The sequence below is a fragment of the Sturnus vulgaris genome, chromosome 4 (assembly GCF_052056855.1).
Source record: "Sturnus vulgaris isolate bStuVul1 chromosome 4, bStuVul1.hap1, whole genome shotgun sequence".
Lineage (NCBI taxonomy): Eukaryota > Metazoa > Chordata > Aves > Passeriformes > Sturnidae > Sturnus > Sturnus vulgaris.
The window spans coordinates 24151735-24283237 of NC_142246.1; the positions used below are offsets into that span (position 1 = coordinate 24151735).

General features: G+C 37.0%; 1 protein-coding gene and 2 long non-coding RNA genes across 3 annotated transcripts; 1 reads left to right on the forward strand and 2 right to left on the reverse strand.

Annotated features, from left to right (window-relative positions):
* Positions 1-3867: 3867 nt before the first annotated feature.
* Positions 3868-95051, reverse strand: KCTD8 (potassium channel tetramerization domain containing 8). Its single transcript, XM_014871084.2, has 2 exons — positions 94173-95051; positions 3868-5190 (listed from the first exon to the last, which is right to left on the reverse strand). Exons 1-2 carry the CDS (start codon positions 95014-95016, stop codon positions 4730-4732), a joined length of 1305 nt encoding a protein of 434 aa, XP_014726570.1. The 5' UTR covers positions 95017-95051; the 3' UTR covers positions 3868-4729.
* LOC148223908 (uncharacterized) lies at positions 93809-112292 on the forward strand. Its single transcript, XR_015803077.1, has 2 exons — positions 93809-94308; positions 110409-112292. It is a non-coding gene; the product is annotated as an uncharacterized LOC148223908 (long non-coding RNA).
* Positions 96857-110701, reverse strand: LOC148223909 (uncharacterized). The gene is made up of 2 exons (XR_015803078.1): positions 109287-110701; positions 96857-98901 (listed from the first exon to the last, which is right to left on the reverse strand). It is a non-coding gene; the product is annotated as an uncharacterized LOC148223909 (long non-coding RNA).
* Positions 112293-131503: the final 19211 nt, after the last annotated feature.

The following is a 131503-nucleotide window of genomic DNA, read 5'->3' on the forward strand; positions in this document are numbered from 1 at the left end:
TCTGAATTTGACTACTTTGACTAAGCTCTTGAATAAAAGTGACTGTATGGATGTCCATGGTAACAATGAAATAGAGAGGGGCAGAGTAGAAAAAATGAAGCAGGCTGAAAACCTCTTCTAGATAACAGATCGTGGAAAATGAGAAACTACTTGCTGGCCTGTAATATATAAGCTGAAGTAATGTGCAAATGTTATTTTTATGATAAGCCACCAGTGGTGCAATCCTGCAGAAACTTAAAGATTTCTTGATAATTTCTAAGCATCCCAAAAAGCCTGGTTCAGGACATGAGTCACATGTAAAAGGAACCCAACATTGCCCTCTTGTTACTAATTTGAGTTTTCCACCTCCAGTAGGAAGTATATTTTTAAATACCATTACTTGAACAAAGACAACATTAGCAAGTCAAACGATATTGCATAAGCACTGTTTTTTTTACAGGAGGCCATAAGCATTTTATGCACTTTATCATATTTTATTCATTCAAAGGAAATCAAAGTGAATTCTAAAATTCTATTTCAGAATTAATTTCAATTATTCTAAGAATTAAAATTTTTTGTTAATGGAATAATCCTTCAGTATTAGATTAGTCCAGCATGTTATTCTGATCTCTCGTTTACACATTTTAAAGTGTAAACATCACTGTATGGCAAAAATGTATCTCTAGTCCCCATCATTCACTTAGAACAATAAAAACTGGTGCATGTAACATCTATGATGAAGGCTTAAAATTCACTTGTCTAGCAAATAAATAGGGGTAATAATAACAACATTACTTTGGCATCAGATTCTAATTCATTACTCTCATGAAATAATAGGTTTACTGGGAGATTACTTATAAAGGAAGATTTTATTTTTATCAGCTTCAAATCTTTAATCTAGACGATACCATACTATATTTCTGAACATGTTAAATTCTAAGAATTGAACTCATTGGAAAAACATAATGGGATATGTATTCCATGTTGACTTCTCAATAAGACAATAATGTAAGGAATTGTGTTGATGTAGAAAGAAAATAAGCAAAAGCAAGAAATCTATTTTTAAAGAATTGCTTTCCTTCCAGAAATGTGCTTGCTTAATTTGCATATTAAATTACTTCGTTGTATTTTTTCCTTATATAAATATGAAAATAAATTTTATCAAAGCAATTATCACTTAAACCTACCACTATATTATTCACAATAACCTACCTAGTCTTTAATTACACTAAACCAAATTTGCACCCATCTTTGAAAAGGATGGAAAGAGGACCCTGGGAACCCCTGTGTCTGGGAAGATCAGGGAACACATCCCTTGGAAGCTGAGCTAGGGCAGACAGCCAGCACAGCTTCAGCAAGGGAAAGTCCTGCCTGAACAGCCCGGTGGGCTTCTGTGCTGGAGTGACTGCAGCAGTGGACAGGGAAGGGCTGCAGATCTCTCTGCACTTACCTAAGGCCTTTGAAACAGTCCCCACAACATCCTCCCCTCTGAACTGGAGAGACACAGATATGATAATAAGAAAATACAAGATTATAAGAAAGATGTGGACAAACATTTAATAGAGCCTGTTGTAAAAGGAGAAGACTTAATGGTTTTAAACTAAGAGGGTAGTTATGAGTAAGATATTTTTTATGATGAGAGTGGTAAGACTCTGGAACAGGTCTCCAAGCAACCTGATTTAGTTGAAGATGTCTTTGATCATTGCAGGTGGGTTGGACTAGATGACCTTCAAAGGTCCCTTCCAACCCAAACTATTCTATGATTATAATTGAGGATTGACCAATATCAGTATTTGAATTTGTTTGGGTTTTTTTTTTCAGAAAAACATTATCTTCATAAGCTTCAAATGGAGTGGATATTTAGTGTATTGACTGCCTTTGCTGAAGCCAATAAAAGACAGATTCCCATGGCAGACTATTCCAGGGCATAACAATGTGAATAGCTGAAAAGAAGAGAAAAAGAAGAATAAAATGAAAGAGGGCAAAGCAGCTATGATAGGAAAATAAGAATGTAAGACAATAGGAAACAATCAACCCTCCAAGTGCGTCTAATATGCAATTCTCTTGTAACACATGGGAGCTTCCAACCAACCATAGCCATCTCAACACCCACAAGCTCCCCTGTTCCACTGAATGTCTCAGCTTGTGTTCTCCCTAATTGTCTGCAAACTGTAGAATAATAACTATATAGATAGGGTTGGAGCTCTGTCTGAGTGAACTGGATGAAAAGTGTGACAGGAATTAGAGAATATCACTGGGGGACTCACATGACCTGTGGTTTCTCCCCTTTCTCTCTGACACATTGGAATTTTTCACTGTGAAAGAAGGACAGTGTACACTGTCTAATTCCAAAACCAAATCACTTTGTCTCAAGATGCCACTGTGGCTACCAAGTAACAGTAATGTCATTTATCTGCCACATGGAAAATGGTTAAGGTTATCAAAAATCTTACAGTACTCATGTATTGAAATACATAATATTCTGTTCTACTCAAGAATGAATTAATACATTTTGAGAAACTGTAGGCAGTATAATAAAAGAAAAAAGCAGCTCATAAAAATATTTATATACTGACGAAGTAAAAACAATAGACAGGTCAAAAAATCACCTGAGCATACCTCAGGCAGTTACTTCCTGGAATACCTAGGAAGTCAAAAACAAACCTCCAAATTCAACAGCAAAGTTTACTAGGAATGCTCAAGATGCTATCTGCATCTAAAATGTATAATACTAGATGGAAACAAAACTCTCAATATTACTCTAATTTTGGACTAAGTAAAACTAGAATTTTATCCACTCGAGGATAAATCATGGTTGAACAGTTGGTAGAGACTGAACAGGTAGAGACTAGAAAGCCAAAGATTAGAAAAAATAGAAAGTAAATGCTAAACCTGTCTAAGAAGCATTAAACTTTCAAAAGAATGAATGGGTCTTTTGGACCAGGAAAAAGCAAGCAAGGAGCACAAAAGCAAACCTGAGATGCCAAATTATCTCATACTGGCCTGCATCAGTTCAGACTTATCCCAGGTACAGTCCTTCAAGTTATTAAAATGTTGTCAAAATATGTTGAAACCAACTAATTAGCTGAATAGGAGAACAACCAGTAATAGATAGGTTAAGAAAACAATTGGTGAATGAAGTTCCTTCTAAAAAAGGATTAGGAGTTTTTTTTTTAATGGCCTTTTAGAGAAGTAAAAAGTAATACAGGTATCAGGAATAATCCTGGAAATTATAATACAAGAAGTCCTCTTTAAGACGTAAAACATCTCTTCTGACAAAACTGTGCAGTTAATTCTATAGAACATGTATGGAGATTAAACCCTCTAAGTGTGTATGTGTATATTTGTGTGCTTACAGTAATAATCTGAAATCTGTAAGAACTCAGCAGCTCTTTTGTGAACTCCAGCAGTCCTTACCCATTTCAGCTGTGGCTGTCTGAACCACAGTTGTCATCTTGCTGTTCCTGTAATGAGAAAGGAATTTATTTTCCTGTATCTGGGCTGAGATAACAGGTTTGCCATACAGAGCTGACTATTCACAGAAACTTTTCATTTGTAAATGTAGCACACTCTGCTGTGGTATTTTAAATCTTCTAAGCTGATTTTTGTGAACTTGTCAAATTGGAACTGCTTTCCTCTCTACTAGTAAAACCACTCAATTTTTTAGTTCATCGTCTGCTGCTTCTTAGCACAACTGTCTTTCTCTTAGGGTCTGTATGGCAGTTCCAATTAAACAACACTACCCTAAATGTTTTTTCTCCACTCTTGAAATATGTTTTTGTTTCATTTTTTTATTTCCAGCAGAGTAGTTATGAAAATATTGAACAAAAAGTAAAAACTTGCTTGATTCTGTTTAAAAAGAAGAGGCAATAACAACAGCCAAGAAAATTAACCAGATAGTTCTTTTAATAAATACATTAAAGTCTCTTTTATTTTTCTTCATTTTTAGCGACTAACATAACAAAAACTTTCAGACCATCAAACCAGTTTTCACAATCTGCCATAAATTTGCATTTCACAGAAATAATCCTGACAAGCACTAATATATGAACATTGTTGGTGCAATAATAAAACAATATAAAGGCATATTTACACCATCCTTACATACAGAACACTGTACACACAAAAAAATCACAGATCCAGAACAAAGTAATTTCAACCCCTTAGACATTTTATGTTTATAGGCTTGGTATCAAACAAGTAATTCTCCAAGCAATAGACAACCTCTTGTTCTTGTGTGATTTATTTGTAATATTGTGCTCATGCAAAATAGGTATTTGCTTTATTGCATTAACATTGAGAGAATGTTGGGAATTAGTTCCAAAACCAGTTCAATTGAATTTTAAACCCTGTTTCTCTTCATCCTTAGCAAGTCTGAGTCATTTTTAATTGGTGACATAAAATGAGGTGTTAACTGATGATTGAGATTATTATTTGTTAAGTTCCAAAACAACAATGAAGCTCAACTGCCTGTGGTTCAAAAACCATCTTTCTTGACCATGCAATTTTTTTCTTTTCTATTATGAAGTGGTTTAGATGAGACACCTTTTGCATTTTTAAAGTTTCTATCTTTATATATATATATTTTTAAAGAAAAACATGTACTATCCAACATCCACTGTTCACAGAAAGAAATAAGCAGCAGGAATAGCTCTGGTGGCAGAGTTGGCCAGGAGGAGGACATCAGTAAGTTAGAGGCAACGTAACAAACAGCAAATGCCTCAGAGATACGTCAGGAAAGAGTTGATTACTATAACCCATATTTCTGTAAAAGTTCAGACTGCCAGGGACGTTTGCGCTCTGGAAAGTAATCTGGAATGTGGATTTTTTTAAAATCTTGAATACATTTTCTCATTTCTTCCTCAACACTCAGCTTCTCACACACCTTCTTCTTGGAGAGGTTTGTTTCTCTGGACTTGCTAATGAGAGTTTGAAAGAGTTCACTGTTCCTGCGTTTGTCTGGGGGTGGCATCCACTGCACTGGAGCCTTCTTAGAGGGACGATCCAAGGTCAGGGTATTTGGCTGGTGGGCTGTGGACGGCTGAGTGCTGGTGGCATTTTCTTGAGGGGTGCTCGCTTCCGAGTGGCTGTCACAGCTTGAGGTGGACAACTCGTTACAGGAAGTCCCACTTTCACTGCCCTTGTCCAAAACTTTGTCGTGCTTCCTTTCCTCGTGGTCTTGTTTGGGGGAAATGGTTCGCTGGGGGGGCCCTAATATAAAGCAGGAGAGAAAAAGTATTAAGCAAGCACTGCTTTACACAGCAAACTGATCAGATACCATTTAGAAAAAACACATTTAGAGTCTCATCTGGCAAAAGCTGATGTCATTTCCTTGTAGGCAACAAAACTACACCTAATTGGTACACAAATTGAAGGTCTGGTCCTCAAAATTCTCACTCTTAAAATTGTTTACAGCAAGAATAACTCCACTGCCTGCCTCAGAATCCAGGTAACGAAGCATGTGTGATGCTCACAGATTAGCTGCACTGGAAATCCTTGCACACAAGTTTAAATGAACTAGTTTGTATTGCACTGCAAGAAGTTTATTATGATAAATTAGATTTTGTTACATAAGGGAAATACTACTGTACAATTTGCAAGCTCTTCACTTGAATAAAAATATTCCGAGTACTTAGATTTTATTTTTTATTTGAAAGCTCTTAATTTACCTTCCCTGAGTCTACTGATACTGTGCTGTGCAGATGTCAACTCTGCAGAAATCCTGGGAAGAAAAAGGAGAATTAAACCTAGGATAACAGAGAGATCGCTCACTGCTGACAGAGTCTTTAGGGTTTTGGGGTTTTTTATCCTATAATGATTTCACTGCACTTCTTACTGTCAGTTACCCAGACTTGGTGCAAGCTCAGAATTCAGCTGTACACCTCCTACTGCACAGGCTGTCAGGGAAAAGGAGGTTATGAAGTTGTGGGTACAAGAGGCACTCTGCCATGGCAGGGGGAGCAGCCCACCAGCCTCTTGGCAGACTCTGCTCAGCAATTCATACACCTGAAAATCAGATCTAGGCTCTTATTCCCTCCATATATCATTTTTGCTTTGAAGTCTTAAGCAGAATATGAATGTGAAAATTTAGTGGTAGCCACTAAATCTGTACAAGCATTTTCAGTTTTGAAGACTTATTTCAAAACTCCAGCTGTGAAGTGGAATTATGCTATGCTGACATCATATAAACGTCACAATCTTAATTTAGGACACTATCTAAAGTTGACAGAAATATCTATGGAGTTTAAGGAGTGTTGGACTGGACCAAAGGGGAAAATGTCAGAGATGTTTAAGGATCTAAATGAAAACGTAGAGAGGGGATTCAGTGGCAGTGGTTTGTTTGCTACAAATCCTGGAAGCATCCAAATAGGTTGGGTATCTAAGTATCTTATGAAAGCTAGATTATCCCTACAGTTTATCCAGACACCACCAGCATCAGTTAACTGCCTTTGCCAGCACCAAAACTCAGAGTACAACAGTTCTACCTTGGGTCACTGGGACAGAGTTGCAAGATTTTTGATTCACTTAGCATTTTGTTGTTCAGAATTACAAATTAGAAATGCAATTACAATTACAAAGAATGCAGAAACAATATGAACACCCCAGTGGTCTTTGTGATGGTGCAGTTCTGTGACTCAAAGGAACCTAAGAAGATTGCAGTATTTTAAATGAGACAGTGAAAAACAAAACAAAGCAATACACAACGAAAAATAAAGATTAGTCTAATAATAGCATGATTCAACAACCTGCTTCTCCTTTTGTTTTAGCCAGCATCCCAGGATGCTGTGTCCCATTTCTGTAGTCCATCTAGAGAAACCCATGAATAATCAAGAGCCAGAGAGACAATCCTACAGGGCTTGTACTTACATTATGCAGAGTGAAAAACAAGCAATTTTCTGCTTCATTATATTCAACCCAAATATTTAACACATGGCTGCATGTGCAGTGGCTGCAGTGATTTCCCTTCTCTTTCTTTTTCAGAAGTATGATCACCTTCTTAAATAGATTTACATGCCTTCCTTCTATTGTTGTATCTCACATTTCATTTCATACCTCAAACGATTATATGAATATGCTAAATTGAGAGTCAGCTGGCATTATGGAACTACTCTGGCTTTGCAGCATGCAATTATAAAACTGAGTAGTTAATCAGACAGTGATTTCAGTATTGTTACTCTGATTTTCAGTAACATGATTAACATCAATATCTAATCTGGTTTACAATCTTAGCTTCTTCAAATACAACAACACACTAAGAAAATGACTAAGAAAAGAAAGCTTTTTGTTTGTAGTACTCAGTAGTCTTCAAGTCTCTTTCCTGCCCTTTTCTTTTGCTGCAACTTCATATATCAAGATGTTATTTCTTGTTGGCTGCTTTGTACTTAGTTCTTTATTGGTACTCCATGCTTCTCATGGGCTCAAACCTGCCATGCACTAAGGACCTGTTTCAGAAAAGCACACTGAAATATACCTTCAAGAATATAAAAAGATCCATTTCCTGCTATAAGATTATTCAGGAGCATGACAATAGGCAGGTATTTAAATGCCTTTTTGGATCACAGCCCTGAGGTTCAGTATCTTACAGCACTGAGTTCTGTATGCTTCACTGAATCGCCGAAATTCACAATGACTTTAATCGAAACACAAGTTTCTCCCACACCTCTCCTTTTAAAAATTAACAAATCCTCCCTCACAAAGAATTCTTTATATGTCTATGCACTGCTTTCTCAGTAGTGTGTTATTAACAGAAGTAACAGTTCTGCTAGAGGGGAGGTTTTCCTCACAGTATTTTCTGCCTGCTGAAACCCAGTAGAATTTTAATATATATGTAAAAGGATCTAGAAAAGATTTGTTTGATTTTCAACATCAGGGATTATCAGATAAATTTAGCTATTTCTAATTCAAAAAGCTCCTCCTTATTGCCCTTTGTGCTGCTACATTTTTCACTGTACCTCCTCAGCCATTCCAGAATAACACCAAAGACATTCAAGTAGTTCAGTCTACCTGAAACTACTTATTTTCCAGGAGTGCAGAGCAGTTCTTTAAAACTCAGAGAAAGTATATTTTCTCCACTGTGCACATTGAATCATAGGATGGTTTAAGTTGGAAAAAACCTTTAAGACCATCAAGTCTAACTTCTAACCTGACACTGCCAAGTCCAAATACAACACTAAAAAAAATCACTGGCTTAAAACCTGTCTCTCCTGCTCCTGCCTGTTCCAGGACCTCCACCAGCTGCTGGTTCCCCAACTTGGAGAGGCTGAAGTGAGTCACAGCATCTTGGTCCTCTCCAACTCATTCTCCTCTGCAAAGATATGTGCAGTTGCCCTATCCACTGCCCAGTTCTCCTAACAGCTCCCAGGTAGCACTTCTTCTCCAGGCAGTTCCAGTAGACATTGAACATCCCACTTCTTTTTTCCTTTAATGCTCTTATATGGCTGCATCTCTCCCAGAAAGTTAGAAAGTGAGCTAGGCCTTTACCTGGGCTTACTCATCACCTCTGCTATGGTGGTGCCATGGGTTAACCCCAGCCAGCAACCAAGTACCATGCAGCCACTTTCTCACTATTCCAAGACCAGGATCCAGGAGAGAATCAGAAAGGTAAAAGCAAGAGAACTTATGGGTTGACATACAGACGGTTCAATAGGGAAAGCAAAAGCAGTGCACAAGAGCAAAGAAAAACAAGGAATTAATTCCCTGCTTCCTATGGGCAAGCAGGTGTTAGCCACCTCCAGGGAAGTAGGACTCCATCCCATGTAACAGTGACTCAGGAAGACAAATGCCATCATTTCCAAAGTCCACCCTACTTCCTCCTCCTTCCCCAACCCCCCTTTATATACTGAGATGATACCACATGGTCTGGAATATCCCTTTGGTCAGTTTGGGTCACCTGTCCTGGCTGTGTCGCCTCCCACACACCCCCAGTCCCTTCAGCAGTGTGAAAAGCAGAAAAGGCCTTGGCTCTGTATAAGCCCTGCCCAGCAATAACAAAACCATCTCTATGTTGTCAACCCTGTGTTCAGCACAAATCCAAAACACAGGTCCACAGCAGTCACTGTGAGGAAAATTAACTCTACCCCAGCTAAAACCAGCACAGGTGGCTACTAGACTCCCAAGACTAATAGACTCAAAAGAATATCTCAGAGACATTTCTCTGATCAGGAAGGCATATTACATTTACTTTGACTGTATTTATTCCTCATCTGTGTTGCTCTCTGCACAGATTTTAGTCAACATTTCCTGAGAGAACTAATAAAAGAATCCCTTTCAATCTCTAGAAAATATGCATGGAAAATTACCTAGAAACTTATAAACTTAATTCTCTGAAGTGAAAACCTGCTTCTATCAGATATGACAACCAAAACAGAAACCAGAAGAAATTCTCTCTGACTTCCTGGTCAAACGATAGCTGAGCAACAGAGCCCAGTCAGAAAAAGAAGAGGCCAAACACCACAGCAAATCATCCAGTAACCAAAAACTACTGGTTGAAAATTGTAACCATGTATTTACATAAATTGCTGCAGATATTCGTAAACTGAAGTCTGAATAACTATTCAAAGACTTTTTTAGCTCTATCAATCACCTGCATCAAAGAAAAATACCACACTGAAAACACTAAAGGCATAAAATAAGAATTTTCTGCTTATCTATATTTCAATTTTTGTATACACTTATTTTCTTAAATATTTGTACAACAGTCTGAAAACAAATAATATTCAAGCACTGTTACCACAGAAGGTCTTTGCAAGAGATAAGCACAGAATGGAGTGACAGGATGGCCTGGTGGAAGAAGATCTTGTTAGCACATCCTGGGTAATCCATCTGGAAAAGAAATCCCGCTGTGGCAAACGCTGTAAAGAAGCAACTGCTCATATGCATATCACTGGTGAAACAAAGATCACCCCAAATTGTGGGACAGATGGAATCTCTGACCACCACCAAACCCTCCCTGCCAAACAGACCTCCGTGGATTGCTGGAGCTTGGATTGTAAGATAAACCACCACAGTGGGAACTTGAGAAAAGATAAAGGTGGTACTCTTGTCCAGGTGTTACCTCAGACTGAGGGGCAGGCTAGCAAGGCTTGGGGAGAAGGATGTATCACTAACAATGGATAAAGAGAATGCAGAATTTGCAGGCCAGAGGGCAAGCCAACTCAGCAATTATGTTGAAGTCAGCTCTGACAGGGTAAAAGTTCTGGCAGGGGGAGATTGTGACTCCCAACTCTTGACCCACCAACTCAAAAGAAGAGAAAGACTGAGCACGGGACTAATTAGCATTAGAAGGGAGGAAATCATAAAACCAACAGAATAAGAGAACTGTGTAGACAGTAAAAAGATTTTAACCAGCTTGGGACTCTCACCACCAAGAAGTCCAGGGTGAAGAAGGGCCAACAGGATGATGCTGATCTATGGGTAGTGAATATCTTCTGCTTGACCTCTCTCCCCACCTCTTTCTCTCTTCACTTCCCTGCCCCACCCCCCCACCCCTTTCTATTTATTTCTATCTCTCTACCTCTCATTTACTGGTAAATAAAATCTGTACTGTTGACTTTGGCATATGGACTCATATGGGCAGAGGCATCTCTCATTGGATCTTAACATGCTTGTAGCTCAGAAAGTCAGCTGTATCCTGGGCTGCATCCAAAGCAGCATGGGCAGGGAGGGAAAGGTGCCCCTCTGCTCTGCTGAGACCCCACCCGGGGTGCTGTGTCCAGCTCTGGGGCCCCAGCACAGGAAGAACACGGACCTGCTGGAGTGAGTCCAGAGGAGGGACACCAGGATGATCAGAGGGATGGAGCACCTCTCTTGGGAAGCCAGGCTGAGAGAGTTAGAGCTGTTCAGACTAGAGAACTGAAGGTTCTGGGGAGATGTTTTGCATCCCTCCAATCCTAAAGGGACTACAAGATAGATGAGGAGAGGCTTTCTAGCAGGGCTTGTTGTGATTTGACAAGGAATAACGATTTTAAACTAAAAGAGGGTAAATTTAGACTAGATGTAACAAAGAAAGTTTTTGCAATGAGGGTGATGAGGCACTGGAACAAGTTGCCCAGAGAGATGGTAGATACCCTATCCCTGGAAACATTTAAGGTCAGGCTGGATAGGACTCTGAGCAATTCAATGTAATTGAAGATGTCCAACCTTCATTGCAAGGTGGGGTGGGACTAGATGGCCTTTAAAGGTCCCTTTCAACCCAAACAATTCTTTAGGATTTTCTTCTTTCTTTGGTCAAATACCTGGTTTCCTGTATGCACAGTGTAAGATGCCTGAATCCATTTCCTCACTCAGCTACTTTATTCCTACAGTGTCTCAAAGATAATTTTTTTTGTTTATAATTCAGTTCATATTTACTGCAAAATGTAAAAAGTTGTGAACATAAGCATGGACTGCTGTAGTTAGCTACTTTAGTAACTACTGTATTGAAATGAACAATGAAAAATCTTAGCTCTGGAGTACAATGGTTATAACTGGATGCAAGACATGTAAATAAGTGTTGAAGCTGATATAAAAACGGTCATTTGGGGAAAAAAAAATAACCAACACTTAATATGTGTTCACCACCTCAATATATGCAACACCTCAATCAAGAAGGATGAAATCTGCTGAAAACGTGCTATTTTTTACTGTTCTTTCAGGAAATAAGCATAAAACAATTGAACTGATTTGAGTTTAATGAATTCCCTTGCTAGCACCTAAAATAAAGCCTGTTCGTGGATTTAAGTAAAAACCTAAACCAATTTAAAAAATCAAACCAACAAACCCAAAATTTTGAGTCTCTCTGTGATGTACTTTTAGTGAAAACAAAGTTCTTGAGGGTATTTTATCTTCATACTTTCCTGTTTCTTCAAATGTACTTAAAAACCCAAACTCAGCTCTACTTGATACAGTCTATTGAATTAATGAAATAATCCAATTAATGAAATCAGTTAATTTGAAATGATATAGCTATAAACAAAATTAACTTCTGCATAAGCAGGAAACGTTTTATAAATACTTTATATTTATTGAGAACTTCAACAAATGTCTTTAAGAACATTTTTTCTTTAAAGAATATCTTAAAAAAATTGCAGCAGAATTGTTATCAAAATTATGATGTAAAATACTGAAACAATAAATAAATTTCATGTTTCTAGTAGATTTAATAAAAAATGAAAATAGGAAGGCAACAGGGTTTTAAACTGATACTATATTGGATGGTTCAGGAACATAAGTGCAATGAGAACAAAGTTATTTTTATTTGTATCTCTAGAAGAAGTTATATCTAATTCAACAATATTGTTTGCAGTTTGATTCATAGTATTTCCAGTATGTGAGCTGTACATGACTTTGCTTAAAATGTAATTTTTTCCACATTGTTTCACAGTTAAAAGTCCTTATTTTTAGAGGTTACACAGGACCTTTAGTCTGGAACACAGATATGTTAAACTCCTGAATGATCTTCTCCTCCCCCTGCTTTCTCAGAATTATCTTATAGACAGAGTGAATGCAAGATGAAACCTATTGTGTTTTATGTTTTAATCTTTAAAATCTAAGTAAAATTAACTATAATTAATATACAGTCACAGAAAAAAAAATACTCATCTAATCTCACATTGATGACCTACTCATCTGATATATCTAAGTTTTTTATTACCTTTCAACAAGACTGGAAATATTACACATATATTATAAACTGAAAGCTTAGAGAAGGTCACCTATGAAACCCAATGACAGATTATGGCTACTGTGGGAACACTTTCATTACCTTAAGTTTGAGTACTTAATATCACATTTCAATGGTAAATTATTACCTTTTATGTCTAATTTCACTTTATTTATAAAAAAGATTATTTTTAAGAGCTCTGAAATGATAGCTCTAAGCCCCTGACATTTTCAGTGGCATATTAATAGTATTTCCAGTTTAGAAGAAAATCCTGTTCTTAAGAGCTCAGTTCAACACATGAATTCACTTTGAGATCTGCACTGGACTCTTACCACTAGAGTTGTAGGTTAAAACTGTACCTTTATGGCTGGCAAATTTACAAGGCACTTCCTGACTACTGCTCTCTGTCCTATTTATCAAAAGTCAAAGCTAAAGCTATTCCTTAGACCTAGCACTAAGAGTTTATGTGGGTTTAACTCCACAGAGTTTGCCAAGAAAACTTCACTACTAATTTTTGTTATCACAATTTACATCTGACTTAGTTCTTGGGGACAGGGGAGGAGGGGAGAAGGAAGGCCATGTCCCATTAACTGTCTATTTTAAGGCTAATATGCAGGCCTACACATGAATTAAGTGGTGTGCAGTCCTTGGCTGTCCCTCTGGCCAGGGATGAATTTCATCCATTATGAACATACCAAACAAACAATAGTAATAATTGAATATAGAGTGTGAGAAATATCTAAGTGCTCTCGACAAGCTCTGCTCTAGACAGCTTGCACTTATGAGAAAAATTGAAGAGCTCAGCATAGAAATTTCCATGGAATAAAATTTTGTGGAGTCCTTATGCTGTGTGGCATCAAATTGCTTCAAGTAAAAAAAAATAAAAAAATCAGTTTCCAAATTGGGTTTCATCTGGTACAAAATTTGAAACCATTTCTTCAATTAAAGACTTGATCCATAGAATGCTTAGTATATAATAACAAAGTATTTTTGAGAAAGGAGGATTGAAATTCAGTCTTTCCTATTTTCTTCCTCCTCTGAGATGAGTGATGGATAGCCAAATGCTCACACTTCATGTTTTTTGACCCAGCTGGGTCTTGGAAATAGTCAATGCAAATAGAATACCTTCCAAAAACCTGAAAATAATGCCCTTTTCACTTTCAATTACTTTAGGGTAAAATATTCATTTGGAAGAAGTAAGTTAACTTCCCCCAGGCTTAAGGGAGAATTAGTATCTATGAGGCTTTGACTTATTACTGTGCTAAGTTCTGAACTCTTGGGTAAAAGGCCAGTGCTGTTGACATATCAACTTCAGTAGAACCCGAATTGAGCAGAAACCGAATTTTATCTGATTTAAGAAAGCCAAGTATGTTGACCTGAAAACAAGACTGCCACAGAGAGGCTTGTGAATCTCAGCAGGGTTTTCCTGACATGAAGAATAGCACTTATGCTACTCATACTTTATCAAAACAGTTTTGTAAACATGCCCTATATTCTGGCAAAATTTCAAGTCCATATCTACAGAGCATATAAATTGGTTTGGCTTCACTAATAAGACGATTCTCAGCTGCGAGTCCAAAACTGCAAAAATTCTAAAGAAAGTTTTAGACAAAGACAACATAGTCTGTGACCTTAAGTTAAAAAAAATTAATTAAAAAAAATAAAGCCTGTTCATTCTAGTGTGAATGAAAAACACAGACCTTATCAGAAAAGCAATTCAATGGAGAAAATAAGGTAAAAAAATACTGTCTCTTCTTAAAGGAAAAAAAAATATATATTTCTCTAACTTTTCTGTACTTTACTCAGAAAGCATATTTTTATTGGCATCCCTAGATAATTCATCTTTAGATGAAACCAGGCAAAATTACTGCAGATAGAGCTTTAGTCCAAATATTTGAGCAAAAGCATATGAATATTATGTTCCAAAGAAAACTTCAGCACAGATTTAATTATCAAGTTTGATAGAATATAGAACCCATAATGATAAAATAAAGAAATTATGATAAAATTAAAAAGAAATCATTATGATTATATGAGATGGAGGCAAAATATACTCCTTGATTACTTGGAACTGTTTTACTACACTCAGAATTTAATAGGACATGCAAATTATCCCACAATATTTCCTGTCCTCTACTGCCAAGCCCATTAGGCATCTCCTATGCTTTGATTTCAACACAAAATTTCAAAGTGTGAACTGTACACCAAAGTCTTCTTGGTAATGTTTCAAAGTACTAAGATTTTTAGGAGTGTTTATTTTCTATTTCATGGATATTTCAACAGGAAGAATATGTCTGTGATTGCACTCTTGATGAGGCCTCTTATTTAAATCTCCTTACCTGCCATGGAAAGATAAAAAGACACTGTGCAGCGACAGCATCTGTATTGGGCATAGCTCCCACAGGGAAAATTACCCTTTAATAGTGTTAAGCTTGATGGTGTGTGAATGGTTATGTGGTACTTGAAGTGAATGAACCAATTCATCTTTCAGATTAGGGCCACATGCCTGTAAGTGATAAGTGCTTTGTCTCAAAAGAAAGAAAAAAAACAACACAAAAACATAAAAATATTTTACTGTCACATTTACTACCACCTGATGTTAAACTAACTTCTAGAAAGGGTGCCTTAGCATGAGTGAAATAAATCAATGTGGAGAATTTCTTTGCTCTTTTCCAGTCAAACTGTATTTTAAATATTAACATTATTCATGACATAAAAAGACTAATTAATATATAGACAGGGAACTATTTTTGTTATATGGAATGACAGAATAATAAATAATAAATCGTCTGTGCCCAGCTTGAATTCATTAGATATTCCACCTGAATCTTGCTTTGAGCAAATAACCAACCCACATTCTTTCATTTGTTAGTTTTCCAGCCCAGTTTTGTGCTAGACCAAACTTAAATAGAAGAGAGACAGGGAAATTCTGACATAGGCAATCTTTTGCATTCCAGTAAAACCAATGAAGAGACCAAGGTTTTTTTATTAAATATATTAATCTGAAAATTCTGAAGATAAGCTAAAGATGACAGGAAAGACCACTGGTTTTCATATCCAATTGCAAACAGAGTCCAATATTGAAGATAGTATTTTTATTGATGAAGTTAGAGATGGCTATGACATTAATGCACATACAAGAAAAAAATGAAAAGTTTGGAATAGGAAAGTTTGGAACAGATAAAACAAGCCGAATCTGTAGCAAAAGATTCAAAGTCAGGAAACCACCAATACTGCTAATATCCACCCACCAAGTAATATACATGACAGATTTAGCCATTTCTGGATTATATCACTGGGTCAATATTTTGCAGCAAAGATATCAAACCTCCTGATTACCCTTGAAGAGAGCACGGTTTAGCAAACAGATTGCACAATCTTCTGCAAAATCCTAGAAGCAAAATTAAAAAGTCTACCCCAGCTAAAGGAATATTATAAAGTCACCTGCCAATTTCCTAGCAGGCAACACAAACTTCCAGAGTCAACCAGATGGTTCACATTTTCCATGTTATGTTCTGGGTAAATCATCACATTCTTCAGTGGTGGTCATGTGCTATATCACTCTCCATTAATAGCAGAGTAATAGCAATAAAATACAAATATTATACTAGCAGCAATATGACAGAGTGATTTGGGCTATTTTAGAATGAAAGTAATTTGATATAAGAATATTTTACATGTAGAATGGTTGATTTTTTTTCTCTCTCGACCTATAAAAATCTTTTCCCTTGCCCAACATCTGAAAATGTAGGAACTTAAAATAATTTTGATCCTTGAAGGAGAATCTCAGAAATGAATGCATTAGTATACATAACAAATGAGTACAGCTTTTATAAAAAGCATGCTTCTTTCATAACTTCACTTGTTACAGTGAATAGGTCCAATTGGTTTATTTCAGTAACATCTTGGCAAAATCTGGCAGATGTGCTTGTCATTCATTTACAAACTCTAGTCACTTCATGCTCAGCTCTGATCTTCTCTTTTCTTCACTCATTATTTTTGACTGGTTATCAGTTAAGAACTAAAATATTTTGTTCTGACCATGATAGATCTTATTAGTTACCTATTGGATGCAGTATTTTCCCTAAAAGAAATAGTTAATTGATATTAAATGCTGCCAAATTATAAATTTGGCCTTTGAAAGTCAGTAAGACTTATCTATTGATGCTCTCAATACACCACAAAAAGGAGTTCGGGGAATGATCAAAGGCAGGACATTTGATCATGTTGCTCTTGTAAAGTCCCTTAAGACTTTGGTGCTTCTTTCCCCTAACTAGTGCTGGCAGAAAGTCTACTTCATTTTAAGGCTGATCACTGAAAGAGAGTTCCATGACACAGACCCGTCTTCCAGCTTCTACTCTGTCCTTTGTAGCTAAAAGCAGAGGTACCTTCTTATTCTTTTAACACCTATGGTACTGGATAGTACCAGAGAATCTCAGTATCAAGAATGTTCAGTATTTTTAAGCTGTTCTTTCTTAATAATTTTCTTCACCTCAGATGCAGGCTTACAAAAATGAAATACAAAAAGATTAAAAGCTGACAGCACACTTGCAAAAGCTCTAAAAGGGCAGAAGTGACAAAAAGAAAGACAATCACTCCACATTACAGAAACACATCCCAAACGCACCTTCCTCCCATGATTCACAGGACAAACTATAAATGACTGCTTAACCTGTGGTTTTAGATTCTCAGTTCTATTTTACATCCTCAGATAACATTCAGAGGAAGTAGCTGTTGAGCTGGGGAGGGATACTGACTTCTATATCCCTGTTTATCCCTGATACAGGCCCCCATTCCCTAGAGGTCCCTCTGAGGCTGCCTGCTATTTTCATTCACCTTTCTCACCTTCTCCTTTCTTCTAAGAACATATTTATCTTTTGGTCAATCAGGCATTTCAGTCTGTAGTCAACCACATTACTGGCTGCTGCATTCTGCTTTGTAAATATTAATGTTGGTTGGGCAACTGCTCAAGTGTGAAATAGTCTTTTAGCCACCAGGTCTGTGTTTGGCAAAGCCCTTATCAGACTTCTAGGCAATGTGAAGCTGAATCTCTTTCCACTCAGATAAGCAACACTCTTCTTTGAGCCACTCACATTTCTTTTTTCCTAAATTCATTTTAAATTCTCAGCTGTCAGATGTGGCTCCCTATGTGGCCATATAAATGTTTGTGCCAGAACAACAGGCACTGGAGGGAAGGATGGGAAAGCGTGTTGATGGGAAAGGACTGCACCTCTCAGGGATGGCTTAGGGCAATTTGAAACATGCATGAAGCAATTACTCACCTCCTTCTGACACACACACACGTTAAATATATCGGCTTAATAATGCCCCCATCAAACACAGTTTACTCTCAATAAAAGGGTACATGGAATGTAAAAAATGCCATCTCAAATTAGGTCTACCTTACTGTCAGAAACATATTTCAGTGGAATTCAGGGATTCAGTCATATCCAAAGTCACTGCTTCTCTTAGAAGCTCCAGCACGAGTTAAAACAGAGGGATAGTAACCAACACAAAGTTTCAGGAATATTTGCTTTGATAGTTTCTTTGAAGGCAAGTTTATTCATAACCTATTGGTACAAACTCTCCTCTTTGGGGATTGTCAGGTGGACTCAGTTACTTTGTTCTAACAGTATGAGCAAGAGGAAAAAAATATTAAAAAAAGAAACCAATAAAAAAGACAGGATAAACCATCATGTTTGTGCCTTGCTTCCCCATTCAATTTCAGATAATACACTAGCAGTTTTCCCTGTTAATTTTTATTTGTTTTTCTGAGTATTATCTCACATAACTTTTCTTTGTCAATTACACTGTCAGTTGCTTTAAAAAAAAACAGGAAATCTTCATTTCTTCCTTCCAGCTCTTTCAATTTCCTTTTTTTTTTTCTTTCTTACTGGCATGCAAAATAAATTAATGTGACTTTAGAGAATCTGTGTAAGACATGCTAGTAGGAAGTTGTCAAAATACCATGCACTGGCTTTGGCCTTAGAAAAAGCCTCATGCTAAAGAAATATTAAAGACATCAGCTAATACTGAATTCTAACAGGCAATAAGCAAGTGCAAAACAACGGGAAATGCACACTCAGTTACTTTTGGTTACCAAGAACTAGCAGTGAATATGTGAACTGGGCAGGAGTCCACAGTAAATTACCCTAAGGGTTCAAGCACTATGAGCAAAGCAATTCGGAATATACTCAAGATCATGTTTGTATAGTTTTTGCCCTTCCTTGCTGGTCCCTGGGATAACAGAAAGTTCTCAGTCTGCAAGAATTCTGTGAAAACAACAGAAATATTTGCTGAAAGCCTTCCTTAAGTAACAGTGCTGGTTTTCAGTGAAGTCTTTCTCACTTTGGTGTATACAGCATAAAGCATATTTAAGACTTACATTCCAACTGCAGCAGTGCCATTCACCTATCTTATCCTTAAGGTGTGGTACATGAAAGATAAAGTAACACAAAATTACATGTGTGGGGCATTCAATCCTAAGCCATGTAAACACATGCCAATAATAACAACTCACTTTTATTAGATCCAAATTCCTAGATCAACCTAACAGAATAATTCAAAGCATTCTTTCAAAGCTACAGAAAATATGAATATATATGCAGAAAACAAAAATTATTTATATGGTATATATTTAACTAAAAAAAAAATTACTCGATATGTAAGGGATAATGAATTCACTTTCCACAGAACAACTCATTTTTCCTCTACAAAAAGCAAAGTAGTTTGTAAACCACTTGTATGCTAAAATATTATATATGCATATATAAAGTATTACATATGCACAAAGTATTATGACTATATAACATAAACTCACAAACAGATAAACCCTAGAGTCTGAATTCATTAAATGACTTCATCTTAGGAAACAGTGAAACAACACAGCCAGACAAACTGAACTCTGTTTGTGATGACAGTTGAGTTGGTAATTCTTTTCTGTCACCATCCAGGAGTGACAAAATAGATCAGTGTATGCGCATTTGGACCAGCAGGGGTGAACAATGTAACTTCAGTGACTCACATTTCCAAGTGCAATCTGTACAGTGATTAATCAGGGAAAGGGATATCTGTGCCCTTCTCATTTTTCCACTAATCCTCGGAAACTCAAGATCAAAATACTCCTCTCTTGCCATATTCACTGGCCTCAGTCTTCTTGTAGTATAATATTTTGCTTCCTACATACTTATTTTTCCTCTATTTTGATTCCCTTATAAGCTAAAATACTTGAACCAAGCTTTACCAATGTAAGTGTATCTTTCCTATTCAGCTGTACGTTGAGCTTTCAAATTCAAAGCAGTTACCCTGAACAAATTGGTTTTTTGCCTGAAAATGTAATTTTCTTTTGCTTTTCAATGTCAAAGTCAGGGTTCTTCTGTCTCACTCCCTGAGTTTCTCCATCTGTAAAATTTAAGTCATCCCTTCTGTAAAAAGCTTTAAGACCTGCCACTGAAAATTTTATATGACAACTGGATACTAATAATTTATTAAATTAAAATGTGCTGGTTTCTTACAAAAAAGATTCCAAATTTATTTTTGGATTATAGATTAAAGTACAGCTGGACCAAGTGAAATTAAAATCTAAACCATAAACTAGGTAGCATTTTTATCTCATGTGATTGTAGAAGATGTCCCCCTTTAATATTCTTACTACTCTTTCCAGTCTGCTAATGTGTGTGGTATGTCACAGTATTACTGTGGATTGAAATATTTAGGAGAGTAAAGGAAGTCAAAATCCTCAGTGAAAAAGAGGAATGAAATCCCAGGGATTACAAGTTCGGTTCTCCAGGATGCTTCTGGTTGACTTTGTCTGCTTTTCACTCTACAGTCAAAAGTTTATTAAAATTTCCCTTCCCTTTTTTTTTTTTTTTTTTTTTGTTAATTAGAATTTTAAAGTGTAAACAAATGTTAATGAAAGGAAAAAAAAATGCTGATATGGAGTCCTACATTCTTATCACATGTTCCTATAACTTGAAGATTTCAGATCTAGCATCTGTGTCATGCTAAGTATGCACAAATGGCAGAGCTTTAGAGCTGCCTGTATTCCAGGCAAGGTCACAGATGGGAGAGTCACACTGGCAGGGACTTTTAGTGACAGAAGCAAAACTTTGACATATCCTTTTATTTCCCCACACCCAAGATTAAGGGATCCACAAAGTGGGAATGGTGCCTACACTATGGTGCTATTCCATTGCTCTGATTGTGTTTTTGCTAATTATACTAACATGAATTAAGAGGCAAAATCTTGGCTATAAGTTCTGTTTCTTTAGTGAAAGACTTTAAACTGGATTTTATGAACCAGTCATGAAGTGCTTTCTGATGCAAATATCACCAACTGTTCCTTTTATTAAAACAAAGACCATTCTTCACAGAAAACTTAATATCTTTTTGACTGTGCTTTTCAACCTACTGTCAATGATACTGTTTATAGTTTGCATTCCTCAGTAGATGTTCATAATAGAAAACAGAAAACACAACTTTTTTTTAAATTATCTAACCATAGTTGAGATACTGCATTTTTAAAAACATATTAGGATCTAGAGGACAATTGTTTCTCCTCCTGCTCATCACTTTACAGTAGCCTGCGACACAACTGAAACAATAATTGCTCAAGATCCCTTTTATGATATTTGTCTAAAGCTATTTCAATGTCTTTATATGAAAGAATAGAAGGCAGAAAAGGACAAAAAATTGAGTAATTTTAATGTGTATGATAAGGTAGTTAGAATAAGGGTATCTGGATTATGCAGCACCTTTGGTTAATACAGATACAGTACTAGCAGTATAGGTACAGAAATACATTTCTACGAATGGCAAAACATTATATAATATATCTGTATAACAAAAAATGACATTTCCCTAGCAGGTAGAGGCAGGCAATTATTTTACAATCATCACCTCCTTTACTTTCTTCTGCTATTGTTGCACTCAATAATGAGAATTTCAGTTCTGGTATTCATATGGTTACATTTCTTATAGCATGGCTCAGATTCTGAACCCAGTTACACTGCTGTGAATCCAGCTTCACGTCAGCAGTGCAGATGAAGGTGCTCTGGTCTTTCATCACGCTTGCCCATAAGAACACAAGTCAGGTTCTGTGTCCCTTTTATTCCTATACATTAACCTGAATATGTGCAAGAGAGACATGCTCCTCTTTTCCACAATGCTCCAGCTGGACCTGGAGGTTCTCAGCTCCCTTTTAACATCTACTAAAACCTCTTGGTTTCCAAAAACTTGGAAACATTCTCATGGTCGTCATCAAAAAACTCTGTTAGGATTATATTCTGTACTGGAACACTTGTGTTGCCCTTGCAGTTCATTTTGTATAGTTTCTTTATTTAGATATGTTTTTAAAAACATAGCTCTTAGGAAAAGATTCATCATTTTTAGATGATGAATTATTTTCTGCCTTGTGGAACAACCTCAGTAGGCAGTCCAGGCACATACATGGATAGCTAAAAGCCTGGAAACCAGGAAACTCTACTAGAGATTGCAAGTGTTTCCAGAGTGAAGTGATAGCTGAGTTAAGTTTCTTAGGCTGACGTGCTGCACTTAGCTAAGTTCAACCACATATGCCTAAATCTTCTCTTTTTGATGTGGATTTCAGTTTTACCTTAGCTGGAATACAGCTTAGAGATATTTGCCACTCTCCTGTCATGTAAGCAATAAAAATTTTCAAGGTTTATCCTCCTCATGTTTCTTTGATAAAGCCTTTACTAAGCACATCAAGCATTTCAGTTTAATGATAAAGTACAAGCAAAAGCTTACAGCTGGGAAGCGAATGAGTGAAAGAGGTTTGGAAATGGTATATTCGGTAGCTGATCAGAGAAAAACTAAAAAAAAATAACACTGGATGAAATCCACACAAAAATCCTTCTTTAACTGGGACATAAGTATCCACAAGAATGTGCCATGCTCCTTTACTGCCTTGCCTGCCACTGCCGTCCCTACTGTCACTGTCCAACCCTGCTTTGACAAACATCCATGGAGAATGGGCACCTGCTTCCTGCAAAGAGGTGCACTGCAGTGCTGACCACGAGGGTGCTGGGGCCAGACATCCTGCTCGTGTTTGACACATGGCTCCATGTGCCAGGACAGCATCACCCGAGGCATGAGCCCTCGGGGAGGAGAGGGGAGGTAACACTCTCTAAGGAGAAGCATCCATGCTGACCTTCAAGACACGCTGCAAACCTGCTTCCCATTCCCTTCTGCTCTGGGACACCAGCTACACTAACATGTCAGTTATGCTTATTGCTTTAACTTGAGCTTTTTTTCAGAAATAAATGAAACTCTTGCTTGTATCAAGGGACACTCTGAGAATGTGCTCAGTTTATAGAGAAGCAAGTATTGTCTGATGTGCATGACTTCAAACGTAAGAAACAGTGATAGTCACTGAATGGCAGTCTGCAGCATAAACTTACCCCTTCTGTGAGCAGCATGTCTTTTCAAGATTAACAATTTATGAAGTTAATGCACATGTAAGTAGGCAGCTGTCCTTTTCTATTTTTAATAACCAAAGAGAAAATGTCACCAAATAAAGGAGAAAAAAGCTGTTTCTCAGTTGGGACTGTACAGAAAACAGTGGCAGTTATTCTCTGTGCTGTAAAATGGTACTAATGAATTTTGTCACAGAGCTTAAAAATACCAGATAGACCAAAAAATTTAAACTCTCTTCATTTTGCTTTTATGTTATTATTGAAGTGTTCTTTGAAAGAACTTACTTTAACTCTGATTGTAAAATGAATACAACTCCATGTGTTGCTTTGCATAAACAAGCATTAAACAAAACTACTTGAGATATTTCACTATTTAATTGCATTTTCTTTTTTTTTTTTGCACAAGACCTAATACAAACAGTTCCTGAATTGTCTAGGCATTTATGTATGAAGAATCCATAAGTGCTTTGCAAAACTACATACATGAGGGAAAAACTTTCAGTGTTTAAATGCAGTAGTCCTCTCAGGGGGTTTATATGTAAATGTGTATTTTTCTGCTTGCCATAAGCTTCTTGGACTTTGGTAATGGATGTGCTATAAATACTTTGGTAGGAATAGAATCTGCAGCTGCATGAAAAGATGAATTTTGAGCAATAAATATTTTTCTAGGATATCAGTACAATTTCTCTCACTCATTTGAAAAGTATTGTGAAGCTTGTGCAGTAATGATCTGCAAAAAGCCAGACAAGAAGAGGACTGATAGAGGAATACATAGGTGGCCACAGACTTGACTACATGGGAGGTGAAGACGAAAATTGAATCACTGAGCTACAGAAAAGTGGGTTCTTTTGTTCAGAATCATGCTTGAGATGAGTCTCATTTATTAGCTGCAGCAATGACCTTCGCAAAGAAGCATGCTGCAGAAATGTGGCAACACAAAGTTGTAAGATATTACAGAGGAAAAATCGCACTGAAAATGAGGTGAATAATAGAAACAGGATGAAAGGTAATGGTGCAAAAATGGATCTTGGAAATTATCAACAAGAATTTATTTTTTAAGCATCTGAGTGGAAACAAAAAGTGAGCAAAGAATTGGTTGTGCTAATTGATCATAGTTCCCCCTGAACAAAGTAATACAGTCGTTAAAGAAGAAGTTGTATGCAATTCCAGAACATAACAAGTGAGGAATACCCAGAAGGAAAAACTGTACTGCTCTGCAAAGGTACAGGTAAGACCTGACCCAGAATACTGTGTTTAATTATGGCTTCTCACACTTATGAAAGACAATTCAAATTAAAGAAAGTGCTTCTAGCTTTTTTCTTTTTTTCTTTTTTTTTTTTTAACTTGAAAGCCCAAAAGAAGAAAAAGGAATACAAACTGAAATAACAGTGTTGGTACAAAAATAGGTTGATTTTAACCAATTATGAGTTCAGAAGCTTTCTAACAAGCCAGAACGAGGTTTTGCAGTTTGATAAGTTTATACACATGTGGTAGCTTGAGATAGTACAAATTCTGTAAATTGGGAATTGCCTCCCAGCCACTTCTATGATGAGATCCCCAAATTAGCTAAAGTTTTGGGATGGATCTGAATAGGTAATTTCCTTATAGGTACTTCTCAAAATCTTTCAATAAATTAAGGTGAAAGAGAAGAACAAAATCAAAACCAGGTTTTCCTTGAATTGTTTGTGCTTTGGGCTGACAGATTTTCTTTCTGGGAGTTGCACACTTAGCAGCTTTGCAGCTCACGTCCACTCTCAGTACATCCAGTAAGGGCACCAGGCAGAAGCAATCTTTCCTCTCTTTGCCCAGCCTGAATAACAGTGAATGCAACCTGCTTTCTGTCATGACTCACAATAAAGCTGGTCAGTTATACAAAACACAAAATTTTACAAAGAAAAATTTGCATTCTGCCCAGAAAAACAAACAAAAAACCCCTACCCAGCAGGTCTTCCCACAAATTTGCTCTACCGTTGGAAGTAGCACATGTATTATACACATGGTACTACAAACATGGTGAATAACAGCCAAGCTCTCTGCAGAGCATGTAGAATCAAGACAGAGTGCCATTCTGACAAGAAAGGGCTGCAAAATACTTTGGAGGCAGATGAGAATAATAATCCAAACCAAGAAAAAAAAATTGCACAAACTTTAAACTGGTAGGAGACAGGATGAGACTGTGTTAGAAGATCTGCTAGATTCAAACAACTTTTATTATCTATTTTAAACTATATATGCTGCTCTTGATCTTTTGGAAACTGTCTTAACAACTCTGTTTATGTGTAATGATAGCAGGTCCACCTTTTAGTGAAACCCTGTCATCATAATTGGAGAGTATGTACCCAACATGCTGTTGATTTCATAAGACTTCATCACTTCCTTGGCTGTCAGTCTCAGCAATTGCAATGTTATGTTCCTTCCTCCCACACTGTAATTTCTTTAGCACAGGGCAGGCAGTGGAGCATGATGTTTATGCTGCTATCTCCACTGCTGTTGCTACTTCATCGAATGCATCTGTGATACAAGTTGCTCAACCATGATGAAAATAATAACGTATTATGAAGCAGGCTACTTATTATGCTAGAATTATTCAGTAACAGTATTTTTAATGTATATCTAATTTCCATCATCGTGACAATTTGCACAGAGCTGCCTATAAGTCTTGAACAAAAACAAATAATTGTAATCCAGAGTCATTAGTGCTACAGTTATGAAGTCAATTCATACACATATGAAAAACTTCATTGTTTCAGAAAGGTAAGTCACTTGGGGTTACGTTAATAACCTGTTTCCTGAGTTTATCTGCATTAAGGATCAATTACTGTGTTTAGAAAAAATAGTATGCTGTGCTTACTTTAAGGGACAACATGTAACATACTTTTCTCCTTTGAAGAAGGAAAGCAGCAACTAAATAGAATATTCACTGCCACCAGACCCTAAATATCTGTCCATTGAAGAAGAACCTTTAAGGCTTTTTCCAATTCCTCTTGAGAAACATACATTTATATTTATACACCTGTGCTATGATTCCAGGAGGGAAACTTAAAATCCCTCTGGAAGCCAAAGCAATATATCTTTTTTGTAATAAATTTATAAGGCAGATACCTGGCATACACCAACACAAGTCATCAGAGCAGAATTCAAGGGACATATATAGCAGCAAGGGCAGACATCCTCTGATAGATTTTGCTGAAGGGGGACAAAAGATCTAAAGTTTAAACTCTCTGTTATTCTCTTTGCAGCTCTGGAAGAGGTTATTGCCCCCAAAACAGTAAAGAAAATTATGTGCTGGCATCTCTGGTGCCTCAATTCACAGCTCGATTACCAAATCTATTAATAAAACAACGCTTCAGTGTTGCATTAATATATATCACTTTTGTTTGGTTCTGACACTGTAGATCAGAGACATTCCTTTTATCACTGAGATACCATGTATTTCTAATGTAAACAACAGTGCAGCCTTTTAATTTATATTCTGTAAATTTTTTTGCTAAATAATCCTGTAGTTCATAGATAATATTCTTGGTGAGCAGGTTTCCTGATATGTAGCAAATACTCTACCCATAACAGAATATATTTAATATGATGACTTTATTTTCCCTATAATTTCATCATTAAGACTTACTGAAAATTAAGAGAAAATGTAGATAGGTATAGCACCTAATTAATTAACATCACAGTGTGTGCAGAAAACACAACACAAATGCAACATATCATAAACTATGGAAAGATATTGTGCAGATTATCTATTATGACTTGTATTGGGACACTAGATATAGTATACAAGATGGTGCCCATGTAAAGTAGTTGCCATTGATTTTACTGATATCAGTGCTGTTAAAACTGTTGAAAATGTCCATTTGGACTTATTTTTCTTTCCTTTTCTTTCTCAAAATTTTATGTAGCCTACATTCACCACTCTGGATAGACATTTCAGTGTAGATTTTCTTCAGCCTACAACCTAAATTAGTGGAATACAGTGACATCTTTGAATTGTAGCATAAGGCTGAAATGTGCAAAAATACAGAAAAATACATATTAATAAATACAAGAAAACCCATGGAAAATTCTACTGGTCAAGAATTGGCCAGGTGCTGTACCTTTTGGCAGTGTTCCCTAACAGTATATACAATGCCAAAAAGCTCTTTTTCAGGCAGTGTTTGGGCACAGCTTTAAAGAGAATGTGGTTCAGGGTCTGCTCTCACAAGGTTGGTTGCACATGGACACAGTGGTTTTGGGTGAAGAGATGTTTAGTGCATAAATGGGGACTTTCTCCTCTCAGAAACAGCTTGGGTTTTTTTAGGTTGGTACAAAGAACACAGTACAGATGGCCAGAATTGACTTGTCACTCACTTCTGCTTAGCTTTCTTCTATTCTTTTGCTGAAGCCAAAGAAATAGCTCATGAGGGATCAAAACCATACAACCTAACTGGTGTTGGACAAGCACTTCTGCCTGTATCTGCTTTGCTGCTGTTTTTCACTGATGACCAGCTGCAGAGACAGAGAGCTAACAGGCATTACAAAACCCTGCAGTAGCTCTGACCCTGGGTTAAGCTTTCCACAAGAGCCCCCCATGCCTTCAGTGCTGCAGTGTGCCACAGAGTCACTCTTCTGAAGTCTAAAGATACCTACTGGTACAGGACACTCGGGACAAGAGGGGACAGTCATTTCTCCACCAATCTCCAAATGCAACACGTGCATTACAGTTTAGCAAAATAATACAGTTGAAATCATTAGAAGTTTCTTGTTGCAAAATGGTTTGGAACAAAGAAAGCAATTCTAGCTTGAAAGCAGACTTGCATATGGGAGCTTAATTTATCAAACTGTGGGATGTATTTTGGAAACAGAGAGAATACAAATGAAGAAAAGGAGAAGAATATTTAAGATTATGCCTTCTAATTACATACATCTTTATGCCCTGTACTTATCTTCTGACATGTAGAGCTTCTATTTTCCAAATCAAACACCTCAACACCTTAATTGAAAACAAATATGTTGAAAAACAGAGGAAGAAGCATTTCCTAATCCTGCAAAGTAAAGCGATATAAAACCAGCTAAGAGCACAATAAGATAAGGAACATAGCCTAATTGGTAATAAAATGTCAATATTCCAACAGATGTATACCAGGAGTCCATTAGATTTAATTAGGCTCTCTCAGCAAGCAATAAATAATTTGAAAGATGAATTGAGAAAGAAGTCAACTGACTGCTGGGAAACACTCATAGGTTGGTGTACCAAGGCTAATCTTTAGAGTAAATTAAGAATTGCCCAGACACGTTAAACAGAAGATTTGAAAAAAAGAGCAATGTCTAATATTAGTACAGGATTAAGAGATTACACAAAAACACTGCTGATCTACTCAGGTTTTAATTATGATATCACTTATTGATATAATAAAAAAAGGATTAGGAAAGACTCAAATGAAAGGAAGCACTAGACTAGAAAACTGGGCCGGTTACACACAGCCCCATTCTGAAAACTGTAAAAATTATTGTGCAGCACGTGGACACTACAGCTTCACCCTGTGTTCAGCAGGGCTCCATCAACTGGATTAAAACCTCAGTTCAAAGGGTATGCATGGAAAATGAAATGCAAATGAACTGGTGGTCACATTTGCAGGATCAGGGCAGAAGAGCAGCAAGTGCAACACATGCTGGCTGAGCACACAAAAGCAAACAGAAAAAGGGAGATGGCAATGAGAAAATAAAAGCAGCAGTTCTTGCAGCACTGAAGAGTGAAAATATAACAGATTTTAATGCATCTGTTGGAATAATATCTATGGGGTTTTTGCTGAGATCAATGATGGGATTTTATATTTTCATGACTTTTCTCAATTCTTCATTAAAAAGATGTCTGAAAAAAGCATGTGACATTTAAAAAAAAAACTTTAAAAGCACCTGAAATACAGAGCACATGAAGCAAAAGAAGGGGAGGTTTTGGGTTAATTTTTGGTGAAGGCCAAGACATGATAGCAAAAAGAAGATACAGGAAAACATATTTTCAGATTTGCTCAGAAAGTAACAACAGATTTTTTTTTTTTTGCTTTGTTTTTGTTTTTGTTTTAGCAACCTAATAACAATAGTTGTCAATTCTACTTATTTAAAACTGATTGTATGAAACTTGGATAGAACTGACACAAAGTGCCATTTCCCACAGGACAGACCTTCTCTTATCATGTGTAAAAAGCAATAAATAGTATTCTTTTATTCAAAAGTGATGCTATGACAGTTTGCATTACGCCTTGAGACAGGCATTTAGTTTGCATATTACAAATAGAATGGGACTCATGAGAGTGGAAGGTTGAGGACCAAGTTTCTACGATTTTTGGCTTTCAGGAAAGAATTCTATATTTTTTTAAACTTCTGCTTCGAATCTGCCCTAGTGAAATTTTATAGTGGAAAGGAAGAGAGAAGAAAAGTTCTCCAAGTACTTGTAGATTTAACTGTTATTTCACATTTGCCCTTTTTAATGTATATTAATATCCTATGAAATTAGCTCAGTGGTAAGTAGGTGGGTAGTCAGGAGTAGAGATTTATTTTTTTAACTTAGGAACAAAACACTTGCTGGCTCCGTGCCACTCTTCAGTTTGAGACCATCCACGTTACTGACAGCTAACACATTGCATCAAGAATTACCCATGATGTATTTTCAGAGCTGCACCTGAGCACCAGGGCAGTGCTAACATGCATCAAGTGCATCACTTCTGTCATCTTCATCAGCACTTGCTGGAGATGTGCTCCACTGACCTGTGTAGACCTGTCCTGCAGCAGGGAAAGAGTGTCCAAGATCTGCTATGCTTTCATCAGCTCATTCCTCTTAATTTTTTAATTAATTTTGAGATGTCCTTTTCATTTTCAATTTTTAGAAAAGGTATCATATCCATACAACCTCTGCATGTTTGCTGTGTGTGCACTGTTATTGTGACAATATCCAATGAGTCCCCACAGAAAGAAATTTGCTCATGATTTCTTCAGTATTGTCAGGCTTTGGAAGATTGGAGTCTTTCCCTGGCATTTTCTGCTAAATAAGGTCTGATAAATGCCTACTTTTCAATAAATTTCCTGGTAAAATTGTTGAGGTTTCCTGATTGAATAAATATTTGAGAAAGGTTTAGATCTTCATGTAAATTTATTTGTTGGAATTTTTTTGTTATTATCTTTTAGAATGCAATTTAGATGTTAGATCATAGCCTTCTGGCAGTAATAAAGCACTTGCTGTTCAAATTTCTTTAGTGCAAGGACTTTCAAATTCATTAACTTAGTATCTGCAACCCAGACATGCAGCCACATCCTTAGGCCTATGTAGAATATATATAGAGATAGGATATTTTTGGTAATAACGTGAAGATTTGTTTGATTAGCTAATTCCAGTTCAAAAGAGTTGACCTTGCTGTGACAGAGTGCTTGATATTTACTCAGTTTAAAATTATGTACAGTAGCCTACGTTTGCTGATGTGTTTTTATGTTTCTTTAAAGCCTATTAATACGGTCACATTTTGTAAAATGAATAATTTTCTTTATAAATTTTGAGAAAAGGACATCAAGCTCTCACCCAAATCAGTCTTTGTTTTCTGCAAAAACCTTGCACTGAAATTTTCTTGATAAAGCTACAGAACAAGAATTAAGTATAATTTGAATCTGGCGAACCATCCTGCACATTAATTTAAAAATTTAATCATTACAATCATATGTCTAGTGGAAATTGGTTATTTAAGGACAGTGTGGCATTTAAATTTTGTTTCAAGCTGTTTGTGTAGAAGAAAAAAATGAAAACAAACAGCACCAGAGCTGATCAATTCAGAATGAAGTAACCCAGCTGAGGAAGCACTTAGTGATGGTTACCCAAAACTGCTCATACACTTCTGTTGATGCACATATGGAATATTTTAATAATCACAGAAACAACCCAAAGTAAAGTTTATTTGGTGTTTTCTGACACTGAGTCTGTATGTGGACAATGAATCCCACATCACCTGTGTTGGTACCTTTAAAACATTTGCTGGTAGTGGAAGAGAAGTTCTTTATGCTACAAAAACCTTGACACTGAATGAAAAGTGTGTCTATATGAACCAGAGCTGTGTGGCTAATCTTGGCATTTACCTTCATAATTCTTAGCAAGACTAAAGTAAACATTCAGGATTGATGAGGTTAAAATGGATCACCCAATCAAAACTCCCACTCAAACCAAGATCAACAGCAGCAGGTTGCCTGGGACCGTGCCCTGTCAAGTTTTGAGTATCTCCTAGGATGGAGACTCCACAACCTCTCAGGGCAACCTATTTCAGTGTTCAACCATGCCGACAATAAACAGGGGGTTTTGTATGTTTAAATAGAATTCCTTCTATTCCCAATTGTGTTCATTGCCCTTATCCTGTCACTTGGAAGGATCTGATTCCATCTTCTTTACTTTTTCCCAAAGATTTTTATACACATTGATAAGTTCCCTCCTGAGTTTTTTATTTTCCTGACTGAAGAGTTCCAGCTCTCTCTGAGTCTTCCAATGTGACACATGCTTTAAGCCTTCAATAATTTTTGTGTTTCCAGTATATCCATGTCTTTCTAGTATTGGGGAGCCCACCACAAAACACAGCACTCCAGATGTGTCTCACAGGGCTGCCCAGCTGAGCAGTGCTCAGTGTGTATATCCTGGGCATTCAGGCATGGAAGGGGTTTGCCACTTTCTTTTTTCAAAAGAACACCTTTGAATTTCTTGATATTACAGGAGACAATAGGTGGCTCATTGGGGACTGTGCTTAACAAGGAAGTGTGAAGATGCAGTCATTAATAAGATTTTATTCCAATTCTTGTACTTTCATTAGTTTTGCAGTTTGATTTAATTGATTTCAAACTAAATGACTGAAAGCATATTATACTGCTTTTACCCATGTTGCCAAAATTCTGTATTACTGTGGCAAGAAATTTTAGATTCTTTGAACTAAGCAGTAAAGGTACAAGGGAGCACTACTTTTCTTACATAGATTGGGAATCATCTAAAAGTATCATCTAAACAACTTCCCAAAATTGTTAATAACTTGTTATTACATTTTCTCTGTCAAGAGTTTTGGACAGGATCCTTCTAGAGAGACCATGTGAAAAACCAGAAGTTACACAAGGAAGAGGGGTCAAAGCTACTCAGGTAACACCTGAATCACACAATCACATTTGATGCTTCCCAACCACCTTCTGGGTTAGAATGTGACTTACTGAAATTCTTTTTAGAAAGAGCTTTGTTGTGAGAGGAGTGTGGGTGCACACTGGCCCTGTGTCCAGCCTGATCTCCTGAATCACACAGTGAGGATTATTGCCTCTGCTGTAGCCTTGTGAAAACCACTGGCACACAGCGGCTTCCAGTCAGCATCAGGGCCACCTCTGGCAGACAGGTGCAGACACAGAGCCCCTGCAATGGGGAAGCAATGAGAGCTTTACTGATTCCTTGCTCATGGAGGTTCACAACATAGTCGGCCACCAAAAGAGCAGCTTCTTACCATTTGTTAAGCTGCTGGAGATTCATCAAACTTTACAATTAATGTATGGTACTTTTGGGGACACCAGGGAGAAGCAAGTTATCTTACTCCATTTCCAGTACAGAACATGGGAAAGGGTAGAAGAAATAGGGGTGTTGTAACAGGTTATTACATTTTTGTACCTCAAGGCCTTTACAACTTCATATATAGGGTCAGAGTTACTGTGTCTACATCCAAGTTTTCTGTACTACTATTAGTATACTCCCCATCACCTGTGTTTTCCTTACACTTTCCTTCAGATAAAAAATGAAAATGCCCTGATACTTCTAATTACTAATAGTTATAAATAAGAAAAACTTCTTTCAAATTGTCATTTCTATTAAAATACTAAACCATTTGTAACAGCCATGCCTGATAAATACAAAGATGAGGAAGATTATTTTTTTCCTACCCTTACCTTTGTGTTTCATCAGAAATTTTTTCTTCAGAAAAGAATTCAAAGTATCTCTGGTTTAGGTATCTTTTTTTTTTTTGCTATCTATCTATATGCTATCTATACCATGTGTCATTCTATCACAGCCTATATAGCATTACTACTACACTGTGAAGAAAAGTGATTTATTTACTAACATAGGAACATGGGAAATAAACATCTATTTAGAAAATGGAAAATAAGTGACTCTGAATTCAGTGCCTATTGGAAATATTTTGAATGTTACACATAGCAGTTCATTTCTTTTATTCATTGACTGTTCATCCAGATAATATGAGTATGTTCTAATGAAGCTAAATTTAACACCTATAAGTGTTCAGAAGGAAAGTGCTTTTCCTTTGGGACGCATATTCATTCATTTTTTCTATCTAACTAATATCAGCATCCAGACAAATTCCATGATGAGAAATTGATACTAACCATGCATGGCATAAAGTTGGTGATTTGTGACTGAATACTGATTTGAGCTTTGTAGATACGAGACATTAATTTGCCAGTAGTGGTTCTTCTATAAGATGCTAAGGAATCTGAAGGTTAGTGGTTAGTACTTTCTGAAATTCAGAAGATTTTAAATATTTTTTCTTTTAAATTGTAGGGTACAGGAAACCCTGAAGGAGGTTTTAGGCTGGATGACATGCACCAGGCTGAGGACCATGATTTCAAAGTTCTATATACAAGGTTGTAAGTACCTAAAGATCACAGCTGACTGACTCAAAACACTGCCAAGGCCACAAGAGAAACCTGCCATAAAATAAGCCATGACAGCAGGAACATGAGATAAGCACAGATAGGAGAAATTTTCAACAGGAAGGCACTAATTCCAGGTCTAGCAGATGTGACGTCTGGCTAGCACATCCTGGTTACTGCATGGAGGCAAAAAATTCCCATTTTAGCAAACTGTGGGAAAGAAAGCAACAGTCTGCTTAAAAAACTTCTAAGTGGAAGAAGTAAGAAATCTCCATTCCTCACAGCACAAACCAAGAAAAATAATATTTAATAATAGCAACAACTAAGTCTCCTCTAAGGGGCTGATAAACTGTCTGATAATAGAAATTTATAGAATAAATCCTAGTGAGCTTAAATTACTGAATTTTACAGTGAATACCATATATGAAAAAACAATCTAGTGTCTAGTAATAGTAATAATTTGGTCTCCTCCTCAGGAATTTTACAGTTACTATGGTTATATCCTGGATGCTGAAAATAGCAAAATAATAAAACTTAATTGGAGTGAAAGGCAAAAATGCTAAGTCCTTTATTGTAACAGCTGAACTCAGTAGCATGAAAAGCACCAACATATCCTAAAGGCATATTCTGGATATAATTATTTCACTTTTATATAAACAAAGCAATTAAGAAGTCTTTTCAAATGATCTCACTTATACACACTTATCTATTTAATTCCTGCCACTATATTGTGCCACTAATCAGCAGTGGCAAGCATATGTTTTCTACTTTCATTTAGATGCAGAAGTATTTTCAGCCTATTTGATGAGATTGTGTGAAATAAAACATTTTCCTCACCTGACAACCATGTCATCCCAACAGAGAAGCTTTATCACCCTCTGAAGAAAAAGAAACATGCTTGTCCATATGCTTTTCCTTGATAGCACAAAGACACAATAGGATTTATTAATGAAGAGTCAGAGAACATCAGTCACCTTCTAGACTGCAGCAGTGATGGGGAAATTAAGCTCAATAATCTTATGCTTTTTGGAATCACCAAAATGATTTATTCCTTTTCTCCCCACTATTCTACCAGTACCAGAGTTCCCTCGCAGCAAGTAGGCTGTCAGGAAATAAGAACATGGGAAAATGGGAAAACAAGTACTGAATCTCTTCCTGAAGAGTGACTACATGTCAGAGCAAAAGGTACTTTGCCTTCTTCAAAATCAGGTTATTAATGCAGTCCCTAAAAGAGAGTTTGAATTTTCTGCACATAGCTTCAAATTCTCAGTTCCCTGTTCTTTGAATACCATGAGCTCCAATCATGCAACAGTCTCTTCAGAACAGGAGAACACGTGTTTCTTTAGCTATATTTGCAAATATACAGCCATGTGAACAACAACAAAAAAACCCCCAACCAAACAGAAAACCCCCCACCTTTTCTACCTGATGTAACCTAATACCAAAAGTGACCTACAGACTGAGCTGTCAGGCTGACTCAAGCAACTTTGCCTAAGATACAGGTGATGCTAAACACTGCAAGGTTATGGGAAAGGCACCATTAGAGATCAATACCTAAGTCAGTGGTGATGGCACTGTGGTGTAGAAGCACAGCTTAGTTAACTTAAAGCTACCAAGCTCCTATTCCACTAGACATTTAATTGCATGTAGAGCTGAGACCAGTCTGACAGCAAAGTGTTCCTTGAACAATGCTGTAAACCTCACAGCTACAAACCCTGTCTTGCAGCCAAGATAAGCAACAGCAAAGAGTGCAAAAGAAATAAATCCTATTCCTGGAAGTAGGCACTGAAGGTGTTAAGTTTACGAGAGCAGATATAAAGAAGAGAGATATAAATCTTGCAGCATTATCTGAACATCTTCAGTTTGAGACGCAGGAAAAAACATTTGCTCCTGCTCTTCTTTCTTTCTTCTTTCTAGAGACAACTATTGACTTCAGAGTGCTGACAAATGAAGGAGTAGTTAGGTTGAAGTCTCTGAAATGGCACTTTCTGAAGTAAATTCCAACTTGCATTGCAGTCAGAAGCAAAAGAGATGTCAGACAGATTTAACTCTCCAGAAGCAGTGTTTGGTAGGATGGTACATTAAGTTTTATGTTCTTATCAAAACATACTAATTCAAAACTGATTTACACTTTAGGGATGAAAATTGATCAACAAAGAATATTTAAATTATCATAAGTAAATAAAACCCATAAAAGATGAATAATTCATTTTCATGAATGCTTTAGGCTGTCTTTCTCTTGAGAATTCATTCAGGAAGAATAGCTATTTGTCCACTCTAACCCTGTACTACTGAAATTGACTCTTAATATTCAGGCAGTAAGAAAGCATCCTCTCAGATCAGGCAGTACAATCAACTGTCTTTTGAAAAAAAATAAATAAAAAATCATTAGTTCCAGCTTGTATGGGCAGGTTTTGAAGAGCAAATGAAAACATTATTTTTTTTCTAAATAATATTCTAAATAAGGAAATTATTATGTATAATTTATTTCCAAATGATGAAGTACTTGGTAGACAGCTCTGAAACAGTATTTCCAGGATCTCTCTCAACTTAATTTTTCTGATATCCACTGTACCTCAACCCCAAACACAGAACAATCCTTCAGGTCACCAACACATTTTCTCTCCTAAGTCAGAGTCTTCATGAATTCCTACTGCTGCTGCCTCCCCTTATGGAATACAGTCAATACATATTCAAATTGTATTTTAAAAATTGAACTCAAAGCCAATATTCACATAATCAAGCAGTTATGCCATTTTTGCCAGCTCAAGAAATGTATTTTATTTCTTTCTATTAATTATTATCATTATTATTATTATCTTGAAAGAAGGTATAGAAAAAGTAATTAAGTGGCAAACTTCAGAGAGTCTTGATATTTTTTATTTAAAGTTAAAAGCCCAGATGGTTATAGGTATTGTAATCAGCATTCAATTAATCACAGCTCTTTTTATCTCTCAGCAAATAATAATATGGCAATTTTTTAGCAACTTCATTCTAAGGAGGAAGATTAACAAAGTGCATGATTTTCTTAGAACTGGTGGATCTGTGAATTCTGTCTGAAAAGGATTTTTACTGCAAGTGCAATGAGAAGTATTTCATATCCTCTGCTGTAGCATGAGAAGAAAAACATTTTAAAGGAACAATATATACACACAAGGAAAGAATTTACTTAACAGAAAGAACAAAAAATCAAACAAAAGTGTCAAATAATTAAAATAAAACAGGCAATAAGTAAAACTTTGGCAGGATTATATTCATAACTCTTGAATGGATGATTCTAGAGTTCACTGCCTGTAAAGATGGAAGAAAGCCCCAAAGAACTCAACCATTGTTATCTGCTAAATATAGAAATACACCATTAGATATTGATTTTCAATACACTATACGACTTTGCCAATTTTCTCATGTTAAGCCTCCCTGTAAGAGATCAAGAACCACTAATGATAGACTGGGAAATTTCCTAGTGATGCACAGTTGTGCACACACACAGAGCACTTGTCACCTGTGTTTTGAGACAAAACCAGGAGGAAACTGTGGCATGAGAGGAGAACAAGTCCCAGATAAAGAGCTTTGCTGAAAGAGTGTGCATTCCTGATAAACCAGGCTCAGCACATGGTGCAGTGCCAAACTCTGAGCAATGCTTGGATCAGAGCTTGCTCAGAACTTGGGCTGGTTTCATCTGCATCAGCCTGAAATCCACCACCTCTGGTTTCAGAGGGGGAACGACCCTGGTAGTACAGAGATAGGGTGTGCAGAGTAGAGGCTCTCTAATGCATCTTGCAGGGACCTCAAGCTTCTACTCATCTCAAGTACCGAGTCAGCACCACCTGCCTTTGAACACCTTCTGAAAATCAGCACCTCTACCTGTACAATTTTCATTGCCAAAATACACGGTGGTAAAGATTTTTCTATCAGAGAAGTTATGCGAGTATTTCTTCAGAGAAGATTATGAAGTCCCAGCTGAAGAGCAGCAAAAGCTATAGATGGAGACCAAGGTGTTAACCCTAAAGTCTTCATATGTTTTATTTCACTAAAGTCTTAATATTTTTCTCTTAATTTTATAAGATTTATGAGCACCTCTGAAAAAATACTAACATTTTCAGAAAAATTCTATCTTTATCTACTGGAACCAGAAGACAAATAAATTTTTAATTCCTAATTAAAAGAGCAGAGATACTAGTCTAGATGCCAAATCAACCCCAAAAAAGCAATAGAGGCAGATGGCCTGAAATAAGAATTCTTTCATGCAATGAAAAATCTCTTAATCCTTAAAATGGAAAAACCCCTAGGGTTTCTAGGAGGTTTTGGCCTAAAGAGTTATATTTTTAAAGTGTTAACTACTTTTGGTGTCTTTTTCTTTATGCAGTGTTCAGTGTAGGCTGTTATGCATTTTCAAATATTTGTATGCTAAAGTGGGAGACTACTTTACTTAAAACATTTTCTCTGCATTATGAGGTTTAACACTACTTCATTGTATTAAAAAAGCTCCACCCATAGCCTTTGTTAAAACTGCATTTCCTTTTTGTTAAGATTTCGTATATAACTTCTTTTTAACCTCTTTCATTTGGTGACATCATGCTAAAATTGCAAAATATTTCCTGAAGAAAAGGCAAAAAGCATTCTTGAAAATTCGGAATTTTCCCTAAGAAATGTATACAGTGGAGGGAAGCAAAAAATAGAAGAGGACCAGTATTTTTTGTGTCTAGCTTGGGACAAGATTGGGAAATTGCTAATATCAAGATAATTGATCCTTAATACATTGGAATAGAACTGTGTAATTTTTTTTTAAAAGCCGTACATTGCTTAAAAATCATGGCCTAAAGATTTTCAAGATTTTCTATTCATAACATATGGCTCTGGATTCTCAAAAACTTCCAAGGAAGTTTTAGATGAATTCAAGTTCTTATAAGGTCTGCAGTTTATGACAGCAAAATCCTCATAAATAAACCCCAATTTACAAGTCCTGTTATATTAACTAAATAAAGTGAATAGTAATTGCAACTGCTCTATCAAGTCCTTGCATCTCTTGAAACAAATGGCTGTGGTGTGCTAAATATGAATAAAATAGGTACATGATAATTTCAGATAATCAGAGGGTTTAAATGCTTAAAAACCACCAACTGATCCTATGACCTCAGGTATGTGTCTTTGCAGGACTGAATCCAGCATGTCTAGAAAAGCTGATTCAACTCCTACCATCAATTGGCAGGATTATGTGAAAATGAACCCCTGGGAGAGATGTTTAGTTTATTTGATACTATTTCCTTAAACATATATACATAAACAAATAATTCCTTATAATTGCTGCAATCACCACTCTTTAGGAAATAGATTTCAATACTGGACTCAGAAACTGCCTTCTTTGACCTTATTTTGTACGGAATAATCCAGACAGTGTAACCTTGCTGTTGGCAGAATTAGGGATGAAGCTGATCTTAATTCCAGTTAAAGTCTTGCCTGCTCTTTGATCACATGAAACAAGGTCAAACTTATTTTACCTGAAGGTGTACCCTGTAAAACTAAGAAAAGTGCTACAAAGAAGCAATAGAATCATTCATAATTTAAATGACAGCATGTTTTATACAAAGAACTGTCAAGGAATATGATAAGGCTATGAAGTAAATTGAATAGAATTCAAGGAATCAATTGCAGGTGGTAGAGCTAAATGAGAAGGATTAAAATCATAGTTAAAAGAAAGGGCACTGAAAATGAAAGTAGTTATAGACAGATGTAAAATCACCTAAGTGATTGCCTATTTCTAGTATTTTACAAATAAAAATAATTGCCTATTAGGAGGAAATAGTTATTAACAGCATAATAAAAAAGAGAATGGAAAGACAGAAACTTGAAGAATGAAAATACTCAGTAAAGAAAATGGGGCAGCCTGCAAACAAACTTCAGTTGTAAGTTGAGGTGCTTTTAGTGATTGAAGTTTTCTTACTAATGAAAACATTTAGAGCTTCTTACCACAGCTCACATGGTCCTGTGTAAACGTCAGCAAAAAGATGCTGCATAAAGATATCATGCAAGTGAAAATGGAGCAGCTTAAATTCTGATTTTCCCACTAATTTCTTCAGGATTTTTTGTGCAATACTGAGGAACATTGTCTCAGGTGCTTAATTTGACTTTTAAATGGTGTATAAATAAAATTCTTTTTCCTGTCTCCAATGCATGTACATACACACAGCAGTCTTATAAAACATTAAAACAGCAAAAGAAATAATGTAATGTTGCCCAACTGTTTATCTAAATATAGAGCTTTATGCTCTAATTACCAGCAAGCTTCATAAGAGATGAAACTAAAGTAGGAAAAATGAGAAGACCCACTGAAATGAAGCCATGAGACATCCTAGGTTTCTATTGATAGCCACATCCTTGAAATATTCTTATTGCCTGGAAGTATCTCATTTAGATGAATGGGTCACTTCACAATCTTTGGAGACTTTCTGAAAAGGCATAGAGACAGCAAAGGGAGAAATAATAGCATTTACTTTCTGCATCATTTAATAGATATTTACTGGCATGGCAATCAGGTGCTTTACATTAAAAAAAAAAAAAAAAAAAGACACAGAGAATCACTCAAGCTTTTTGAGATTTTTTCCCTTTTCCTGCACAAGTTTTCACACTTGAAACACATACATGCATTTTTTGTTTTGTTCTTTTTCTTCAAATTAACTAACTTAATGTTTCAAATTCTTGTCAGTTAAAAGCTTCTATTAATATTGTTACCTCTCAAATAGCTTCATGACAGTAAGTGCTAACACACCTTCATTGTGTATAGGTTTATTTGAAAGCCTGTTAATGCAGCCCTCTTCCTTTTTAGAACAGGTGTACCTAATCTACCTTCTCCAGCTGCTCTGAAAGTTGTTAGTTTGTCTTCAGAGTTCACACTCACTGAAATAAAAGTAACCCTTAAAGCAGCAGGATAAGCCTGCTTAACAGAAATTTCAGCCTCCTGATCAAAGAAATGGGATTAAGTAGAAAGACATGGTAGTACCTGAAGATCTGGTATACCTCTAATTAGGCCACTGTAATTTCCCAGGGAGCTGACTAAAGGCTTAGACAATTTCATGTCTATCTCCTGTTCAAAATTTGCTGAGCTGGTACACTTCACCCACCACGTGGTGGGGATCTAGCCAAGCTCCTTCCCCCTTGAACCAAACTGCCTCTCGAAGAGATGAAGATTCCCTTGCTGCCCAAGACAAGTGAATCTTTCCTGATAGAAAAAAAAAGGGACATTACACAAAACAGAGTCACTACTGCATCTCCTCCTCATTCTGTATGGATTCTTTCTTTGCCTTCCTTCAAGGAATTATAAATGTCAGTCATGGTGCTATGCCTTTACTGCTAGTTAGTGGAGAGAAAGGATTTTAGCAATACCTGCCATCTTGTCCAACACCTGTAAAGGAGAATAGACTGATTAACCCCACAGCTAGTTGATGGGTAGGTTTCCATGTGATGGAACAAAACTCTTCCCCATAGAGACAGATAATGTAATAACATGATGTAATCTTGTAGCAACACGGGAGATTCAGGCTGGACATTGGGAGAAACTTTGACACTGCACACTCTGCTCAGAGGAGCTGTGAAACCCTTTCCTTTGCAGTTTTCAAGACAGCTAAACAAAGCTGGCTGACCTCCTGTGAGGTTGGTGGCTGTCCTGCTTCGGGCAGCAGGTTGAACTCGATGACCTTGGGAGGTTCCTGCCAACCAACACTGACAACATGCAGTGAGCACTGTACATTTATAAAGGCCAAGCTGGATGCCTTGAGGCAACAAAAGGAACTGAATCTCTAGAAGTGTCAGAGGTATTTGAACCTGCTCCTTACCTGTGGGACCTTTGGGATTACGAATTTATCTCGTCCTTTAAGCATGTCCTGTTATTCTTCAAAGAGTCAAAATGGTCTATTAACTTCGTTAGCATAATAAAGCTTTAGCTTTAAGGAATCTGTAGTTTCCTTAGTGACTTTGAGAACATGAGATCTATATTCCTTTCTCACATCTTTAAAATAATTGCCAATGCCAAAGTATGTTACAATGCAAAAAAGTACCAGAGAAGCTTCATTATCCTGAACTGGATTTCCCCTATCCATATTTTAACAGTTATTTCTTATAATACAGCAGCCAAAGCCTCAGCTGATAATACCACCATTTGATGGCATATTTGTCACTATTTTAAATTTGCATAAAGGCAATTATTTAAACAGCTATATAAATAATAAGTTCTTTGAAAAGATCAGCTGAAATTGATCTATGTTATTGGACATAAAAATTTTTCAGCATTTTTAGTCTTGCTCTGGAGGATCAAGACTTCAACACCACAAGATTTAGTGACATACACTGCAAACAAAGTAAGGAAAATGCAGAAAACGCTCTATATTTTACAATTATTTTAGCAAGTATTTAAAAGACTGATTTTTCTTGAAGCATTTTCAGTTAAGTGTAATTTTCAGTAATTTTTAAAATATCTGAAGTAACTAATATGTTGTGAAGTTAAATGCTTCATAAAATTGTATTTCATAAAGAACAATAATCCACAAGATCACTTCTCTTATGCAAGTATTTTTCTTCACTAATGTATATTTTTCTTTGGAAATCTACAGTTACTTTTTTTCTTAAATAGTGAAGATCAAAAATATTTTTAGTTTATTCTTTTGAGTAAATAATTTTTAAACTGAGCTTTAGTGAAAAGCTGTTTTTGCAAACAATTTCCCAACCAAATTTAACGAAAATATCCCTTGCTATTATGAAAAAATGTTGTTCCCACGGCCTACATTCCAACAGTGTTATAAATACAACTTCACCTTACATAGACATAAATAAAAATAAAAAAAAATTAAAAATATTTTTAAATTATGCATTACATAGAACTTTTTTAACAAATGGGATTTTTTTCTCATCTCTCAAATCTGATACAGTATTTCTAATACCCTAGTATTATTTTTCTATTAAAATACAGATTACATGAAGATTGCCCATCAGATGCGTTCTTTTTTTTAATCACCACTTCTAATGCGTCAGTTTTTCTGTTAAAAAACTGAAATGAAAAAAAAAAATGCACATTAAGCTAGTTGGGTTTAAGGCATCTTTGCCTGATTAACTGTTAGAGAAATTAGCATGTCTTAAGCTACTGAAAAAGCATTCCATTTTAATGACACAAAGTCATATATCTATGGGCATTAATTCTGTAATTTAGAAAGGTGACAATTACATTGTAGAGCCAAAGGACACTGTTTACTAAAAGAGTGGTTTTGGTAACTCACAAATAAAGGAAGCAAAGTTGGCATTATCCTTTCCTCCTGTCTTTTAAAAATTCTAGTGAAAAGAACAGCTCATATGGAGACATTTAACTTTTCTTTTCCTATGTTGATGTCAGCTTTGCAGTTATACTTGGCATAACAGCTTTGATTAAACATTTTATATAATTGTAAGCTTCCTGAGGGGACTCAGAATGGAACTATCAGGTGCTTGGGTTACATTCCAGATGGCAAGAGATTTGCTCAGCTTCACACTCCTCTTCCCACTGATGATACTAAACCACAGTGGAATTCATTTGCAAGTAATTCCAGGAACCATCAGGCTGAATTTCAAAGAATTTTTAAAAATCAGCAGCTCTGTTCTTGAAACAAAGCAGATGATTTGCAGTATCTGTTTTATAAACAATTCCAAGGATTTCCCTTGAGCAATTTTTAATCCAGTGTCTGCAAGGGTTAGGTTCCAGAAGTGCTGCTGTTGTACGATGGTTACATGTGAAGTGAAATGGCAGAGTTAATCCTCTCCCACTCCTGATGTCATGTGTAGCAAAATGGATCCTTGAGTCACCAACCTCTAGAAGCAGACAGGTTTGGTAAAGGCATGTTGAGAAGTCAGCCTATAATCAGGTTCATTCGGGCTGCCATCACAAATAGCCACTATCTAGACAAACTTCATTTACCACAGAAAGTTAGCTTCTGCATCAGTTAGGAGGGATCCAAACTTACCTGCAGGAATAGCAATACCAAGGTACACCTTCAGGATATTCAGGAACACACCTGAGGACACTGCTGCTCTATATTCTAGAAAGCATCAGATGTGGAGGGCTTAGAGTACAATCACAATGACCATTCTCAGGAATCACTAATACACCTGGATCTGCTGTTTGCTATTTCCCTGATTCCAGTGAGCTGTCAAAAATTGTTCATACTTGTTTCTCATCTGCAAATAGAATGTTTTAAAGTGTGCTTATCCATGCATAATGATCGAGCTGGACTGGCTTCAGGACTTTTTCTATCCCATTAAAGTGGACATCTAGAATGGGACTTGATCATAGTGGAAGTATTTCCACTCAAAGCTTCATCCCAAAAATTCTCTCTGGCTACTGAATACTCTTAAGGTCACAGTTCTGAGTTCATACCCAAGACCAAAGCAAGACCTTCTTTCCACGCACAAAACTGAACTCGACTGAACTAAATACCTGTCACAATAACTAAATTCTGGATTGGACTTTGTTTCATTTTAGCATCCTAGAAGACTTTATCTGCTGGATTTTAGGATCAACACCCAGCAGCAGATTGGCTTTCTGCTTCCCATTCTCAATAACACATAGCTGTGACAGCTTGAGGAAGCCTGAGGAAGAACAAGCAGCCATGGGGACATGTGTTACTGTTCTTCTATTTCATCAAAAGACAAGAACAATAATGATGTGATTGTCCTTTTAAAATGAATTGAAAGAGTGGTTATAGTCAGAGGAGAGGAGTTTGAAAAGACTTTTTTCTAACCTGGAACCAAAGTTTGTTCTGTGTGTGGAACAAAATTGTGATGCAGAATGAGAACTGAACTAATGCTAACAACTACAAGGAGTTACGGGCTGAAATAAAGGCTCATCAGAGAGTATGTGCAGATTCACTCAAAGTTAGTGCAACAGCCAACAGCAGAAGTGGTAACTGCAGTGAAATTAATGCCTGATTTGCTGATACCAATTCCTTTTATTCACTCTGTATTATCCACTTTTTTACTGCTAACAAGGAAAGGTAGAAGAGCAAACAAAATTGTATAACCTGATTCTTGTCAAAAGCTACAGAGGAAATGGAGTATTTTGGAAAACGGGCTTTGCTGTTATGGAGTAAATCATAGCTCTCAAATGAAGATTCATCAAAATATTGTCTGTCAAAATTCATCATCCTCTAAAAAACAATCAAGGAATTATACTGTGGGTAGTAATTTGAAAAATTAACATCAGTATTCTAATGTTGGACTGACTTAGGAATGTAAGGTATGATTAAGCAACTCCTGGATGTCAGGTTATATCAGGACACAGTTATTTCAAATGCCACTTCATTCTGGATATGCAGAATATAGAAACATTTCACTGGAGCATTTTAACATAAAAACAATATGAAGATGAACATGAATTTTGTGGAATGGCCTCTGCTTTCTTATCAATATAGTTTGCAGATATTACCTTTGATTGATGGGATGTAAATTTAAAGCAGTATTTCACTATAAGGGATTCTTTGAATCAAAGAATTCAAAGTAATACTAAACAGAATAAAGGTCAGATATATCTGACCTTGAAATATAAGAATGAGCTGCAACTCATTAAAGCTTCTGAAATCTCAAAAAAAAAAAAAAATAAAAGGAAGGTCAAGAGAGGATTTAGTCAATTTGCTTATGAATAACATTTCAATGAAAAGTAAATCTTCTATCAAATGAATAAAATGTCATGACTGAACCATATTACAGATGTAGCAACATAAATGAGAATTAAAAAGAACATTCTTTCATCTCATATATATAGGAAGAGTATTAAAAATTTTAACAGCAATATATAGATTTAAACATTTTTTCCATTACTATAATGCTTAGGAAATAACATTGTAATAATAGGAAAAGTCATATAAGTTAATTTAAAAATTAATATACAGCCAAAATATGTAACGTCAATTGCATTTTAAGTTTGAATTCTGTTTGAAATTACCATGAGAGGCATTTAGAAGTATTTGTTTACAGTACTAGTGTTTTTGGTGTAGTTATATTTAAACATTAGTTCTGCAATTTTCATCAATCAGTTTGTTGGAAGGTTTTTTTAAATATTAAAATATGAGTCCTGAGTTTGAATAGAATGAAGACTTCAGGACATAAGCATCAATTAGAAACCACTGTTCTGACTGTCCTATTGATTTAAAAATAAAAATGGAAAAAACATTCGAGTTATAGCATAGCCTTATGGGACAGGAAGCAACCCAACAGCAGAGCTAGAAAAATTACTATTTTATGCCACTTCAGAGACCTGAACTTGTAGAAAATTCAGAATCTGTTCAAGTAACAACTGCTTGAATTTAAATAACTAAGGATTATATCTACTGTAGCTCTTACAGAAATCCTTGTTCAAGAGAAGAGTCAAAAATGGACAATACAACATTAGTCAGGAAGGAAATCTTCAGAAACATGATCACACATCACTTCTGCAAGGGATGATTTTGCTTTCAATTCATTTGATTTAAATCTACTCATTTCCTACGCTATTCTCTACTTGGAAAATTCTTTACAAGACAAGTACTTTCAAAAGAATCTCTGAAATAATTCTCTTTCCAAAAATAAAACTGCCAATAAATATCTCATACCTGCTAGAAATTTATGTGTAATTATGCAACATCCTAAATTTTGGAAAGTTAGATTTCAATGTCATAATGTCTGAGATTACTTGGACGTTCATGGACTTTTAGTCTGTCAATGATATAATAGAAAAAAGTAGCTATTATTACTCTGTTTACACAAAATATTATTCTCAATGCTTAATGGGGTAGAAGTACTCATAAAGTAGAGACAAAAAAATAAATTCAAGCTATAGTAATTCTTCATATAAAACTATATTTGGAACCTGTGAATTATATAGCAATTCACAGTCACGTTTTGTCCTTGCCAATACTTGTCACAAACACCTAAGAAACCTCACCTCAGAGCAATCTTTATAACTTTTATGAATTTATGTTTTATCAGTCCTTCTGAAATTCAGTAAAGTAACAAAGTTTCCCTATTCTTCTTGAATGGATTAACAAATAGGTACTTGGAGAGGTTTGGGGAGCATGTGAAATGCCAGGAAGTTTGGATGACAGATTAAAATTATTTGCAGCTATAGTGATGCTACCATACTGATGTCTACTTAAGAAAGAGCTTTGTCATGCTGTTTACAGTACTTATTTAAATAATAAATACCCAAAACTCCAATAATTTTTAAAAACTTACCCACCTATTGGGTGTATTCTACATTTTTTAATCTAGCAAGGTCTCCTCTGTTCAGTTTTACAACCTTCTCCCTACTTCTGAAGCAGAAAATATGACTATTATCTATGGAGAGATAACATAGAAAGTCCCATCAAGAAAATGAATAATTTTATATATAGGTAGAAAAGATTCCTCCTTTTTTAAGAACTGTGAGCAATCTGAGGCCAAGACTGCCTGCCTGACATTAGAAGTAATCAGAAAATTTGTGGGGAAAGATGCATTGATGATGACACCATTTGAATGCTTCTAGATTTTTTTCTTTTAGTGCAGACTTTGATTGCTTTTAGATGTTTCAGGAGACACACGTGAATATTTCAAATAAAAATGTGGCAGCTTTTAAATTTGCATTACATATATGTTTCAAAAAGCAGTTATGGGTCAGATGGTGCCTAACTGCATAGAGCTGCAGAAGGGAATAAATCCTCTCAGCTCCTCTTGTGCACCCATCTGGGAAGAACAGCAGCTCCAACACTGAACAACACACTTGTTCTTCCTGCATTTTTGCCCTGAGAGAAGTTTCTGGATGCTTGAAAAATACTTAGGAAGACAGAAGGAAGTGAATTTGCCGGTTTCTCTCAGCAGATGTTCCTTAAGGTGCATATTATCTGCACACCGTGTCTTTCTGAGGTCACTGAAAGGACATGGATTTTTCCAAAGGAATCTAAAGAAAAAAGGGAAGCAAACCGGCACGCTTGGTTTGTTAAAATACTATTCCTTGTAACAGTCACATGTAAAAATGCCGGACCTTCCCCTTTAGCTTGTTCCTCTGTAAATTAAAAGTAAATTTCCGGGTACACTAAAACAGAGAAATTTGGAAGATGAGGAAAGAGGCAATTTCTTGGTTTCTGACTAACTAAAGTAAGGGGGAACTCATAACTTCTAAATATTAGCATAGTATTTACCCTCAAGGCAAATGAGACAGCTCAGATCGACAAAAAAACCCTCCCACGGCAACCAGTAAAAAGAGGTTTGGCATTTTTAGGACAGAGGTTCTGGGACTGCCTGCACAAAAGATTCATCAAAAATTTACTGAAGCTGGTAATAGGGCAGCTTTTTTCCTCATACAGGACTAGAGTGAAAACCCACAAATATTCAAACCTTTCTAAACAAAAGCAACAACGTATGTTTGTTTCTGAATGGACTTTTGCATTTGTATCATTTTCAGATGTCAAAAGTAATTTGATTATATGCATTTTTGTAACGAATAGGAAGACTTAAAAGACAAGGAGAAAATACAATGAAGTGTAATACAACCATGAAAGGCACAGTAAGGCGCTTTGGGATGCTATTTTAGGGCAATGTTTTTTATTAATTAATCTCACAATCACATAGCATCTGTCAGCTATGGAAAAGCGTTAAGGAAAAATGAATGAAAATTGTACTACAGAGAAAAAAATAACGCATAATAAGCTGATTACAAAATTATCTCCTGTAGACCTTCAGAAAAATAGTAGGTTGAATCATACAAAGAACAAACTAAATGTGTTCATACAACCTGTGTTGGGAATGAACAGAGCCACATCTGGCTGAGACAAGGGTAAAATGCTACCCTGTGCTTTTATTCCCATGGGCAGAGCAGATCAGCACTTTGGGTGGCTGAAACCACAGAGCTAAATATTCATTAGAAGAGAATGCATTGCAAATGCAGGTAAGCCTCTTTTGAAACAATGAACTATTTGCAGGTGTATGTTTCCCAAATGTGTTCATTTTTATCATGATTCAGACAATTTAGCTGGATATACTTTTGCTGTAAAAGAAGAACAGACTGTCTGGATGGGTTTTGTTCTTTATTTTCAGCCTAATTCTTGAAACCAATAATGAAATAAAGGATCAGAAAACAGAGAGTGGTTTTCAAGAGGTACCTACCAAAATACATCCTGAAATTAAGGTTTAAGATGTGCATATTCCCCTGTATACACCTCCCTGTATAGTGAACAACAGATACAAGTAATGTGATTTTGGTATGAATTTTAAACAACAAACATTCTAAAAAATATTCTCAAGTCCCAAGACTTTTCACATGCAAATTGAAATTTTCTGTGCAATCATATATATAATGAATATTTTGACAGAAAAATCACAACAGTAAAGGTTGAATTTATGTAAGTGTTTTGAATTTTAGTTATATCTCTAACCACATAACTATTCCCTGTTCATCTCAGAGATCTCTATGTACCACCTTTTAATTACTTCTCATTTACTAAGAACTACAAAGAAGCTGCCCTATCATATTGTGTGCACTTCTTTTTCAAGAACAGACAGTGATTTTAGTGATTTCCTTCAGCTGACTCCCCAGCCACATTGCTTTGGTGTGCTTGTATTCACGGTGCAATGCCAGAAAGATTTCCACTGTCACTTATTTCATGGGTTGATTCTGTACCATTAAAAATATATATCACCATTGTCAGCTGAAGAAGATAATGAACTGAAAAGCTCCAATGTATCCTTAAAGGAGCGTTCTAGTAAAGGACTTCTAAATCTCAGTAACTGCTATGTGGCAGTGACCAGGAAAACTACTTCCCTGGACTAAATCCATGGTGACACCGGGGTGAATGGGACAGCCCAACTGGCTCCTCTTTTCCTTTCTGCCTGTTAAGAACAGCTGTTTATTTTTGCATTTCTATTCTCTTTATTCTCTAATACATTGGAGATCAAAACATGGGGAAAAGTGTTTCCTTAACAATACCAAATCAATTATTAAAACTGAAGTTATTTTATTTGTCTTTACCTCAAATATAAAGCAGATGAACTTCCCTTAATTGCACCTGAGGAATTAAAGCTGTGCTGCTAATGTGCAATTCTGCTATTAATACGCTTTATCTAATGATATTTAAATGAAATATTTGGTGTGGACTTTGTCCATAAAAGTCAGGTTTATTTTTTTGTTTTTTAAGATAAAGAAATACTAGTTTTACATTCCATTAAAACAATCATTGTAGCAGAAAGTTTCTATCTGAATACTTCTCTCTCTGCCTAGGTGTTTACATGTCCCTTGGTGTATGTCTCCTTTCTTGTAGCAGCTCAACATTTTTCCAATCTAAGGTATATGTCACAGCAGGTTATCAAATACTGTGACTTGAAGCTATGAAGGCAAAAAAGTAAAAGATAAGGGGGTTGTCATCTGTATTTATATTTCCTCTTATTACATTCTTTGTGTATTTCCTCTTTCCCATCTCACAAAATCATAATAAACTCATCAGCCGCCCTGGGCCCACAGATGCTGGGGGGCAGATAGAGGCAAACAGAGGAGTCTCAGGAGAAGCAGCCCCAGACACACCATCAGTGTCTTTGCCCAACAGGCCAACACTGCTTGGCACAAAATGCTTCTGAGCCATTTCTGCCATAGCAGAACTGTGCTCAAAAAGCCTCCCATGAGCTCTCATGCAGAATTCACTGAGATGCAGAACAAAATAGAAAGAAGTCTCACTTAAAAATTACTCATGCAAGCAATTTGTGACTATGTACAATGTTCTCCCATCCAATCAAGCTTTCTCTCTTTTTTTCCATATAGATGAAGCATCTTCTGCTCCTAGCATGATTTGTTTTCAACACCTTATTATATATGATTAAAAGTTTAACAATGTTTTGATACAAAAGAGCTTTTGCATAATTACAAGAGAATGACATGAAGGTAATACTAAATACAAAATTTTGTCTCTTATTCTATACATGAAACTCAGTTAAGCTTTTACAGAGCATCTGCAAAGGTTTCCATGAATTTTCCCACTGCTTTGGTGAGAATGGGGTTCATCCCTCTAAATTATGATAGCTGCCAGCAACTTTAAATTATTCACAGCTAATGAGGTAGAGGAAAGCCCTCAGCACTCCTGAGGTTAGAAGGACAGATGTGGTGTTAAACTGGTACTCTGTCAGCTGTGAAGGCATGATGCCTGTACGGCCACTAAAACAGCCTTAAATTGCTAATATGCCACTACAGCATTGAAGAGTAATAGCCCTGAACCCCAGAGTTTAGGCCATAATGTTCTGAGAATCCCGTAAAAAGTATAGATATAGATATAGCTCCTGCTACAAAGACAACACTCTAGTGCTCTAATAAACTAACAGGTTATCATATGCAATCTTTTAAAAAATGACCACTTTCTGGCCTCAGTCATACTGCTACCAAGCACCTGTAACTTACCTGTAATTCATTTATCAGTAGTTTGTTTTTTACAAGGTTCTAGAGTGAGTATGAAATACATATTTTAAAGTGTGCTCTATAACAAGCAAATATAATCAATTTCCCATTTATTCACATAAATTTCAAATGTAACTACTTGGTTCCTTCCCAACATTGGCTTAGGAAGCATAATCCTTCATATATTTTGACTGACTTGTCCACTTTTAAATCCATCAGTTCAATCTTCTGGATTTCAGGATGCGAGCAAGACATGTGGAATCCATAGCAGAAAAGAAAGTGGACATTGCTAGGCATGAGTTCATGCTAGACGTGAGTGCTCTGGTAACAAACACCTTATCTGTCACATCTTCTGCTGGTGGCAGTGTCCAGACATAGCTCTGGGCTGCAGATTTAGGGATCCCAATGAGTGAACAAGCTTTGTATTGTAACACAAGACTGTGAAGATACTGATAATTATCTGTTCCCTGTGTGCAACCTTCAGTGAACAGTGTCTCAGTCATCTACTCTCTCCTAATATCTGAGCATTCTTGTAGGACTTTTCCCACCCTTCCCCTTCTTCCTGTCCCAGTAATGTGTATTTTTCTATGATAGTTCTTTTCCCCTGAATTTGTGAAATTGTACAGTAAAGGAAAAGTATTCTGAATACAAGACACTACAAATTCACTACAACCTAAAAAAAATAGTGAACTCACTATGTGAAGAAAGATAAAATTATTGTGGGCCATATTGAGAAGGAAACTGCAAAATCAGCTTTTTCTTGATTCATCATTGCCTCCATATCCATGTGGAAAATAGACATAAAAGTATGTACACACAGGATTGTTTGCAGTTTCTTGTAAAAAAAAAATTTGCAGTGCATTCTAAAAAAGTGATGACCAAGGAATGAAGTACATGATTTTAGGTAACTCTTTTTTATAGTAATGGAGATTTAATTTTTAATTTAATTTTTACCTTTACTGCAACTTGCAATACGATTGGGAATTTCTGTTAAGGAGATCCTTAGCTTACTACACAGTAGTAAGTTAAGTTACATACATACTTCGACTATCTAAAAAGGCCACCAAAATCACCCTTTTTTAATTACGGTTGCTACAAGTTCTTTGCAATATTTCCATGGATCTCGAAATTACAAGGATGCATTAGAGAAAGATTGTAAAAGGAACAAACATTTTCCTACACATGAATCATTCGATTGAAACAGATTTTTGTTCCATTTATAGATGCAAAGTTTAGCAGCAACCAGCAGGCTGAAAACTTACACATTAAGAAGAAATTAAAAAACCATATGTAATAGTACCAGCCAGTAATGCCTATTAAATAATGTCCAATGACAGCAACCTTACTGCAGAGTTCCTCAACACACACGAAACATTTCATTAATAAAAATGACAAATTTCATATCCCATTTAATCTTACTACACTTACTGTTATTATTAACACTGTTTTATAATAAAACCATTTCCTTTAGCTGTAATTTTTCTAAAGAAGGGAATGATGCTTCTTAATGATACATTAGATACATGCACTGTATTTTTGTTGTCCATTATGTTAGTATTTTATTCTGAAATAATTCCCAAAGGCCTGCTATCATTGGACAGCAGATGGAACTTTATTCTTTTTCGTGGCTGCAAAACTTTCCAAAGTAAAATATGTCTTGTTCATATATTCATCACTCAGCTCTGATGTATGCTGACTAACTCTCAAGCTAGAAACATACCTAGACAGAAATGGAATTGAATATACATTCTCTTTCTAGTAAAGATTTTTAGAGGTTCAAGGGAAGCCCTGAGACCATTCCTTCAGCACTGCTGAACCTGTGAGGATGTGAACTCAGTGTCTCTGAAGATGTTGTAGACTTTGAAGCTAAAATAGACCTCTACAATTAGTCAGAAGAAAAATAGAGCAATCTATTACATGCATGAAAAACCTAATATTAATTGCCAGCAAATGAAACCAGCTTTTTATTTTAATGCCTCAGTGTCCTACGTGTTCACCATAAAAAGCTGAATTTATGGTACTCGCAGGCATCTGAAGGTCAAAGGAACCAATTAAGAGCAGTAGAACCAAATGGATGCATTTTGACTCAGGCAAGGACAAACAGTGAAACAGTAAATGCTTTGATGGGAACCTCAGCTGGAGTAAGAGGAAGTATATTATGAAGTCATTACAAAGCACTGAATATGGCACTAAAGCTGCCAAGAGAAGGAGACTGGGTTCCCTTCACCTTGGTAAAAATGGGAGGATCAGCATTGTGTCAGTTGGAGATTTTGGTTTATTTTCCCATTTGTCTCTAGAATGAAATGAGCTAATTCTGTGACATTAACAGATCATGAAAATAAATATTAATTAATTTGGAAAAGTCCTATTTTGGCTTCAGAACCTGCTGGTTTTTCTGTATTTTACACTCATTGCAGGAATTTGTGAAAACTTGAATTCCTCTGTGCTCTTTTATAGGATAGTGTGTAAGGGCCTTGATTCTGAGTAGGATTTCTGGAATGCCATTTTTTAAGTTTTAGATTTCCTTTCCAAGAACTCTTCTTAATGCCATTCTTTCTGTCTATATATCCAGTTCTGTTTCCATGTGCATCCACACCTTCCTGAAACCCCTGAGTTTCAGAAGCCATATGAATACGGTTGCTTTTCAAATAGCTTTCAGTTTAATATGAATTGAAAAATTTCACAGCAAGGTTTACTGTTTCAGCTTGGGGCAGGCTCTCTGAATTTTCCAACACTGACCTCTTGGATAAATAAGAAACTACAAGTACGTTCTCCACCCCCTTAGTGAGGAAAAACAGAAGCAAAAACAGAAGGAAGAGACGTAAGAGAAAAAGATGCCTGCAGCTAAATTTTGCCATAAAAGTAGGGGGGAGGCTGAAAGCCACAGAACTGTAACACTAAGAAAGGCTAATAACCCGACAATTTTTTCAGAAACAAGAAACAGCTCTAAACTTTTACTACCTTTGTTGCAACTTAAGACAGAGATTACCAATTCTACAGAATGAGAGACATCACTGAACACATGCCTCCTCTTCTCTTCCAGTAGACTTGAAGAGTGTCTCCCTAAAGGTGTATCTACTCCCTAATAATTACTGTTCTTCCATGATGGTTTGCCTATTTTGGATTATGAAAACATTATGGAATATTTCAATTCTCCATACAGTGTCCATAAATTATTTAGCTATTCTAGTATATTTTAACAGATGGACTTAAGTCAGTAAATGAACTTTTAGGTTCTATTTCCTTTACGAAACGAAAGGGGACATAAGTCCACAAAGGTGAACTGTACCTGGCTAGTCTAGAGAGACAAAGAATGTTTAAACACATAATACTAATTCCAAGCATCCAAATTCAAAAGATAAGCCCACAATCATAACATTGTCTTCAAAGTCTTGAAAGGAAGAAGGGAAAAGGGTTTGTTGTCTTCATTTCATCCTACTGAGGTGAACTTGTCAATAATTTATTTCTAACTTATAAAACACTTTAAAATACAACAACAACAACAATAATAATAATAATAATAATAACAACAAACAAAGCTTAAATTCTGAATTGTAAGGTGAACCCCGGAGTTTTGTTGTAATTTTTTGAGAAAGAACACCAAAAGGGAGCAAAGCATGAGGATTCTTGGAAAATGAAGGAAATTGTCGTAGAATTTGGGGTAGGTAAAATGGCACATTACTTGATTTTTTATAAGGAGATAGATTCAGGTATCTTATAGCATACTAACTGTATGTGGCTTTTAAAGACATGATCTCATAAACAGATATCAAAACACTTCTTGACAATAATCAGAATCAGTACAGCTACTTTACAGATGGAAAAACTGGGGCACAAAGGACTTAAACTACCAGGCAAAGGGAGCAGCCAGCAAAACCCTTGTATTGACCTAATTGCTCAAAAATCCAACAGAAGTATTCCTTACCCAGCACCATCCCAAAAAAAGCACTTCTACATTTACATATTTTACTCAAAGACAATGACATTTCCAAGATTAATAAAATGCAGCTTATTATTATGTGCAGTATTGTGCAATTTTCTCATTCATTTTTTCCTAAAAATCTTATTTCTATGCTTAGCATAACCACCTGATAAAAACCACTTCCTGTGAGCTTCTGATCAGATCTAATGTTCATTTTGTCTTTATATGTAAATATAAGGATGTGTAAAGTTTTCAGGTTTTAAATTAGAGTGAAAACATACCAAATAAATTAAAATTGCTCTCTCTGTCTTGACACCCAAAAAATTAAGTAAAGGCAAAGTATAAAAAAAGAAGAAAGGATGATTTCAAGGTAATATCAATGTCTTTGCCCTAAGCATGGAAAAAATCAAGGGGTGGCATATGATTAAATACAGTTTACCAAGTACAACACTTTTGTCTCTATTTAGTGTAAATATTTGGCAATCAGCACCTAAATTTTATTATTTAATCCTGGGAAGACTTATGTGCAAACTTAAATTTACTCCAATGCTTAAAGTTTATTGTGTGCATAAATCTTCAAGATCACATCTGAGTCATCCATTTAATCCTGGTGATATAAAACAGTGTGTCACCATATAAAGTAATGTATCTCTCATTATTTTTGGAATAGGAACTTTGTCTGGGAAGATCACTCTGTCTACATGCATAACAAAGCATAATTTCCAAAACTGCACAATAACACTTCAAATGGGAAAAGATGAAAATAATCAGATTTTCAGAATTACAGCTCATTTTTACAAACCTCAGAGACTTCAAAATATAGGATCATTTGGCTGATTTTTTACAGATTACAAGTCTTTTTGAGTTTTGACCTCTCACATATGACAAGCTATTAAGTTTTGAAAAAAAAAAAAAGAAAATTTTAAACTAAGCATGGCCCGATAAAATAAAGCATAAAAATCAATTTATAGTTGCAAAGGCTCTGAACTGGAAAAAGGCTGTATTCACAAACAGCTTCCGTTCATTATGGAGCATGTTTCTAATTTCCTACTGCTGACTCACAGCAATTAAGCCAGAAAACATAGTCAAGATAGAAAGACAGGCAATTCACTATTGGCAGATAAGCTTATTCACAGTGTGAATTTGGCTCTCAGGACAAGAAATGAGGTGTCAGAAAATCCTAGAAAAGCAAATTTTCCATGTGTTTTAATTTAAAAATTAGAGCAAATGGAAAGAGGTATATGGAATAATTAGGCTGACAACATTATGGTTTTAGTTATAGCAGGCATAGCAAAAGCAGGCAGCTGGAAACAGAAGGAATATAAAGCATGAAATATTCCTTTAGTGATGGAATAATCTGTCACCTACATCAAAGAAAATGTTTGGGTAAAAAATGCTTAGTTCTGACAATATTAAGCACCACATGCAAACAAAGAAACAAACCAACCAAATGTAAAGTTACAGTGATGCAAAGAACAAAAGAATCAGAGTCATAAATGGGGCTTTTGCATGCAATCTCATGAGCTAAGTATTCAGAGACAACAAGGTTTCAGTAGCAGGGCAAATACGTACACACAGAGGCTTGGTTAATACTCTATTATAGTAATATCAGGCATATTTCAAGCCTGTAAACTTCAATCATTAGTTTTTATGTCTTTTATACATTTTAACCAGCTGTGAAACTAACTGTGCTCAGTACTAAATGAGAGTTCAGAGAAGTTTCTGATCGTCAATTGCAGCCCCTCACAGCAATCTTTGCATGATGACACTTCACACCTGGCTGTAGCACAACAGAGAACTCCAAGATCCCAAGGGAACTGCTGGGAACCAGAGAGCTGGGATAAAACACTGGTACCATCTTCATAAGCACGACCATGGCAAGGATCAATACTGCAAAGAGCTACTTTTTTCAGATATCAACCCAAAAGTAACTTATCTTCTTTACCTGTATCTGCAAAGGGAGGAGGAGAGTGGATGATATTTAAGATTCATTCCAAACCCTTAATATTCTATGAGTCTGCATTTTAATATCTTCTCATCTGAATCCAGTTGCCAAGGTATGCACTTCTCATAGGAAAATATCTTTTAAACATTTATAAGAGGTGAGAGGGGACACCTTGGCTAATTTGCTTCGTACAGCTAATTCTTCAAAAGTCACTTTGTCTTCTATTTCTGAGCTGGCTTTTTCAAAATTGGTTTAGTTTACAATGAAGGGCATTTCACAAAGGAGCAAATACCCTGCATGTTACTCTTATTTCAGATCACCAGTAGTACAGTGTATTTGATGTTTTAGGACCAACATGTTGAAGAACACTAGGGCTAGATTATGTTACAATGGTCCTTGCAAGACCTGCTGCTGCATTCATCATTAAAGCATAAAGTGCAAACTACTGGTCTGGGCAAGCCTTCCAGCAAAGATGGGTTGCCCCAGAAGGCAAAGATTTTCATCTAGCTGATGCAAGATAAAATTATTTTCCACTTTTTCCCTGAGCACTTAGAACCAAACAAATAAAAATCAATCTTTGATTGGTAGTTAAGTGAAGAAAGAAATACTCAGTGCTAGTGGAAACACAGTTCAGGAGCAAATACTGTGCCTGATTTTTGAAGTAAAAGTACATGTCTGGAAAAAGACACATAAAATTTACATAACTAGACATATAAGACTAGAGTTTAAAAAATTTTTACAATCAAAGGCAGAAAAGGTTCCAAATCTTTTTCTTATGCAGATGATGTTAATGCCCTTCACCATCTTAGTGCTGTTTAAAACTTGAAGCACATAGCAACATTATTTAGAACTTGGTGACTGTTTCTCATTCTCAAGGTCAGATGCTTATTTACAACCAGAAGACTTCAATCAGCACCATTTCTCTTTAAGAATAAATATCTTAGACCATGGATTATCTTTCATAAGATGAATAAAACTGGGGGGGGGGGGTGGAAATTCCATCTCTCCTGCATTCTATAAAAGCACTTCTATCTCCATCCTTTGAGTATTTTTTTTCTCTTCTACTTTTCATGTTGTTATTGACCAATAAACAATCTTATTCTAAGTTTATAAACATCTACGTTTAACACTATTTCATTGTCACAAATCTTATAGTATTTCATTTTTACGGGAAATGATAACAGATTCTATTTTACAAAAGCATTCTCAAAAAAAGAATTTCAGTATCAAGGGCCCTCAGAACTCCAGATAGGAAATTACAGTGACAGCTGAAGATTGAGATGCTAATGACCACCAAAAAAAATTGTTATTTATTCCTATTTCTTCTAGAAGAGGGGTGTACACAGTCACAACTAAGGGTCAAAAATATCCTTTGAGTCCTAACATATCAAGCATCTGTAAATTCAATAATGGTTAACCAAAAAAAGGCATACTGACTCAAAATTATGAACTTAAACTTAACCCAATTATCAATACCTGAATTTTGATACTGGGAAAGTGTTCTATGTGAAGTATTCATGAAGGAGAGAAAAAAATAAAATCCTGCAGATAAATTATGTATTATTTTCTCAGCTCTTTTTCAGGACACCAAGTGACGTTCTTTGGTGTCTCCAATTCTCCTCTGCTTTAAACATAAAACATTATCATATTTTAAAATTTAATGATCAAGTCATAAAGATACTACAAAGGATCTGTGAATAATATTTACTTCAAAAGTATTTTAGATAGGTAAAGTTTAATGTTGACTTTAAAATGAATAGTTTTAGCATTTGCCAACAAAATTGTCTACCTTTTCCTGGTCAAGTTTCTTTTGGGTAAGATATATTAAATTCTAGGGAAAATACATAGTTTGCAAAATTATTTTCTAAAGTGTATTCAGACATCTATTTTCAGGCCTCATGCTTTGGTGTACAAGCACCTACATTTCAAATATTAACAGCCAAATGTTTTTGCACATTTATACACAAGTAGAGAAAGTACCATAGCATCATCAGAATTCATACACCTTTCGGGGCATTTGCTATTTGACATTCATCTTACCTATTCTTCATTACTCTTTCTTTTGTAGCATAAGCTCTAAAGATATGTGTACTTAATTTTACTAAGTGACACCTTCTGCCAGCAGATCTTAATTTTTATGCTTTCAAATATAAATGGTTAAAAAGCTCATTTTGTATTGTAACATTATAATTAGCTTCAAATCACCTCTTAAAAACATTTTAGACCTATTTAAAAATTACAGTTTTATTAAACTGATGTTTTAATTTTGAGAGCATGTACTTAGCCTCAGCTGAAATCAAGGTAACACTAAAGGAGTTCATGTCACTGTCTTAAAGCAATTGTGCTGGTTTGGGCTGGGGTGGAATTAATTTTCCTCACAGTGACTTGTGTGGACCTGTGTTTTGGATTTGTGCTGAACACAGGGTTGACAACATAGAGATGGTTTTGTTATTGCTGGGCAGGGCTTATACAGAGCCAAGGCCTTTTCTGCTTTTCACACTGCTGAAGGGACTGGGGGTGTGTGGGAGGCGACACAGCCAGGACAGGTGACCCAAACTGACCAAAGGGATATTCCAGACCATGTGGTATCATCTCAGTATATAAAGGGGGGGTGGGGAAGGAGGAGGAATGGGGAATGTTTGGAGTGATAGCATTTGTCTTCCCATGTCACCATTAAGTGTGAGGAAGCCCTTCTCTCCTGCAGATGGCTTGAAATTACAAGTGAAGTCTTATGTGAAATGTGATCTAAATGCAACAATATCGTAGCTCCAAAGAAATCAATTTTCACTTGGAAATCTTTAATTCAATACATTAAAATTGTATCTGTGTACCTAAAAAACAAATTAATGGAGTGTGGTTGAAAAATTGCTTCTGGATAAATATTTTAGATATTAATAATATATTATGACTTTTGTTTAGATTTTAGATAGTTTTATGCATTATTATTTCTTAATTATGTTTTGTCACCAGCAAGTAATTAATTTTCTTCATACTTTTCTACTTGAAAGGCTTCAAGAACCTTAAGGCATTCTGTGATAGCTTTGAACTTTAGATTTCCTTTGTACTTTCCATTTCTCTCTCTATTCTGCTGGTTCATACTTACATTTTGAAAAACATTGTGAAAAAGGTCACAAGTGAAAAAGAGAGCTGTAGCAGTACTGAAACAATACAGCATTTGAGTAAATAGAATGAAAAATAAATCTTTATAAACATAGTTTATGAAGGCAACAGAAACTCTTGTTGAAACACTTTAGTAAATTGGTTTTTAGTGACACTGTTATCACTGGAACTTATATCTCACATCTGAAGCAACTATAGAATTGAACAGCCCTGATATTCAAGTTTCTACACCATGAGTTAAATTAATTTTTGAGTCATTGAAGCTCTGATGTTTTTCAAATTTCCCCACAAGAACCTTTTAATTTATTATAAACCTCTTGGAAAAAGAAACAATTAGCTATTCCCAACTAGGACTGGAATTTCATATGTAAAAAAGTAAAATCAGCCAAGTGCCAGTTTCGTCTTCTAAAAGGAAGTATTTCGGACAATACTGAGTATTTCAGAGTATTTCCAGTCATAATGATTCCCAGGAGGAACAATCAGCTTTCTATAGCAACAAAGCTATGTGCAATGTCTTCCAAAATATTGTTACTTAGGAATAGGGTGTAGTTTTGAAACACCAATGGCAAGACTTGACATCTGCATAATTTATTGTAAGGATCACTGTTTGTGATACACTTAAGGTGACATTGTGTACTGCCTTAGGTGTACTTTGTATCTTGTTGAATTCTGTGGTGTTACTTTTCATACATAGGATGTGTCCAGGTCCAGCTATAGCAATAAAAAAAAAAAAAAAAAAAAAAGCCATGTCATTAACATTAAATTTTTTCATTAATTTATTTTTTTATTTTGTTATTTATTTTTCCAAGAATTAGAAAAGTCAATTAGCAACCAGCAAATTTATCTCTTGCAAACAATCTCTCTCTTCAGTGCCAGAAATGCCATAAGTGCAAAGAAATGACATATGATCATAAAACGAGGCAGGCTGATAGCCAGCAACTGAATAAATGAACAGCAAAAAGGACAAAGTAAATAACCTAAGTCAGCATTTGCCATGTCAGGCTGTTGGTTTAGTTTCTAAAGAGATGCAATGATTAAAGAAAGAAAGCTTAAGAAAAATCTCAGTATTGACAAATGCAAGGAAAGAGGCAATAGCAATAGTGGTCATGTTGGACTCGTTGATTTTCTCTCTGAAGAAGACACCAGATTCCTACATAGTCATGGAAATGAAAACAGAAGGGAAAAAATTTTATGTATGCATAAAAGGCCACCTAAATTATATTGGGTATAAATATCCAGGTAAGATGCCATTACTGCATATGCAAAATATTGTTTTTAGCCCATGAAGAAATTCTATCACACACAGCTCCTCCCAATGAAGGTGATTTTTGTTCCTACTACTAACCACCAGTCACACTTGTTTGCTGCTGGCTTTTTCACCAAGACATGTCTCACTCTACAAATACAGCTCTGGGGCTCTGGCAGGAAAGGTGTAATCCTGCAGAAGAATGAGCAGAACCAGCAGGAGTGTGGCACTGCTCCTTGGAGAAAGAAGCAGCAGTCCTGAGAACATGCAGCAAGCATTCATAACATGATGAGCTGCTCCAGTCACTGAAGTAAAGTGCTTCGAAATTGGATCAGCATACCTGAGATGCACTGAGCAACTCAACATAAGTGCTTCTGCATCATGGAATTTGATTTCAGAATTCTCTGAATTCAAGAATAATTTTGAAACAAGAGAGATTGTTCCCAAAACAAAACATGCTGTTCTTTCAACTGGCCATGGTTGCCATGATAGGCACTTATAGCACCTGATGTACAGAAGAACAAGGTATAAGATGAAATCATAGACAGTTTTCTGTCTAGATATTTCTGTCTACAGCCTCTGTCATTGACCGGATAGTTCAGGTTCACAAATTCAGGAAAGTAACAAGGATACTGCTGCTTCCACTGCTGAGCTCTGAGGAATCCCTGAATGCAGCAACATTAGCCATTCCTTCAACCACACGTTGTGGGTCTGCACTTCCTCTGTGTAGTACTTCAACCAGCATCCTTGTGATGTGCCACTGCAAAATGCTGCAGGATTGTGTCATTCCCCCTGTAGCAAGTCTGGATATTCATTTACCTCCTCGGCCAATCAAGTCCTAGAAATTACCACCACATAGCCCCATCAGAACATATTCTTCCTGAATATTAAGAGAAAAAACTGCTTGAAAAATTATTCAGAAGAAAAAAATCATGTCACTATATTCTTGAAGAGATGGTTCTTGAGCAACATTAGCCATGTTACATCACATCCCAAAAATTCTGCGTTTCAGAGGATATCCAGGAGTTAAATGAGTGAATCACTCGACTGATTACTCTTGCGTGTGACACATGAGATGTTATCCAAGAAGCTGTTGTCTTGAATCTGTATTGACGCCTCTGTCTTTTTCAAAAAAGAACACCCAGACTGGCAGACGCTTACTTGAAATGAGTCAAGATCACAACTACTGCAGCAGTTTCTGCTCTTTGGCTGGTGTGACTAATGAGTTACCAGGTCCTGTCATATCCAACAACTGACTGTCATTTCTAATGAATTTGAGTACTTTGATAAGAATCTCACTCATTTAAGCTAATATCATCAAACAATCAGGCCGAATAAACGATGCAGTTAAAAGTGCCTTACAAAGAGCTGCCTAGGGAGACCAGCCAAACAAGACATGTCAGATCCCTCATCTGTAGCAGGTCACATCCACAGCTGGGCAAAGACAATCTCTGAGCAGCAGTACTACAACACAGACTGCATCCATGTCTCCGTTAAATGTGTGGGATTTTATTCCACCACCAAGCAGCCCCCATTCACAGCCCAACTCTCCTTGCTCTTGTTACTCAAGAAAGACACAGTGCTGCTGTGCTTGCAGTACAGGGGGACTTGCAGCCTCCCAGAAAACTTGCCCAGTTGAGGGAGGTAGATATATTGCAGATATGTGCTACATGTGCATGTTGTAGAGATGGGCATTTCGTATAAGGAGAAGGAATGTATACGTACAAGAGAGACTACAATTTTGGTGAATAGAATAAAAGTTTACATAGCTTGTAGGGAGATAATACAAATAGAGATGAAAGAGTAAGATCTGGATTTAAAGACTGTCCCAGAAATCTCATAGACAGACCAGGCAGTAGAGGCAGGAAATGGGAGGTTATACATACCTGGTTTGTATATTTTTTTCATGCTCCAATTGTACAATTGCTGGCCATGTCAGTGGTGGTGTAGAGCATGGAATTACCCTGTGTTTGAGCCTCATTGCATGCGGGTTAATCATCAAGTTGCTGTAGTAAAACAGCTCTGTGGATCTGCTGCAGAGACACTCTGTCAGCAACGGACAAGGTCCTGGCTAAGAGGGACAGGCAAGAGATGGGGAGGTTTTATTCTCCCTGCTGTAGGAAATCGAAACCTGTCAGCTGTGCACTGCAAGTTTCAAACAATCTAGCAGTGCAGTGCAAGAATTTTAGGAAACTTGATTTCTTCACATAATTTGGTTTAGAAGAATGAAAGGCTGTCCAGATGATTTGTATCCTTCTTCTGTACTTGTGTTGAGTGTGGGAATATTTGGGGCAAGGATGGCAAGAATGTGGTCCTTTCCTAGTCCCACACGCCTTCCTTTCAGTAAGGGGCCTCTGCCAAACGTGAACTGGTGAGAGATACAGTTTTCAGGCCCATATAGTTTCAGAGCCAGGAGAGATGAGCAGAGTTGAATGCATTCCTCTTTACCAGCTGTTGGCAGGCAGAGGATTATTCCATGCCTAAGTGGACAGAAACAACAGACAATCACAAATCAAGTCATCTGTGCAGAACCCTGTAGCAGGCTTGAGAAGTTGCAGCTAAAGTTGAAGATATGAGTACAGAGAGCAAGTGCAAAAAATAAGAAACAAAAGTCATGGTTTGGAAGGCTTGCTATTCATGGTAGCTTTTGATAAAATTTATATCTTATTTGATTTTACCTCGGCTGCTTCTAAAGACTGGGATAATGGTTCAGGGTCCTTAGAGGTCTTATTCCAACCCTGCCTTGTCCCTCCTCTTTCTCTGTCCTGTTTATCCTATTTCTATCATCTTGGGCATGTTCTGTATACTTCTGATGACAGCTTCATGGTGTGGAGCTCACCAGTCTGCTGGGGTAGTGTCCAAAAGATGAAGATTATCAGTGAGAACAGAACACAGTCCAACCCACACAGAGAGCTGCACCCTTGCTTTCTGTGTTTTCTGCAAACTTTACAGGCTCATAGTTGCTTCTGCATTCTGGTGCTCCTAGAGGATGAGGTATTACTTGAGACAGATGCCTGGTCTCTCAAGTACATCTTGTATACAGTAAAATTAGCCTGTCTGGTTTTGTCTGGAGCAGCTGCATAATGATCAAATGTAGCACTTGGCTTGTGTGGATTTTAATTGCATCTTAGACATCTAATTTCCCATCTTCCACCTTACTTGAGGACAGTGCTTGGATCCCATTAAGATCAATGGGAGGGAAGAGCACAGGAAGGTGCAAAACACAGCAAAACTATTTTTACCAACAACGCATGGGAATGCAAAGGCTGAAGCTAGAAGAGTAGTCACTAATGCTGACAGACTGTAAATAGGGATGGAAGAGAAAAGGCAGATTAAACAAATGGGCATAGATAAAAGACAGCTGGTTGTGCCTGGGAAGGATGATGATTCAACAACTCAGTGCTACTCAGCAAGAGACAATCTTTGTGAACACACAGCTAAAGTGAACTTATTATTTATACTAAAGCTGCTTGAAACAAGTGTGAAAATAGGTCACAACTGCAACAGCCTAAAGTAGCATGGGAAAAATGAGCAGAGTATATTCTGTTATGAAACAAAGAGTCAGAAGTCTAAAACCTGAGCAGTTGTATGAGTGAGAATTGCCAGGGAAGTGCTCTCAGAACAGAAGTATCTGTATCTTCCCTCAATTTTCCTTTATATAAATAGCAATTTGCTAAAAATCACAACAGAAGCATCTAGGAAATCAAAGACAAATAGATCATTATAAGGGCAGAAACTTTACTTGTGGTTGTGTGCTGTTGATGAGGAATCCTGAAAACTGAATATTTAAATATGAAACACCTACTTATCTTTATTGCCATATGTTTCAAAAACAAATCTTACCTATGGTGCTATTAGCAACATCAAAGCTTTTGAAATTTTTCTGGAAGTATTACATTTTCCATTTGGCTGAAAGACACAGAGGAAGGCCTTTGGGAATATAACACAAGAACAGTTACATATATTAATAAGAAAATGCCCTGGCCTTGTAACAAAAAGACCAGCTTGCATATTATAGCCAAGTCCAGAGGGACATATGCAGGTGGGTTGAAGTACAGGTGGACTAATAAGCAAAAATACTGATACCAGCTCATTTCCATTTCAACAGGAGCTTGATATTACATATTAGATGAAAAAGTTGGAAGTCTTTCAAAGAAAAATGCGCTGGTATTTCAAAAGCAGCTATCATTTTAGCATATTGTGTGGAACTAAAGGCCAGAGGAAAAGATTACTTTTCAAAATGCTTGCTTTTTTTTTTTTTCTTGCTCAGCTACTCCCTAGCAGAAATAGTGAAAATGTAGATTTTAGCCTTTCAGATATGTACCTCACATGATTTCAATGATTGTAACATTACACTTTCATATTTCTCTGTGAGGCAGTTGATGATATTGATGAAACAAATGGCATTGTGTGATTACAGACATCATGCCTTTGATTGAAGAATTCAATTATAGACATTTCACAGAAAGAGTGTGAAAGATTCCAAAGCTTTAACCTGGTAGGCAAAGTTATCCTGTGCAGTGTTTTGACACACTTTTCATCATGAAAGTAATCAAAAAATGTAAAGCTTTTTACATGAAGTTGGTTAGATCTTAGATGCTGAACTATAACTCAAAATAAATGGATATGGTGTGTTTGAAATGTTGGCCTTAGAAAAAAGATAGTTCAAAACCTATATATTATTAGTAAAATATACAATTTCATTTAATAGCAGCATAAATACTTCTCGTAAGTAGATTTCTATTAGACTACTACCAAATGACTGTGTCTATTATAGTCTATAAATAGAATGCCAACTTACAAGACACAGACTGGATTTTGTGGTTGAGAATCAATTGTTCTGACAGTGCCAAAGTTGCCTTCTGTTAGTATTAAATATAGTTCACAGCCAAAAATTACATATGTGAACATATGTGTACCAATTGGCCCTGCAAAATGCACCGCATGTTATGGTGAAGCATTGAAAACAACAGATGAGAAGTTTTAAATTCTGAATGTAGATGTGGAAATATCACAAAATGGGACTTGTGAAAAAGAGGTGAATAAAACCATGTGAAATTTAAATCTCACACTATTTCCGACTTATTGCAGAGTGCATTTACTCCATGCAAAGTTCTGAAGTGGACAGTCATGAATTTTGTGCAGAAGAACTACATTGCAGGAATGCTTTAAATTCACCATGTACCAAAAACCCAAGGCAAACAAAACGTCTAAGTAAATAGCAGGAGGAATGTCTTTTTGACTCTGGAAGAGATAATGAATCCTAAAACACAGCAGTAAGCCTAATTTAAAGTCACATGTAAGTTATAACACTGAAATTAGCATTTTTTATTTCATCCCTTCTTTTAATATAGTTTCCTAGCAAATTGGTACATAAAAAAATTGTCAAGAGAAAACAGCAGGCAACCATCAGGTCTTCATTATTCACTCTCAGACTCTGAAGGGACTGGATGACCTGTGTAACTCATAATGCAAGACAAATGTAAAACTTGGTCATAAGAACACACTGCAAAGGTGCAGTGGCAAAAGGGCAGTGTGGCTGCTGAGTGTGGAGTGAGGAAATCCCCCAGCTGGCACCCGGCAAGCAGTCAAGAACATCCTGTGCCCTCAGCCTGGGCATGCCTGCACACCCCTGAGATGAAACCAGCCCACGCAGAGCCAGCTCCGGTGTCTCTGCATCAACGGCACACTGAACCCCGAGTCCAAAAGATTTATCCTTGGATAATCAAGGGTTGAATGTATCTGGATGAGCTTAGCCCATTTATCAAACACGTCACCTCTGACAGTGGCCACAACAAGCACAGGGAAGTTGTTCCTTGCCATGTGCTGTTTACTGAATGAGGTTCAAGTGCTTGAAATCTCCAGTGTGCTAGCTGCTTGTTCAGCTAAGATAACACTTCTCACAATGACTTTACTCAGTATTATGGATATTGCTTTAGCCTGTCATTTTGCTACTGTTAGTTTTCGATTTTTTACGAAAACTCAGCATGGAGAACTAGTTTGCACCGAAAAGACTAAAAGTATTTTCTTCCTTCCTTCTTTTTCTATTTCAAAAGCTTAAATTATTCATGTAATTCCTCACCTGTGATTTGATTCTGCAAAGCACTACAAATTCCAGTTTCTCACATGCTTACTGTAGCCCTTAAAAATGCTTTGCAGATTTGTATTTTATTCTCTGATTGCATTACACTTTATTTAAAGGAAATAGTAATCTCACACATTCTAGAGATGACATAAGCACTAAATTTTATATTTAAGGTGCATTAAAATCTTCAACTGCGAGGGACCAAACAAGTCTGAAAATATAATTACTAATACTCACCAAAAGAAATAAGACTAATTGGTGGTTTATGCCTTTTCATACCATTGCATTTTCATGGTCTCTGATGACAGACATTGCTGTCAGCTTATCTGTCTACCTTCAATCATAGGATCCAGAACTATTTTTACTACAAACTTTGGGAACCACTATGAAACACTCAATATGACTGAAGACTGCTGCTGAAGTTTCTGCCAATTTGACTAAATAGTCTTTTAATGTTTTTATTTACTCCTGGGAAATGTAGAATTCTGACAGACTACAACCTAGAGTGCTCATTTCACTCCAACACATGTTAAATTTATAACTTCCCCTTCAAATTACTAATGTTTAAAAAATAATGTAATTAGTACCATTCTTGAACCCACCAAAAAAGCATACTTTGCTTTTAAAACATTCAAATGTTCAAGAATTCTATGCATCTAATTTTCTTGAATCTACCATAAAGTTCAGTAACAACAATATCCAAATCCAAGGCAATAGGCTACTACATGTAAATTTTAAAATATATTTGAATCCAGGACTATTTAGTGCCAAATATATAATGTAAAATAATTTTACCCCTAATGTATGCAGTTGTATGGTAACCATAGTTAAAAGAACAGTTAAAAACATAATTAGACCAATAATTTTCTACAAAGAAATATGTTGCTATTATCTCAGTGGGAGATAACCCTGGCCTTTAACTTGAAATAACCCTGCAAGTTACCTTCCTGATAAACAATGCAATATTAATATCACAGCTGGGAGCAGTTCTCTGAACACTCACAGCAGGTATCAAATTTGTTGCTTAATTTTTGTCGGAACTGTAGCATCCCTTTTTAATGGATATCTTTAGCATCAAGTAAGAGGAAAAAGTAGAGTTCAAGATATAATTAAAGTAATTTCATATTAAGCTAAGGGACAAGATTATCCACAGTGCAGTAAATATTAAATCATGAAAAGCATGAAAGTAGCAAATTATTTAAGCCACGTTTTAATGTTATGATTAAAGATTCTTAGTTACCAGTAATAGAAAAATAAGCATATAAAAACTGTAAAAAACCAAATACCCTGGGGAAACCCTTGTGTCTGTGTTCAGGTTATATTGAGATTCCAAGTCAAACTGCATGATTTGTTATGGTGTTATAGATAAACTTTTAAGAGGGCCTGTTGCAATAGGTCAAGGGTAGTTGTTTTACTAAGAAGAAGGGTCAAATTGGATTAGAGATAAGAAAGATTTTTTTTACAACGGGAATGGTGAAACACTTGAACAGGTTGCCCAGAGAGGTGGTGGATGCCCCTGGAAACATTCCAAGTCAGGCTGGACAGGCTCTCAGCAACCTGATTTGGTTGAAGATGTCCCTGCTCATTGCAGGGAGTAGATGACCATTAAAAGATCCATTCCAACCCAAACTATTCTATGATTCTATAATCCACCTTTTTTTTTTATTTAAAAAAAAGAGATCTCTTTAAAAAAAAGGTATCAGTAAGAATATTAAGGACTTTCTAGATTCTTAGAACACAAGAAACACTGTTTTGACTAGAAAAGGGCAAAATCCTGACAGCTATTTCCTCCACTTTGAACACCACTAATCCCAACTCAACCATTTCACATCTTTTAGTATGCACCAAGGTGAGAGGCTTTTTTGACAAAAAACACATTATTTGCTAACAGACTCAAAATCAAATGTAACACAGATGCATAGTAGGTCACTGTGCTCAGTTATAAGATTATTCCAAATTGTATAACTGAGGAATTATCTTGAAAAAAAACAACAAAAAACTGTACTTATCATAAGATTTCCATAACTAACATAATTGTCAATTAGGAAGTTAGGATAAATGACAGTGAGTGTTCTGCTGTTCTTTATTCTCAGCTTAATCTTACCCACAGTTCATTCTGGCATTCATCATGGTTTCTCTCACCTTCTGTTAACACTTGAGATACAAGATCAGCAGTTTAGTCTAACGAAAAAAAAGGTAAATCAAAATAGAAAACTATGCTTCCCAAGGAAAAACAAAACTGCACTCAAAATTTCAAAAATACTTGTTTTGTGTTTGATGTTTATGGCAATCACATTGCAAGCAATTTTCTGTTACAGTATTTAATTGTTTGGAGTTCTTTTTTTTTTTTAAGTGTATTTTACATTGTTCCTATAGTAGATCTGGCAATTTCAAAGAGCAAGGAGATTTTATAGCTAGAGTGCTCAGCAGTTTATGCACCAGAACAGTCAAAAAGAGACTTCTGAAATCTCATAGTCAGCAGCTCTTATCTATTTCCTTTTAATTCTACATAGAATAAAGTGAGATTAATGAGAATGTCAGCTGTCACACCTGTCAGTGTTATATGCTGATGAAATAAACACAACACCGAAAGTAGAGCCAGTGTGTAATAACATATTGATGTTTTGCTGCACAACCAAAAAACACCAGTCAGTGATTTTCTGTTGTCTTTCACAGAATCCTTCCTCCCAAATTTCTTTTGTAATCTTAGGTATTGAGATCAGATATATATATACGTTTACATGAACACACGCAGACACACAGACATATGTCCAAAAGTTATTCTTAAATGTATTCCCTGATACTAAACTTATATTTTTTTAACAAATACAGGTTTACATTGAAGACTGACTGTCAAAGCATCTGCACAGTATGATAAACTAGATTAAAGCAATATGAAAAAGTATCTGGACTATCCCACTCAAGTAGCACTAAAACCACTTGTTAAAAACTAGTTTATAGAAAGGGAAGTGCTGAGTCCTGCATCTGTGGCTGAGGCCACATCTCGAATCCTGTGTCCAGTTCAGGCCCCTCACTACAAGACAGACATTGAGAAGCTGTAGTGTGGCCAGAGAAGGGCAATGGAGCTTGGAAGGGTCTGGAGCCAAAGGCTTCTGAGGAGCATCTGAGAAAGTTGGGCTTTTTTGGCCTGGAGAAAAGGAGGCTTTTTTATCACTCTCTACAACTGCCTGAAAGGAGGCTGCAGCCAGGTGGGGATTGGTCTCTTCTCCCATGCAGCCAGCAATAGGATAAGAGGATGTGGCCTCATGTTGAGCCAGGGGAGGTTCAGGTTGGACATCAAGAGAAATTTGTCACAAAAGGGTTGTTAAGGATTGGAATGGACTGCCCAGGGATGTGGTGGAGTCACCATCCCTGCAGGTGTTCAAGAAATGACTGGATGTAGCACTTAGTCCCATGGTCTAGTTGACAAAGTAGTGGTCTGCCAAAGGTTGGAGTCAGTGATCTTGAAAGTCTTTTACAACTTAAATGATGCTGTGATTCTGTGGATTTTATATTAGAAAAAAAAAAAAAAAGAGAGAGGAGCTTTGCATTTACCTGCATTTACCACACTGTCCTGTATCTCTAGGTTGTGAGGGTTGCAGTATAGCTGCAACATGGTGATAAAAAGACACAGCAGCTTATAGACAAGAAAAACACCCAGAAACAGAAGAGATCAAGAAAAACCTTCCCAACAATAGAGGGTTCGGACAAGTTAATAAGCTAGGACCAGAAGATCATGAAAGAATCAAAGTAGTGTGAAATGTAATGGGGTGAAATGTTGTACTACTACTGAGTGAACTGATTGCTGAGCTAATGACAAGAAATTTCTCATCTGAAGAAAACAAGGCATGTGAAAGACACAACTGTCTTAATTGGACAAAATAATGTCTGCATGATTTGGCTTTGTCAGAATAATGAATGTTATCCTAAAATGTGTAAAAGCCACAGCAACAATAAAAACTCATTTAATGTAATCTATACAATTCTCTCTTTCTTCAGAAAATGAACCGTTAAACAGAATCAGATGCAGAAAATAAATCTACTAGAGATCAGAGTAATCAAATAGTAGAACATGACAAAATCATATCATCAGCATCCTACCAAACCAAAACACGTAAAATACCTGATTGTTCTGCCAGTGGAAGAAGACCTATGTAAACTGAAGCAGCAGCAGCACTTAAAAATAATAAATTGACTGAAGCGAAAGCTGGACATTTAAAAATGTTTTCTAACCAACACAAGTAGTGTTAGTGAGCAAAGTGATAGGCCTTAAATTCATGCAAATGTACATTTAAACTGATATAGGATGATGTACATTTACTTACTAATGCAAAATATTAGCTTTTTAGAATCTGGAACATTACTCCCACACTTGCATCCTACTTTCCCTACAAGCCAACTAGTAAAGCTGGAAGTTGCACAGAGAGAACAGTAAAAGAAAAAGCTAAAGGTCTCTCAGTGGGTTGCTAGAGGAAATCTGTTATTTTATCTTTACCCTTGGTCTTAAGATACAGAATGTATTCCTAAATGAGAGCTGAGAGGCAAAATAATCCACCTCACCCAATTCTGTATGATAATTGATTGCTTTCCTATAAAAGGAGATACAGGATTATATATAAAATTAAGATTCACTACCAACCTGCAGAAAGGAAGACCTATCCTGTGATAAGATGAATACCTATCATTCCACACCCACACAGCCACACTAGAAAGACCTGAGAATCTCTAATCTTTGCAGACCACACTATAATGATATGATCAATTATGTTTTAGCTCACAGAAATAAAATTATTACTGCATCCCATTAATTTACATACTCTTCAAAGCAAAAAATGCATCAGACTGAGACTGGCTCCTGGCAGACCTCAGTTGGAGCTAATCCTTCATAGTCCTCCTCAGCAGAACTACTTAAGCAACCATGAATGTGTGGGTTTGTGGCTCACTGCTGTATTTGCAGGAATTGTACCAGCCCAGGGTTATTACTTGACAGGGATTGCACTTCCAGAACAGAATAAGGAGCATCCTTACATCACCAACTGGGCAACAAATATTAGTAATTTGGAAACACAAAGATATACAACACCAAGAGTTAAGGAAAAGAAATAGGTTTTCAAACTTTACATATTTTTCATAAGAGAACTGTAACAACATGAAGCTAAAGGTTTCAGCTCTCCTCACTAGGCTTTTCCATTCAATTAAATAAATACAGCAGATGAATAAAACTTCTGTAACGAGAAGTTAAACTGCCTTCATCTGCACATCACACTGATTGCTGCCCTTATTGCCATGACGAGGCAGAACCCAGTAAAATGTGAAGCAAAATTCATTATGCCAGACAATAAAAGCATGTAATAAAATCAAACTTTTGCAAATATTCTATACATGTTACTATGGAAACTTAATAGGTAGTTTTTTGGTTTTTTTCTTTTTTTCTTTTCACACATTTTCATTACTAGAAAATCAAACAGCGTCATAAAATCACTTAATCATTTTGGTTGGAAAAGACCTTTAAGACCATGAAGTTAACCTGAAGTTAACATTGCCAAATCCACCACTGAGCCAAGTCTTTCAGGAAGATTCAAAGTCTTTTGTAAGCTGAGAAAAGATGTGAGGTAGCACTCATTATTTTCCTAAAAACCATCATATTCAGAAACAAGTTCCACCCTCCAGTCAGGGAAAGAAGAATTATACACTCACAGTGCAAATTCAGCAACCCTTGCCTAAAGATTTTTGGCAAATGCTTCCAATAAAAATTAACATCACCTCCAACTTAAATGATTTTAAGAATTCAAACGAAAACGAGGAAAAATACATGATATGTGGTTTAAGAATGGAGGAAAATCTATGTGATTTGGGAAGAACATGCAGGAATTGGGGTTTTGCCTCTTCATTGTGTCAAACAAATCTCTAGCTGTTTTGGAAGATTTTTTAAATTGGTCTCTCTTATACAGTAAATAAATAGTGACTGGTACTAAAAGGTATAGATTAAAGATAATGGAATAGAATGTTTTAGGGTGGATGTTTCATTTTGCAAGATTTAATTCCACTAATACCTTAAATGTCAAAGAGGAAAGTGAGTACACTAAGACTCAAAATGATAAATATCAGGCACGTCCATCACAGTCCAACAGGAATGTACTTGTGACTCCACTGTGTTCTGGGTTTTGTATTAGTAGTTGATCAATTAAGTCATTCTTAGGCATTTAGAAAATAAAAATGCTTTCTCTCACCTTTCTCTACTCTTGATTTCAGCCTTCAATGTCTGCCCTGACTTTCTGTCTCTAAGAAGTATCTCACAACCCCTCCTTGGACACCAGTCTGCCTGGCCCATGCCTGCCCCAGGAGAAACAGCACAGCCCCAGGCTACCCACTGCATGGAAATGTCAGAAATAGAGATGTGGGGAACAGCACAGCCAATGCCAACATGAAGTATCCCAAACTGTAGCAAGCTTCCAAAGGAAGAAAAGAAATAATTTTAATAGTGGTAAACAAGTTGCACAGGATCAGCCATTTTGGATATTTAAATTAAAATGCCAGATCTGTTTTTGCCTTCTGTCTGTATACACTGCTGTGTGATCATTTCAGATAAATATACTGTGTCTTTTGTTGTTGACTTCTTAAGAAATAGCATGATTGAATATGATATTCCCTTCCCCCTCAGACAACTCCTCTTGAATTTTAATGCTTCATGATTCTCTTGTCATCTTTGTAGAGAACAGTATTTTCCACAAACATTCACTTCAATATAAAATTTTGCAAAGCTAAAATGACAATGAGGCAATGCTAAAATTACATACCTAAAACTGGAAAATCAAGTCCACAGGATACAGTACAAGTAATAGAAATAGACGATAGATGTTTAAATTTTAGGATAGCTTTTAAAATTCTTTTAATAGAATAACTTTCGAGTTGAGTAAAATTGGCCATTTTCCCTTTCATGCCTTAGAAACTTTTCTAAAGATAAGAAAACTCACTACATAATGATGCAGCAATATTAGCACAGATATTATTGCATTTCAGTTTTGTAAGTTATTGCCTCTAACAGTGGGAAGGACATCTACCTCAGTGCCTTTACTCCTATCAGTAGACAGGTCTCCACATGAAAAAACTGACACAACTGCTCCATATCTGAAGTAAATAGGCATTAAATAAACAACAAAGACTCCTACTCACAGATTTCTATAGTAGCTCCAGCCTGCATGGGGAACTGGAGGGCCAAACTCTTGCCTTGTGATGCAAGCATCTGCTTGTACAGCAGGAAAATATTCACCTGGAGAGCTGGGCTGCTGAGAACTTGGACATTCCAAGGTATCTTGCTGCCCATAATTTCCCTTTTAAAATTTTTTAGAGAAGTGGCTGCACCTGATGAGAAAGTGCATCAGCGAGGGACCTGTGCAAGCTGGTCCAGGTGTACTGACTGTGAGTAACCCAGGGCAGCTGAAATGACAGGGTGAGAAATGCTAATCTGGCTTTTGTTGTACATCCCCCAGCAGAACACAGCCACAGAGCTCTGTAGACCACAGAAGAAGTTTCTCACTTCTCTAGTTGCATCTGAACCTCCTCTCCAGCAAACTACTCACTTTTTTTAGCTGGACTGAGGATTTGTATCTACAGCAGCAAACAAAAGTAGTAAATGATTTTTAGTATGCTGCAGAATTTACTCATAAATGTGATAAATTAAGAAGGCATAAACAGTGAAATTATGTAATTCAGCCCCTATTTTTTTAAAAAAACCCTATGCATTGAAAGGAACAGAAGGAAGCATAGCATTTTATAAAAAATACCAGTCTCTTGTTTCTAGTGTGCCAACCAAAGAACTTGCATTTATTTAGACCAGCATGTGACCAATGGAAGTAACAGTTAAGGAATGCCAACAAGGGAACCAGCTGTTTTCCATATGTGTGGCATGATGGAAATGAGAAAACAAAGACAATTAAGAAACTACAAAAGCTGATGTCTTCTAAAGGTTTTAACTTTGCTACAAACGAGATAAAATGGGATAGATTGGACTAAATGCAAAAATCCCACAGTCTTCAACTGCTGGTAGAACAATGCATTCCAGTCAGAAGAAATTGCATGAGGAAACAGTTTTTTTAATTAACAGTAACAAAACCACCAAGATGCATACAAAACTCCCCAAAATTGAGAAAAGAAATGGTATCACAGTGTAAAGCATAATGCATTAGTTTATAAGCCTCTGAAGAGGAGTATGACCACCATGTCCCAGCAATGCCCATTCACAGCCCAGAAAGCTGACCTCATCCTGTACACCTTGATCCTCTCTCCTCTTGGGATTTCTATCAGCTGAACACAACTGGAATCAAAAGTGGTAGTTAATGTTTGTTCTTTTCTGTATCTTTTCTGTCTTTTTCCTTTTCTAATTACCTCTTCTCAGAATTCTGAGTAACATTTTGAGAAACCAGTCAGATGCCCTTGGAATTGAATGGGCTAATCTAATGTTTTCTGGAATGTTTTAAGTTGATTGAATGTTGCTCAAAAGTTTTGCTAAAGTTCTCTGATTTCCTAAGTTGCCAGTAAAGGGTTTTTTTGTTGTTTTGACCTCTTGAGAGTATCTTGTTGCTCTTTCTCCCATGCATCTAATTCAGAATAAGTAAAGAAAAGTAAGCCCTTTTAAGTGTCTCATCAAGTGAGGTTTACTGGCCTTACTGCCTGCTGGAACAAGTCCTGAACCAAGTTGATCTCAGGGCTGGAGCACCTCTCCTAGAAGGACAGGCTGAGAAAGTTTGGATTGCTCAGCCTGGAGAAGAGAAGGCTCCAGAGGGAACTTTATAGCACCTTCTAGTACTCCAAGGGGACCCTCAGGAAATCTGGAGAGGGACTTTCTACAAGAACATCTAACAAAAGGATTAGGGGAATGGCTTTAAATTAAAAGAGGGTAGATTTAGATGAGAATGAGATATTGAGGAGAATTTTTTCACTGTGTGAATGGTGAGATGCTGGAACAGGATACTCACAGAGGTTGTGGATGCCCCACCCCTGGAAGTGTTCAAAACCAGACTAGATGGGACTTGGGCAACCTGGTCTAGTGAAAAGTCCCTGCTTGTTAAGGTTGCTTCCAATGCAAATCATTCTGTAATGGCAAGAGAAGAAAAGAAGCTATATATGTTCAAGTAAGGGAGAGGAGGCAAAAATCAGGAAGACAGCAGGAGTACTTAATGAGAATTTTGCAAGAGGATCTGACAAGAAAAGCCATACAAAATTGAATTTATGATTGAGATACTTCTCTGAAGTCCAGTGAGTAGAAGGATTTCTTCCAGGCAATGGCTGGAGTAATTCAAGTGCAATCCACAAAACTTCACCAAGAGGATGGCATAAATGCTGCAATGAGAAGTGCTAACATTAATTTAGCAAAAGTGGCAGCTCTCTGGGTCCTGTGCTGGTTACATTTTTGGAATCAGAAGGAGGCCAGTAAAATAGTGGGGGAAGGGGAAGCAGTAGTACAAACCCATAAGCAGCACTAGCTAAAGAGAACACCTTGAATGCTTTCTTCATGAATGCCTGATTATCGAAATTGGATAGAGTTGGTATTCTGCTGGGGTTTGTTTTTCAGGAACACAGCCAGAGTAAACCCAAGAATACAACCTAGAAGTGCACAATGTTATCTTTAGGAAATATAAGTTTTAATCAGCAGTGTTTACATTTAACAAACAAGGGTAATCCTTATGCTTACAAAATCCAGTTCTTGAAGGCAAACCTCTTGCTTTCAATTAAATCATGAATATGAGTAAATACAAATCATTTGGGTGATTGAAAGTATCCTGGCATTCGTTTGTTCTTCAGATTCAATGAGAACACATGAGCAAGATAAAAATCTTCTATCAGAGTGAACTTCTCTCAGCTTGCATGAACAAAAAACAAAACAAAACAAAACACAAAAACACAAACAAACAAAAAATACCCCAAAAAACAACAACAACAACAACAAAAGGGATCCTTCTGTTTTGCAAAGTGCTAGGCATGGCTGATTGGAAAAAGAAGGGGAAAATGACTACAGAATGACTACAGGTATCCAGTGGGCCTCCCTACCTCTGAATATTCTCTATAATCCAGTCTCGAAAACCATGTGCTCTGGAAGACTGAAACTCCTTGTACCAAGGGAAAAATCTTAGTTTTACCATCCACCACAAGATGAAAGAGGGCCAACCGCGACACAACACAAAAACAATTAACAAGTAACATCTCCAAGTTCAAATTTCTGCATAATACTGTCCATATAAATCATTTTTCCTCAAACAACTCAGTGTCGTTCTTTCTACTGATGTGAAGAAGCCAAATTGGAAGGCAAGTTTTTGTTTTATGAAAATCTCTGAGGGAAGATATTTATATTCATATTCAGAAGGAAAAAAATCCCTGTTGCAAAATGAATAGGTACATCCCTTGGCAATTTAACCTGACAGAAAACTCATCTGGGAGGTGGAAATTCTATATGCAATTATTTGTTCTCTCTGATTTAAAGAACTGGCAACTTCTATCTCCCACATAACTGCCCCAAGACTCAGGCTCATTTCCCTGCACCAACTTAGAACCATTTGTTGCTTCCCCTAACTAGCAAGGAATCATCTGAGCAGTACTATCAAATATAATTTGAATTGCATTTTTGTAGTAAGCCATCTGCATCTTCTGCTCTGGCAGAGTTATGTAATAAATTTCAGACAGGACTATCACTTTTTGTGACACGCAAAAAATGACAGCAAATAGCAGCATATTTTGAAAAAATATTCCGTTTCTGTGAATGCTACAGTAGAAGACAGATAAACATTTATTTGGCCGGCCTTCCTTCCCTTCCTTCCTTCTTTCCTTCCTTACGAAATTTCAGCTATGGGAGATCCAGTAAAAAATTAAGAGAAAATTTGTTTTCCTGTATTTCAATTTGGTTTTATCCACCTCATTCAGGACGGATGTAGAAAAAAATAAAACCGAATAAATAAGGCAGAAGCTGCATGCAGTGAGGTCCCAGGAGACACCAAGTTAAGTTAAATTTTCTTTAAGAAAATATATTCATGGCAGTACACTTCCCAGCCTCAGGCAAGAGCCTTCTAGATTCTTAAATGTTTAACTGCAATGAAAAAGGGGAAAGTATTGCATCAAATTTACCTTTGTGAAGTATAAATAGGACTGAAACTTGAAGTCAGCTTATTTTTGAACAAACCATACAATGAGAATACTCTTCATAAATTTTACGAAGAGAAAATGTCTTTGACAACTCTTGACTTTATAATTTTTTGGGTTTTTTCAGCTGCTTTTATACCTTCTTTCTTTCAGCTATTTTCCATAGTCAATCAATCCTATGTCAGGTCTCTTCTTTTTTTCTTCCTATTCTTGTATTTTAAGGTGTTTAATTTCCCCTGATAATGACATGTCTATTTCTTTTGTCCTCACTGCAGGATCTCTTGGTATTTATTGTTTTAAAAATTCCCATCTCCTCTTTTCAGAGGATTAACTGGAGGTTTTCTTTGAAGAAGGTTGAAAATATGAACAACTTTAACAACCCTCTGTTTTCAAGGATCTCATTCATAAATTTTGAACATTGTTTCCTAATTTAAAATTGAACTCCAACTATAAACTTACAGCTTTTAGCCTTCACCTATTACTGCCACATTTACTGCATCTTCCAGAGCCCATTGGTTTTTAATCATGATGTCCTCTCAATCTTTATTCCAACAACCTTTAGTTAAAATACTTCAAATCAGCAAACCTCCAGTCTTTCAATTAACACTCAATCCAGATTTGCATCCCAGCTCATAGGTGGAATTATGAGCCCTGGCAGTATTCCAGCACTAAAACAGCAATATCTAGGTGCACCCCAGCACCTCTCAGATCTCCACCACCACCCCTCCAGCATTTGGTTTTCTTGGAAAGAGAAGGAAGCTGTGTTTTCTCTCACTGACTTCTCAGTATAGACAACATATGGCTCAAAACTGTGAGGCAATCTGCTCAGAGTCTGGCTGCACTCTCAGCTCTAACTCAATACAGCTTTTCACTTGAAGTTTCTATGAATGCAATTCCTTGGGGACAGCACTGAAAGATAGCCCCAGTTCTCACATCCAGCCAATGCAAGCCTAGTTCGATCAGCTTGAATAGACTTCCATTTGTACAAAGAAAAAGGGGGGCAAAATTTGCATTTTGTTTTGCCCATCCATATGTGGTTCATCAAAATCCAGACTCCCACCTGTAATTCTTTAAGCTATGTATGTAGAAGGAAACATGAAACAGAAGGATTTCTTCCCTCCCTGGATAAATTAAATCAATTCCCCCTGTCATGCACTAGTGCTAAGGCACTGCCATCTAGTGTGGAAAATCAATATAACAAAGAAAGAGGAAAAATAGAAAGGGGGGAAAAAAAAATAAAGAGCATTTACAAAAAGGCAGATGAAATTCTATTGACTTCCATCAATTTTGAATACCCACACATGATATGCATAACATTAATCATTCCACTTTATGGTAAAGCACAGAAGTTCTCCGTTTAAGGAAAATCCCTGACCTGGTAGGCTGCAATGGATTCCATTAGATGGTACTGCATCATGTCAGACAAACTCAGCAGAGCCCTTAGTCCCAGTAGCCTCATTTGGTGCATCTCTGTGAAACTAAAATTCTACAGTATTTAATGGTAGGACTCTCTTGGAAGAAAAGAGCTTATTCTTAATTGCCACACATTTTACTGCAAATTTACAGTTTCAAGACTTGAGTCTCTAATCATGTTATATGGAAAGCATTATAACATAGAAGTCTGCAAGACCAGAAAATCAGAAACTTTTGGATTTTGCCACTTTGTGTACTAGCTGAAGATTTTCTCTTGCCTTCCAAACATTCCTGTCCATGCAGCCCCAGTTTCCTTTGTTTTATGTCCTGTGAAATTACCTGCAATTGTTCAATGAACATGCAAAGGATTTGACCTGTTTCGCTTGGACCAGCTTTGTGCAGATGAAATTAAGTACACGTGACATGAGCCAATGGAGCATAGATAGGATAAATTTACAAAAGTTACAGAGCCTTCATAAAGACCAGTGATTATAAACACCTTTTTATTATTTAGTATTCCTACAACTTGTTGTAATCTCTATATTACCGCTGTTATGATCACAAGAATTTTAAACACTTGAGTAACCCTGTTGCAGACTTCTTTCCAGAGCTGTAGCAAGACAGTTTTATGTTTGACTGGTACAGATATTGTGTATCATCCTGAACAAAACCCTCTTTGGAATACAAACTACATCAATGACTGAAAGTTCAGGCAACACAAGCCAAAGGGTTTTAAATACCGTGTCACTTAAGTTTTGATGTATATTTAATGTGGACACAGAGGGACAGACTAGCTGACACCATCAAGACATCCAGATGTTCTCAAAGTGGATGCAGGTGAGCTCATAACAAGAGTATCTATACCAATCTTCCCAATCCATTGCAGTAAATGGAAATACACTATACCTTAATAACATATGCCCCACCTAGAAGAATAACTTTTGAGAAGAAAACATATTACTAGGCATAACTGACACAATTTCACTGATATTGGGTGTTTTGACAACCTACAACTGACACAAGAACTTACTTAAGATCTTTTTATTATGCTGCTTCTCTATGAACATGTATCTATATTTATCTATTAGGTGTCAGTCAAAGCAAGCAATATTTCTGTTTTAGTTTGTTGTCATAAGGGAATTTTAAACAGCACAAAGAACCTTCAGCTACATCACTTCAGCAATCTTTTCAGTAATGTGGGAAAAGCAAGAGGAATATCCAACTTTTTATTTTTTAATAATCCTAGTTACTAATGCCTCATGTTCTATTCTTACATTAAAATTTCAAGAAGGAAAAAATGTAAACTATTGAAATATCCTAATAATTAACTACCTTGTTTAGGCTATGAATCCATTCTGCAGTGTATTGCTAACAACTAACTCCATGTTGTTCATATTTCCTTTACTGTTATTTTTTAATAGTAAAAAAGGCTACCAAAATAACTCTCTTCAGCATTTTTGCAGTTGCTACATAATTTGATTCAAGCTATGCTGGGGGAAAAATACAGAGACTGAAAATATGTCACAACTCAACACTGATTAAAACCATCAAAATGGAGAGAAACCCAAAGAAAACCAAGGCAGTCTGGCATGTTTATGAGAGAGAGCACCAGAATGACAATAAAAATTATTAAAGTTTTAAACAGTGGTGAATTTCTAAATTTGTGAGAGTTCTTTCTACAAGCAACATGTGATCAACAACCACAGTGTTATCCAATATGCAGTTTGATTACTTTTTCAGATACTTTCTTAACGGTGGCCTATTTAACATTCTACGGTTTTGAATTTGGGACAGAAAGTCCTATAAGAAACTTTATCCTAATGCAATTGTTTCCATTCTGATAGCACACAGTGATGTAAGTAAAAAGACAACAGAAAGCTAAAGCTTTGAAATTTTTGACTTTGAGAATAATCAGAATTTATAGCTTTCTAGCATCTACTTAATTTACCTGCAGCAGTTCACTTCTTTTCTGAGAAGTGTTTTCAAACAGCCAACGTCAATGTAAATCACATCAGAGAAGAGAACCACAAGATAACTTAGGAGTATTCCAACCTCCTGCTCAAAAGCATGACCAGGTATGAGACTGGATCAGATTAGCAGGGCTTGATCCAGACAAGTCCTGAAAGCCTCAAAGTGTGCACAACATGCACAGCATCACTGCACAGACTGTTCCAACACCTCCTCAATGGAGGAAATGTTCTGCCTTTTATCAAGAACTTTTAAGGCTATCAGGAAGCTTGAAGGCTGAGTGTTATGTGCCTACCACATGTAACATTTAACACTCCTAATTTCCTGGTCCACAGTCTAAAACCATATACCTTTTTAAATAAAAATTATGACAACATGCTCTGGACCAGCAGTAATTGTCTAGTAATTTGCAATAATCTTGCTATATGACTGCTTGATAATAGAGTAAATAGCTTTTACTAGCACTGTTTTCACTGTTACACACTGACTTAATTGAGCAAATTAATGAATGAGACCTAACCAGTGCTAGAAATCAAGGCAAATGTTCATAAAATGTCAATTTCTGGATTGCTAAACCTACGCTATAATCACGGGATAAGGAAGGAAAGAAATAAGTGTGGTTTACTGCCAGTCACAGAGGTGATAAGAAAAAGTAAATTTTCCAAACCAGCAGTCTAAATTCAAATTTGTCTATCCCTGCTGCTTGCCTGGCACTCAAAGTGCAGATGAAAATTTTCACTGAACTTGACTGGATTTCCTGAAAATACATTCAAGATTGAAACCATTGATTTGGAGATCAATTTTAGTCTCATATTATTCTCAAACGTGATTAATTACATGGTTCATTAAAAAGATTAGCTATTTTTGCTAGTAATCTCACTATGATGACAGAGGATAATCTTGGTTCCAAAATCATGAATTAAAACATTTAAAAAAAAAAGGATATCTTCTCAATATCCAGAATATTTTTACCATGTTTAGAAAATGTAGCTAAGCAACCACTCCAGGTTCCTTCGTACCTTTATGCATCATGTGTGACAATACAAAAAGTCTTGCATTAATATTAATTATAAATAAAACTTTTTGCTGTAGTCTAAAAAGCAAATAATTTTTCCCCAATTTTTTTAATCTCAGGTTATTTATTGCTTATAACAACTGCTTTTGTCCCTCCATACTTTGGAAACAAATAAAGAATATTTAGACTAATTATATTAAGTTTGAGGTTACTGTTGAATTTAAGCTGCTTCAGCAGCATGGTTGCAGGAACACAAACGGTGTGCCATTCCATTGCATAAATATTAATTAGTTAGACTCTGGTCTTACTGGTGCCTTTGACCAAGAATCTATTGGTTTTGCTGGATAAAAATAAACCAAGGAGCTATTTCTCACGTATTTTGCACTACAACAAGTTTTTAAATTGCGGAATGCCCCACCCTGACTCATTGCTCTGGCACTGAAGCACACCTGTGATTATGGTGCCTAGCCAGGGGTCAGCTGGAGAACACAGCTCTTGGCTTTATTTGCTGTTATTCACAGAGGGCTGTCATGGTTCTGTGAATACCAACAAATACATATATATATATATATGTATACACACACACCCACCCATGGAACACCCCCAGGGCTGTGCTAGCCCTGACAGACCCACTGGGTTTCCCCAGCCTGCCCCATCCACTCCAGCTGTCCCCCCTCGGGATGGCAGACCCCAAGGCAGCAGCACAGACACGCTCCACGTTCCCCACAGCCTTACACCCACCTTGCCAAGCCCACCCAAAAGATTTTGGCAACGTTCAGCCTCGCTCCTAAGTCCATAATTTCTCAAATCAGGAAAGCAAAACCATCCTCTGAAGACATGGCCTTGCACAAGCCATGCAGCTTTTATTCATGAAATCCCTAGAAATGGGATTTAGGAAGGAAGCACTGCCAGGAGACGGTCGCTGGGGAATTGATTAGACAGACAGCGTTTAACCTAATCTCCTCTGCCACAAGAACACTCTGCTTCCTGTAATCAAATGTGATCACAGATGCAATTATTTAGGGGCATAATTCCACCAATTTAGACACCAAACTACTTCAGCTACAGGTGGAAAAAATAAATACTGAAAGCAGGAATAAAAATGTGAGTGTTGTTATGACTGGAGGCTGAAGTGCTAGGCAGCTAAAAGTCATATAAGTTATAAACCTGGCAGGTTATAAAGTTAAACTTTAAAAATTCCAATAGTTTTCAAGTATCTAAATAAAAAACAGTGCTGAAAAGTTTTTCCCTTCTATCCCAAAGAATTACAAGATTCTTTTGAAGCCAAAGGATGTCATTATCTGCTACTCCCTATGTTTTGGGGGGAGCAAAACCACACAGACTGTGTCTCTTTGTGTGTATAAGATTTAGAGAGGTTATATTCATTTCCTGTATCCTCAGAAACAAGCTGACAGTGTGAAGATGAGAAATGTATATTTACAAGCTATGACAACATTAAGACAGGTGCATTAGCACAGCTTTCTGAGGGACTGGTAACAGAAAATTGAAGCCTAAAAGTCCTGGGAAAGTAAAAATTACAAGCAGGATCGCTAATTACAGTGATCTTAGCTCCACTCCTTAAAGAGTTTCGTTTTACTCTTTAAATATGATAAGGTTTAACTACACATAGAGATTCTGAAAATTCCTTCTCCAGAGAAGGGGTACTTCAAATGGGTAAGTCACACAGAATGGTAGGTGTGGGATTTGATTCTAAAATTTTGAAATTAAAAGAAGACAGAAACAACCTTGCTTGAACAACAGTCCCAGTCTTTCTTGCATCATAAATAGATAAATTATTTTGTTCTTTCTATTTTCCCCCTGAAGTCCATATAGCTTCAGCAATATTGATCACATTTGTATAAAGCTGTATAATGGTATTTTTAGAAGGATAGAATGACTGATATTTATATTACCAAACACTGGAAAGAGACAAAAATAGATGGAAAGGCAAGAGTAGCCATGCCTCTGTTTCGTTTCAGAACTGCTCAAAAGCCACAGTAGGCATTAAAAACAAGAATAGTAACAGCTGTCTGGAAAGAACAATACTGAGGAGTGACTGCCTATAAAAGGGTGACTGTGAGAAGAAAGAGAAAGAAAATGTGTTTGCTAAGAAAAACTAGCAAAAAATGTTGTTTAGTTTTAATCTTTCTCCACTCTATTATCTACACATTACACTGATTAAATTGTTGGCACTCAATTTTACTGATTTATTTTATCTGCCTTCTAGCCCTTCTGTAGTTGATTTTCATATGATTTGGTATTCATGAGTTTCAATGAGAATGAAAAAGCTTGGATTAAGAACCAGTGTTAAAGAATACTTCTGTATACACAAAATGGACATTTGTCATTGCTCTCATAGTTTTGCAGGTATGGTGGTTTTAATGATGATTTGAGTAACAAAAAGAGGAGGGATCTCATTTAATTAAATAGTTAGTAAGAGCTTATAAAAGTTACCCTCTTGTAGAAAAATTATTTATATAATCATAAACATATGTAATACTGGGCCTTTTTGCTCCTATCATTAAATAAAGAGTTTCACAGATCCCTGTGACATATATAAAATATTCACTGATGCAAAGCTTTTGGAGTGATAGTACACTTTTAATAACTTCCCTGGAATACACTGACATGGTTGTAACCCTTGAAAGAACCTCTGAACATCTACATTCAATAAAATATAGAACAATTTCAGTACTAACTTCAGTTGCAGGAGAATGTTTACAACAAAATGCGACAAGAGTCCCTGAGCACCAGCACTTCTCTCTTTGGGAATATTTGTTAATACTACCAAAGGGTAAAACTCAGCAAGGATGAAAGAGAAAATATACTAATGCATCTGAAGGTTATTGTTGTTTGCTTATGCAAAAAATAATAGACATTACTTAGTTTCTGAAAAATATGTTTCTGCTAATGTAAAGAGAAGATCTCTATAATATCTCAGTAAGTACTGTATATAAATACAATACATTGAATTGAATGTATACTAAGCAAAGACCTGGAATATTTCTTTTCATTTATAAAAGTCAAGGATGATGCTGATTCTTCCCCTCAGTTTTCCAGCCCACACCTTCTACCCCTGAAGAGGTGTGCAGAACACCTATTTCAGTGCACTAGCTGCCATGAGTAGTTGCATTTGTAACTGACTTGTTGGCTCTGGATTGAGTTATTTATGGTATTTTTTATAAAGTGTTGTACCATTCCCTTCAAAAGGAAGTACTATTATGTTTTATTTATTTTTTATTCTGTAAGCTACTCTGGTTCTCTTTATATGCTAAGTGCATGTGTCTGGGACAGAAAACAGGTCAGGTACATGGTACATGAGTGGAGCAGCACAGCCCCTGTCTCTGCACCTCTTGCTCAGAGCCTCTGCCACAGGGTTCAGGCATGTTGGGAACAATGAAATGGGCACAACGACATTTGGACCCAGCTACTCTCAGCTGCAAGATGTTGATGAAGGAATCATTGCATCAGCTGTAACTCAGAGCAGTTTTAACACTGCTTAAGGCCAGGCAGAAAGAATGGGCAAACACTCTGTTCCATATCTCTGAAGGCATATCTCCTCTTTTGAGCAACCCTAGGAAAGACAAGATACAAGTAGCTTCACAAAGAAATAGTATTTGCATAGAAGTTTTTAAAGCACTGTATTCATCTTGTTGCTAGAATCATGAAGCTCATAACACCACTGCTATTGTTACTGGTGAAATCCCCAGAATATTTAGATGTGATGATATGAGTGGAGTTGCACCTTGCAGCAAGATGGACCCTTTAGTTTGTCTTCAGAAGCTACATTGTCAATATGTAACAAATATGATAAGTTTAGCTACCACATCTGATAAAATGCAACCAAAATGGAATGGCGTTTCTAAAGTTGCCATAAAAATTACAAATCATCACTGCTTAACTCCTGTATATTAAAAACAGTTATGAAACCAAATAACCACTTGTGTACTTTGAATTTCACCTTTACATGAGGGACTAGCACAAGGCTATTTGTTGCTTCAGTCCCAGTGAAGTTACAATTTTGAATGGAACTTGATTCTGAGTTTCACACACTGTTGGTCCTTATATATATGATTAGTTCCATTAAGGTCAAAGAAAAAAAACCCAAAAGGAATTAATTCACGAATATTCTTGAATTTATATGAGGTAAAAGCTAAATGTGTAATTACTGGCTTAAAAAACAAAAATTAAAAATACAAAACATTTAAATGAAAGTACTTCATCTCTGCTGAGAATGATATTTTACATATAGTACTTTTTCCTCCTAACGTTTATTCAATATATGAATTTTAAGTAGGGTATAAATTACTTCTTCTGAAAAAGAACATGCAGTTTGATCAAGCTGGAGTGAACAACCTCCCCAGGAAATCCATTATAAAGTATTTGGTTTGCTAAAGAAAAATGAAATTTGCCTAATACATTTTTAAAGGATTTCCAACTGGACTTCCAGTGGCTCGGTTTATAAAAGAGCTGTGATTTGAGTGGCATTAGTACTCTACATGCTTTAGGACATAAAAGTCTTGCAAAGCGAAGTGAAACAAAATCACCCTTGGATATAAAAATAACATCAGTTTGTTAAGTTAGGATCTTAGCTAGTATAGTGCCTCCAGCTTTTTTCAATCACAGTCAAATAACCACCAAGCAAATAAGCAGTCTGTAGTGTGAAAAAGCCCTGCAAACACAACTCTGGCCAGCTTAACTGTAACAGACTTCTTACACGGCTCTAGCAGTAAAGTACTCCAAAACTGGAGATAGAAAACCTGAAGAAAAATCCGGGAGCACAGGCGGAGCAGGGCTCCAGCAGTGTGTGACACCCAGGACCTGCTGGACAACGCAGGACAAAGCCGAGCTGGCTCCAGGGGCACCACAGCAATGCCGAGCTGCTCGGGACCCCCGCAGGGGGAGATGGATGGAGAGGGTGAGTGCACACCACCCTCTGCACTTTCCTTCTTGACCCGTCTGGGTATTCTGGGCTCATCCCTAAACTGGTAACACACCGGAACACGAGCCATCACTTCTGGCTGCTTTGTCCAGGCCATGCTGGTGCTCAGCTGGAGCGAGAGAGATTGATTGAGAGAGAGAGAGAGAGAGAGAGGGAGAGAGAGAGAGCCTTTGCTGTGCCTCTTCCCTCCTCACACCCACAGGACTTTACTTTGGACCTCTGAGAGAGCTGCCTGAGCAGTCCATCATTTCTGGAGACCTGTGTTTAAACGTGCAACTATGAAAGGGGATAATGTGACAATCAAGGAACACCCTCTTGGGGCAAATCTCAAAGAATTTTTGTTTGCTACACAAATTCTCACACAGCGTAAAAAATATGGTATTTGCAGCAAAGGGGAAGACCAGCCATAGTGAAATACCAGCCATATCATACTGAGAAAGCAAGCATTGCAAAATACATTTTATTAGTAGCAATATTTTAATTTTAAATCATCTGCCTGGAACAATATTAAAAGGAAAGCTTTTGTATGCATAACTTCTGTGCTTGAACAGTAGATAACTAGAATTTCACATTGACACTAAAGAAAAAATAAAATATGATTTGCTCACCTTACTGTGGAAAAATAAACATTTCCTTGCAACTACTGTCATAAATCCTTGAAAATCTATGAAATTATCTGACACCAAGAAGTGGTTCTCCTGCAAAATATTACAGATCCAGCAAAGTCAGCTTTCCTAACACTGTCACTTTTTCCCCAAGTAATCCACAAGAAATACCAGTCTGGGATAATATCAAAACCAGTGTGTTTCCATTTCCTGACATCAGAAATAACAGCTGCTTCCATCAATTCTTGCTTACTCTTTATCTAGCATTGCTCCTGGTATATAATACCCAGGATAGTTCATTTTCTTAGTTAATCTCTAATTCTATTTTTAAAATACCATACAACATTTTCAACACTCAGCTCTAAATATTAAAAAGGCTCCACAATACTTAAAAATATGATTTTACCATAGTAAGACCAGAAACTGGACACAATTGATAAAATGTGATCACAAACCATTTTATTGAGTTATGCATATTTTGATTGACGTGTAAAAAAAATCAAGAGGTTCCTGGCATAGTTTTTTACTGCAGCAGTGTCTTTACATGAGCTGTAGAGGAATGCTGGTTGTTTTCATTTTTTATTAAAAAGTCAAATCTGTTCAAAGTTCTTTTAATCTCATACTTTAAAATGATTCTGAGATAAAGTCTACTGGTGGCAATGATGACTAACATCAGAATACCAGTTTCAGTAGACTAGATTATCACACATTATATCAAGTGGCAGCATAAGAGTAATGTTCTTATATTATTAATTATGACTTCACACTTTGATTCATCCTTTTGCATTCAGGGATATATATTTTGGAAGAATGACAAGATAAGGAGCAGTCGATTATTTATTTAATTTTAAGCTGTATTGAGTAGAGCTGAAATCATAAAACAGAACATCTTAAAATTCTGCGTCAGTTTTCCCAAGTCAAAGGACTGCCTACAAAATCTCTCTTTAAAGGGCTTTGCTCAATAGTCCTGCCAGAAGCAACATTTCTAGATCTTGAAACTGTTAGAAATCTGAAGCTTTTCTACACCATGCTTGTGATACAAGCACATTCTGTGCACATCATCCCATTCCACCAAAAATTTTTACTCTCATCTCTGAGGCTCTGGTTCAGGTTCAAAGCAAATTGTCCAAATTTATCTCCATCTGTCACAGAAATGTAATACCCTTCTCTTTCTTTTTCTTGGTCTTCTTTTTCTCCTCAGTGTCTTACATATATTTATTCCAGATTTTAAAAAAATAGCACAGATACACTCTGCATATTAAAAACTCCACCAAAGATGCAGCAATGGATGGAGAAGAGCTTGACATGGTCACAGTAACCACTTGCAGGATGGCTCTCACACCACTCTGCTCTTGAAAGAGCAGTTTAGGGTTATCTGCCAACCCAGCAACCCCTCACTATCCCAGCAGGATGCTGAACTGCATTTGGCAATTACAGAACAACTAACAGCTCCAAGTATTTCACATGCACTGTTGGTTAGGTTTCACTGTTGTTGTTGTTGGGTGGGTTTTTTGGGGGGATTGCTGGTATTATTTTGTTTGAGTTTGAGATTTTTTTTTTCAAAATACCATACTGCCTCCTAAAATTTACTACTTCCAACTGCTTATTCCCCATCTGATTACAGCATTATTATCACTTGTTTATGACAATTTCCACAACATCCAGTGTAATCTCAGAGTGCTGTGACTTCAAGTGGAAAATATGCACCATAAATCCATGCTAATGTCACCTGTTACAAAACAAAAACAAGAAAAAAGGCAAACAGAAACTTTCATATGTGAAACAGGAGTGTCAACATAGAAAGCATGTCAAACTTTTCAGGAAATATTACTGTATTCTTGTTATAATAAAGATGTTAGTTCAGCACAGTAAGCTTTCAGCTGAGCACAATACACTCAACACCCCTAAGTCACATTGCATAGCAGATGTTAAAAATAAAATCCATTAGGACTAATTAGATTCTCCAGAAGAAAAAACTAGTAATAGCATGCACAGGCTATCTTGCATTACAGAACAGTACTGAGAGATACCATGAGTCTCCTGTCTCCAGTTAGATGCAACTTCTGTGAAGGCCATAACCTATTGTGTATCAACAGGTAACTAATTAATGTCATCCTCTACGGCAGTGTGAAACTAAGCAGCAGAAGAGTTTGAGCATCCTTCCCAAACTGCACATGCACTTCATGTTACACTAACCTGACCCAAGTCATCCCCATGTGTACTAAAGTGAGAGTGTTAATAGCATGGAGCCAAAAAAAAAAAAAAAAAAAAAAAGCTTGTGGTACTCTCTGATAGAGCCTTTTCACTACCGTGTAGAGGTTTACAGTTTACTCCTTTAACTGACCATTAAGAGACAGAGATAGGATTTGTAATAGACACGTGGAACAGACCTATGAGCACTTTTCAGAATTGAGCCACCAATGCAAGGTACAGGCTAAGTTCTGGCCATGTACTAACTATGTACACAAATGAATCTGTCATTGCATACATGATAGCTCAAACACCACTAGGGGCAAAGAATTTAATTTGTTTTTATAACATTTATACAAACTAAGAAGGAAATCTGTTTTTGAATTTGTCATGACACGTTGCCAAAGGCTGAAGCATTATCTCCTGGTAAGCAGCGTCAAACAACCTCTGGTTCCTCAACCAGAATTAGTCTGCAACTACTGATCTATCCCCAGATATTAAGCAGTTCATAACTGATTTAAATATATATGCAGTATCCTAGGTGAATTTGATCTTCCCGAATGTTTAAGAATATAAAGTAAATACCATTTTTTTTAGAAAAGTGATAGATGATCATTTCAACTCAAAAAACCTACCAAGGTTTGAAAGATCTTAGAAACAGACCTGAAATACGTTCCACAAACCACAGATTAAACCTTTGTCGTTCTTTACTAGCTCTTGGGGAGAAAATAATTCTACTAAAGCTACTTATGACCTCAGAAAATGGACAGAATGAATATATCCTTATGTATGTTTCCAATCACTTTATTATCTCCCATTACTAGGAAGCAGAATTGTTCACAGAACTCAGGAAAAATGGTGAAAAAGAAGTTTATGTGGCTGCTATGGACTTACAGACCAACAAATAATACAATTGCTGTTAGTTGCAGATGCTCATGCTGTGAATAACAAATGCAAATGCAGGTACAGCTTTTTCCAGTGGGATATAAAACTGGGTTTCCTCTTCACTAGCACCAAATTAAGTCTCAGGCACTGTCCAAAACTGGAATAGGCTCCCTAAAGTCTTTCGTCTTGATATTTGCTTCCTTGTCAGGGTTCACGGGGACATTTGGCAAGAAATAAATTGAAAAGTGACTGCCCTTCTCCTTGTGTATTAAGCTCAGCTTATGAGCAAAGAAGGAACACAGCCCTGGCTAATGCTGTTGGAGAGCTTACAGCCAGTAGCCCTGATCTCTTCTCTCTCCTGGTACAGAGCACAAGGCTTCCAAGGTTCACTCTCCCTTTGCTGGATTCTTGTGCAGCTGTCAGGCAAGGCAGCAGCACACACACAATCCATCCAGGGCAGATCATAATTATTATTATAATAAAGTGTTGTCTTATCAACAGTCTTCATCAATTAGACAATTAGTCAGACTGAAAAAAAAAAGACAACAAAATAACTAAAGCATTTAGTTCAGGCACTGGTTCACATGATTCTCTTCTCATTTTGGTGATTTTCTTAAGTGTTGTTTCCATCTTGCTATATTTCAGAGAAATGTATCTGATTATAAAACAATGTATAAAGTCGTTACACAAAACAGTTTCTAAATGCATAACAAGCAACCAAAATTAAAATGTGCTTGACACCTTTTCACCCTATTTTTATCTCAACCCTATTTTGTATTCAGAAGTAAAACAAAAAGTCCCCACCCAAAAAATTAAGCAAAACCATAGATTTTCAGTTAACTGTATTAAGTAATTTACAAACTATTTTACTTTTCACAACATCAGAAGCTTGAAGACTGAAAACAAAAACCATGACATACAACATCCAGTTCATCCCTGGTATTATTCCAAATAAATCAGTAGTATTACACCGGGGATTAATTTGCAACACTGATGTGAATTAGAGGACTGTTCTATACAGCAACCTCATCATAACATACACGCAAAAAAACCCCACAACATTATGAGCATCACAAATGCACACCAAAAATCATGCACCTACAAATCTATTTCTAAGCAAACAGTACACACTATTTCAAGAAGGAAATTTTACTGTTTAGAAACCAATTATATCAAATTTTCTGAGAAAGAAGGTTTAATAATTATGGAAAATACTTGATAGAATTCCACCCAGGAGAACGTGAAGCTCCTCTAGAGCTCAGTTTTCACATATCCTATTGAAATATGACCAGTGATAAGGTATGCAATCAATCTTGAGAAACTGTTTTAATCCAGTTTCAAAGATTGATCGTAGTACTCAAAGCTCCTCACCGAATGGAAGTCACCACCTATACACTATAAAGTAATATGAATTTCTCCTCCCAGTAGAAAAACCATTCACATTTCCCTCCTCGATTAAATACCGTGCCTAAGCCCAGCTTTGCAGGGCAAACAAGTTGCTTCTGTTCAGCTGCCTTACTAGTGAAGTTAGAGGCTGCATCTCGCACCTCACCACAGAGGGAGGCAGGTGCTCTGCCAATTCATCTCTTTTTTGCTCAGGGAGCGTGAGACCACACAGAGGCAGGAGAAGCAAGAAGTGAATGCAGAACACATCTCTCTTCCCGCCGGCTCGCTCGCCTCTCAAACACATCTGTAATGTTTAAGGCTGCCGCTGCCTTTCAAAGACAAATCTCTGCCAGGGGATGATGTTCTTGATCCAGCTGCGGTTTCATGACCCGAACCCGCTGCTCAGCCAGTGCCCTACATAGCACTACATACTTTGCCAGATTGAAACTCATTCGTCATCGCTCGGTTTTCCTATCCGCGAGTGACCCGAAACCTTTAAGGCTACCCACAGCCAACCAGCGAAGTTGCTTAGGAGCTGTGTAACGGCTATGGAGCGGTTTATTTTCTCTTTTCCAATTTTCTTCCACCTTGGAGCCAGACTTTCTTGCTCCTTGGGAAGTTGGCTGTGCCCTCGCTGCCCCTTGCCTCACAGGGACCGTGCCCAGGCGCAGTGCGCTCACTTGAAGGAAACGCAGCGATAAAATATTAAAACCCTTCCTTGCTCGGGGATCTCTGCGTCGCCTCGCTGGCGGGGAGCACCGCAACCCTCCGCACCGGAGCCGGGGCCGCGCCCGCCCGCACGGCGCCCGCCCAGCGGGGCAGGGACACCCCTTCCGAGGACGTAGCCCCCCGATCCGTCATCAGTGACCCTTCCCCCGGGACGCCCCGACACGTGGGACTGCCTCTCCTCCCGGCACTGAAAGGAGGGATCAGCTCAGGCTGCCCCACGGAGCGTGTGTAGGGAAATGCTCCCACGCAGCGCTCCGGACGGGGCATTTTAGGCAGTCCTGTCCCACCCCCACAGCGCACAAAATGAAATTTGAACTATGGCGGTGACAGAGCGGAGTGGGGGGAAACGGGGCAGTCCCCATATATCTCCAGCTGCACGTTGCTTTGGGACAGCAAGGGCTCTGGAGGTGGAGCTGTACTTTAGGGGCACCCCGCTACTCTCCCGCCGGGAACCAGGGCGAGGGGCACGACACCGGGGCGCGGGCAGCACTTACTGAAGAAGATGTACTCTGTGTAGCTGCTCCAGATCTTGTCGTCCCTGTACTGGTTGATGAAGGCGGCGGTGCCGGTGGAGTTGCAAGCCACCATGTGGAAGCCCGCCTCGGAGAGCCGGTCGAAGGCTTGTTCCAGGTAGGTGAATTTGAGGTAGAAGCGGGAGGTGTACTTCTCAGGGGGCCGGTCGGGGTCACGGCTCTCGTTGAGGGTCTCTCCGAAGACCTCTTTGGCCAGGGCGATCCTACCGCACACCATGATGCGGGCGACGCGGCGGAACTTGGCGTCCGCCTGGTTGTCCCGCACCGTGGTGTAGGAGCCGCGGTAGCCCACGGTGAGGAAGCCCGAGCGCTTGTCCAGCGCCGCCCGCTGAAGCCGGTCGCTGCTGCCCTGCGAGTTGCTGTCCTCCAGGTCGCTCTGGCAGCCCTCGTCGTTGAGCGAGCTCTGCTTGGTGACCTTGGGCGACAGCAGCTTCACCAGGTCGCCCAGCTGGAAGTACTCGGCCTCCCGCAAGAGCCGTTCCTTCTCGGGGAAGTGCTCGGGCAGCGCCAGCTGCTTGTCCCGCAGGTAATCCAGCACGTACCTGAAGAGGAAGCCGTCGCGGTCGATGAAGAAGCGCGCCCGGCTGTCCCTGGGCAGCTGGCGGGCCGCCGCCGGGCCGCCCCGGCACGGGGAGAACATGGTGGCCAGCGTGCTGTCCGGGACGCTGAGCAGCGTGGAGTGCCTCGTCACGTACACCTGGCCCCCCACGTTCAGCTCCACCACCTCGGGGAACGGCGAGCCCGACGGCCCCGATACCATGTCGCTGATGGGCAGGATGCTGCCGCCCGCCTCCTTCAAAGCCATGGCTGCGAGCGGGCGGCCGCGAAGGAGGGTCTCCCTCCTAAAAAAGCCGGCCTCCCTCCACCCCTCCTTCCCTCTCCTCCCCTCCCCTCCCCTCCACCCACACCTCCCTTCCTCCTCCTCCTCCTCCTTCTTCTCGTCCTTCCCCCGGCGCGCCCGGAAGCGCCTGGACGGAGCCGCTGCTCCGGCGCGGCAGCACCCCGGCCCCGGCGTCCCCTCTCTGCCCCGGCGGTGGGACGGCCTGCGCTGGGCTCCGGGCTGGGCTCTGGGTCTGTCCGGTCCGGCGCGACCCGACCCGAGCGCGCCCCGGCCGTGCCCGCTCCTCCCGCAGCCGCGCTGGGCTCGGGCCGAGCGGCCGCCGGAGCCGGCTGCCACTTGGCAAAGCGCTGCCGCGCTGCCAGGCTCGGCCCAGGGGCGAGCCAAGCCCCTACCCGGCTCCTCCCCTCGCTTCGGCTGGCTGGCTTCGGTTTGAAATTGTTTTTTTTCCCCCCCTTTAAAATCTCCTAGCCTCCCCCAAATGCCTCTGCCTCACTGTCGCTCCAGTCGACACTTGCAGTGCTAGAATGATGGTCGTCCTTCCAAGAGTAGCATCCAGCAGGATGCATATGACAGCATTTTCCCCCATCTTCCCTCTATCAGCATGCCTTTAATAAGAGTGAAGAGGGCATTTAATTGAGGGCACAAAAGAAACCAGCGTTCAGCTGTGCTGGTGGCACAAATCTAATGGGTCCTGGTGGGACACAAATGCTGTATTTGATGTTGTGAGCTTCACTGTGGCAGGGCACACTGAGATCCTGATTTTCAGAGAAGCTAAGCATGCTCTCTAGATTGACGATGGAATTGGGGTGATTGAGAGCAGAAAAAAAAAGTCAGCTGCCTTTAGGATCCAGATGACAGACACTGATTTGGAACACATTACTGTCCGGAATCTTGGCTGTGAAGCACCTCAATTTGTACTCTATTTAAGCAGTAGAGTTTTTAATTTTTATCTATTTGTTGCTAGTGAGAGCCAGAGCTCACCTGCATCCAGATTTCTGATGCATGTATTTCCAGGCTGTGCTGCTGGAATATATTAGAGCCCAGATTTGTGCTCATGCATTGGCTGAGAGATGTACAATTGCTTTTGTCAGTAAAAACCGAGGTCTAAACCTGACTGTGTCTCTCTGACTACCAGCCCCAGGTCTAAGTGGGACTGTTAAGCTGTGTGTTTCATACATGGGAACATTTTAGCTTTTTTTTAATAACCCTTTAAATGGTGAGGGTTCAACCATTAATTGTGCCACATAGGCAGGAGCCCAGCTTGTTCTTCATTTAAACAAGGGTGACTTCAGGCCTGGGGGTACAAATCATCAGCTTTTAGGTAGATAGCTGCAGTCTGTCACTTCCTCACTAGTGTGCTATGATCAAGATGACCAGCCATCCAAAGCTTGGTCAGGGTCTTTAAACCACTAGTGAAGACTTCTCTGCTTTAAAGCAGTAACATACACATCTACAGCACTTCTTCTGACGTGTCTCAAAGATATTTCTTTCAGGCTGGAAAGAATCTGTCCATGGTGCTACTTTCCTCACTTCATTTGCTATACACTAACCCTAGATCTGTGTTTGGAGAGAACTCATTTACATTTTACATAGCTAAACTGAGAAAAGACCCCTAGTAAACTAGATGTGTTGTGCTTCAAACATAAGAATTTTGTGGAAGTTAAGGGGCATGCAAATAAATGTCAATAAAGATTTCAGGAAAGATTTCTGCAGTGCCCCTCCTTGACCCCTTGACCACTTAACCACTTACTGAAACCAATTAATAGTTTTTAAAATATAAATAACTGTAAGAAACAAAGTAAAATTTTGTGCCTTTCCTTGTTTATTTTGTCTGAAATGGTCTTAAAAGCCAGAAAAAACATTCAAACTGCTGGGCAAGAAAGCAGGGCATCATTGTTTATTGTTGACGTTGTTGACAATTTTGCCATTTGTTTCTGTAGGTTTAATTCCTTGGGATATGAGAGGAGTCAGTTTTCATTGCCTTGTTCATTTCTGCAGGGGATATTGTTTCTCTTGAGGACTCAGATGAAATGTTTCTGCTGATTTCTAAGAGGACAGATTTCCTGTCCACTGTCTTCTGTGTAATATAGAATAATAGTTTGCCAATGTCCAAGACAACTCATGCCAGAGTATTGCATGGCTGTGACACTGCAGCACCACACTTATGAGCAGCACTGAACTGTTCCTATGGTCAGAGTGGTGCCATTAGCAAGAGGATAATTGCATTTGTTTCTCCCCTCCAGAAGCCTGCAGCTGCAGCAGAACTGTATCTTAAATATTCTCTCTGGTGACTTGTGTTTGCAAGGATTTATAATCGAAGAAAACATAGTTTGACAAAATAGAGTAAGATTGCCATACAGAATTTACCAGTTTGTCAGTTTGCATAGAAGTCATACATAAAACAAATATTAATGTATTACTTATGGAAGTAAGAAGTTTCTTCTCACAGGATTATCAGCAAAAGAAGGGAGAATCTGTCCTACATTCTTCCTAGGCTCAACAGCCACTGTCACACTTGAAAAATCCACACACCCAATGTTACACTCACTTCTGTACTAAACTCCTGTATGCTGGCTATTATTAGGTCAGCTCATGGTTTCCTCAGTGAATAGGTATATGCTAGGTCCATAAATGTCTTTGTTTGAGTCAATGAAAATAGCCCGTATAAATTCCAAAGATAATTTTTCGTAGAATGGACAGAGAGAACTTGTTTGTGCTCTGTGGAGTAGGAACCATCTTCTTACAGGTTTACATTATGTAGCAGCATCCTGCAGTGCTATTTGAGTGAAGTCTAAGGGCAGTATAATGGAAAAAAAATAAATCTTTACGTACATAAATGTCCTGGGATGACTTTTGATGCTTAAAGCAAAGAAAAAAAATACAGGTGAAAATCTGTCATAGTCTGCTTCTTTATCTGTTAGGAGTGTTTGAGATTGGGCTCATGTTAGTTGGAGATTCTCTTAGATAGGCACGCTGGTGCAAGCAGCAGGCAGTAGCAACAACAATCCTTTTGGAAGTAGCCTGGAGGGGCACAGTCAGGATAAGTTCCTCAGATAAAAAAACTTCTTTTCACTGTAGTCCTTCCTGCCCTGGAGTCAGTTGGTGTGCTGGTTTGACCAGTCTACATGATAAATCTTGACTAGCCTGAGAGGATCATGCTGAGAGAGGGGGAAAACAGAAAAGAGGTCAGGAAGATCATCTGGACCTCATCATGTCGATCAACCGGGTCATTCTAATGAAACATTCATGTAGATAAAAGTATGCATTTACTGCTGCTCAGACAATTCTGAAATGGAAATTAGGATATCAGGAATTAATTCATTTACTTGGCTCACTGCTTGGCCAGGTTTTGAACTATTTATCCAGGTAAAGGTAACTTTTTCACATATAAAAAATGCTACACTAATCTGTTTTGAAACTGTATTTGGTAAAATTGTTAAATAAAACAGCATTTCTGAGAAGGAGGGAGGTGAAAGTGAGAGTTTTCTTCATGAGTGATTTGTTTTAAAGACACTCTTGAGTATGATTTAAAAAAAAGAAAAATCGTTCACTAATACAATACAAGGTGATTGGATAACATAAAATAAAGGATACAAAACCACTTTTCAAATTAAATTATAAAAAAATCTTATTTCTCTATGAAAATGAACAACCAAGTAAAGGATAATGTGTAGTAAAAGAACAGATACTCCCTTAGAGAGAGAATTATAAAAAAAATCTGTAGTCCCAGCAAGGGAATAAATTAAGTGAAGTATTCTAGTAAGGAGAAAATTCTTCTGGTAGTCTCCTGGTGAAGTCAAAGGGAATTGGTCCTTTCTCCTGAGTTGCAAGATCAAGAAGGAAGAGTTCCTGCAAAATAAGTTCCAGATTATTACTATGAGCAGGTCTGTAATAACTGCAGAAATCACCTAATAAGCATTTAAGATCATTATGTTGTCTTTCAAACAGTCATCAGCACAAAGAAAAGATAGTAAAATTGTAGATAAGAGTGTAAAAAACTGCCAGCAGAATCATATTTCCAACACTGCTGTACCCAGTGAGCCTAGAAGTCTTGGCCACTTTCACAATTCCTTCTTTCCTCTTGGTTGTCATTTCTGTCATTTTCACAGTTATTAATATTTTTCTGTTAAGAATTTTTCCTGTTAAGATCTTACTTGTTTCTATGTTAGCAACAAAACATCATTCTGAAGTACTGATTTTTTTAAAGACTCTGAGCTTGTCTATTTTCCATCCACCTACCAGTCAACACTTCAATACATATGTTATGTTTGTTCCTTATTAGCTCCTTCAGCACATTTTCCTTCCAGTCCTAAGATTCATCCTTTTTAAACCTTAGATGTATTTATATGTAACATTTCATTATTCCAAAATGATTGGAATTATGTCCTACAAGAATTTAGAAATGTTTGTATTTATATAGTTAATTATCAGAGTTAAAGAGAAGCACTCACACATGTATACGTGCTGTGGGAATTTGTACATTCAGGACCTAAACTGCATTGTATACATTTGGGTTACAATTATAAATTATTTTGTTGCTGTACTTGGACTTAAATCAGAAGGCCTACAGGCCTGATTCTGGGAATCTGGGAACTTTCTTTACAGTCCATAGTCCATAGTCTATAGCTCTAATTTAAGTTGCATTTGAAACATAACAAGTAACTACTTAAGGTTTTAAAAATTATGCATTCTCTGGAAGAAAAAAAAAAAAAAAGCCTGGTGAGAAGTTTTGTTAGTCGGGTAAATCAAGAAAGAATTTAACAACTTTTGCTTCCCAAGGACAGGAAATTTCAGTCACTAATAGTTAATGTATCTGTTTTCTGACAGTATTTACAGAGGTTACCACTGTTAAGTCAGCTCCATCATACTGTGGCTGAAGTGATTTGTTTGAGTTATTCATGACAACAGCTAATGCAGTTACCAGTTAATACCAAAGTGAAACTAAAAGAAAGAACAATCCCAGGAATTCTAAACCAGCCTACCTTTGTTAGAATATTTCAATTGTATTTATTTACCCAGACACATATGAGAATAATTTGATATATTATTGGATTTATTGCATGAAAAGTGCAAAATTTCTTTTTCATCATTAAGATTAGCATTCAGAATTAGCATTCCAAAAATGTTTAGTCCATAGTTCCTTTTCAAAGCAGAACTGTGTCTTCTATGTAAATTTACACTATCTTAAATCTGACTAAATTCTAACTTCAATGTGTCAAACTCTGCATTGAACATATTCTGCCTATAAACACCCCCATAGCAAGAATCTGTTCACTTGCTGTTAATTAGACCTAATAGCCTGAACAGTTATGCAAGTGTATTCCAAGTACGACAATGACATTTTTCTCACTTTTCTCAGTGTAGGCTGTATTTAGCATTTGAATGTACTATTTTTGTCCTTCTTCATTCATTTATCTTTTTGAAAAAAACATCTTTTAAATGTTGATCAACGTGAAGTCATTTCCACAGAGGTACAGCTTATTGATGTTCTGCTCAACTGCTCATTTCTTTCTTATTCTCAAGCAGCAATTTACCAGAGCCTGCTGAAATGAACAGCTTGATAGAACAAACATATATATATATATATATATATATATATATATATATATTTTTTTTTTTTTTTTTTATGGTATCATATGGTTTCCAAGTTAGGCTTGGCTCTTCAATGTTAAGACATATAATATGGTCACTTGCTCTAGCAACAGTTTTTATGCAATTACACACCTTTTTGCTGTCATCAGAATAGGGAATCTACTCTCTCACTGCCACTTCTTTATGAACAGAAGTTGGATGAAATACAGAAACCTCAGGTAGTGAGGTCTAGTGGTACACACTTGTGCTGGAGCAGCTACAGTCTAACTATTTTGTGAATACAGCTTTTGATTTTCCTGCATTTGATAGAGCCTACACAATCACAGCTCCTTTTGGTTTCAGCTTGTGTTTGCAGTGTTCAGGAGTTCTGACAAGTAGGCACTTAGTGTCTGAGTGGGTATGTATCTACAGTCTAGCGCACGGAAATTAATTCAGAGTGTTTATTTCAGGAACTCCCTACAGTAGTGCAAATTATGGCTTCTCTAAATTCAGTATAGATTTTTCCTGTTTGCTCTAGGTTATCTTATTGTGGAATAGATGATCATAATAATCTTTTCATTAAGGAAGAAAATTTCGAAGAAAATTTCAAAGAAAATAGTATACACAATGCTTTTCCAGTTTAATATTATGCTTGAGTTTCTAAATGCACAAAGCCAAGAAAAGTCATTATTCTGGCAATATCCTAACTTGCCATATTGTACATCAATGTTTTGTTGGCTAAGTGAAAAAGGAAGAAGATGTGTCCATCAAGGCTCTGATTCTTAAAAAACACTAAAGGCCAGGTTTATAAGAGAATATTAAAAAAACTTTCCCAATTCACAAAATTTAATATGACTGAGGTGCCTTTATAGTGATATTATTTTGGCACTGGACATAAAACATTTTTGCAGTATCTGAAGAGCCCTATTGCTTATGATGATAGGACTGATTAATGTAAAAAGTATGCACATGCAATGCAGGATCAGAGATGATACTAAGTCTTTGTTTCTGTGTCAGTTATACTGCTGTTTTGTTAGTATAAAATAGTATTTCTATAAAGCTTAAAACAATAATTCATAATGGTTTAGAGATTACTGTCTACTCATGTCATTCACAAGAGACAAAATAGCATAATGAAATATGATTATTTGTTTGTAATTTTCATATATTTTTATTCTTTCTTTGTGTACTTGATATTTTCTTCCTGATGTTCCATTGTAAAACCAAATCAGAACACAAAGAATTTCTTTGTCATGCAGAGGGCTGCATTCACAAAAGAAAGCTGCAGAAGGTGTTATAATGATAAATTAATGATAGCTTTAAAAGAAAAAAGTATGGAAGTGACAAAGCTCCAAAGAATAGCACAGTAAATTAACACATGAGAATGAAAAAGTCAGTAGTACTAATAACAATGTGCATTTGATTTTACAGCCAACCAAATTGTTACCACTATCAAAATAGTATTAGGCTATAAGGAAAAAAATAATAAAGTAAAATTCATAGAGGTGTCTGCCTCCCACACTTTAGAAGACAATAAAATAAGTCAGGAAAATAGACAAAAAATATACAGGTAACATAGTTAAAGACATTTTGGTTCGAATGCTATACCACATTATTTTCCCTTACTGTCATGTTGATAGTTTGAAACTGTTCTGTGTTGTAATTGGCAGATTTTATAAAAGATATAACTATATCTTAAAAGGAAAAGTCAAAACTGGAGAAGCTTGGCATACTTGGTCACACAAAATGAAAGCTGAGAGGAATACAGTTACTGTACATGACAACGGTATGAGTTCTGAAATCCTGAATGGTCAGGCTGGCCCAAGGCCAAGTAAGTTGAAACTGATCCTAGATACATTTATGCTGGAGACAGGAAGGAGGTCAATTTCAGAAGGGGGCGTTTCTGACACTCTGACACTCATACTTTATTGCTAGAGTCAAAAGGATAAAAAAGAAAGAAAAAAAAAAAAAACTGAACCAAACAACAGCCTCAACAAAGCAGCCCTCATTTGTTTCAAGATGTTTCTAGGAATTAATGAAATAATATATTTGATTTGCTAGCCCAGTCTCATATTCCTGGTTTCTCTGAATTAGAGCACCATATGTGAATACACAACTACAATGCTCCTGGCACAGCCGAATTTGTGGTCACAGGCACTGGTTCTCCTGGCACCTGCTGCAAAGGAAAGGGCATTGGGGAGTTTTTCCAAAGGGTGTCAGTCAGGGATGACATAGGTACTGGGGAGGACCAGCCTGGGGTGGTGCTGTCCTGGATATAAGAACAAGGAAGAACTCTCAGGGCTGGAACAGTGACTGAGATCTGTCATTGTAGTGATGAGTCTCTAGTCTTACTTTTATCATTGACATAAGTATAGAAACTTTTTTTGTTCCCCCTGATGCCCTAGTCATATTTACTTCTGTCAGGGCATTATCTCCCCTAATCTCATCACTGGCTGGTAGGACAGTCTCTCAGTATCCCTTCAAGGCTACTTGTCCTTGCTTCCACCCTTTCCCTGTGCAGCTGTCTTTGCCCAAGCAGCCTGGAGCAGACTCCCCCTATGAAGTCACCTGTCCCTGCCCTATATTTCATCCTGACCCATAAGCTTTTGCCTGGCTCCTCATCCATTCCAAGGTGGAGCTCCATAGGCTCCAGCTGTTTATTGACAGAGAGTATGACACCCTCTCTTGCCCTAAAAGATCATGGAGCAGATCCTCCTGGGAACTGTGCTAAGGCACGTAGAAAATAATGAGGGGATTGGTCACAGCCAACATGGCTTCAGTAAGGGCAAATTGTTCCTGACAAATCTGATGGCCTCCTACAGCAGGGTAACAGTGCTGGTGTATAAGGAAAGGGCAGCTGGGATTATCTGTCTGGACTTGTGCAAAGCATTTAACACTGTCCCACACAACATTCCTGTCTTTAAACTGGAGATATGTAGAGTTGATGGATGGACACTTGACTGATTAGGAATTGGTTGGACGGTCATGCTCAAGGAGTTGCAGTGAAAGGCTCAAAGTGTGAGTGTAAGCCAGTGATGTGTGCTGTTCCTCAGGAGTCAGTGCTGGGGCTAGCACTGCCTCACATCTGTGTTGGTTACATGGACACTGGGATTGAGTGCACCCTCAGCGAGGTTGCTGACAGCACCAAGCTGAGTCATGCAATGGACACACTGGAGGGAAGGGACCTTGACATAATTATGAGGAAACAGATATCTTTAGGGTCTCTTCCAGCCCAAACCATTCCATGTGATTCAACTTCCCTGTCTCTTGTGAGACTCTTTCAATAGCTGCTGACCCCTTCTTATTTAATATATCAAATGGGGAGGAAAGACTTCAATAAATTATCTAAGTGCATCAGTAACTCAATTTCTTAGGTATTGTAATGCTAGAAGAACATTTTGTAGTCAGCTGACCCTATTCAAGCAAATGGAAGTCTTACCTTAATGTGGCCTCTCTAACAAATACATACATAGAGAGGATGAAAACAAAAGAGTAAATGTTAGCAAGGGTTTGGGTGGGGTTTTTTTGGTGGAAAGGTGCTATATGACAGATTAGTGGGGAATTGATAGACATTAATATACAATAATGTAAACTCAGTAATAAAAGGATGTTAAAATTAATATATGGAAATACATTTAACCAAGTAGATAGGAGAGTGAAAGAGCTAATCATATGAGGAGAAGTAGACTATTATGGGCATAACTTAAATCTGTCTTGAAGATTATATTATCTGGGCTATTAAAAATAACAGACACAGATTACATGAAATTAGGAGAAATGTGAAATGAAAATTTTGTGAAATGGGAAACCTGTGCCTTCCTTATGAGCAGTGGCCATCAGGAATGAGACCACTTCATCCCTTTTTACTTGGGGTAAAGGAGAAGGGTAAAAAATGTTGCAATACCAACTTAAATGAGCCAGAAATTCAATGTAGAGAAGAAAAGTTTGGAGTTTCCTTCCAACTTGTCCAATCCATGCTATGAGAAAAGGCAGAGAGGATTCAAAACATTCCCTTATGCATTCTCTCCCATGTCTGGTTTTCATATAGTCATTGGCTTGCTTGTTACTTGAGTGAAAAACAATCGTGACCTGGTCATTCCTAAGGCTGCAGTGCCATTCATTGTTGAATCTGAATTGGTCTCAGAGAATAAAATGGTAACACCAATATGCTATATTTTCCTTCGCCCAAAACAAGAGCTCAAGTGTGAAATGACTGAGTAAATTAAAAAGCATAAGGAAAGGTCAAGAGAGCTGTAGGAGTAATGAGAGATTTTCTTAACCTAGTCATAGATTTGAGAGACTCAAGTGGAAGAAATGAAGATGGTATCAGCCGCTATTTTCCTACATCATAAAATCCAAAATACTTTTAGCACAAATATTGCTGAGAATGACAAATCCCACAGATATGGAAGATGTCAAGCATAAAGGTGAAATTAAAGAAAAAATTGAGATGAAACAGAGATGAGTCCTATTAAGCATCAAACCAATATGTTTCAGGAACTAATAATTAAAATCCAATGGCTTGAGGTACTAGGGAATACAAAGATATTTCAATTATTGGACATGCTAAAGGTACTTAGTGCTTCAAGCAGGTAATAAATGTAATATAAATACCAACACTAATAAAGCATTAACACAGAATTAAGAACATGACCAACTAATTTCAGATTTGACTCATAAATGTTGTCTTATCATTGGTTCAAGTTTTATGAATTGCACTTCATCTAATAAATCATGAAACATTTAGGCATTGCTCATGTTTACATCTGCTGGAAATTGGGATTTGAAGGAACATATTTCTGAATCTTACTCTTTTTTTTAATACTTAATTTATTTATTCTTTGTGTATGTTGCAAATGCATCTTAGACCTGTCACTGACAGCCTGGGGTCAACACAGCAAAATTGCTGCTATGAGGTTGAAGTTTACTAAATGTTAGGACATAACCCCTTGCAGGTGATGTTAATCAAAAAAGGGTTGAAATCACCATCTTAGCTGAATATAAGATCTACCTTCCTCACAACAGTCACCTACTTTTATAGTCTTAGAACTTTTTACAATGAAAAGTTATCAAGTAAGGCCCTCAGTTCTGTTGCAGTAACTGAATTGGGGATGGAGGCTGAAAAATAATTCAGTACAATTTTGTGGATTATTTTTTCAGACTGTGACCTACATGAATACTTACATGCTTTTTCTTGTTTTAATTTGTATCTGCCTAGCTGATGACAGGTTTTTCTGGCATGCACAAGAGCAACATCACCTTCTCAAAGTGAAACGTATCTTTTTCTAAGATGTAGGATAGAAAAAGGGAATTTTTCTAAGGCACAATAGGGTAAAGGAACATACTCCAATTAGTCAGCCCAGAGAGTCTGCATTGCATGTAAATCATAGGAGAATTTGGCCTATGGGACCGTGTTTATCTCTAGGAGAAAAAGCACATCTTTATCAGTAATGTCAAATGAGCAATGAGTGAGACCAAACTTTGCATGTGTGGAGGGTGTGTTCTCAGCCAGTTTACTCATCTTTTAGGCACTATGTTGTAACATATTATTAGATTTCTGGCTGGCTGCCATCCAAGAATTTTTACTGCATTAAAAGAAAATTTGATGATAGTGCTAAATTCATATTTTCTGTAGTTGAGAGCGTCCTACTTAGGACCACACAACACTGCATTTTAACAATCATATCCAAAGGGTATAATTGTTAAAATTATATCCTTTGGATATAATTTGTTATATTAAAGGATATCCAACACCTTTAACTCTTTTACTTGGAAAGAGGTAAAACCAAAATACCTTCTTTTTTTCTTGAAAGCTTTTCAGTTTAGTTTTCTTATGGTTATGTTTAGGGTTACCTTTATTAACTCAGTGATGATAATGGGCTCAGGACATACAACTTAATGGACACTAGCCAGAGCTGACTCTTGAGAAAAGATAATAAATAATGTGTTGGACCAAACATATTCCTCACAGAACAGTACATCAATATATTTTCATACTGATGAGTAGTAAAACTTCCTAAATAATTGATTGAGACTACCTGATCATTGGGAGGTATATTTTTAGGGAAGAAAGAGATTGCTTTCAATAGCATGGAAGTCACCTTGGAAGAAAGCACCTTTGTATTCCACTGATCTATATGGCAAAACATGTAGAAACAGAAAAGAAGAATGCAGCAAATTAGATCAAGAAAACAGGAATTTATATCTTAGAAACTTAAAAAGCAAAGAAATCGAGTGAAAATATAGCTTTCCTGAAATCAGATGCAAAATTCTCATTTACCCTGATGGGATTTTGCCTGAGAAATCTAGAGTTTATCTCAACTAGAACTCTAATTTAAAAGAAAATAATCTAAGTAGACAAATTCAATGTTATTATAACATAAAACAATAATCTAAAGTCTGTAACCTGATATGAAATAACTTGCTTTCCCATCCTCAGCTTTTCTAGACCAATGCTGGCTTGAGGGGATTTGTTACACTTGGATGAAATATATGAGACAAAAAGCTAAATGAATCATGCAAAAAACCAGTGAAAGTGCTGGGAGGTGCAGAGGGAAAGATTGCCTGTTAGAGAATTAAATAGAAAGGAGAGTGGAAAGGACTCATTTTTTTGTACACATAAAAATATCACCTGAAACAAAAACCTCCAGTTCTACAAAAACATTCTCCAGAGGCTTTAGGAAAAACTAGTTTTAAATATAGATTTTTTTCACAACTTTTGTTTGTTTTTTTTTTAATAGAGGCTTATATATGATCTATAGTTATGAATGATGAAATTCTCATATTAAGAAGTACTGGGCTCGTGTATTCCTTAAATCTTATTTAAACCTTCCAAATTAGGTGTGAGACAATAAAATGCTGTGCATTTTGTGAATAATGCCATAGAGTACATTTTCCAGTTTTTATAATGGGATTGAAATACAAGCAATTTTTTTCTTCAAATGAGCAGTGAGATGCTTTCTCCATGGGTGAACCATGTCCCATTGTTTTGTTTTCACCTGCATGCTTTAGGCAAATATTGAGTTTCATATTCAAGTGCTATACTGCTTAGACTCATTATACAGAGAGTTGTCTGAGTGAGGTTACATTTATATTCTAATGACAAGTTATGATTCATATTTTAAAAGTTTGTTTGATAATGTTAAATAGCTTGATTAGAAATAGATCATTATGGTACATTATGTCAACCAAATCTTTATGAAGCAACAATGAAACTGCCTTTAATGTTTATCTTCAGTGACGTCCAGAAACAGAGACTGAAGTCAAGCGTGATCATGCCAAGAATGGAAATTTGAGGAGTTGTCCTCATTTATAATAAACATGCCCAGCTGGGTGCACAGCTGCTAACTAAGGAGCCAAAGCACTAGCTTCCTGCTACCTTGGAGGGTCTAATTAAAAAATCCAACTGGACTCCCTTTGAAAACTACAAATATAGGGTCAGGATTAATTTAAGCATGGTCTGGAATACTGTCAAGCTAAGACATCTAAAACAATATCATGTCACTAAGTGGGGATATTTTATACAGAGCCAAAGGGCTATTAAATGAAAATAAAGTACTGTACTTCCCGGGTTATTTAATTTCAAAGTCCTAACTGACCCAGTTTGCCTGATCTCCTTTTATAATACCATGTGGAAGAAAACAAAAATGACAAAGAAGAAAAAGCACACCAAGCCAATCCACAGATTCTTCTTCAAAGTGGAAGTCCAACACATAAACAGAAAAATTGCCCTTTTCAGTCCAACTTATTTAGCTCATCTCATTAAATGAAGATCTAGAAAATCAAATAGAAAAATACAAGGTATGGGTCCATCTTCCTTATTCTTGTTGTGTAAACCAATGTTATGGTGAATTAGGAAGCAAAACTGTCTTCACTATATTCAATTATTATTGTAATTTCACCACAGTTTCCTGCATTTTGGAAGATTTTAAGATAGTACAGGAAAAGGATTTAATAAAACTTAAAAACTGAATTTAATTAGTGTTTAGGGACTTATCAACAATCATGGACCAGCCATTCTAATGGGAGGGCCCCAACTATAAAATCTGCAAAGGGTTTCCTTTGCTTTCTGTGCATCATAACATTTTGACATGGGGCTTAAGATCTCTCAATAAATCTGTATTTTAGATAAAATGTATATTCCAGATTTGGTGATTAAATCACTTCATTTTACATTTCCTCTCTCTGATAGTTTCTGATAGTTTTTTCTTTCTTTCTTTTTTGTTGTTGTTGTTGTTTGTTTTTTGGGGTTTTTTGTTTGGTTGGGTGGTTTGTTTGATTTTGTTTTGTTTTGTTTTTGTTTTTTGTTGATTTTTTGTTTGTTTGTTTGTTTTCATTTTTCCTAGTTTGGGATACTGTTTTTCATAAACAAAAATGAAAAGTTTAATTATTGTACGTATGATGTACTCTACGAAAGAGTGGGCAAGCCAATAAAAATCCAAATATTTCACTTAAAGATAATAATATAAACTGAATATATTTTTCCAAAGAGCAGATCCTGCATGCATTTAAAAATATTGGTAAATATCAATTTATCAATCAGGTTCAAATATAAAATTCATCAATCAAGTGATGAATGAATGGAGTAAGTTGGTAACACAACAGAAGGATCTGTGAAATAATGTGCAAGTTCCTTTCTGCATTTCCTCTATTCTCTGCCTTACCTGTTCTCCCATTCTGCAACTTTATCAGCTGTCACTCCTTGCCTTACTTCCTTACTGTCTTCTCTTCCTTAAGTTTCAGAGATGCCCCACTTTTCTATGGAAGTGTCAGGAGACATTCTTTAGAAGCAGCAGGTGAAAATTCTTTGTCTTGCTTCTTTGCTTAAAAAAATTGTAGCAAGTTATTATAAGAAGGGCAAATCCTCCCTCTGTCTCCCCACTTCCTTTGGCACCTGCATGGAAAGGACAGTTGTCCTAGAAGAAGAAGATAAGTTTATCTTTTCTGAGTACAGACTGATAACTTCATAACATATAAAGTCAGAAAAGCCAAAAGCCTTCTCAGATACCTTTTAATGCTTTTTGGAATTACTCTGTCTGGTATTTTACCAAACAGTGAGGCATGCAAAACTTCATGGGAAGAATAGGGAGTTTTCTACTTTCTTTGTCCCTTGGAGCATTTTGATCACTTCTGAATTCTTTGACTTCAACAGTCAGATGGTTCACCAGTACAAGACAGAAATCTTGTAGGAATTCATGAAGTGCCATTGCCCACACTGCAAAACTTTCACATTACTTGTAATATGCTGGCATGCAAATATTACCTTAGTTTATCTGAATGTGGCATCTTCTGCAGCTGGCCAAGAGCAGAATGCATGAAAAGCATATTACAAGTTTAAATGAGATTCATATATCCCCAATCAAATCACATCCAAAGGATATCTTGATCCACATGGATTTTTGGTATGGGGATTTATAGTCACCATGGTTTTGAAAAATGGTCAGCACTAAGATAGTATCATTAAAGTGCTTATGTTGTTTTCCTTCATGTTATATCATAAGGTCACGGCAGACACCAGCAAAAGTTCAGGCATCTGTCTTTCAGACAATTTAAACCCTTTGCTATAACTGTTGCTTTTAGTCTCTCCAAACACATTTTTGTTTTCATTACAAATCAGTCTTAAAGTCCCTGTATTTGCTTTAATTTGTGTTGCTATCATTGAAGGATATAATTTTTTCTTGCAGTCTGCTTCCCCCTGCGTTTTTCCTTTGTTGCAGTTACTAAGAAAATAATTTTCTTAAACACTGTTTTAACTTCAGTTCTGCCCCATTTTCCTGTTCTTGCAGATGCTCCCTGCACGTTCTGGAGTGCATTCCTGCAGCTGCCTCCACTGCTCAGCGTGGGATTCCTGGAGGCTGAACATGGCTGAAGAACATGTAGGGAAGCACCTCCAGACTCGGGCAGCTCTGGTGAACAGCCTGGAAGTGAAAGGCGAACAGTTAAATGGAGGAGAACATGATTTACCCTTTTTCCTAGGTTTCTACCATCAAATTGCAATACAAAAGGGTTCAGGACTCAGGAGTAGATGCTGACCTGTGAGAATGCAAGGCACAGATTATATGCATTTGCAAGCGTGTTGCATAGGATCAGAGGATAAAAGCAAGATTAATCTTTTTTATTAATTAATCAGCTGCAAATCTGTTTTTTCTAAGTGTTTAAGGGTTCTATTATCTACTCTCTAGGCATCAGCTTCCTATTAATATTATTGACAATTATGTAAACTCAGTTGTGATGACATTAATTTAGTTATAGAAAAGCATTGTTCCAAGTAACGTAGCAGCAGTTTTCTAGGACATACATGTACCCTTTCTCATCAAAGACTGTGCTTGTGGTATACAAGAACATTAGTATTTTCCTCATGTGGAACAACTTCTTATGTGATTATGTGATACACATGTACCTCATTGAAATGGTCTCATGTTGAAAATTTCCTTCTACAGAAAACAGAACTACAGATACAAAGTGGTTATTTTCAGTGACTCATCTATTGCTACTGATTTCTAAAGCTGTCTATTTGTTATTGTCTAGAGTTATAATTCCTTAACCACACCTTATACCTATGTTGTCCTAAAGTTCTGCTAATTTAGAATTTTCATTTTTTCTGTTAATTGTGCAGCAGGCTCAGATAAATTTCTACCTGTTGTTACCAGCATAGTAATGGTATAGGGGAAAAGAAACTCAGGATTATTCCAAATCCTAACCATTCAAGTGTTTCTTGCTTATTTAATGCAGAAAATAATATCGTCATGTAATCAGTTTTGTATCTACTGCCAGATGATATTTCTCTGGACCGTGGAGGAAAGTTCAGCTCTTTCATTCCCTCTTTCATACAGACACATGTATGTCAATCTTCCATCTTGTTCTTAATCAGAGGAAAATTCAGACAAAAAAAATAAATGCAAGACTAATTATCTATTTAATCACTGCTGCAGTGATGAAAAGGTGAAGTTACAGTTAATGGTACTTTGTTGGTTTTGAGGAAGGTTGTTACAGAAGCCAAAAGACACACACCTATATGTCATAGAGCAATGCCACATCTAGCAAAGAAAGCTTGATGCTGCCAGCTTCCTGGAAAAAATCCCTTTTAAATCACAATAAAAGACTAAATCCCTACCATAATACTTTCTGAAAAGAAAAATACAGCCTGCCAGTATCCTGCCTTAGCTGGGAGGTAAGGAAGATTTCATTCACTGTTTATCAGTGTTTATGCCCATGCCCTTTCTGTACAGATGGAAATGTAGTGAAGCAGAAGCTATTTGGGAAATAGAAGCAGGCTGGCAAAGATTACAGCAAGATATGAAAATAAAAGGCTCAGTACTATTTGTTAGAAATGGCAATGCAAACTAGCTCCATATCTGAAATGAATGCTTCACTTTTTCAAGTACTGTTAGCTTGGGGTTTTTTGTGGTTTTTTTTCCACAGTTTCTAGTCTTGAATACTTATTAATATGTGTTCTTAATCAAATGACTGGCTTATATTTAAATTACATAGGAATGGATAGCTCACCAAGGAGAAAGGAAACTAAGGTGTCAAATTTCTGTGTCTGAAGGTTTATTGAACTTTTTTTAAAGATTGTTTAACATGCCAGTGTCAGTGCTGGATCCTAGCATGTATTGTTCTGGCTCCTGTACTAATAAATGAGCTTGATGTCTCCTGAGAGATTGACACAATATGACCTTGGATATTTTTATTTTTTTTTTTGTCTATTAAATATAGGATGTCTCTACAGTCTTTCGGAAGTATGAGTTTCAAAATATTGGAAACAATAATTGAAATAGTTAAATACTCATACCCAAACATACATGGATACTTTTTCTTGAAGGCTAAACAAATCATGGATCCATAAAAGAAGGGCAGGAAGAAAACCCTCAGACTCCTCTACATAGATCTACAGTCTTGAAGTCAGTGCTTAGAAAAGTCTTGACAGGAAAGCAAGAAAAGAAAGAAAATATCTAGACGTGCTGCAATCCCCAAGGTATTGACTTCTCTGCCCTTCCTCCACCTTACCTGTACTGCCAGAAGGCTTACCCTTGTGCACTGCACTCTAGTGCTGATACAGGATTCTAACTGCTTTTTTTCCAGAGGAAAGCCTACTTAAGAGAGGCTGTCTTTGCCTCTGGCACAGGAACTCTTCTCATCCACTTAGATAAAGTGAAGGGTTAAGCTGAAGTAGTTAAGGCAGTCATCTTATTTAATTCAAAAGAAGATGAAAAGCAAAATGAACAGAGAGTGAAGCATGTAGTCTAGAATAGAATATCTCTGGAGTCCCTTAAGCCCTTCACAATTAAAACATCATGACAGATTTTAGTACTTTGGACTCTCTTCCTTTCTCTTACTACTTCCAGAAAAACCTTGATGTTTATAGGTAGTCTAGTCTGTCCTGTGCCAGGATTATGTTCACTGGTAGTAGGCCAGCTTTCTAGCCCCCTCCAGAGCAGCACCTTGCTTTTTCTCTTAGTCAAGGGTAGTCTTTTACTGGCAAGAATAGTACACAGTACTGCAGTATTTTCTGTGGAAGCCAGCCAAAAAAAAAAAGGGAAAATAATTGGTTTTAAATCCTAAAATAGCATTATGTTGACATATAGTTGCCAGAAAGATAAAAAAGATAAGAAAATTTAGTTAATTTAGTCTTTTTATTTTTTGTTTTTCGTGGTATTTTCTTGCCCTGTACCAATTAAATTTTTTGCCACACATTTTTCTCCCTTGTTTTACTTTTTAGCCAGGTATCTTAAACATTATTTTTCTAGATTATTGGGGCATCATCTCATTTGTAGTTTTTTGCTGTGGAGCATCAAATATCCCTTCACTATGTATCAGTGCAGTGTTTTATTCATAATACAATCACCACGGTCTCTGGATATCTACTAAGATCATCAGTTTTAATACATCTCTTTTAAATGATTTCTTCTTCCTGATCAAATAGATGGAAAATAATAACATGGACTCAAAAGACAAAAGCAATTGCAATCTGTATTTCAAGTGAAATGAGAATTACTAGTAAAGCACTTACTTTTGCATATGTGAAACTACAACACAGTTTTCATTAACCTGGGAATATGAGGACAGCTGAAGATGAGCAATAATTCCGAATCAAACCTTTTCTATGAAAGTATCAATTATTGCAAGAGAGTATAGTTATAATCCAACTTTGTCAATCTATACAGAGATATTATTAGGAACCGTAAATATGTGGAGATGTTTGCCAAGATATTCAAGATTAAATTTCCAAATCTTATTCTCTTAGCTATCTTCAAGTACTCTATGCTTTACATAAATGTATTTCTATCTATATTCCTGTACACAACAGTGACCCATGAAAATTTTGGTCATTCTTTTTCTCACAGAAAACTTTAAACAAACTACATTCTATTCAGAAGTGTATGTGTACTTCTGTACTGTCCTTCACAGTATCTGTAGAAACTAAGAATTTGTATCTTAAAGGCTAAAACAGAATCCAGAGAATTACCAGTGTCCCAGAGTCATATAGTGACTTGGAATTTATCAGGTGAAAATTTCCAGGACCTCAATTACAGTTGTTTGCAAATGCAGACAAATGCATTACATGAAGTCTTCTAGAGTCCTCTCATAGATAAATCTTCCATTTCTTTTTCACAACAACAAGACATTGACATCTTATCTGGTGGCATGCAATGAGTTATTTAATACAAAAGCAATTCCTACTACTACTACTCCTCTTTCATTTTCATCAGAAAAGTCCACTGTTTGTAGGAGAAATTCTTGCTTTAAGCCACTAAGTTCATGCCCTCATCTTTAATACTGTAAATTTTCAGGTTTGCTTTAGTCTAAGGCCAGGTTTTGAATATGATATTCCACTCCTCTAAACTGAAAATATTCACATCTGATGTCCTCACATTTTGTAACAAAAATCGTGGAAATACTATCAAAGTTGCAATACAGTCAGTATGACTTTTCTAATACAGATGAGATCTACAAATGGGGAATTTTTATTGCTTCTTGCTTTAATGCTGCAGGGTTTTTATTCTCTTCAAAAACAGTGGCAACTGAATTCAACAACAGAAACACTCTTACATACCAAGCTGATAGTTCTTTTCAAGTCTTTTTTCAAAAATTTCCCTGTATTATTTATCAAAATTGGTAGAAGTTCAAGATGGGTCATACAAATAACTTTCTCACTATAGATGGCTTGCTGAAAGTGTCCCCTTTTTCCTGGATAACCCTTCTATGTGAAAAAGCCAAATCTGCCATGGTACTGAGGACCACACTGTCTCAGGTTTTGGTGGGGAATGGCACAAATAAACACAAATTGTGAGAAGACATCCAAGAAACACTGAGGTGAAAAAATACAGTGACTTTTTGAAATATATAAAGTAATTCAAAGAACATCCTAAGCTCCCAAAACTTATTAGCTTTCTTTGAATATCTGAAAATTAAATCCTGCTAAATCTCACACTGCCTGCAACCGCATGCAGAGACTATAACAAAGTATAACACTGATTTTTCAATTCCCCCCCTGCCCCCCGGTTATTTTACTTCTAGTATTATTTTTCTCCTAGCATTTCTTTAGGTTAGCACCTCTGGGCTGGTTTCTTTAGTGGTAACAACAGGGAGAGTGCTGTCTCAAGGTGGAAATAGTAGCCATTTGAATAACACATTGCTTACAGCTGCTTAGCACAAACCCAGGTAAGATAACATAGTGGTTAAATTCCCCATAGCTATTACAACTTGCCTGCATTTATGTCCCATTCTAAATGCTGAATAGAGTCCTCAGGACAAAGCTGAAATGTTCAGTCTGTTGCTTAGATACTACTTTCACAGGCTTCATGTGAAAAATCTGTGTGTTCAGGCAAATAAACAGATCAGTTAATAGGCTGGACCTGCAATGGACAAATATTAATCACTCCTTTTGTACTATCTTTTGTACGGGAGAAAAAGGTGTGGAATACGTAGAACACCAAAACAATGCAAAATTAAGATATCTATGCTTTGCTGGGATGCCTCCTCCACGCATAGATATTTGGGTCACTCTACCCTAATGAAACAAGTTACATGAATCTGCATTCATTTGGGTCTCTTGATTTAGCTTTGTGTATTCTTGCTGTATAGGATACAGAAATGAATGTCCTGTTTGTTTACTTATGCAAGAGTCACTTATAATTTGTGACTTTGCATCAACAGATCAAAACCAAGATCATATCCTAAAGTTAGAAAATCACCTTTATCACACTACGGGCTTTATTCCATAACTGGGAGGAGTTAAATTTGAAATGGCTCAAATACTCTATTCAGAATGCCCAAATTATATCTAGTAAAAACTGCCTTACTAAAAATAGACGCTGTTCTGCATAAGCATTAGATTGGTTCCTGCTATGCTATTTCCTCAGTAGAAGGGAAAAAAAATAAAAAAGGAAAAACAATTTTGGTGTGTGTTCTGCTCTGCTAATATTCAAAAACTAATTTGTTAAATTCTTTGGCACCCATAATTTATGACTTGGAGAAACGTGCTCAACAAACCAGGTGTTATGTAAAAGCTGACAGCTACAACATCACGATACAACAGCATTCATTACCTGTTATGCAGTTAAGGTGATACATATTACTCTTGTGGAACACACCACAAATTATAAAGCATTTTGGAGCAAATCCATTCTGCTCTGCTCAGCAAAATGAAATGGCTACACAAATTACTAGGTTTTGCCTTTTGTTATATTTTTTTGTTAATCCCCTGCAAGATAAGTGTGTACTTTCATAGGCTTTGCAACAAGGAACAATTGTGAAAGCAACAGAAACAGAGCAGAATTCAATGCCTATATTCAGTGCCCAGTACCTCTATGCTGGAGGGAAGAATAGATAGCAAATAATTCTGAATTAGAAAACAGTTATGTTTTGTAAACAAATTTTCACTCCCTGAACTGGATTTAATTGGTTATTTAGTTTTGCCTTAAGCATTATTTTTTATATCAGTTTGTCATTTATTTCATATATTTACTGCAAAGATTAAAAAAATCAGTCAAGATATTTAAAATGATAAATCAATCTAACTATTCGCATTAAATGAACTTTCCATCAATTTCTGTAACGAAAGAGTATAAACAGCTGCTAAGTACCACTTCTGTTGCAACTTCAAGATTAATAATTATGTATATATATATGCTGGTTTTTATATTTCTGAACCTGAATTTTTTATCTAGCAAGGACATAGTAACTACTGACAGAATTACTGTCTTTTAATTTTTTTGTAAAGAGTTATTGTAACAATAATGACATTCCTTACATTATGTACTGTCTACCAAATTATCCTACAGTAGATTATAATTTTCCAGGAATTGGTTTTTGTGAGAGAGACTGAATTTTAATGATTGGTTTCTATGTTTGCTTTTATGAAATGAGCCATGCTCAAATATTATCATTATAAATATGCTTATTAAGAAAAAGAACTTAATCTTCTCACCAAGAATCATATCTCAGTAGAGGTGATCAGTCATTTGGGTTAATTTTTCTTTAAAAGAATATTATTAAATACTGTATTTTTATTGAATGCCATGCTTGATTTTTTTTCTCAGCTTTCCCTAAAATGTGTTTGCAAGCTTTTTTTGTCGACAGAAATTGGTGGCTAGTTAACATCTCTTTTCCACTAAAAATCAAGAAAACAAATTGTATAAATCAAGAAAACATAGAGACACATGCACATAACCAATTTGACAATTTATAATCAAACAAATCACAGTCATATTACGAATTTTCTTCCTTTTATGTCCCAGCAGTCCCTTTCATTGTGCAAAGGGATGCACGTTCAAAAAGGGATGAGGGAATGTTTTTACAGAAAACCAGTTCAACTATTTGATATCCATAGGCTTTCCAGAATAGAGAGTAGTAATTTATGTCCCTAAATTCCTTGCTGGAGGGGAGCACAGAAATGGGAGGGAAACATCCAGTCAGCCTTCAGGTCAGATGATCCTGATATGTCATCAAGATCCCTGATGGTTTGGGTTGGGTACTCACCAGGGCAACTGGCAGCTCCCTCCTGGCCAGTCCCTGCAAAAATCAGGGCATTCAAATGCAGGGAACGTGTGCTCAAATCTTATCCTGGCATGGAGTCAGAAATCCTGGAGGGCATCTCTGCCAGCATGAGGGCTGGGCAGTGTTCCTGTACCCCAAAATGCAGCTCTAGCCTGAGATACCTACTTGAATCTTCTTTCTGAACTTCTCTTTCCAACCAAGAGCTGGATCCTGTTACACTATAATAGCATCTAATTCATAATAAAAGGTGACGAGAAGTAAAATCATCCTTATGGAAGTTAATCTGATATTTAGAGTGCCAGTGGGAGGGAGCAATCTCATTACAGCGTGCCCTCCCACTGCAGGCAGAACCAGCATGGAGAAGAGGCCTTTGCAGAGGAGTGACTTTATGCCTCTGGAGATACTGTTTTAGTGATGGTGTAGAGGTACAGCTAGATAGAGCTTTTAGTGTTTGAAAGAATTATATAATATATAAGAATGTGGTTTCCTTTATTATTAATTAAAGTAGTTTCATGCCTCAGGGCTAGATGGCTCCTTTATGTTTTTAATATGAGTGATACAATATATAATGCTGTAACTATCATAAATACAGGTACTTCAATTCATAACTTATAATCAGTAAAATTCTATTTTCAATCATAAAAGTAGCTGTCCTTCAAAAGCTCATGAAATGGTCATGTAGACGAAAGAGAGACATTGTAGATTATTCTTTTATTTGAACATTTATTCATTCATCTGTTCATTTACTTATTCATTCATGATTTTATTCTTATGATTCTTGCACTTATCATGAATAATGTAGTTACAGAAAACCGCAGTCCAGTAAAAGTATGTCAACATTTAAGCATGTGAGTTGTCACTTTGAAGTCACATATATTACTGGGCAAACCACAAAGTAGTACAAGTGCTCTCGGAGAGCTTCACCATTGGTAGAGTTTGCTTGAAATGACTGGGTAGATCTTTCAGTCAGCCCTTTTGTGGCAGGAAAATAAAAAGTTGACATGACACGTTTTATGTGGTTTCTTTTGGCAAATAATAAAAACTATTTGAAAATTAATTTGTTTCTACTGTCGTGAACAATCTGTTCAGAAGCTCTGTGCCCTTGAAGACAGGAATCTTAAGAAGTCACCATATGGGCTGAATTAGCTGGATTCATGTGGAATAACTCAAACCATTTACATTAGTCACGTGCTACAGGAAAATATACACGTATATATGACAGATACATGTATATATTCCACCAGTGGAGCTAGGCATCAGGACTAACTTCTGAAGGGCATTCCAGCATTCAGGGAAGATGTTTGAGGGTGACAGTCTCAAGGCTTGAATGAATGCAAGCAGGGAATGGTGAGGAGCCACAGCCAGCAGCAGTAATTTCCCAAGTTGAGAGAATTCAATGAGGACAGACACAGCTGCTAAAATTTTTCTATTATTATTCTATTTATTTATTTATTAAAAGAAAAACAACAACAACTCAAAACAAAACAAAAAGCAAACAAGGAAACAATGAACACATTATTTGCAACCAAACACAGGTCTTAGTTAGTCAGGCTTTTTTTAAGTCCCTAAACTAACCTAAGAGCTTTTTTGTCAATCTGGAGAAATCTGGAAGAGATTTAGAAGGAAAGTCAATGAACTTTTGAATATGACCTTCTGTTATATGTGATTTAGTATTCTGCCTCCATATGGAAAATCAGTTTAATGTTAACTTAATTTCAGTATATCATTACAACTTTTATACAACATTCTTGTCTCCATTAGAAACTTCCTGATAATGTGTGCACTGACATCTCATGTCTGTGAGCTGGTATGGAGTCAATATTCCTGGTGTGCAGACCAAGAGTGAGAGATAATAATTCTGTTCATGCAATAGGGATTAATCTTCCACTGCAGTAAGGAATGCATGTAAATTGTACAAGACTCACCGTGCAGACCAGCCTAACACCTGTAAGAGTAAGAGCATGCAGGTGGGCAGCCCTGCCATGCAGCTACACCAAAACAAACACCAAGAAACCGTACCACAAGAAATTATCAGAGTTCTACAAAGAGCAAAAGGGGGGTAATGCATATGTAGACATCTAATTTTGACAAGACTGCATTAACCAGATAGCAACATAAGAAACAGTAGAAATAAGGACTATGCTTGATAACAGGAAGGGGTCACTAACTTGAAGGGATTAAGTAGAAATTATCAGTGCAAACATATCAGAAATTCTTAAAATGTATAAAATTAGGGACAATAGGAAAGAATAAATACAAAAAGCCTGTTTTTTTGGGGAATGGATGAAAGTGGTAAAGGCAAAAAATTGAGGAGCTGAAAAGGGTGAAAAAGAGAATGTAAGCAGAAGTGTGTCATTTAACCAGCAGTTTAGCAGTGTCTGTTGGGTAGTCTTCTGTTGATCCCACTTGGAGAAGACAAATAAATCTGTTATTATTCTGATAATATGAGTCTGACTTTTTTCTATGGTGAGTAGGGGTACTTGAAGAATTTTTTCCAAAACTGGGGAGCGGATACATGAAGGGAGTGGACCAATCCTAGTAGCTGTGGTACTGAATTTTTAGCAGAATCCATATTCAGGGTTAGGCATTGAAGCTCACAATAAATAGACTTACAAAGGCTAGCAAGGCTAATGATGTATTTCTAAATGCTGAGAAACACTCAGTCCCTTATGCTAAGTTAAATGCAGTATTCAGTATGTCTGTTAGCTGCCAAAACTACTTGTCACTTACCTGTATTAGCATGTAAGTAGTGAAGGCACATATTTACTCAATCCTGTAATGGTTATATGGGTTGGGTGAGATGCAGATTCAGTTCTGTTCCTTAACTGAATTAGAGACACATCTTCCCCAGCATAGTAAGAAATTGTATCACATGGATGTCTCCTGATTTCTTTTGGGATATTTTCTGCAAAATACTTCTAAAATTACTGGATCAGAATTGATGTTTACCAGTCTTCTATTTATGCCTAGAGGCTTAGATGGCCTCACCAGGGTTATAAGGAAATTTGGAGTTCATAGGATCTGAATGTGCAAGCATCACTGTGAAACCTCAAGCACGTGTGTGGGTTTTGTATGTGTTCCAATTGTAATGTTAAAGACTCCAGATACCTTGTCTTGAGTACAGCTAACTTTTGGGTTGGGTTCATAATTTTTTGGAATTGGCAGAAACTTCGCAGTAATTTTATCCTTTGCTGATTACAGCTGAATGTCTTGCAATTGTTTTCTGAAACAGAAGACAACACAGAAATTTCTGTACAATACAGAAACTCAGCATATGCTGTTTACAATTTTACATTACCTTCAGTTTCATAAGGCTCCAGCGAGTCATATGTGCTTCAGAAGCACTGAGAATTTCTGCAAGTTTGTGGTTTTAAGTGGTCTATGATTGTCCTGCTGTGAAATTACAGAAACAGCATAATCTGTAGCAAATTCCATTTTAAGTTTTCCCCCTTCCACTTGTAAAAGCAACCAAATAACACTTCATTTATTGTCTACTAAATTAAACAGTTGTAGAATTACTATAAGGTTCCCAGTGGCTTCCATGATGCTGTATACAAGCTGAAATCTTCTCATAATTTCCTGCTGGGACAGAGGCTTGAGTTTTGTGTTGATCTGAACATTTTCTATATAATTTCTCTCTTGCTTTTTATTCTACTAACAATCTTTTGTGCTGCTCAACCACTTTCCATTAGAAAAGCAGACAATCTAATTTTAAGAGTTCACTAAAATGTGGTAATTCTGGACTCATTAAAATTAGATTTTTTCACATATTTCAGTGTACTGTACAGGCCTTGATGTTAAACTCTTATATCTCATCTCAGATATTTACTTAAGTTATTGGCAGTTTTGCCCATTAAAAAAATTCACAGCAAAATGATGAGAATTATCCTGACGTTAGAAAACAGAAGATGAATTTGCAGGCCTATAGTGTATATATCAGGAAGAGAAGCTGAGACAGCATAGTCTCACAAAGACAAGGTTAAGGAGCAACCTAATAATAGCTTACAGATTTTTGAAGAATTGATACAAAAATGCAGAGACAATCTCTTCTCAGCTGTGGCAAATGGCAAAAGAGGCAATAACCAGGTTGGACACCAGGAGAAGCTTCTCAAAGAGCTTGGTACAACACTGGAACAAGTTGCCCATGGATAATGTGGACATTCTAGGAAGTTTTCAAGATCTGACTAGACAAACCAATGGCTGACATAGCTCAGTGCTGGGATAGTAAGGCTTTGATGGGAGGCTGGGCAACGTGCCACTCTGATGTTTCTTCCAAACAACATTTCTCCAAGCCTGTGATGTAATTCTGTCATTCTCCCTTCTTAATTTAGTGGAAGTACATGTGGAAAAGTTTTGTGGATTTTTTTTTTTCTAAAAATGGATGATTATGTTAATTGCTAAAATAGTTTAACAGAACTGCAATTTCTTTCTATAGAAAATAAGAATATACATGAAGAGCAACAAGGCTTCATTGTACAGTAAAGCTTCAATCCATTCCTTCTTTTTTCCAGTGAAAAACACACTGATGATGGAAAGTCAGAGATTGTAAATTACCTACATGGAGCCTTAGGTTCTAAGGGAGATATGGACTGCAACTCTCAAAGTCTTGGACATTTATGAGAGATGTTTTATTCCCTACCCCAAAACCTCTTTTGCTTCTTATCCTTCTATTATTCAAGGAGCATGACTGAATTATTAGCCAATTATTATAATTCCTTTCATATCTAAAACTGAAATCTTTATGCCCCCTATTAAAGAGTGCAGAGAAACAATACCAGTAAAGGACCATTCAATTAAATCTTTTCATGCACATTCACACTCAATACAAACTACTGCAGCAGAGAGAAAACTGCCATGAGAATGTATTCTCCCTCCTTTCTTGCATCCACTTCCTTCAGTCATGGAATGTAGTATTTGTTTTTTGTCATAGAACAGCTACCTGCAACAATGCAGCCAGGGGTATCCTGGCACTTAATGGCCAGGCTCTGAGCCCACACTGATGGGAGCAGTGTATGTTTGCTGCTGTCTGTGTTGTACAGAGAAGGTGTGCATATGATGCATTATTTTTAAGATTCACAGGAAGAATGAAATAAAACCTATGGGAAGAAATCAAATCCAGCATTTATCACTATAGCAAAAACTATCAGATTAAATAATTAATTTTATTGGACTAAATCTATGTAGTTTGTGCATCAAACCTTGCTTGGGAGAGTGATTTTATAGGCATGATTTATGGGATCAGTAAACAGAGATTACCTATCATGCTTATCAATGTTAGCATTGCATTGATAGTTTACAAAAGTATCTTTAGAACTAAGTAGGATATACTTCCTGATGCCCTTAAGAATATGTATGGACTTGCTATCGAGTAGACATCTCCAAGAGACCTTCCAGAGCTTTTGCAAGGAAAAGTTTTTGGATCCCAGTGGAGTTCTTCAGTGTATAAGTCTGCTGTGCTAAATATGCATCTCATGAAGAGAAAGTTGGGTACTGAATAATTAATTCTGCCTGAGCCTCAAGCTTTGTCAGACTTTTCCCTATAAATTTCTGATGAATTGGTAAAGCTGCACTAAAGAAATAGATTAGAAACTGACTGATACCCTTCACAATAGTGACCTCAATTTTGTAGATACTAAGAATCACAAACTAATCAAAGAGTCTCCTTCTTTTCATTAGAGACAAGCATTTTATTTTACTTCTGATTCGTATTTATTTTTTCCCAAGGACCTTTTTAGATTCTATCAACAAGTAAGACCATTTTCCCTAAGGTATATTGTGATTTCTCAGCTTCTGAAGCAAAAAAGATATAGAGGAGGCTATGGCATGAGTTAATTTATTTACAAGTACCTGCTTTTACTGATTAGTGCTTGTCTGAACCAGAAGGAATCTGCTTTCGGGTTTTGTCATTAAAAATGTGAAAGCAATTCTGCTAATACAAACTTTGCTTTCTCAGGCATGTCATAGCTATTTTAAAGTCCACAGAAAGTAGCAAACTGTCTATTTTTCTGTTCTTAAACCTAACCCATGCTGGTGACCAGCAGTATGATGTTGGCCAGACATTCCAAGTCTTGATATTCCTACAGTCTGCCCATTGATATTTGCTAATGATCTTCATCCATGTTTACTGTAGTGCAACTCAGAGTAAAAACATCTTTTTTTTGCACTAGTTTCCCACCCTGAGCACTATAAAGGTCTTTATTATCATCCTTAGGCCTTTAGGGAGGAGTAATTCCCCTTTCTTCAAGAACTTGTGGACAAAATTGTACATTCTGCATCACCTTGGAGGGCAGCCTACTCAATTAATGCTCTCCATTACTCTAAAATGTAAAAACATATTTAATTTCCTTTGCATTCAGCAGCATCTGATGTTTTCTACTTTTGGATGCCCACCTCTCCATTAATTTACCAGAAACAATGCCAAGGCAAAGCCAACTTTAGTTTAAATGGTTGTAGAAATTCAACACTGTGAGAAAGATGTGAGTAATCATATAGCAGAGTCATAAGGAAAAACATAGAAACATACAAAATCCTAAAGGAAACACAAGGAGTTGGAGGACAGCAGCTGGAGACTGGGAAAGACTGCCCAGCAGAAACTTGTTGTTTGTCTCCTTGACATAGCCCAGCAGCTCACTGCAGCCCTTAGATATCTCTTACATCTGTTAGACAATGAAAGGTTGCTTCATACATTGAAACCAGATATGTTTTGATCACAGCATCTCTTTGTGCATGCCTAACTGTGCCTGAACAGCATGACAGAGTTACAGGAGCATCATGAATCATCACCAGTATAAATATCCTAAGGAGTGGTCCCAGCCTATCTGCTCACCACAGAGATTAGCAAGGGAGAGGCAAAAAGAGAGACAGATTTCCCTTGGTTCCTTGTGCACTTTTCCTAAAGTTTTAGTAATATCAGGATATGTACTGATATCTATTGTACTCTATTTGGTGTACAATTCATGAGCAGTTGAAATGCTATCCACCATCACTACCAGGAATGTAATATATTCTCAGATTTCATCGAGAACAATAAGAGCTCTACAATAATGCCAGTGAATCTAGGGAAAGCATTTCTATTGACTTGGATGAGGGATGGAGCAGTATCCAAATGAGGCAGAAAATTATTTTCTCTGTTTACTGTTTATCAAAATAAATCTGAAGAACAGCTGACTTTTAAAGAAAACAATAAAAATAGCTTATTCAGTCTAATTGGTCCAATGATATAAAAATATTCCAGACCAGGATCTGATTAATTAGTGTGAAAGAAGTATTTTGGACTGGCTGAAAATTTTCTTTCCTTTTCCTTGCTATTAAATTTCAGTTCACATTCCTTAATAATGGAATGTAACTTTAGAAAAGGCCAACTGCACGAGAAAAGGGATAAGCAAAATGATACAAGCACCTCTAATATTAAGGCATTGACCAAGTTCTCTGTGTTTGTATTCAAAAGTATAAAGAGTAGTGCAATTTCCTCTTCTCCGTACTTCTAACTAACACTAAGCTATACAATATTCTTTCAAATCCAAGTTAACTGAAATTTGAGACATAGCAGCTTAAGTCAGCTTTGTATTTCTGAAATTGAAAACAACCTACCCTTGTAATTTGATTCTTTCTGGACATCTTATCTATGCCTGCACCAAATTTGCATTCCACCAGTTATTTGTTTTTAAATGTCATACACTTAAGCACATCCAGGACATACTAAGGTAAAACAGCAAAACAATTTCTACTTCCTCAAAAGTTTTATGACTGTTGAGATCTAATTATACCTCAAATTTCCAGCACTAAGGTTGTAGTGCTGTTCATTCAGATGGAATGGAATCTTGTATTTCTCTTTTGAACAAATATGTAGACTTGCAGAAAAAAAAAAAAAGTTATCTGGGACAGAAACTTTACACCAGATTTATCAAAAAAAGCACTTGTGCATCTACTTGCTAAAATGGAGTATGCCCTATCAAGGACAAAGAAGTTACTATAAATAGTCAGTAATAAACAGAATATCAAGAGCATATGATGGATTGTGAAGAGTTACTGCTGACATGCACATTGTCTTGTCACACTGGACTGCAGAATATATAGTACTTGGAGTTTACTGCAAAAATATTTCTGGAATGCACTGGACTGATTACAGAGTAACAGATTGACCAATAGAGTTAAAGATATTTGATTGTTTAAAACATCACAGGCTATTTATAAAATAAAGCCTTTTACTGAGTTAGCTCACAACTAATGAACTAATATCGTGTGGAGGTCAAAGAAGCAATTTACTGAGCTCCATCTAATGGGGAACAGTGTGCTTAATCTAGTTCTGCCAGCCAGGCTGATTCTGCATAGCTGACACCCATTGCTGTGGACAGTGACTGTGAATTGAAAAGTCAGAAAACATGTAGAACATACTGAATTTTTTACAAGGAACTAGAACCCATCAGATAGGGAGGATACTGAATGTCTGGGTAAGAGTCATAAGAGTCACTCAGTGGCCCAGACTCAGAGTCTGGATTTCAGCAGTATTGATTTTTTCAGTGGAGCCCTTTTTTCTAACAGTTGTTGTGGGACAGAGGAGCTAAATCTTCCTGAAATTCATCCTACCTGACAGGACACTGGCCAAGGTACACAGGTGTGAGTGCAAGGGGCACATCTGGCTCTAAGCCCTCTACTGCTCTGAGCTGCCTCACATTGGATACGTTCCTCATGTCAATAAACAGTGTAAATATCTCCCAGTCCTGCTGTAGTTTATATCTCTCATATTTTAAAGAGACTCCAGAGACTCCTAAGGAAGGAATGGGAGTTGTCACATTTGTTCATACCCATCTTGGTCTTAGAACAGCTGTGTTTTCCACTCCACTGGTTGCTCCCTGGAGTTTTTAATGAGAATCATCAAAGGAAGACACACACTCTGCCTGAGGTCTTTTCTTTTACCCTCCCCGCACTAGGGAGATGTGCTCACTGAGAAGATGTGAGGTGTTGTACAGTGACAGGAAAAGGCAGAGGAGAAGAACATAGCAAGCAGGTGAGCATCTTGCTGGCTGGAGGTTGCCCATACAGCTCCACCAGATTTTGTTATATTCCATCTTTTGTCATTAGGGCCACCCCATCTGCTATGAAATCCACTGTGCTTAAAGATTAGAGAACATGCATGTGGGGATCATATGTCTGAGTGAAAAGAAAACTTGCTAATTTGGGAAAGGAGATTTCACCTGACTATTGTTGTGAGAATTCACTTTAGGCTCCATCATCCGAGTGCCTGACTTTTTAAGAAAATTTTTAAGAAACTAAACTCTCCTCACAGCATATTTATGAAATGTGAAAGTATCATTATCCTTGCTGAGAAGTCTCCAGGTAGGATGCTGAGAGATGCCTATACCTAAAGGAAATCAGTGGGATATGTCACTAAGCACCTTTAGGATTCAAAGCTCAAATGTCTGCCCAGGGTCTAATAGGAAATCCAGCAAAGTGCCCGAGTTGAACTTATGTGTACTAAGTCTCAACCCAGTGTATTAGACACAATTCCTTCTTTTAGCAGAAAAAACATATCCTCTTAACTCCTTGAACTGCTTGAAAAATTTTGGTAAACATATGAAAACAATTTATGTAACAACTGATGCTGTAGCTTCACATTGCCCAGTTCATTCAAATCTGGACACATGACATTGTGTACCTAGGGATTTGTAGGCACAAAGGATATTATTACTGTTGCCATGCATTGTATTTGCATTGTGATTTTCCTTAAATGTGCAGCATTGTTTTGTTAAGCAATCAGAATGCAAATACCACTGGCACAGCTAGAATACATTCAAGTGCCCAAGTACACAAAGAATGCAAACTGTGCAGTAAAGCACACAAAGCCCAACAAGCTCATTAGTACCATACTGCACTGATTACAGAGCAAAATGCCTTCTGAGGTGTGGTAGTCAGGCTATACAGAGGGAAAGCTTGGCAGTGCTTTAATGAAATGATATTTTTAATGCAATTGTGTGCTGCCACAGTAGTCATATTTCACAAGCATAAGCTGCTCTGGGAAAGAGGCACTATTCTCTGCTTGTACCTTGCCTAGGTATCATTCTTGATTAGCCATTAGGCATGGCATAATAGTCATGAGGATGAGGAAAATTCTAAGGATAAGAATTATGATTGGCCAGACCAAAGCCCCATTTATCTCTGTATCTCTTTTCTGATAAAATTCAGAAATATATTTTTAATGTTTTTTAATATTTTTCTCAAATATTTTATATGAGAAAATAGGTATATATAGAGTGACTCCTTCCCTGGTATGGCCTTTGAGATTCCAGCAATCAGCAAGAAGGATGTGAAAACTGGAACTAGATTCTGTGGGGATCCTCTAGCAGTTTGATTTGCTTCATGATCTCTGTTGTAACTCAGTGACTCAAAAGCAGATAACCAAATCTCTGTTGTCAGTGTACCTGCCCTCAACCTCCCTGCCATACACACATATATATGTATATATACACACACAGAACAAACAACCATACACTGTCCTGTACATGCCATCTACTGCTTCAGTATAGTCATTTGAAAGATCTACTAAGAGAAAGTTTAAAGTTTTAAAGGAAAGTCACCATGATGACTGTCATGTTGCCAGAAACCATGTCAATCCTTCCTTGAGACAGAGGATGGACTAAATGTCCTCTGTGTGCTCTTTTCTTCTCATTTTTTTTTTCATGAATCTATGATTATTCAGCTGCTGTAACAGCTAGAAAGTTCAGTTTTAATTAGTCTGAAATAGGAAAATGTCTTTCATTCTGCTTGAAAATGTAACACACATAATGTTTCATCTGGTGGAACCAGAAAAAGACCTGTAAAAGCTGTGGTCATGTAGGGACCATAGCTCTTCAATAAGCCATAGCCAAGGAACTGAAGAGCCATACATACATCTTCTGGCCATGAATAGCACAGAGAGAAGTATGATTTATCTCAGCAAAAACACCTCTACATTATTCACCAAACAAAGGTTGTGGGGTCTGGTGGACATTTCTGTGGAGCTTCTTTCTGCACTTTAGGGTATTCTCAGCAACTGACCTTAGCAAATGATCTGAGCTTCCTTCTTTTCAGCAAGACCCAAGCAATAAATCAGACTAGTGTGCTGGAAAGAGGAAATTTAAGTATATAGGCAGGGATGGTGGTGAAGCAAACTGCAAAGTGCTCCATTAAACATATCACCTCAATGTCTGCCCTCAGAAATTCACGTCTCCAGGGTGATCTTCTCTTTTGAGAAGTGGTCCTTTTTATAAGGCAGGAAGCATTAGGTATGCTCATATCTCAGTCAAAGAGTTTCCTAAGCAGTGCCAACAGTTATTCAGCAGTACTCATTATGCAGGTGAGCTACATCACAGTGCTGCTACTCTGCAACACTCTGCAGATCTCTATGCACCATGTGCACAATGTCTGAAATATAAGCAAATTTATGCTGCACTCATCCTTTTTGTGGTTATTAGTGTCACTTAGTATCATCTTCCTCCAGCAAATTGACTCACCAAGCAAAATGCACAAGTGCACTTTAGAGCGGATCACATTATCACGCCTACTTCTTCTGAAGAGCCAAGTGTCATTACTACTTTTCACAAGGAATAACTGCCTAAACTGTTTCACATTCTGCAGTGCATCAATAGTGCTGTTCCTCCACTCAGTTTGCAGTTCAGAAGAGTGATGGAACAGTAATGCATGTCTATCTCATTGTTCTACATGGAGAGATAAAATCTAGTGCTCACTTTATGCCTCTTTAAAAGTTAGGGTATTTGTTGCTGGAGTCTTTTAATCAAGATATGCAGTTGTATATCACCTCTAAGGTCCTGATCATATTTCAGGTGTCAACAAGGTATTTGCATTAAAATTACTGTGTTTACTCAAAAAGCATATAAGAGGTTTCTCTCTCAACACTACTGATTAGATGATGTATCCCAAGTGCACAGTTAATTCCACAGTCAGGTGTAGACAAAAAGGACTAACAATGGCCAAGTGCTGATAGGATGTTACTTCCAAAATATTTTCACATTATTCACTTCCACTCTTTCTTCCTCTGTGTGTATGTTCTAGAATGTAGATGGAGTATCAAATAAATACAATGGTACAGACTGTTAAATGGTAAGATTATGTCTAAAACCATGAACTTGGAACCAGAAACCAGGAAGTTAAATATCAGAAAGAAGAATTTTGGCTAAGAAACAGAGTGAGAAGAGGTGCTAAGGGTCGAAATTGAGAACAAACAGCAATTTACTAAGTTGAAGAGGAAAGCCAGACCCCAGTAAAACTCCATATTATACATTTAGAGCTGAGATGAGGAGCTGCCAGTGCTTGAGCTAGGCAAGCTATGGCCACTCAATGTCCCGAGATGAGGGTTAAATAAATTAGAAAATTACCAAAGGAATAAAGTTGTAGCCAGGTATTACATTATGCAACCACACATTGAGAGAGCTTCTTATGCTTGATTGCTACAGCTGTGTCTACCCAGAATTTTATGTGGGTCACCATCCTTTTGGGACACTGCCTATGGTAGCCTGGTGGCTTTTTGCACTTTGCTCAGGAGTGCTTGTCAAGAGGCTGTCAGGAAAACCACCAAAGTAGACACTTGTGCTCAGATCTCAGTGACTTTTGATGGGACTGACCATCCCTTGTTCTCTGCAAAGTGGTGGCTTGCACATGGTCTGTTATGTTTACAACTATGAGTGTTTGGTGTTTTGTGACCTCTTCTCACTCATTATCACTTCATTTAATGTCATGGCAAAAGAAGGGTAATGATTCCTTCTTTTGCAATTGTAACTAAAATGCTACCAGAGCAGAGGGTACGTGTTGGCCAAGGTCTTTATTATGCAACCGTATGCAGATCACTGTGAATTGCATCGTCCATCTAGTTCAGTGATGCAGCACCAAGGTCACTGGGCAGTTTTAAGCTAATGATGTGACCATAACTCTTAATAAATGTGCTTGGTAATCACAGCAAACGTATTGCCATTGTCGCAGATGTTATTCTTTCAAAAGCACTTGGCAAACAACTAAAACACAGCCCTTGTGTTTGCTTTGACCTCTCCTAAAAGAATGCACTCTCAGGAACATTGAGGAGATGAAATTGTTTAAGAAGACAAGTCATGACCCACAGCTACAGAATTGGTACTGCTCATAACACTCTTGCAGTTTGCTTAGAATAAACAGGCAAGAGACTAACTGAACATGAATCAGTGAAAATTTGACAGAGAGTAGATTTTGGAAATGAACATATCCATGAGTGATACCAACACAGGTACAGATCAGTTTCTTATTACAATGATCTAGGCAGATTGACATTAATTATGCAGTTGGTTTTTGTAGCCATCATGCTGCAGTAACCCATTACTTACTGATTCAGTAGCCTTTTGTTATCTTTCAGGAAATACATTAACCAATAAATGCATTGTGTCGCCATGAGCATTGTCATTATGTGCAGTGATTCCCCACAGGGCTTATCAAATGCTTCAATTACTGTTTCCTTGGAAGGATATACATCATCTCCCAGGCTGGGTTCAACAGATGGTTGATATTATGCCCTAAAAAGTGGCAATCTACTGTTCAGAATTTATTGCAGATCCAATGTCTTGCACTCTATCATATATATGCATATCTCTACTTTTACATATGTATATGGATATCATATATTCTTATGTACATCATGTATTCTTATCTGCCAGGCATGAAATGATCCACAATGGTCTGACCACTAAATATACTCATGACAATAAGGGAGAAAAAAGGAAATTTAAAACAGGCACAACTTCTTGAATTCTTGCTTCATTTATATCTATTATTGGTCAGAATAAAGATGACTGATTCAGCCTTACTGTAAAATTCACTTAAGATCATTCAGTGAACAGAAAATGCCAATATATAGAGATGGCTG

What these genes read in the sequence shown, in the direction of transcription:
- KCTD8 (XM_014871084.2), bottom strand. Translation starts at nt 95,016, where the DNA reads ATGGCTTTGAAGGAGGCGGGCGGCAGCATCCTGCCCATCAGCGACATG. An exon ending in CACAGAGTACATCTTCTTCA is followed by an intron (nt 5,191 to 94,172) that starts GTAAGTGCTGCC and finishes GCTTTATATTAG; the next exon opens with GGCCCCCCCAGCGAACCATT.